This window comes from Nyctibius grandis, chromosome W, assembly GCF_013368605.1.
Source record: "Nyctibius grandis isolate bNycGra1 chromosome W, bNycGra1.pri, whole genome shotgun sequence".
In the NCBI taxonomy this organism is placed as follows: Eukaryota; Metazoa; Chordata; class Aves; order Nyctibiiformes; family Nyctibiidae; genus Nyctibius; species Nyctibius grandis.
Genome location: NC_090694.1, coordinates 4,498,394 through 4,642,572, shown reverse-complemented (window position 1 = coordinate 4,642,572; position 144,179 = coordinate 4,498,394). Strand labels below are relative to the sequence as shown.

General features: G+C 42.5%; 1 protein-coding gene across 2 annotated transcripts; it reads left to right on the top strand.

Annotated features, from left to right (window-relative positions):
* Window positions 1-50,404: 50,404 nt before the first annotated feature.
* LOC137675755 (regulator of G-protein signaling 7-binding protein-like) lies at window positions 50,405-124,491 on the top strand. Of its 2 annotated transcripts, none has more exons than XM_068421971.1 (6): window positions 50,405-50,682; window positions 50,938-51,036; window positions 106,694-106,824; window positions 117,888-118,035; window positions 121,273-121,343; window positions 123,484-124,491. In XM_068421971.1, exons 1-6 carry the CDS (start codon window positions 50,636-50,638, stop codon window positions 123,573-123,575), a joined length of 588 nt encoding a protein of 195 aa, XP_068278072.1. In that variant the 5' UTR covers window positions 50,405-50,635; the 3' UTR covers window positions 123,576-124,491. The 2 variants fall into 2 exon arrangements, with proteins under 2 accessions (XP_068278072.1, XP_068278071.1); XM_068421970.1 differs by adding an exon at window positions 53,807-53,973 and having other exon boundaries at window positions 50,405-51,036.
* Window positions 124,492-144,179: the final 19,688 nt, after the last annotated feature.

Sequence of the window (144,179 nt, the reverse complement as noted above, 5' to 3'; positions counted from 1 at the left end):
TAAAAAACCAATAAAGATGCTTCCCATTTATAGTCAGATCTTTGGGGGACAGTAGATTATAAGCACTGCAGTGCTGCACCATGCTTTATATAGACATTTATCAGAGCTATTTCAATGACATAATCCAAATCCTGGAAAGTTTTGACAATTTATAGGCCTGTCAGCATTCTACTGTGGGGATGTGCTGTACTCAGTGCCTGAAATTTTGAGCCTATTAACCAAAAAGAGAAATGATACTGCACAGTATGCTGACAGTTCATCTTTTCAGCAAATGGCAATCAGAAGGAATCAACTATCAACCCCAAGTTCTGCATGTTAAAGGGACCCTTTTTGTGCAGATTCCCAGAGTAGCACTGTACCTTTTTTTACCCATCCAGATGAGTGCATTTGGATCTAGCAAGACAGTTAATGGAGGGCAAGCAGCAGGCCTGCTGGCTGTGATACCATGAGACACTAACCCCAGTAAATACTGGAGAAAGAAGCATTCTCCAGTTGTAATTCAGTCTATGCATGACTGTAATAAATCAGTATCATTATTAAATTTCTGTAACAATTTGAGGTTACTCTCAAGTGTGGGCTCACCAGGACTATATGTCTCCAAGGAGATCACGTAAGAGGACACAGTATTTATTTGCACCTTTCATAGAATCATAGAATGGTTTGGGTTGGAAGGGACCTTAAAGATCATCTAGTTCCAACCCCCCTGCCACAGGCAGGGACACCTTTCCACTAGACCAGGTTGCTCAAAGCCTCATCCAATCTGGCCTTAAACACTGCCAGGGAGGGGGCATCCACAGCTTCTCTGGGCAACCTGTGCCAATGTCTCACCACCCTCACAGTAAAGAATTTCTTCCTAATATCTAATCTAAATCTACCCTCTTTCAGTTTAAAACCATTCCTCCTCGTCCTGTCACTACTTTCCCTTGTAAAAAGTCCCTCTCCAGCTTTCCTGTAGGCCCCCTTCAGGTACTGGAAGGCTGCTCTAAGGTCTCCCCGGAGCCTTCTCTTCTCCAGGCTGAAGAGCCCCAACTCTCTCATGTTTCATGTGAAACAGTTCTAAAGCACTTTATAGTTATTCTGTGTAGAGATTAATGAGTTACAGTACCAAACTGCAGCCAGCTCAGCAATCATTCCATACTTGCTGCTTTACACAATATTTTCAAATGAAAGTGAAAGAGCATCTATTAAATTACAAGAAGGATATTAGAAATTATTGCGGGAATCAGGTGCTAAAGAATGGTACAAGGTAGTTCAGGAGCTTGCTTTTCAGGAAGGTACAAGGAAGTTTTTATTTCTAAGGGCATGACTCTGCAAAGTACACTGTGGTTTCATCTAGAAAAGCATGTGAGTATATGTATGTAGTCCCTCTGGTATCAGGATTTGTGTGGGAGACCTGTGGTTTTTCAGTGGGTGGTATACTCCCCTGTTCTAGCAGAGAACAAGGAGAGATGTGTTGTGGAAGGTGCCATCTGCCAAATGTGATGCAAAGGAATGAAATCGGGGGTTTTATCAGTGTGCTTAACATTAAACATGTGCTTATGCTTCTTTGCTGGAGCAGGGCCAGCATGGTCAGTCTCTTATAGGCTATAAAGTGGTCAGGGCCAGAAACTTTCACTTAATCTGAAAAACAGTGGTAAATCAGCTACTAATATTTAGTTTTCTTATATGCTGCATAAAATAATTTATTCACATCTTAGAGTATATATGTGTAGAATTAAAAATTACAATTCTAACTACACTGATTGGACTAAATACCTTTTACCATCTTTTTTTTTAATATGTGCAAGCTTAAGGAGATATAATAATCTCCTTAGGGGATTATTATAATATAATATATAATATATATAATATATAATATATAATATATAATATATAATATATAATATATAATATATAATATATAATATATAATACATAATATATAATATAATCCATCTGGTGGTAGGGGAAAGGGACCTGGGGGTCCTAGTGGACAGCAGGATGACCATGAGCCAGCAGTGTGCCCTTGTGGCCAAGAAGGCCAATGGCATCCTGGGGTGTATTAGAAGGGGTGTGGTTAGCAGGTCAAGAGAGGTTCTCCTCCCCCTCTACTCTGCCCTGGTGAGGCCGCATCTGGAATATTGTGTCCAGTTCTGGGCCCCTCAGTTCAAGAAGGACAGGGAACTGCTAGAGAGAGTCCAGCGCAGAGCCACGAAGATGATTAAGGGGGTGGAACATCTCCCTTATGAGGAGAGGCTGAGGGAGCTGGGTCTCTTTAGCTTGGAGAAGAGGAGACTGAGGGGTGACCTCATTAATGTTTATAAATATGTAAAGGGCAAGTGTCATGAGGATGGAGCCAGGCTCTTCTCAGTGACATCCCTTGACAGGACAAGGGGCAATGGGTGCAAGCTGGAACACAGGAGGTTCCACATAAATATGAGGAAAAACTTCTTTACGGTGAGGGTGACCGAACACTGGAACAGGCTGCCCAGAGAGGTTGTGGAGTCTCCTTCTCTGGAGACATTCAAAACCCGTCTGGACGCGTTCCTGTGTGATATGGTCTAGGCAATCCTGCTCCGGCAGGGGGATTGGACTAGATGATCTTTCGAGGTCCCTTCCAATCCCTAACATTCTGTGATTCTGTGATTCTGTGAATTGAAATTCACCATCACCACGTAGTCATGGTCATGACAGAAACGCATTTTCTGTAATTGCAGTATATCTAGTTACTTTATCTCTACCTAAAGGTGATTGATTCTATTACTGATCACATTAGGCATAACATTTTTAAAAGCTTTAAGGTTGTAGTAAAACACTTGGTAAATTTCCCTCTTTATATTGATACAAACAAGTCTTTTAAAAGCTAGGGTTTTTATGGTCATAGGCTCATATTTTGCTACATGCAGATGTGTAGGTCTGTATGCTCAAATACTATCAGTAGTTTTAAACATTTTTTCATCTATGCCAGGACTGGGATTCTAACTGCATTTTTTTTGTTTGTCTCTCTAATCTTATGAATTTACTGCTTCTATCTCATCAAAGGGAGGGACTGTTTCACCTGTTTAGCCAAAATTGCTTCTACCATTTGAACTCAGAAAATAATAAAATAAAAAGATGTCATGAAAAATTACATTAACTTAGCTGACATAGTCTTAAATTCCAGTAATAATTTAATTTAAAATAATTTATCTGATAAAGCAATACCCTTAAGTAAATATTCCAAAATATATTGAGTCATAACAAACACAATATAGATATTAATTATATAAGAAAGAGTTCCTTATATCATTTTTAATAGCATGTTACCATGGTTTTATTATGAAAAAGGCAACAAAGGAGATTCAAAAAAATTATGTAATATTGGCCCCTTTTATACATTTACAGCAGGAATTGGTGACTGAGGGTGGCTGCATTTTCCTAAATTTAGTAGGAGTGACAATTTTGTATGGTATTTCTAAGTGTGTAGCTGTACCTGTCTTTGAGGTCTAAACAGTAAACTGTTTCTTGGGCTATATTGTTTTACTTTTATTGGTTGTTATTAATTCCAGAGGATAATTAGTTTTAAAAGATTACAAATGCACATAATTAAGACTGTTGCAACTTTGAAAGACATCCTCCATAGGAAAAAAACCTAGAAGATATAGAGGGGAGGTACTTTTTTTTTGTCCTTTATTGCTTTTTTGAGATACATACTTCTGTAAAAATACAATAACAATTTGAAGGCTCAAATTGGGTTTTCCTTGAAGTCTGCCTGTAAAATGCTGTTGATATCCGTGGGAGCAAAAGCAGGTCCTTTGTAAGCAATTTTCTAGTTAAGTTGATCCTGCTCTGCAAGCTTCTCTTTCTTATCTACAATGGTATTAAAATGTTTGGAATGAAATCTGAGTTGTTTGTAATATTTTGCAGTCATTTCACTAGATTTTGCTTGGTGGAATTAAATTTTGATTTTTTTTTTTTTTTCAGTCAATGTCTATTCTGTTTCTGCTTTGGGTGCAGCTGGGTTTTGTTGATTTTTTTTTTTTTTTTACTAGAGTTATTGCCTCTTTTCATACTAGCAGCCTTCTATTTGTTTCAGTTCATTTCCAGGGAATGGTCAACTTTTGTCAGAAATCATCTTGGGGCAAGGTGTGGATCTTAACACATTCTCCTAACAAAGAATACTTGGTGCTGGTGCTGTTAGTCCAGACCAATTAACTGTTGAAGGCAGCACTCAGAAATGTATGAGTTTCTTTGCCTAGCAGTGGGTATGTTTGTAGCTCTTCTACCTGCCAAAGGTCCAGTTATCTTGCTTCCCTTCACACAATTTAAAAAAAAAAAATTCCCAAGCAATAGCTATACAGGGAGTAGCTGCTGTGAAGAACAATGGATTCTTTCACAGCCATGTATCTGCCCACAGAAGCTGAGATCTAAGCTAAGCCTTTACCAGTATACTACATACATACCCAAAATATTTACCGTATGTCAACAGCATTACCACAGTTACTGATATTGGGATGGAAAAGGATGATGAAGCAACAGAGTTAAGGTTTATTTTGTCCTTTTTTAGAGAAAAAAAGTTGTGATAATATGAACCTCTGGGAGGAAGAATAGCTATTGTAGCTATCATATAACAAGTAACTTTCTCAATGGTGCGTAGTGTTGCTTTTATGGATTTGTTTTCAGAATCTTTTGTCCTTGGACACCCCAACCACTTCATAACTGTGAGTTGCACAGTCCAACTCTGTACATGGGGAGTTGCAGGCTGCTGGAAAAGACGAAGGTAGGACATCAAGAGCATCCTGCTGATGTTCAGCCCTGCTCCCAGGCAGATGCTGAGAGAAAGTAGGCAAGATATGTTGTGGAATGCTCTGGGCTAGATGTGGAGCAAGACAACAAGCTCTCCTTGGAGATGCCCTTTATTTAGCAGAAAGCACTAAGGCAGACAGTATTAGCAGACAGTGATGTGGATTTAAAACTGGCTTAACAGCCAAGCTCAGAGGGTTTTGATCAGTGGCACTATCACAGTTTAAAGCTAGGCCGGCTATTAAACTACTGGCAGACGCTCTCTATTAACCCTCCTCCCTCCCCAGAAGGGGAAGGAAAAGAGAACAGGGAGAGAGACTTATGGGTTGGAAAGTTAAAACAGTTTTAATGAACTATAATAATGAAAGAGAGTATACTAATAATAATAGAAATAATTAAATATATACAAATATATAAAAAAAACAAGATCGAGCTCCCCCGATGTCGGCCACGTCACCACCGGCACTGCAGGGCAGGCTCCATGAAGGCCCAGGCTGGGCCCAGCGACAGATGGGAACTGGATTCAGGGATGTATGCATCGGGATCAGGGGCAGCAGGAAAATGGACAGAGTCCTCTTTGGACGCTGGCTATAGCAGAAGGGGGCGAGAAGGGCCAAGACCCTCGTAATCCCCCCGCTTTATACTGAGAATGACATGTATGGGATGGAATACCTTCGTTGGTCAATTTTGGGTCACCTGTCCTCTCCGCTCCTCCCTGGAGGTGCAACCCTCCTGTGGCTCTTAACTTGTAATCAGTGAGGAATTTAGCAGTGGCCTTGGTTTCTCTAAGAATAAGTACAGCAAGAGCCTTTCTGCATAACATCCCTATTGGTGCCTCAGTGATAACTATAAACTTTGAGCGTTACCAGCCCTAGAAGCAGACACTGTGCAAAATATGCAGTTAGTTTCAGAAAGTGCAGTTACTTAGAAGAGACTTAGCTGAAAGGAAAAATCACTGAAAAGAAAATTGGTCTGTTTTAGTCCAAACCAGGACATTCCACCCCTTATTCCATACCATTCATGTCATACTCAGATCACCACTATCTTTTCATTTTCAAATATATACAGATATCACTAGTTTATGTTTCATCTCTATACCAACAGTTCATTAAGTTCATTTAGTTCAGGATTGTGGGTTTCCATCTGGCATAGCAGTCTCACAGGGCAGGAGAGATGGTATGAGTTTTGTGCCCACAGGTTGCAGGTTAAAGATGTCAGTCTCGAGGAGTCTTGAGGAGGTTACTAGATGCCACTTGATGAAGCTAGCTCCGGTCTCATCACCCCTGCCTTAACCTGAAAGACACTTATGGAACACTTAGTATTATGTAGCAATTAACATTATACAGCTCAGAATTAAGTATTCTCACCCAGAATTAGATCACCTTCAGGGACACATCGGACTTCACCATCCTGCAGCATCACCCACCAAGTACATCCAGGCCCTTGAGCAAAAGCAATCCCATGAATGGGTTTGCCTTTGCCCATAGCAGGAAGAACCCAGACAGTTTTTCACAACAAATTCCTTTCATGCACCACAGGGACTTGATCCCCTTCTACTGTATGTAAAAGGTCCGACTGAGCAGGGCCAGCTCGACTGATATATCCCCTGGTATTAACTAACCACGTGGCTTGTGCCCAATGCTTATCCCAGTTTTTAAAGGATCCACCCCCCATTGCTTTTAGGGTAGTTTTTAACAGCCAATTATACCTTTCAATTTTCCCAGAGGCTGGTGCATGATAGGGGATATGATATACCCATTTGATGCCATGCTCTTTGGCCCACTTGTCTATGAGACTTTTGAAATGAGTCCCATTGTCCAACTCAATTCTTTCTGGCGTGCCGTGTCGCCACAAGATTTGCTTTTCGAGGCCCAGGATAGTGTTTTGGGCAGTTGCATGGGGCACAGAGTATGTTTCCATCCATCCGGTGGTTGCCTCCACCATGGTAAGCACATAAGAGAATCACAGAATCAATCAGGTTGGAAGAGACCTCTGGGATCATCGAGTCCAACCATTGCCCTGACACTACCATGTCAACTAGACCATGGCACTAAGTGCCATGTCCAGTCTTTTCTTAAACACCTCCAGAGATGGTGACTCCACCACCTCCCTGGGCAGCCCATTCCAATGTCTAATGACCCTTTCTGAAAAGAAATGCTTCCTAATGTCCAACCTGAACCTCCCCTGGTGAAGCTTGAGGCTGTGTCCTCTTGTCCTATCGCTAGTTGCCCGGGAGAAGAGGCCAACTCCCACTTCACTACAACCTCCCTTCAGGTAGTTGTAGATGGCAATAAGGTCACCTCTGAGCCTCCTCTTCTCCAGGCTAAACACCCCCAGCTCCCTCAGCCGTTCCTCATAGGTCAGACCCTCCAGACCCTTCACCAGCTTGGTCGCCCTCCTCTGGACTCGCTCCAACACCTCAGCATCTTTCTTGAAGTGCGGGGCCCAGAACTGAACACAGTACTCAAGGTGTGGCCTCACCAGTGCCCAGTACAGAGGGACGATCACTTCCCTAGACTGGCTGGCTACACTGTTCCTAATAGAGGCCAGGATGCCATTGGCCTTCTTGGCCACCTGGGCACACTGCTGGCTCATGTTTAGCCAACTGTCGATCAGCACCCCCAGGTCTCTTTCCGCCAGGCCGCTTTCTAACCACTCTTCCCCCAGCCTGTAGCACTGCATGGGGTTGTTGTGGCCAAAGTGTAAGACCCGGCACTTGTTCTTGTTGAACCTCATGCCGTTGGTCTCGGCCCATCTATCTAACCTGTCCAGATCCCTCTGTAGGGCCTTCCTACCCTCCAGCAGATCGACACTCCCACCCAGCTTGGTGTCATCTGCAAATTTGCTGAGGGTGCACTCAATCCCTACGTCTAGATCATCTATAAAGATATTGAACAGCACCGGCCCCAGAACTGAGCCCTGGGGAACACCGCTAGTGACCGGCCGCCAGTTGGACTTTGCCCCATTCACCACCACTCTCTGGGCTCGGCCATCCAGCCAGTTTTTAAACCATCAAAGAGTCCACCCATCCAAGCCCCAGGCAGCCAGTTTGTCTAGGAGGATGCTGTGGGAGACAGTGTCAAATGCCTTACTGAAGTCTAGATAGACTACATCCACAGCCCTGCCCTCATCTACTAAGCAGGTCACTTTGTCATAGAAGGAGATCAGGTTGGTCAAGCAGGACCTGCCTTTCATGAATCCATGTTGGCTGGCCCCGATGCCCCGATTGTCCTGCATGTGCCGTGTAACGGCACTCAGGATGATCTGTTCCATCACCTTCCCCGGCACCGAGGTCAGACTGACAGGCCTATAGTTCCCTGGATCATCCTTCTGACCCTTCTTGTAGATGGGCGTTACGTTTGCTAATTTCCAGTCAGCTGGAACTTCTCCAGTTAACCAGGACTGCCGGTAGATAATCGAGAGTGGTTTGGCAAGTTCCTTTGCCAGTTCCTTCATTACTCTGGGGTGAATCCCATCCGGGCCCATAGCCTTGTGGGTGTCCAATTGGCACAGCGTTTGGACACCCAACGTTTACCCTGGTGGGTTTGCGGGAGTGTGATATAGTCAATCTGCCAGGCCTCCCCATATTTATATTTCAGCCACCGCCCCCCATACCACAAAGATTTTAACCGTTTAGCTTGCTTAATTGCAGGACACGTTTCACAGTTGTGGATAACCTGTGCAATAGAGTCCATGGTTAAGTCCACCCCTCGGTCACGAGCCCATCTGTATGTTGCATCTCTCCCTTGATGACCTGAAGTGTCATGAGCCCACCAAGCTAAAAATAGATCACCTTTATGTTCCCATTCCAAATCTATTTGGAACACTTGAGCAGCCTGATCCGCTTGTTGGTTGTTTCGATGTTCCTCAGTTGCCTCACTTTTAGGTATGTAAGCACCTACGTGATGTACCTTCACAACTAGTTTCTCTAGCCGAGCAGCAATATCTTGCCACAATTCAGCAACCCAAATAGGTTTCCCTTTGCGCTGCCAGCTGCTTCACTTCCACTGCTTTAACCACCCCCACAAGGCATTTGCTACCATCCATGAGTCAGTATTGTTAAAGAAAGTTGGCAGAGTCCAGGTCTCTAGGTTTGCTGGTTTTATTAAACAACTCAGAGTTGGACCACCACCGCAGTGAATGGTACCTGACTCAAATTCACTATCGGTTTATATAGAAACTAATAATCAATTACATCATAAACTTCTCACGAGCTTCTGTTAATAATCCACTAACTATTTCAATTCCTCTTTCTTCCTTCGTCAAGAGTCCACAAAAGTCCATTCTTTTCCATTGGTACGCTGATCTTTATGTTCTGGTTCCACTCCGACTCCAGTCGACACCCCGTCCTTAATGTTCTTGCTGTGATCAGCATCCCATCTCGATTCGGGTTGACCAGAGTCTGGTTTCCACTGCCAGCGTCTCCTAAGTTTTAACCTAAAATAGCTAAAGTCTATTTAGAACTTTATTTCTATTAACGTTTATTTCTAAGTATCCTATATTTGTTTTAAGGTAAAAAAAAGGTTAATCATACATCCCCTTTACTAAAATCATCAGAAGGTAATACTTCTAGGCCTACTCCTGCTTAGCTACTCATTAAGCTTTGATTGATGATTTCTTCAGTCATAGGTCAGGATTACACAAGGAGCTTTGAGAACAATATTCATGGATTGTGAAAGCCCACCTGTGTTGATTCAGATAGACTTATATTAATTATTCTATTCTTCATTCTATTTCACCCCTATTGATCCGTGTCTCCCTAACTCATAAGAACTTTTACATTAATTATGTGAAAATTTCTATAACAAGTATAGAGATACAGCCTTGGCCACTTTCCTCGTTCAGCAATGTCTAAAGCCAGCTGGATGGCTTTTACCTCTGCAAATTGACTTGATTCACCTTGTCCTTTTGTGGCTTCTGTGACTTCTCGTGTAGGGCTCCATACAGCAGCTTTCCACTTCTGATGGATTGCAGGATCCATCGGTGAACAGGACATACTGCTTGTCATGCTCTGGTAATTCCTTATACGGTGGGGCTTCTTCAGCACGTGACACCTCCTCTTCTGGTGGCATTCCAAAGTCTTTGCCTTCTGGCCAGTCCATGATCACTTCTAAGATTTCTGGGTGATTAGGGTTTCCTATCTGAGCCCACTGTGTAATTAATGCAATCCATTTACTCCATGTAGCATCAGTTGCATGATGAGTAGTAGGAACCTTACCCTTGAACATCCAGCCTAGTACTGGTAATCGGGGCGCCAGGAGGAGCTGTGCATCAGTACCAATTACTTCTGAAGCAGCTCTAACTCCTTCATAGGCTGCCAGTATCTCTTTTTCAGTTGGAGTGTAATTGGACTCGGAGCCCTTGTATCCTCGACTCCAAAATCCTAGGGGTCGACCTCGAGTCTGCCCTGGTAATTTCTGCCAGAGGCTCCAGGTAGGACCATTGTCCCCAGCTGCGGTGTAGAGCACATTTTTAACATCTTGTCCCGTACGGACTGGTCCAAGTGCTACTGCATGTACCATCTCTTGTTTAATCTGTTCAAAAGCCTGTCGTTCAGGGCCCCACTGAAAATCATTTTTCTTTCTGGTCACTTGATAAAGAGGGTGTACAATGTGGCTGTAATCTGGAATATGCATTCTCCAGAAACCCACAATGCCTAAGAAGGCTTGTGTTTCCTTTTTGTTAGTTGGTGCGGACATAGCTGTTATTTTGTTGATCACCTCTGTCAGGATCTGGCGACGCCCATCTTGCCATTTAATCCCTAAAAACTGGATCTCCCAGGCAGGTCCCTTGACCTTGCCTCTTTTTATGGCAAAACCAGCTTTGAGAAGAATTTGGATTATATTCTCCCCTTTCTCAAAAACTTCTGCTGCTGTATCACCCCATACAATGATGTCATCAATGTATTGCAAATGTTCTGGAGCTCCACCCTTTTCCAGTGCAGTCTGGATCAGTCCATGGCAAATTGTAGGACTGTGTTTCCACCCCTGGGGCAGTCGATTCCAGGTGTACTGGATACCTCTCCAGGTAAAAGCAAACTGTGGCCTGCATTTTGGTGCCAAGGGAATGGAGAAAAACGCATTAGCAATGTCTATAGTGGCGTACCACTTGGCTGCCTTTGACTCCAGTTCGTATTGAAGTTCTAGCATGTCTGGCACAGCAGCACTCAGAGGTGGCGTAACTTCATTTAGGCCACGATAGTCCACAGTTAATCTCCATTCTCCATTAGACTTTCGCACTGGCCATATAGGACTATTAAAGGGTGAGCGAGTCTTGCTAATCATTCCTTGATTTTCTAATTGTCTAATCAGTTTATGAATGGGGATCAGGGAGTCTCGATTGGTGCGATATTGTCGTCGGTGCACCGTGGCAGTAGCAATTGGCACCTGTTGTTCTTCAACCTTCAGCAACCCCACAACAGAAGGATCCTCTGAGAGGCCAGGCAAGGTAGACAGCTGTTTAATGTCCTCAGTCTCTACAGCTGCTATACCAAAGGCCCATCTATACCCTTTTGGGTCCTTAAAATGCCCTCTCTTAAGGTAGTCTATGCCAAGGATGCACGGAGCATCTGGACCAGTCACAATGGGGTGCTTTTTCCATTCATTTTTCTGTTAGGCTCACTTCAGCCTCCAATACAGATAACTTTTGAGATCCCCCCATTACTCCTGAAATACAGATGGATTCTGTCCCTTTATGATTCGATGGCATTAGGGTGCACTGTGCACCAGTGTCTACCAGGGCTCGATACCTTTGTGGTTTTAATGTGCCAGGCCATCGAATCCACACAGTCCAATAAACTCGGTTGTCCCTCTCCTCCACCTGGCTGGAGGCAAGGCCCGCCTAATTAAGGAATGGATTCGTGCTGCTCACGGGGATTGGACCTTCATTTCCCTTATTCACATTTGGGAAATAGGGATCTGAGGCCAATCTACCCTGACTGGAGTCCTGCTCACTGGTAACTGGAGCAGCCATCCTCCTAGGAAAACTCTCTAGTTTTTCTTCTACGTTGCAACTCACCCACTCATGCCTGTAGGGTACTGGTAGGTGCGGCGGGTGGAAAGGAAGGCACAGACTCTGAGATTGAGGATGCAAGGGCCTGAAGCCGAAAGGCCTAAGGCTTTTTTATTATTATTCTACTACCCTATTTAACTGCTACAATGCAGGAGCCAGACTAGGCAGTTCAAGATAACATCACCATTCACATGCTAAGCACTCATCACTCATCCTGGGAAGAGCCACAGTGTCCTGGGCTCAAAACATCAACAACCATTCCCTGTTTTCAGCTCTGTGTTCAGAACTGACCTTCAACACATGTTTACTTGTTACATGCCTCAAAGAGCCCTGTGAACTGGTCTCGGCTCCTTTATCTTAGAAGCAAGCAAAAACTATTCTCAGTGCAGTGTTCCCAAGCAAATCTTCTGCTCCCCAAATAAAGCACAGCTGTTTGCAGGCCAAGGGTCTTCCACATTTCCCCCTTATTTGTTTATTCGATGACAAGGGTGGTCATGATGTGGGCTTCGGCTTTTCGGAGTCCTCTGATTGCAGACCAGGTAAAGTTAAGGACTTGCAAACCAAGGGATCTCTGAAGCAGCACTCAGGGCAAAGGCACGCAAGCGGGGACGCAGGCACCGCGGAGCTCAGTTCCTGCTAGAGAGAGAGTGAGAGGGATTCCGGGCCTGCTGCCTTCGCCTGTATATTAGGGATTTCTTGCAGGCAGCAGTTTTCCACTGTGCTTTGATCTTTCTCACAGCAGGGCAGGAATCTCAGGCATAAACAATTAGGTGCCCCTGAGTCTTATCACAGGCCCACGCCATCCGAATGCAGATGCTCTACTTGTCCAGCACACAAGACTAAACAACAGTTACTAGTATGATATACGTGTTTTTTGACACCCCAGGTGCAAGTCACTTGAGCGTGTTTACAATCCTCCTCGCCCATCTTCCGTTATATTCCCGCGTTCTGCCCCCTCACTCAAGAGACCACTTCTGGGGAGTACAAAGCTGGACGTGTACATTTGGCTTGCGGGGTGTAGAGCAGAGTAATATACAGAGGCACGCAATAAACACATATAGAAAAAGGAATAAACATAGATATCTATACAATAATGCTGTAGCATCACTAATTACAAAGAAGGGCCAAAGATAAACAAGACTGTGAACAACATCCTTGTAGTGTCCAAATTTACTTGATTCACACGCTCTAGAAGAGATAACTTCTGTGAGAACCAGAACAGTATCTTCTCCTCAGAGCCACCTGCATGTGTCAACAGAAAGGCCTTAACCACGCTTGCACGGAAGTGAGGTCACACAGCAGACAGCACAACTATGGGGGGGACCACGACCACCAGAGACCACCCAAGACCCCTCGCAGCATGCTACTTGCGTGCTCATCCAGTCATTTCAGCATTCCCCAAGTAATGCCTGGTGTCGGGTTGACTGTTCTACGTCGCTTGCGTGGTCCCTGTACTTTCAGCGTCTGCATTTCTGGTACCGGGTTCTGGTTTCTCCAGCTCATGGTATGGCTTCACGCATCTCGCAGGTAGCCAACGAGGACCTGTTGGGAGTAAAACACAAGCATATCCCCTCCCCCATGTCAACAATTCTACTGGTCCATGCCAATCAGTTGGGCCTGGCAGATCTTTATACCAAACCTTAGGATTTTGTGTAAAGGGTACTTTACCCTGAAAATGTTGTTCCACTGCCGTGGTATCTAATCGAGAAGATGACTGATTTAAAAAATTTAAAGTGAACACAGCCATATCTAATTGTTCTTGAGGAGTTGTGGCTACATGACGTGCAGAAAACAGACTCCACAACTGGCAGGGTTGTAAAGTAGGTATGTTTATTCAGCGCTGACAGCACGGGGGGTAGTCCCACCAAAGTCAGTGGTAATTCTTTTGCGGTAATTCATCTTGTATTTATGTAGCAAAGTGTTACATATTCATCATAATTCCAAGGACGCCTATACATATTCATGACTTTCCCCGAGAAGGCGGTCTTTATTATAATGATCTCCGCCTTTAACTCCTCCTGGTTGCGCACGCGCGGTTTCTCCTGGTGGTTGTGGGCTGGGGTCTCAGGGATGAAGGCCGTATGTCTTCCTCGCAGTGCACCTTCCTTCTTGCGTAGGTGTGGTAACATCTTGGCTCAAACCGCAAGACCAGGTCTAGCTGGGTTTTGCACAACCTTAACGTTCTGCAACTTGTTCTATTGAGATATGCTTAGGTAGTTAATTTATGCATCAGGCTGATAAGATAAAGAATTTAAAGAATTTCTCGACCCCTAGGACAGCTCACACCCAGATCAAATAGCAAGTAAAAAAAGAAAAAGGAGTTATGTTCCTTATCAATCCCCCCTTTTCTATAAAGTTAGTAAATTCTTTTACTATATCATTGAGACCTTTTCAAAATACTTATTCGATTCTAAGTGTTGTCTCAGCTGGTGTTTTCTCCAGGTTGGTATTGATGCGCTCACAGTGATGCACCTGTGGGGAGAGGATAAAAATCTTTCCTAGAGAGATAACATATTCTTTTAGATATTGTTTCCCATTATCTCAGGATCAACTCCTGTTTCTGTCATTTGGTAGGGTTTATCATTAATGAGTTTAAAAGGATTAACCTTTTCCTTAGTCCTAGGTTAAATGTGTATTTGTAGCAAAGCTAAGGGTAAAGCACCTGGTTATTTAATCTGATTTTATTCATTTGTCTTTTTAGGTTTTGATTCACTCTTTCTATTTTTCCATTTGATTGAGGTCTCCACGGGGTATGGAGATTCCATTTTATCTCTAATACTTTAGCCAAATTTTGAACAGCTTCCAATACAAAGTGTGGGTTCCTATTTGAAGATAGTTCCATAGGTACACCAAATCTCAGTATTATTTTCTTAAGCAATAATTTGTTCTCTTGTCTTGTTGGTGCGATAGGGGAAAGCTTCTGGCCAGCCTGGAAAAGTATTTATCATTATTAAAAGATACCGATACCCATTTGCCACGGTTCCAAATGGTTCCATGAGCATGGATTACTTGAAAGGTAAATTTTGAATCTGTCCATATATTAACAGTTTTGTCTTTCGATAAGTCTAATGCTCTCAGAAGGGTTATGAGTTCTGCCTTCTGAGCTGATGTGTTAGATGGTAGAGCCTTAGCTTCAATTATTTCCTCAGTGGTTACCACTGCGTATCCCGTTTTCCGTGTTCCATCCCGCATAAAGCTACTACCATCCATAAACAACTCCCAGTCTGTGTTGTCCATTGGCATGTTTTTCAAGTCAGCTTTGTTGGAGTATGTCTCTTCCACCGTCTGTAAGCAATTATGTGTTAATTCTGTCCTACCAAGATCCGTAGTTGTAGAGGGGTTTTTGGAGGAGAATGGTCATGTAATGAGCCAGATGTATGAGAGTATGGAGTGAGGGCCTAGCTGCGTGACAAGAGTCATGTAGTTAGTGTCAGTGAACTGACCTTGGAGAGAAGAGATGAGGAAAAACAGCAGCTGAGCAAACAAGAATTGAGGGAGTACCTGAGGGGAGCCGAACACGGAGGAGAAGAAACAGGAACTGATGGAGCCAGTTAAGAAAGGACCAGTGGCAGAGCAGTAACCAATCAACGCATCAAAGAAGAGAGTGCTTGAAGTGTGGACAGTAATATTAACCAGTAGCAATGCACATGCTTACAGCCAGGGAAAGTACAAAATGTATAAAAGGGACAGCTTATGCTTAATAAAGCGTCTTCACTTTGATTCACATTGGATTGTGTGGAGGCGTGTTTCTTCTCCTCAGATGGTGACCCTGACGTGATACTGATTTAGTAGTAAATCGACGGCAAGTTCGGGGAATAGCCCAGAAGGAGGTGCACCGGCTGGAGTACGGCTCAGCGGGACTGAAGACCGGGGTGGGCCAGAGGACGACTCGCAAGAAAAGAAAAGTACATTGCAATGGGACACCCAGTGAGGTGAGCAGCTGGGGAAAAGGAGATGGGCCAAAATATTTCTAAAGAAGAAAGTGCGATAGTAAGGCTTCTCCTACATATCCTCTCTAAGAGAGGGGTAAAATACGATGAGCATTTGCTCTGGAGACTATTGATGTAAATAATTGGTGTAAATAATTGTAAATAATGGTGTAAAAAGAATAATTTGCCAGCTACGGCGCAGACTGCTTTCAAAGTTAGTACGTGGCAAAGCGCTGGAACTTCTCTGTTTGAGGCTGCCTCAAGGAGGGACAAGATCACCACTGCGTCGTTGATGACATGGAGATTAGTTATAGACTTGCTGGAGCAATTGAAGGTGGACAGAGAGGCAAAGGCGGTGGATGAGGCGGCTACAGCTCCTTTCACAGTGACTTTGCCCTCCCCCCCACCGCGCCGCCAGAGCTCCCCCCCCCACCGCCCATGGAACAGCAGCGGAACATCATTGATCCTTCTACCGTCCCGTTACCCGAATCCGAGACTGAGCCACCCTTAATAGACCTTTCTGAAGAGATGGAAGCGGGACATAATTGCTGCAGAGCCCGAGGGTCGGGAAAGTCAGGCGATAGCATGGAGGAGTTATTCACGCTGCAGCCAGTCCAGGTTACTGTGTCTGGCCCGGACCCGGCCAGGTTCTGGAGAAAATTAAGAGAGCACGCACTTGCGGATGGTGATTTCGGGGCCGCGGCTGCTGTGGGTGGCGGGCTATTGGCTTGCCCGGTATATCGAGGGGATGGATATGGCCCACCTGAATGGGAGCCGTTCAACTGGGGAGTGATTTACCTTAGACAAACAAATACAAAACAGGGCTGCTAAAGAAGCGTTGTTACTACAGTTAGCAAAGGACAATGCAACCGAGGACTGCAGGAAAGTTATTGCAGGGATGGCAAATCGCACCCCCACCTTAACCGAGCTAATGGATGCTTGCGGGAAAGTAGGAACCACCACATTTCAGATGGAGCATTTAGCAAAAACATTTGCGGCAGCAGTTAAGGTAGTTCATCGTTGTTATACATGCAGGCAAGAAGGTCACTTTAAGAAAAACTGCCTTAAGAAGTCGAAGCTGAGTGGGAGAGATAACTCTGTTTTGATGTGTCATCGCTGTGGGAAGCTGGGGCATTTTGTGAAGCAGTGCAGGTCTAAGTATAATGCTCAAGGTCAGCTGATAACAACCAGCTGCAGAGTGCAGGGAAACTGGAGAAAGAACGCGGGGAGGAACCGTGTGCTGACACAAATGAATCTTCCCAGCCAGTTCCAGGCCTATGCAGTCAACTCGCAGCCCGAACCGCAGGGAGCACCGGACTGGATGTTACCACAGCAACCGCAATCACAGTAGAGAATAGCAGAGTGCGTAAGGTACCAATGAATGCCGTGGGACTCACTGGAAACGGGTTAAGTGCACTATTACTCGGACGTCCTAGTGTAACCTTGCAAGGTCTATTTGTTTTACCAGGAGTTATTGATGCAGACTATACATTTTGGTTATTGATCTGAAAGATTGTTTTTTTTTCACCATCCCTTTACATGAAACTGACAAATGCAAATTAGCTTTTTCAATACCTAGTAGGAACAACGTGGCGCCTTGTCAACGATATCAGTGGACGGTATTACCGCAAGGCATGAAAAATAGTTCCACAATATGTCAATGGTATGCAACAGAAAAAGGTACATCGTGTGGATTTAGAGACACCAGTAAGTTTATATGTAGCCATTGCCAACTATCATCCCATGGGATTACTGGGCCAGTGGAAGGAGCGCTGGCAGGCTCCGCTACACGTTCTAGAGTGGCTGTTTTTATCCGTTCAACCACAAAAAACAGTGAGCACTCAGATTGAGCTGATATCGAAAATAATCATGAAAGGACGCACACGATGCATTCAACTCATGGGCCGAGACCCCGGTCGACTGATAATTCCCATTGAACGCGATTATGTAAGCTGGTGTATGGCAAACAGTTTACCATTTCAATTGTCCCTGGAAGGATTTGAAGGGCAGGTATCTTATCATCTTCCCAGTCACAAATTATTACAAGCTCATTCAGAGTTACAAGTGATTCAAAAGCCGCTGGCAGTGGATAGCCCAGTACAAGGCCCCACGGTCTTTACTGACGGCTCTGGAAAATCGGGAAAAGCAGTAGTTACCTGGTATGACGGAAGGTAATGGCAGGAATTGGTGCATTTAGTACAGGGATCACCTCGAATGGTTGAACTTAGTGCTGCCATTGTTGCTTTTAAAACATTTTCGCATTGTGCTGTAAACATTGTTACGGACTCTGCTTATGTAGCAGACATTGCACAGCGTGTTGATTGTGCTCTACTCAAAGAGGTAAACTCAGAACAATTATTTTTGTTGCTAAAATTGCTATGGACTGTAGTGAACCAATGTATGCATAGGTATTATATCTTGCATATTCACAGCCACCCCCGTCTGCCAGGATTCATATGTGAAGGGAACACGCGTGCTGACGCCCTCGCTGCCCCCGCTTGGACCCCTCCAGTGCCACACCTAGTTCATCAAGTGTTTCTGTCTCACCAGTTTTTTCACCAAGGGGCTCGGGCATGAGTCCGTCAATTCAAGATCTCTTTTGCAGATGCGAAATCTATCACTGCCGCTTGTCCGGAGTGTCAACGCCTAGGACCCGGACTGGTGTTTCCATGCAGGGTTAACCCGCGCGGCTGCCAAGCCTTGGACCTGTGGCAAACGGGCATAGCACACATACTACAGGCCAGGCCATTGTGGAACGAGTGCACCACACTCTGAAGCAACTTCTCGAAGGAAAAAAAAAAGGGGGGGGAATGAGCTCTGAGACCCCACACGCTCGCCTATGGAAGGCTATGTACACATTGAATCATTTAACTGTGCCAACCAGGAAAGAGTGTCCTGTAATTATCTCTCATTTTTTGTCTTTGCAGGGAGGCGATCCTCTTGTCAGGGCAAAGGTTTAGCACGAGACCTGCAAACGGGAAGGTGGACAGGCCCGTGGGATTTAGTTACCTGGGGACGTGGTTATGCTTGTGTCTCCACAGATGCAGGGCCGCGGTGGTTTCCCACCAGGTGTGTTAAGCCTGCTTTGGATCCTGGAGCTGACAAGAGGACACCAGACGATAGTCCTTCCGCCGACACCGTGGAAGGGGAGTCACAACGTTTGGGTGACTCTGATGCAGAGCCTGAACCAGATGCAGTTTTGTGCCTCCTTAGCTCAACCTGAACAACCCTTTCATACATTTCTAGTGGGGGTCCCTTTAAACAGATCTGAAAGTAAGGAGATAGTGGCAGGGTTGAATGTGCTGAAACAAAGCCTCTGTAAGAATGCAATGAAATGTGGCGAACATTGGGATTTATGGGACGATAGCTTGCCTGTCAGTCCCTTAGAGCCCCAAGAACTTGACATCCTAGGAACTTTAGAGGCAGAATCCTGTGTGTTTTTCAATTACACAGAGGGATCAAACATTTATCAGAACAACATAAAGAGATTACAAAATGTCACACCCAGTAATCCATTGTGGCAAAATGAATCTATCTGGTGTGCAAACGTAGGGCGCAGTCGAATAGAGCCAGCACCGGATTTGGCCATGCCTAGAAAATTACCAGAAGGTTTATTCCTAATTTGTGGAGATAGGGCTTGGCCAGGGCTGCCCAGTAAGAAACTGGGAGGTCCGTGCACCATAGGTAAATTAAGCTTACTAATGCCTACATGAAAGGTCATATTAAACCACACTAACCTATACAAGATTAAAAGAAGTGTCACTACCTTGGGGAAAGAATGTAAAGATGAGGTAGAACTATGGTCTAGGACCAAAGTAGTTCTTTCTTCTATTTTTGCCCCGGGTGTCGCTGCTGCACAAGGACTAACACAATTGCGAAATTTAGCTTGCTGGGTTGCAAAAAGAGCTGATCAAACTTCTAGAATTTTAGGAACATTAGCCAATGATGTAGATAGTATTCGACATGCTACCTTACAAAATAGAGCTGCTATAGACTTTTTATTATTAGCGCATGGTCATGGATGTCAGGATTTTGATGGGATGTGTTGCATGGATCTGAACGATCACTCCAAGTCAATTCATAAGCAGATCAAAGAGATCATGGATAATACACAGAAAATACGGGAACAGCATGGGTTCCTGGATGACTGGTTGGGTAATTTGGGAATTGGAGGGTGGCTGGTCGGATTGATTAAAATGCTATTGATGGGATTGTTCATGATTTGTATTATCATGCTTGTATTACCATGTTTATTCTCCTGCTTGCAAAGGGCCCTGCAGCGGACAATAAACACAGCCTTTCTGGCTCAAGAAAAGAAAGGGGGAATTGTAGAGGGGTTTTTGAAGGAGAATGGTCATGTAATGAGCCAGATGTATGAGAGTATGGAGTGAGGGCCTAGCTGCGTGACAAGAGTCATGTAGTTAGTGTCAGTGAACTGACCTTGGAGAGAAGAGATGAGGAAAAACAGCAGCTGAGCAAACAAGAATTGAGGGAGTAGCCGAGGGGAGCCGAACACGGAGGAGAAGAAACAGGAACTGATGGAGCCAGTTAAGAAAGGACCAGTGGCAGAGCAGTAACCAATCAACGCATCAAAGAAGAGAGTGCTTGAAGTGTGGACAGTAATATTAACCAGTAGCAATGCACATGCTTACAGCCAGGGAAAGTACAAAATGTATAAAAGGGACAGCTTATGCTTAATAAAGCGTCTTCACTTTGATTCACATTGGATTGTGTGGAGGCGTGTTTCTTCTCCTCATGTAGTCAGAAAGGTCGCTGGATTCAGGATGCTGGTTACTTTCAGCTCCACATCATCTTGTTCCAGAAGGATGGTTTGATATTTCAGCATCCGGCTCGGTGACAGCCAGTGTCCTCCTTTTGGTTCTAGGATAGTTGTAACTGCACGGGGTACAAACACAGTTAGCTTTTGCCCGAGCGTCAATTTTCGGGCCTCTTGGATCAGCAGTATTGTAGCTGCCACTGCTCGGAGGTATGTTGGCCATCTCTTATTGATATTGTCTAGTTGTTTTAAAAGGTATCCCACAGGTCTTCTCTATGATCCTAGTTTCTGAGTCAACACTCTTAGGGTAATATGCAGTCTTTCATGTATTAATAGTTCAAATGTTTTTTTCTAAGTTTGGGAGGCCTAGAGCTGGAGCACACATTAAAGTCTATTTTAATTTTGTAAATGCATCTCTGCATTGCTGCATGTAAGGGTTTGGTAATGAGTCCAAAAGTCATTATCCAGAGGTGACACCATCCAGCTATCCCGAGAAATGCTTTAAGAGAAGATCTATTGTTCTTTCATCTTACCGGTCTGGCGTCTGGTTTCAGCTGGATGATTACCAGCTCTGCCACTCGGGATCGTCCCAGTGTTGCTGAAGCCCATACAAGAGGTGTCAGAGCATCTTCTGGTATCTCCTGTAACTCGGCTTCCTTCTGTAATATAAAAACTTGGGTATCCAAAGCTTTATTTTCAGGGATATGGTTTTGGATTTTTCCTTTTGTAAAAGTAATTTGTGCATGCAATTTACTTTGCATATCTCATCCTAACAGCGGCATGGGGCAATCTGGTATGTAGAGAAATTGATGGGTTAACACCCTTTTCCCAATTCCAAATTTTAAAGGCTGGAAAAACGGTCGAGTTTCTTCCTGCCCTGTGGCACCAAGAACTGACACACTACGATCATTGAAATTACTCCTACATGTATTTAACATTGAATAGGTAGCTCCTGTATTTACTAAAATTTTATGTTCTCATTCCCCAACTTTATTATAATCAGGGGTTCTGTTGGGGAAGGTTTCGAATCTTCCCTAGCTTTATCGTGACCAGGGGATCCGCTAGGGTAGATTCCCCAGAACAGTGATACCAATTGTTGTATTCCTATCTCTGAATCAGGATCCAGCAGTGTATTGTGGTGCATTACGTCCCTTAATCGATCCAGGAATTCGGATGGTGACTCAGACGGACCTTGTTTGATTGCATATAATGCTGACCAATTTATGATTTTAGGAATGGCTCTCTCCATTCCCTTCGAGATCCACTCCTGATATGTCTTTAACCTTTCCACGTGTGTGCAGATCTATTGGGTTGCCAGTTCGGATCTTGAAGGGGGAGGTATTCCTTTATATCTCCTCCCGTAGTTTTATAGTGATCCTCAGCTAAATCTCCTGCAGTTTTTAAGATTAACTGCTTCTCCTTTTCAGTCATGTAATCTAATAACAATTGTATGTCATTCCAATCAGGGTTATGCTGTTTCACAATAAATTGGAAATGTTTGGTTACACTTATCGGATCGTTCCTGTAATCTTTGGCAACCCTTTTCCATGCCTCTAAATCAGTAGTAGAAAAAGGTACCTTTATTAGCATTGTCCCACCATCAGATCCTACTGCCTCTCAAAGGGGTGCTTGTAAAGCTGTTGGAGCAGGTTTCCTCCTGGTGCGGGAGGATACAGGGCTGTCTGGGGGAGTGGGGTGTCCGTCCGAGTCCTCATCCTCTTCCTGTGGTCGAGGGGGAGGCTTAAACAAATCAGTTAGATCTTGTTCCGGTGCTTGGCAAGTATTTATTCTAGTCTACCTTTGTCCAATACTACATGCCGAACAACACCGCCTCAGTTTACCTTTAGACTCTTTATTATTTTCTCGCTCGAGGGCGAGTACCATAGGGTCCTGTGGTGGGATCATTCCACAGTCCCTCTGCCACTCCGGATGGTTTCGGAGGGTGAAAAAAAAACATGATTCACTCAGCCCTTCATCTCCCAAACACACAGTACCACCTTTTTACAGGTCTTATAACTTAAAAGGATCCACACCGAATGTCATCCACCTTGTCTATTAAGTACCACAGTCCCACACACAAAACAAGGTATTGCCCCTGGGTATCTAGATTCGGGCAGGCGTTCTTGCGGATGTTGTTCCCAGCCCAAAGTTATTAACCATCCTGTGGGAGTTAAATAGGCTCCTTCAAGAGATTAGTCAGAACTCTGATATTAAAGAAATTGACTAAGCACCACAGCAACTTAACTCACATATACAAATTTCTGCAAACATTTCTGGCGCTACGAATCAGGACTCTCACTCAGTTCACAGTGGCACCGTATCACAGAAACACACACACACACAGAGTCAAATACTCTTAACATAAAATACTCTCAGAAACACACACACAATTAAATACTCTTAACGTAAAACACTCTTAACATAAAAGATTCTTTGCATAAAAGATACTTGATGTAAAATACCCGGGTACTTGTAAATAAGGTATACAGCAATTGCTCCAGTTAGTATCCCTCCAGCAGCTGCAAATATTCATATCACAATTGTGAGAGGCTCGCTTACCCTTCTCCTGCTTCTTATACAGTCATTAGCAGGTCCGTCCTGGCTCCCGATATCAGGATGCAGCGATAACCTCGGATTCACTCGATCTACCCTCAAGATCGCTAGCAGACACTCTATCGGTCAGTGAATCCCCCCATCGGGTACCCTCCTCCCATACGGGGACTACGCTGTACGCCAGACGTCTCTGCGCGGTTTACCAACAGCCCCGGCCACGCGTGGGCGTCCCCAATGACTTACTGGCTTCCCGACCGGTCCCCTGTTAAACATACCATTTATCCGCGGCTTCAGGAGATTCTTGTCTGCTCCTGCAGTGAGCGGCTGGAATCGGAGGCCCCTTCCGAGAAAAGTGCTCGGGGCACGCCTAGGGGCGTCCGCTTCCTCAGTTGATCCCGCAGCTGAGCAGAGTTCTCCTGCCTGGCTCGCCAAAAATGACGTGCAGAAAACAGACTCCACAACCGGCAAGGTTGTAAAGTAGGTATGTTTATTCAGCGCTGGGCAGCACGGGGGGTAGTCCCACCAAAATCGTGCACGCCGGTTTGGCAAATTCCCAGAGAATATATACCATAAAGTTATACATAGTCATAGGATTTCCAATAACTCATTTACATAGACATGAGATATGCAAATGTCCGTTCGCAGGCGCAGTCGTTTTTCCTGGTGGTCGTCAGGGGTCTTCAGATGAAGGCCAGTAGTCTTCCTCACTGTGTTCGCTGACTGACCCCTGCTTCTGCACAAACTCAGTCCGGGGATCACGTAGGCCACGTCCTTTGAGGTAGCTGTTGCAATTCCCTTATCTCCATGTTCCCCTGCATCCGCCCCTCCCAAGGCCCAGCCATCTGAAGTGAGATTACCACTCTCCAAATTGTAAAGGCTTCCCTTTGTTTAGTTGAGCACCCAGGATAGTCGAGTAATTAAAGTACTTACAACATCCCCCTTGCCCTTGGGGTCCCAACGTTTCACAGTGGAGCTGGGATTTGACTTATCAGAGCAACCTGTTGGAGCTTTTCTCGAGCCCCATGTTGGGCACCAATAAATCTGTCATCGTTTAAATTTGGGCCGGCTATTAAACCTGTGGCAGATGCTCTCTATTAATCCTCCTCCCTGCTCAGAAGGGGAAAGGAAATAGAAAAGGAAGTGAGACTTATGGGTTGGAAAGTTAAAACAGTTTTAATGAACTATAATAATGAAAAAGAGAATAATAATGGAAATAATTAAATATATTAAAATATATACAAAACCAAGATTGAGCTCCCACGATGTCGGTCACTTCACCACCAGCACTGCAGGGCAGGCTCCGGGAAGGCCCAGATCAGGCCCAGTGATGGACGGGAACTGGATTCAGGGGTGCACGGATCGGGATTGGGGGCAGCAGGAAAATGGACAGAGTCCTCTTCGGACACCGGCCATAGAAGAGCGGGAGACCCTCGTGATCCCTCAGCTTTAAACTGAGAATGACATGTATGGGATGGAATACCTTCGTTGGTCAATTTTGGTTCACCTGCCCTGTCCACTCCTCCCTGGAGGTGCGACCCCCCTTCGGCTCTTCACTCATAATCAGTGAGGAATTTAGCAGTGACCTTGGTTTCTCTAAGAATAAGTACAGCAAGAACATTTCTGCATAACATCCCTACCGGTGCCTCAGTGATAACTATAAACTTCAAGCGTTAGTCGTCCTAGAAGCAGACACTGTCTGCAAAACATGCAGTTGGTTTCAGAAAGTGCAGTTGCTTAGAAGAGACTTAGCTGAAAGTAAAAATCACTGAAAGGAAAATTGGTCTGGTTTAGGTCAAACCAGGACAGGTACAAAGTCTACCTGGAGGCAAGTAACTAGCGGTGTACCCTAGGGGTCAAAACTGGGTCTTATCCTGTTCAATATCTTCATTAATGATCTGGATGATGGGCCAGAGCATACCCTCAGCAAGTTGCAGATGACAAAACTGTGAGGAGTGGCTGATGCACCAGAGGGTGGTGCTGCCATCCAGGCTCAAGAAATGGATGACAGGAACCTCATGCAGTTCAACAAGAAGTGCAAAGTCCTGCACCTGGGAACAGCCCCAGGCACCAGTACATGCTGGGGGCCACCCAGCTGGAAAGCACCTCTGTGGAAAAGGACCTGGGGGTCCTGGTGGACACCAATTTGAACATGAGCCAGCAGTGTGCCCTTGCAGCAAAGAAGGGTAATGGTATCCTGGGCTGCATTAGGAGGAATGTTGCTAGCAGGTCAAGGGAGGTGATCCTTCCCCTCTGCTCAGCACTGATGAGGCCACACCTGGAGTGCTATGTCCAGTTCTGGGCTCCCCTATGCAAGAAAGATATAGAGCTACTGGAGAGAGTCCAGCAAAGGGTGACTAAGATGATTAAGGGACTGGAGCATCTCATATGAGTGATTCTGTGAAGTCATCACATAAGACTTACCAGGTTGAGGACTAGAAAAAGTGGATCCTTCAATAATGGGCAAATAAACCAGAAAGTTCTGAGTAGAACATCATGTTTTCCCTTAATAGCACAAGGCAGTACAATGCTGGAAGAACTTGGCCCACATTTATGTCCATTTCTGTTCTTTTCTATATATATCTGCAATTCTCTGGCTGGAACAATTCAAGATTTTTTTTTTCTCTCACTGGTATCTTGAGTCAATACAACCAATCTCTCTTTGGGTACCAGTTCAAACTTTAAGGGGTTACCTTTCCTCATCCTATTGAAATCTATGGTTGTTGCAGTCCTCTAATGGTAAAGTTTAGAAGAGTAGCAAGGAAAGAATCACAAGAAATCTAGTTGTATTATTCTGGTATGGGTCATCTAACTGTAAGAAATAGATATTCAGAATTTATTATTTAAACTGGCTTTTTATTAATTTTTTAAATTTTAAAGTCTCAAATCTGATTTCTTATAGGTAAAGGCTTGAATTCAAATTTCCAAAAGCACCTCCTAATTTTGGGTGCCTCAGTTTGGCATTCCCAACATGAGGCCTTCCTTCTAATGGGACCTGGTGCAGAAGAACTGAAGATCACCTTTCTCCAAAACAGGTTTGTTATGATTTCTTATGTTGGGAGCCAAAGCCTGATAACCTTAAGTACAACTATTTATGATGGAGTTCAGCAGTGATTCAGATCCCAGCAGAATCAATGGGAGTCATCATTGTAAAGATCCCGTTTCTCATATATATGTGCAACTGGCTTTTTGTCTTAAACTTTTTCTATTACTGTAAAAGATATTCTGATGGAATTTCTGAAATGAGTTTTCAGAACTTCCTGCAGGACAAGCAAGTTCAGATTTTATATTTGCTTACATTTGATTGCCCTATGACTGAAAGTAAACTAAACCTCCAGTGTCTTAGACATGTTAGGATTTCTTTCTTGCTGTGATGTAATCCTGGAAAATCCATACTGTCAAAATGAACTTAATAAAATAACTTAGTTAAAAATAACTTAATAATAATCTATTTCATTTTCCATCAAACATTTTCTTCAGTTGAAATATTTCTACATTTCCTGTAAGGATTTAAAATGTAATCCTATTTGAAAGTACTTTCCAGTATTATGCTGTGGAAGTTTAACTGTAAAATGTAATCTTTAATTTAGGACATTTCACTTTTCGCTTGTTTGTATTTGTACAGAGTGGTTTCTTATTTAAAAAAAAATGTTCCTAAAAGAAGACGGAAGGTATGCCTAATTCCATATTGTGATTTCACTAAAATTATATTATTACAAATTAACAGACAGATCTTACAGGACAAACTTCATCTCTGATACACACTGGAGAAAATAATAGAATCATAGAATCATAGAATGGTTTCAGTTGGAAGGGACCTTAAAGATCATCTAGTTCCAACCCCCCTGCTACAGGCAGGGACATTTTTCCACTAGACCAGGTTGCTCAAAGCCTCATCCAACCTGGCCTTGAACACTGCCAGGGAGGGGGCATCCACAGCTTCTCTGGGCAACCTGTGCCAGTGTCTCACCACCCTCACAGGAAAGAATTTCTTCCTAATATCTAATCGAAATCTACCCTCTTTCAGTTTAAAACCATTTCCCCTCGTCCTGTCGCTACTTGCCCTTGTAAAAAGTCCCTCTCCAGCTTTCCTGTAGGCCCCCTTCAGGTACTGGAAGGCTGCTAGAAGGTCTCCCCAGAGCCTTCTCTTCTCCAGGCTGAACAGCCCCAACTCTCTCAGCCTCTCTTCATAGCAGAGGTGCTCCAGCCCTCTGATCATCTTCGTGGCCCTCCTCTAGACTCACTCCAACAGCTCCATGTCCTTCTTATGTTGGGGGCCCCAGATCTGGACGCAGTACTCCAGGTGGGGTCTCACAAGAGCAGAGTAGAGGGGCAGAATCACCTCCCTCGAACTGCTGGCCACGCTTCTTTTGATGCAGCCCAGGATACGGTTGGACTTCTGGGCTGCAAGTGCACATTGCCGGCTCATGTTGAGCTTCTCGTCAACCATCACCCCCAAGTCCTTCTCCTCAAGGCTGCTCTCAATCCATTCTCTGCCCAGCCTGTATTTGTGCTTGGGATTGCCCCGACTCACGTGCAGGACCTTGCACTTGGCCTTGAATTTCATGCGGTTTGCACAGGCCCAGCTCTCAAGCCTGTCAAGGTCCCTCTGGATGGCATCCCTTCCCTCCAGCGTGTCGACCGCATCACACAGCTTGGTGTCATCAGCAAACTTGCTGAGGGCGCACTCAATCCCACTGTCCATGTCGCTGACAAAGATGTTAAACAGGACTGGTCCCAATACCGACCCCTGAGGAACGCCACTCATCACTGGTCTCCACTTGGACATTGAGCCGTTGACCGTAACTCTTTGAGTGCGACCATCCAGCCAATTCCTCATCCACTGAGTGGTCCATCCATCAAGTCCATGTCTCTTCAATTTAGAGACAAGGATGTCGTACGGGACAGTGTCAAATGCTTTGCACAAGTCCAGGTAGGTGACATCAACTGCTCTTCCCCTATCCACCAATGCTGTAACCCCGTCATAGAAGGCCACCAAATTTGTCAGGCATGATTTGCCCTTAGTGAAGCCATGCTGGCTGTCACCAATGACCTCCTTATTTTCCATGTGCCTTAGCATAGTTTCCAGGAGGATCTGCTCCATGATCTTGACAGGCACAGAGGTGAGACTGACTGGCCTATAGTTCCCTGGGTCTTCCTTTTTTCCTTTCTTGAAGATGGGGGTTATATTTTCCCTTTTCCAGTCAGCGGGAACTTCACCAGACTGCCACAACTTCTCAAAAATGATGGATAGTTGCTTAGGAACTTCATCCGCCAGTTCCCTCAGGACCCGTGGATGCACCTCATCAGGTCCCATGGACTTGTGCACCTTCAGGTTCCTTAGATGGTCTCCAACCTGATCTTCTCCTACAGTGGGCAGTTCTTCATCCTTCCAGTCCTTGCCTTTGCCTTCTGTGACTTGGGTGGTGAGGCTAGAGCACTTGCTGGTGAAGACGGAGGCAAAAAAGTCGTTGAGTACCTCAGCCTTCTCCATATCCCAGGTAACCAGGTCTCCTGTTTCCTTCCAGAGAGGGCCCACATCTTCCCTAGTCTTCCTTTTATCACTGACATACCTATAAAAGCTTTTCTTGTTGTCCTTAACATCTCTGGCCAGATTTAGTTCTATCAGGGCTTTCGCTTTCCTAACCTGGTCCCTGGCTGCTCGAACAATTTCTCTGTATTCTTCCCAGGCTACCTGTCCTTGCTTCCACCCTCTGTAGGCTTCCTTCTTGTGCCTGAGTTTACCCAGGAGCTCCTTGTTCATCCATGCAGGCCTCCTGGTGTTTTTGCCTGCTTTCCTCTTTGTCAGGATGCATTGCTCCTGAGCCTGGAGGAGGTGATCCTTGAATACTAACCAGCTTTCTTGGGCCCCTCTTCCCTCCAGGGCTTTATCCCAAGGTACTCTCCCAAGCAGGTCCCTGAAGAGGCCAAAGTCTGCTCTCCTGAAGTCCAGGGTGGTGAGCTGGCTGCACGCTCTCCTTGCTGCCCTATGGATCTTGAATTCCACCATTTCATGGTCGCTGCAGCCAAGGCTGCTCTTGAGCTTCACATCCCCCACCAGCCCCTCCTTGTTGGTGAGAATAAGGTCCAGCATGGCACCTCTCTTCATTGGCTCCTCTGTCACTTGGAGAAGGAAGTTGTCATCCACACATTCCAGGAACCTCCTGGATTGCTTGTGCCCAGCTGTGTTTTCCTTCCAACAGATATCGGGGTGGTTGAAGTCCCCCATGAGGACCAGAGCCTGTGAATGTGAGGCTACATCTATCTGTCTATAGAGGGCCTCATCCACTTGGCCATCCTGGTCAGTTGGCCTGTAGCAGACCCCCACTATAATGTCTCCCATCCCTGCCCTCCCTTTAATCCTGACCCATAAGCTCTCCATTGGCTCCTCCTCCATCCCCAGCCAGAGCTCCATGCACTCCAGCTGGTCATTGACATAGAGGGCAACACCCCCTCCTCATCTCCCCTGCCTGTCCTCCCTAAAGAGCCTGTATCCCTCCATTCCAACACTCCAGTCATAGGAGACATCCCACCACGTCTCCGTGATGCCAGTAAGGTCGTAGCCCTGCAGCCATGTGCACGTCTCTAGCTCCTCTTGTTTGTTCCCCATGCTCTGTTCATTTGCATAGAGGCATTTCATTTGGGCCCCTGACGAAGCTGACTTACTGGCTGAAATTCCTTTCCGCTGCTCTTCCGGCACTCTCCTGCTGACCTGCCATCCTTCTCCAGTCTCTGGGCATCTGTTGCTGGCCCTGGCATTGGACTGGCTGAATTGGGATGGACTGAATTCCCCCTCCCCCAGCAATTCTAGTTTAAAGCCCTCTTTACCAGCTTGGCAAGCCTATGACCTGTGCTGAATAAGCTGACAAATCTGATTTGAGGAATGGTCCTGGGCAAGTCAGCAGATTGACACTGTAGAACAAAAAGCACAGGGTTCACTTCTCAGGGAAAGGCTCTCATCAGGAGGGAGTTACATAGGAAACCAAATGGCTTTTCTTGCCCTTTGAATGCTGTGTGGGGCACTCTACATGTTCAGATACACAGTCTCCATCAGCAGTTTAGGGTCCGCTTTTGTCTTTTAATGCACAGGTGTCCCATGCGAGTTCTTGGGAATTATCCAGGGCATCTGATGGCAGACATTGATTTTCTTTTTCTTCTTCATTAAAACATTCCTGAATGTTGCCAGTTTTCTTAAGGCCTTTTGTTTGACTTGTGACTGCTGAACTCTACCCAAAGTAGACAAGATGACGTGACACTATTTTTCATTACTTTTTGCCCTTTGAGGCTGCTCTGCCATTTCAGTCTGTTGCTGTGCTGAGGTATGATATACCCCCCGAGACTCTGAACTTATACCCAGGTAAGAATCTGTGACGTAATTTATTTTACAGCCTTTAATGAAAATTGTAGCAAATGTAAACAGAAGGAAAATATATACCCTGCCAAAGAACTGCACAAAACAGTTTGTAGCACTAAATATAAACAAAATCCAAAGATCTTTTCAAAGTGACTTCTGGGTCCCTGGATACAAGTTCCCTATAAAGGTTTCCAGGATCCAGAGCATGATTGGTTCTTGCAAGGAACCAACCATGAAGGTGTGCAAAGTAGCAGGACAGCAAAGCAGCTGCTGCCAGGGAGGTACTGGATAGCAGTACTGTGTAGCAGCGGCAGGTACTGGATGTCTTTCAGCCTGGCCTAGAAAAAGGAAGATCAGTGTTAATGGCACAAAGCTATTTCACTGACCACTGTTTAGAAAACAACTGACTATTCCCTCAGCTTGCTTTGAGGCTGGTAGGAAATGAGAACAGGAACAGAAGAGTGGCTTATGAACTTCATCATATCTGAAGGTGAAAGCCCTCAAGGGCTCAGCCTGCCTGGACCTGGTTTCCTAAGGGTTCTTAGGGGCATAAGGCCTTTACACATTAATCCTTGGGAGGGAAAGCATGCTCCTTCATTTAGGCTTGCTTATGATGCATGAAAAATGTTACTACTGAAAAAAGTCCCACAGGATAGTTTGAAATTTCAAATGTATCTTTTAGCACTTCCTTTAATATTGTAGCAGCAGTCAGTATCCTGTGTGTACTTAACTAAGTAATTTTTAACTTGAAAAATATTCTAGACCTCAGTACTACAGCATATCCTAACCAGATATTCCTCTGGCACCCATCAACAATGCTGCCTTCCCTCAGCCACGGTTTTTAATATCAGTTCTACTTTATAGAATTTGGAAAGACTCCTTCAGCTTCACGCCCTCCACATATCAATACTAATTTACAAGTGAAATAAAATTCTTCCCATGCTTTCTAGATTGATGTTATACAAGTGATACATATCACTAAGATACTGTATTAGTGATGGCTTATTTAAATTTGCAGTTTGGTTTTAGGATGCAGTAATTATATTCTGACTTTTCACTAGATATCATTTTAACTTAATAATAATCTATTTCATTTTCCATCAAATGTTTTCTTCAGTTGAAATATTTCTACATTTCTGGTAAGGCATTAAAATGTAATCAGGCAATCACTTAAAATATACTGCACATGTAATCTTTTATCCTCAAACGAGGATGAAGCAGAAAAAGTAAATGCCATCAATAAAAAGATCATGGTAAGTCATTTGATATTGATACAAGCATTAAAAATTAATTATATAAAATCCTTTTTACTCTGTCATAAAAAAAGAGTATTAAAATGATAATCATGTAATGTATTCCACTGTTCCTGAGCTGGAGAATGAAATTCAGACTGAGCAGAAAGGAAATATGCATGTAGCCTCACTGTATTACCTGTAAAAAATGAAGGATGTTAGATATTGACATAAACATCTAGATGACCATCTTGTTCAATGAAAAGTGAAAAGTAATACTTTAAGGAAACCTATGTAATCACAATCTCCCTAAAATAATCCCTGGTTTGGGGGTATTAACTCTTCATATAATTAGGTTGCTATCCAAGAAATATTGTTTAGACTTACAATCAAAGTGTGAAAATAACTGAAATTCACAAAAGCCTGTCCTTAATCCATGCAGATTATAAATCCTTGAGGATTGAGTTAATGTTACAGGCAATTTATAGCCCTATCTGGTTCCACCTTAAAGAAGTGGACCCTGCTTTTTATTTTTTTAAAGACTTGTGAATTAAATGAACATAGAAGATAATGGTCTTAAAGAACACAGATTTTTCCAATGCATATAGCACAATTTTGCATGAACAGCAATTGCATCACTTACAAAATTGTCTGATGATAGGTTTGTATTATACTCACCTAGGAGTTAAGGCTCCCAAACTCATTTTTATTTGTCATCTGGACAGTGACTTAAATTCTAAATAACAAAAAAAGACATAATGGCATTAAATTACTAAACTGTACTGGCATATTTATTTAATTCTGCTTAAAACAGGAATATAGTGTAATGATAACAATAATATAAATTGAGATATCCTTCTCGTTCCTTAGCTATTATTCCTCCAGTGCCTTATTTTCAGAGTGATTTACAGGTCAAATTCTCATTATTTTGAATCTCTAAAAACAAGTTCTTCAGAACTTCCATTTCCCATGCAGAGTCTAGTAGCAAACATGCTCAATGTGCAAAGCACTTAGAGCCTCTCAAGTGAAAGGCACTTTTCCAAGCACAAGGTGGTATCTAAATGCATGTATTACAGTGTTAATCCAACAGGGTAACACATATTTTGGCAACAGTAACTAAATTATCATTATTATAATTTAAATCAAAGGACAGACAAATTATACATGTATGGCTTGTGTAGTTGCTAACTAAATTCTTTATTGACTTTTTTAAAAAAAAGCTGCTTTAGCATGTACTGCTTTACAGGAAGTTTAATATTAAAAGTTTTTCAGGATATGTCTGTGACCCACCGGTAAGAAGGAGATTTCTGGAAGATTCCCACTAGCAGCATTCCTTCACTTAGCTTAGCTAAGTACCCTCAGTAGGAAAAGGAGGAAATGTCTAAACTTTTAAACAGTGCAGATAGATAGCAAGTTGCTTCAGGCAACAAAATATAAATCACAGTGTGATTTATCAAACATTTTTCTGGTTTTTTACTCACTAGAAAGATGAATTTATTTCACATCTAAGCTTTTTAACAAATACAAATAAAGCAATCCAGTAGTAATTGCCCAAACCTAAGAGTCAAGAAACCTTTCCATTGTCAGCATCATCAGTGATCAGCAATGTGATCATAGCAGTCATACAAATCTCTTTTTTTTGTACAAAAGGATGCTTGTAGACTATTGAGCTGTCTCTCTGGAAAACACTATAAGCATAATCCAGCATTATATTAGAAAAACAGCGCAATTGTGATATATGGTAAATACAAAAAAAATCCTTTTAAATGTATTGAAATTACTCACTTTTTAGACATTAATAATCGGTAGATTTCAAAAGCAGGGTAACAAATTATTTCAAACATAATGAAGGGTATTATAGTTTTAAAAAAAAATCTTCAAATGTGACAACTGTGATTCATTTGTTTCTTCCTGAAAGGTAAAGCAGTGAGTCCGACTACTGCACAGTAACAGAGTCACAGTGCACCTAAAATCAAGGATTTGATTGAGAAAATGTAAAGTCCTAGAAAAGAGAGTTTTCCAAACAGGTATGGATGAAGTCCTGATTTAGCAATGAAAGTTGTCCACAAGCCACTTGTTTTTAACCTACAGTTAGGGAAAAATCCAGTCTCTCACTAGTCCTTTTTCTATACCGCTGCAACAGCTGTATTGCATCTGAAATTGCTGTGCTCTGCTCCCTTTTTAGTGCAGGAATCCTCACATGGACTAGAGCCAGCATAGCTGGCTGTGTGCACTACTGCTTGGCATTAGGAAATCATACAGATAGCAGGGAGCATGGTCAGATGACATTGCAAACTGGCAATGCACTGCCAGAACAGACTCTAGGTGACTTTTACAAAAAGTGGAAATTCAGTGGCTGCAGCTCTACAAATATTTCTTCTTATTCCCAGGAAGGAACTGTAATGTAGAATGAATTAGGCCTATACCCTCCAAAGGTCTTCGGCACCTAACTCCCCTTAGGATAGCAGTATCTGTTATGTATAATGATACATGTGCTTATCACTGATCATGATAATCTTTTTCTACAGTTTAGTGGCCAGAGCACTTCCAGGAAAAGGATTTAAACATATCCTCCTAAAACCAAGGAGCTTCCCTTGTCCAGAGCAAATGCCCTAAGCACTAGGTTATTATGGAAGCATGTGAGGGTGCAGCAATACTTTACTGTCAAGTAAATATACTATTCTCTGAATTTAAATACATTAAGTGCAGAAGATGGGGTTTCTAAGCTCCTATTTCACAGAAATTTAATCTTTAAGTTACATGCTGTATTGGGTTTGCGTGGCAAGGTTTTGGTAGCAGGGAGGCTACAGGGGTGATTTCTGTGAGAAGTTGCTAGAAGCTTCCCCTATGTCTGATAGAGCAAGTGCCAGCCGGCTCCAAGACAGACCCGCCACTGGCCAAGGCCAAGCCAATCAGTGATGGTGATAGTGCCTCTGTGAGAACATATTTAAGAAGGGGGGAAAAATTGTTGCACAACGGCAATTGCAGCCAGAGAGAAGAGTGAGAATATGTGAGAGAAAGAACTCTGCAGACACCAAGGTCAGTGAAGGAGGAGCGGGAGGAGGTGCTCCAGGCGCCGGAGCAGAGATTCCCCTGCAGCCCGCGTTGAAGACCATGGTGAGGAAGGCTGTCCCCCTGCAGCCCATGGAGGTTAATGGTGGAGCAGATATCCACCTGCAGTCCGTGGAGGACCCCACGCCAAAGCAGGTGGATGCCTGAAGGAGGCTGTAAAGCTGTGGGAAGCCCACACTGGAGCAGGCTCCTGGCAGGACCTGTGGACTCGTGGAGAGAGAGGAGCCCACACTGGAGCAGGTTTGCTAGCAGGACTTGTGACCCCATGGGGGACCCACGCTGGGGCAGTCTGTTCCTGAATAACTGCACCCCATAGAAAGGACCCATGCTGGAGCAGTTCATGAGGAACTGTAGCTGGTGGGAAGGACTCACAATGCAGAAGTTTGTGGAGGACTGTCTCCTGTGGAAGGGAACCCACGCTGCAGCAGGGGAAGAGCATGAGGAGTCCTCCCCCTGAGGAGGAAGGAGCGGCAGAGACAGCGTGTGATGAACTGACCACAACCCCCATTCCCCATCCCCCTGTGCCACTCAAGGGGAGGAGCCAGAGAAAATCATGAGTGAAGTTAAGCCCCAGAAGAAGGGAGGGGTGGGGGAAAGGTGTTTTTAAGATTTGGGTTTATTTCTCATTATCCTACTCTTATTTGATTGGTAATAAATTAAACTAATTTCCCCAAGTTGAGTCTGTTTTGCCTATGATGGTAATTGGTGAGTGATCTCTCCCTGTCCTTATCTCGACCCATGAGCCTTTCATTATTTTTTCTCTCCCCTGTCCGGCTGAGGAGGGAGAGTGATAGAGCAGCTTTGGTGGGCACCTGGCATCCAGCCAGGGTCAACCCACCACACGTGCTTTACTCAGAGGTATGTGGGAGAAGGGGAACTGGGGCAAATGCTAGTCTTGGATATGCCTTTCACATTTTAGGGCTGTTTCTCCCAGTCAGCCTATGACTATTCTGAATCCCATTCTCCTGCATCGAATCTTCTCTCTTCTAGATAGAGGGAATCTAAGTCCTATTTTTAATTTCTGTTCCCTTGGTAAATGCCTAGCTTGAAGATCTGAGTATGTCGATACCTTGAGCCCTTTGGAATCATGATCCTTCATGAATCCAGTTCCTAGAAAGAAATGTTTGTACTTCCAAAAAAAATCCCATTTCAGTGTTCTAAAAGCAGCAACAGCTTGATGAGGCTACATTCAGTACATTCTGTGATGCCCTGTAAAAATGAAATAGAGTTAAATGCAACTGTCACAGTTTAAAGCTGGGCTGGCTATTAAACCAATGGCAGATGCTCTCTATTAACCCTCCTCCCCCGCCCAGAAGGGGAAGGGAAAGAGAAAAGGGAGAGAGACTTATGGGTTGGAAAGTTAAAACAGTTTTAATAAACTATAATAATGAAAAAGAGTATAATAATAATAATAATGATGGAAATTGTCAAAGGATGTCATACGGGACAGTGTCAAATGCTTTGCACAAGTCCAGGTAGGTGACATCAGCTGTTCTTCCCCTATCCACCAGTGCTGTAACCCCATCGTAGAAGGCCACCAAATTTGTCAGGCATGATTTGCCCTTAGTGAAGCCATGTTGGCTGTCACCAATGACCTCCTTATTTTCCATGTGCATAGTTTCCAGGAGGATCTGCTCCATGATCTTGCCAGGCACAGAGGTGAGACTGACTGGCCTGTAGCTCTCTGGGTCTTCCTTTTTTCCCTTTTGTAAAAATTGGAGTTATGTTTCCCCTTTTCCAGTCAGCGGGAACTTCACCAGACTGCCACAACTTCTCAAAAATGATGGATAGTTGCTTAGCAACTTCATCCGCCAGTTCCCTCAGGACCCGTGGATGCACCTCATCAGGTCCCATGAACTTGTGCACCTTCAGGTTCCTTAGATGGTCTCAAATCTGATCTTCACCTACAGTGAGCGATTCATTGCATTCTGCCTTCTGCGACTTGGGCGGTGTGGCTAGAGCACTTGCCAGTGAAGACGGAGGCAAAAAAGTTGTTTGATACTTCAGCCTTCTCCATATCCCAGGTAACCAGGTCTCCTGTTTCCTTCCAGAGAGGGCCCACATCTTCCCTAGTCTTCCTTTTACCACTGACATACCTGTAGAAGCTTTTCTTGTTGCCCTTGACGTCCCTGGCCAGATTTAATTCTATCAGGGCTTTCGCTTTCCTAACCTGATCCCTGGCTGCTTGGACAATTTCCCTGTATTCCTCCCAGGCTACCTGCCCTTGCTTCCACCCTCTTTAGTCTTCCTTCTTGTGCCTGAGTTTGTCCAGGAGCTCCTTGTTCATCCATGCAGGCTTCCTGGCATTTTTGCCTGCCTTCCTCTTTATTGGGATGCATTGTTCCTGAGCCTGGAGGAGGTGGTCCTTGAATACTAACCAGCTTTCTTGGGCCCCTCTTCCCTCCAGGGCTTTATCCCAAGGGATTCACCCAAGCAGGTCCCTGAGGAGGCCAAAGTCTGCTCTCCTGAAGTCCAGGGTGGTGAGCTGGCTGCACGCTCTCCTTGCTGTCCTATGGATCTTGAATTCCACCATTTCATGGTCACTGCAGCCAAGGCTGCCTGTGGGAATATAACAGAAGATTGGTGAGGAGGATTGTAAATACGCTCAAGTGACTTGCACCTGGGGTGTCAAAAAATATATATCATACTACTAACTGTTGTTTAGTCTTGAGTGCTTGACAAGTAGAACATCTGCGTTTAGATAACATAGGCCTGTGATAAGACTCAGAGGCACCTGATCGAACATGCTTGAGTGTTACAGAAATTTTCACATAATTAATGTAAAAGTTCTTATGAGTTAGGGAGACAAGGATCAATAAGGGTGAAATAGAATGAAGAATAGAATAATTAATATAAGTCTATCTGAATAAACACAGGTGGGCTTTCACAATCCATGAATATTGTTCTCAAAGCTCCTTGTGTAATCCTGACCTATGACTGAACAAATCATCAGTCAAAGCTTAATGAGTAGCTAAGCAGGAGTAGGCCTAGAAGTATTACCTTCTGATGATTTTAGTAAAGGGGATGTATGGTTAACCTTTTCTTTACCTTAAAAGAAATATAGGACACTTAGAAATAAAAATTAGCATAGATAAGGTTTTAAATATAACTTTAGTTGTTTTTAAGGTTGAATGTTTAGGAGACACTGGCGGTGGGAACCGGACTCTGGTCAACCTGGATCAGGATGGGATGCTGATCACGGCAAGAACATTAAGGACGCCGATCACAGCAAGAACATCGAGGACGGGGTGTCGACCGGAGTCGGAGCAGAACCAGAACATAAAGATCAGCTAACCAATGGAAAAGAATGGACTTTTGTGGACTCTTGACGAAGGAAGAAAGAGGAATTGAAATAGTTAGTGGATTATTAACAGAAGCTTATGAAATGTTTATGATGTAATTGATTATTAGTTTCTATATAAACCGATAGTGAATTTGAGTCAGGTACCATTCACTGCGGTGGTGGTCCAACTCTGAGTTGTTTAATAAAACCAGCAAACCTAGAGACCCGGACTCTGCCAATTTTCTTTAACATTGAGATTCCTGCCCTGCTGTGAGAAAGATCAAAGCACCATGGAAAACTACCGCCTACAAGAAACCCCTAATATACAGGCGAAAGCAGCAGGCCCGAAATCTCTCGCTCTCTCTCTAGCAGGAACCGAGCTCCACGGTGCTTGTGTCCCCACTTGTGTGCCTTTGCCCTGAGTGCTGCTTCAGAGATCCCCTGGTTTGCGAGATAACAGGAATAAATTTGCTTTTTGCATTTTATCCGTGGTTTTGTGGTTGTTCCTGTGTTCTGCCTGTGTCGGCTCACACACTGCCCTTGAGCTTCACATCCCCCACCAGCCCCTCCTTGTTGGTGAGAATGAGGTCCAGCATGGCATTTCTCCTCGTCGACTCCTCTGTCACTTGAAGAAGGAAGTTATCATCCACGCATTCCAGGAACCTCCTGAATTTCTTATGCCCTGCTGTGTTGTCCCTCTAACAGATATCGGGGTGGTTCAAGTCCCCCATGAGGACCAGGGCCTGTGAATGTGAGGCTACATCTATCTGTCTATAGAGGGCCTCATCCTCTCTGTATTCCTGGTCAGATGGCCTGTAGCAGATGGCCACTATAATGTCTCCAGTCCCTGCCTTCCCTTTAAGCCTGACCCATAAGCTCTCCATCAGCTCCTCCTCCATCCCCAGGCAGAGCTCCATGCACTCCAGCTGGTCATTGACATAGAGGGCAACACCCCCTCCTCATCTCCCCTGCCTGTCCTTCCTAAAGAGCCTGTATCCTTCCATTCCAACACTCCAGTCATAGGAGACATCCCACCACATCTCCGTGATGCCAAGAAGATCATAGCCCTGCAGGCATACACACATCTCTAGCTCCTCTTGTTTGTTCCCCATGCTCTGTGCATTTGCATAGAGGCATTTCAGTTGGGCCCCCAATGGAGGTGACTTACTGGCTGAAATTCCTTTCCACTGCTCTTCTGGCGCTCTCCTGCTGAAAGAAATAGTGAAAGAAAAGATTTAGAAGGAAAATGAGGAACTTCTGTTTCTCACTGAACTTTAAGATATCTACTTTCATGAGAAATTAGATAATTATTGCATTATCTTGAGCTCTCCATTGTGAAATGCTAATAGTGTTTCTAGGTTTTGTTGTGTGGCTTTGACCCAATTTCCGTCATACTTTCTCAGAACAAAGCCATCTACTCCCAACAGAATTTCTGAAACCTTTGGGGACATAGGGTTATAAATTTCTTTGGCAAAGTTACAAATAGGTTTTAGCTAATGTGAATGCTTTGAGACAGAATTTTTTGTGCTTTTCATCACCATTCGTAGGAGCATGTGACCCTTTGTTTGGCTTATGTAATTTAGATCTATGAAAATGGTTTCAACTGTCTTCACTTTTCACACCATTCTTAGGATCAAAAGTGTATATGTGACAGCTGCTTATCCCAGAATGTCAGGTAGACTTCCCTATCCTATTCTGGAAGAGACTAAAACATATTTGATATTGCATCTACTACAAAGTGATTTCTCTGCCCTCAGTATAGTCAGTTAAAAAAAAACGTATTCTGAATTTCCTGTCTATGAAGCAATAAAGATTCTAAATAAGAGTCATCATTGCAAGTTCACAAGGTGAGACATATGATACAAATAAAATACAGCATTTTATTCACAGTCCTTTTGAGTGTAGGGAAAATTGAACAAGATGCAAGATAGCCAGTATTAGAACATGCTATAAACTGTTCATTTAAGTGGAAAAATGTAGATGACAAAGTATAATGCCTCACTTCTTGAGCACTTTGAATGTCCTTGACTAAAGGAGAACTGCTTTCTGGACTTTTAAAAGGATTTTACTGACTGTCTTAAACTACCTGTAATTCCATTATTTAGCTTTTTAATCTGCATTTCAAACTTGGGATGGGGCGCAGTTTATTGGTATGAAAATAAGAAGAATACATTTCAGCCTGTAAAGTTCATGAATGGATTGCAAAAGTCTCTTACAGAGAAGACCTTTAAGTTAGTATTGCAGTCATCTAAAGCATCCGTCCCTTCTCCTAAGTAAATAGCGTTCTGAAAGAAACAGCTTTATTCAAGTATCACTGGGAAGAACCTAAAACCCCCTGAAGGGCCATATTCATGGCTGTAAAGGATAAAATCTTAGGTGGGATTTTTCAGACCTGCCCAAGTAAATCAGGATTTAAAATCCACATATCCTGCTTTAATCGCAGGTGTACCAAAGGTAAATGGGGTCTTCCAATAGCAATATAATCTTAGCTGCCTTTAAAGCCTTCTTTTTGATATCGATGTTATTTTAAATTAATCCCAACTTTTGTAACCATGGGAAACCCAGTACAACACAACTTCTGCCACTGTTGCCTGGAGGACATAGAGCAATGAAATCTTTGCTCTTCCAGATGTTAGTACTGATGTTTATGAGAGGTAAAGAAAGAAAAGAAGATAGATGCTGACAGTCCCAGGATGTATCAGTAGACCTACATCCTGCAAAAACAATTTTGTCACAGACTCTTTGTGAGGGTAAAGAGGGGACTTTATCAAAAAGGCTTTTGTCCCTTGAAAGCCTTATATGCTAAATTCAAAGCCTCTGTATGTTAAATCCACTTCCCTACAAGGGGACTAGAATTACAAAACAGAGTTTTACCTCTTTAAGAGTGTTTTCTACTTTCTCTGTTTTCTTGTCTGTCACAGTTTAAAGCTGGGCTGGCTATTAAATGGATGGCAGATGCTCTCTATTAACCCTTTCCTCCCCCCAGAAGGGAAAGGAAAAGAGAAAAGGGAGAGAGACTTATGGGTTGGAAAGTTAACACAGTTTTAATGAACTATAATAATGAAAAAGAGTATAATAATAATAACAGAAATAATTAATTATATACAAATATATACAAAACCAAGATCAAGCTTGACCCCAATGACGGTCACGTTGCCACTGACACTGCAGGGCAGGCTCTGGAAAGGCCCAGACTGGGTTCAGTGATGAACAGGAACTGGATTCAGGAATGCACAGATTGAGATCGAAGGCAGGAGAAAAACAGACAGAGTCCTCTTGGGACGCCTGCCATAGAAGAGAGGGTGACACTTGTGATCCCTCAGCTTTAAACTGAGAATGATGTATATGGGATGGAATACCTCGTTGGTCAATTTTGGGTCACCTGTCCTGTCCGCTCCTCCCCACAGGTGTGACTCTTCTACAGCTCTTCACTTGTAGATAGTGAGGAATTTAGCATTGAACTTGGCTTCTTTAGGAATAAGTCTAAGCAAGAGCCTTTCTGCATACCATTCCTACCATTACCTTAGTAATAACTATAATGTTCAAGCATTATCAATCCTAGAAGCGGACACTGTCTGAAAAACAAGTAGTCAGCTTCAGAAAGTGCAGTTACTTAGAAGAGACTTAGCTGAAAGGAAAAATCGCTGAAAGGAAAAATCACTGAAAGGAAAATTGGTTCTGTTTTAGTCCAAACCAGGACACTGTCCCTTCAGAAACCCATCTCTACATGCCTGCATGAGTGATCCCCCAAAATGATCAACTGTGAATAATCTGTGAAGCAACTTGTATCTGAGGAAGTATTACCATATTCATAAAGTAGCAGCTCTCTGGATTTACAGGATTGGGTACTCAGAAGCTGTCACAGATCTTTCCTTCCTTTTCTCAGTTGCACTCTGGTAAAGTTCCCATAGACTGATGTCCTAATATTTTGTATATTTTATAGCTTTATTTGCATTATTCAAAATCCCAATAAAGTGGATGATTAAAAGATGACCATAGAAAACAAGTCTACTAGATAAATAAATAGTCCCATTCTCATATATGACAGTTTTGTAAACGTACACATTTAAATGCCTATTTCAAAGTTATTTTGAATTTTAAGGTTGCAAAAGCATTAGTAATAAAACTATTCATTTTTTGGTTTATTATAAATTTTTTATTCATGGGAAAAGTGAGTTGAAATTGCTTGGAGCTACCTTCTTAAATAACTTCCAGATTGTACATGTACATTTTGCATGTAAATAGGACTGAGAGATTGTGGTTACAAATAGCTATACTTAATTTGAATATGCAAAAATAGTATTTGCATATGTGAGCTTTACTAGAAGATTAGTAAGAGAGTTTAAAAAATAGGCTTGATATCTGTATATTCATATCTTCTGCAGAATGGCAGGAATATTTATGAAACTAATTAAAATTAAAAGAACATAGGGCATAAACCGTGAAGAAATTAAAGCAAAGAAGCAATAGGACAAAGTTAAAAGAAAGAAAAAAGTTAAAAGAATAGAAAAAAGAAAAGGCAAGAATGAAAATGCAAATTCATGAAACAACATTGAAACCAAGCACTTATTTCTTAAACAATAATTCAGTCCTATATTTTTAAGACAGTAGTCATACATTTTCAAATCTTTAGCTCTTTACTGTCAGCACGACAGCCTTATGCAGGATTTTAAAAACACTTTTCAAGACAAGGATGTGCTATATCTTTCTGAATCTCTGCAGGTCCTCTCACATGCTATCCCCTTTTCTCAATCTGAGATTCATTAAAACTTAAGCTGTTTTGCTTTTTTTGTCTTTGAAATGCATTGTCAGAAACACTGGTCTTGGTGAATGTCTCCTTAAACTCTCCTTCAGAATTCATGATCATGTTTAATCATTTTTTGACTCTTACAAAGCTATTTATTTCACTATCATCCAGAGCTCAAGTTAGAATTATTAGAAAGGGTTGTTCTTCTTTCGGTCATCTGCAAAGCAGAAAGAAGAAGGAAGAACTAGAGGAGATGGAAGTTGCCAGCCAAAGCCTTCATCCTGATGTTTCCCAGGTTCCAAGTAATGCATCTGCCACCACAAGCAGGCAGCCACTTATTTATGAATCTCTCTGTCGCCTCAGTAACCAACCAACAGCTTTCGCAAGGTAAAACTGCAAACCTATGGCAGCAACACAGTACAACCACACCACAATTAAGATTACCAAACCTTCTGCACAAGTAAAGAGAGAAAATTAAAGCAACCTTCAGCTCACTACAGTTTGCAGAATCATGCAAATAATAAAGCAACAAAACTGGAAATCCTGGACAGTATCTTCTGAGAAGTCATCATTCTACCATTCTAAAATACCAGGGGGAAAAAAAAAGTATTTTTCTTTTGCTTTCATATGAATAATCATATGTGGGTTTTGGTTGATTTTCATATTCTATTTTTCATATTCTTAAATTCCATAGTTTATGCAGTTCTAGATTTCCTTAAAACTCTCCCTTCTTTCAGTGAATGTCCTTGGAATAACATCAGGCAGCATCATCATTCTTAATCCTTTTCTAGATTTTTTTAAAAGATAATGTAATATTTAAAGGTCAGGAAAGGAAAAAAGGAAGGTCCTCATTACTGTCCTTGTATGTCACACATGCACAGCCAGATTCTCAGAAGTGCACAGCATTCATCAAGAATAATTACAGTTTTTGTTTGCTTTGTTTTGAGTTGAAAATTATACCCATGAAATTAAAAAAAATGTGAATTTAGTAGGTTGACGAGCTTGGTGAAAGCAGGTTGATAATTCCTGATTAAGGAAAAGCACAAAACAGGCACTTGTTGTATATGTTTCCATTAAGAATGGCTTGATTTCAGTGCAGTTATTCAGAGCAGCAAGGCTAAAAAGCTTGTAAGGCAGAATAAGAGCTCAAGTTTCCCCACTGAAATCACTGATCATTTGATTCAACCCATACTGCATTTTCACATAAAAATGAATTGTGCTGCACTTGCCATGTACCAAAAGTAGATTAAGTCATTGTTTGTGGTGTGCTGTAGCAACACTTATACAGAAACCACATCATTTTCTTTGTGATTTAAGTTTTCTTTTAAAGGAAATATAAAAATGTGGTTATTAAAATAATCTTCGAAATGTGAAAATTTATTGAACCTGCAGAGTAACAGTCCAGATGATAGCTCTTAAGAGGATGTGATCTGTTTCCGTTAGTTTCAATAAAACTTGAATTTCTAAGTGAAGTAATGATAATTTAAAAAATCAATGTATCTTTTCTGACCATGTAACAGAAATATGCAGCAACAGAACAACTGAAATTGAAGTCAAAGTTTGCTTTGTAAGGCTACAATATCTTTCAAACATGTAGCTAGCAAATAGTTATCAGGACAGGCAGAAGAGTGGAGATATAAAGTAGCCCGTAAAGGCTTTTTCACAAAGGCCAAATGCACATGGCAGACAGAAGAGGTTTCAAAGCACTGTTGCCTCCAACGAGTTTACTAATTTTGAATTTTTCCTGGTTTGGCCTAAAACAGACCAATTTTCCTTTCAGGGATTTTTACTTTCAGCTAAGCTTCTTCTAAGTAACTGCACTTTCTGAAACTAACTGCATGTTTTGCAGACAGTGTCTGCTTCTAGGACTGATAACGCTCAAAGTTTATAGTTATCACTGAGGTACCAGTAGGGATCTTATGCAGAAAGGCTCTTGCTGTACTTATTCCTAGAGAAACCAAGGTCACTGCTAAATTCCTCACTGAGCGAAGAACTGCAGGAGGGTTGCACCTGCAGGGAGGAGCAGACAGGACAGGTGACCCAAAATGGACCAACGAAGGTATTCCATCCCATACACGTCATTCTCACTATAAAGCGGGGGGATCACGAGGGTCTCAGGCCGCCTTCTCCCCTTCTCGCCCCCTTCTTCTATGGCCAGCGTCCCAAGAGGACTGTCCGTTTTTCTCCTGCCCTCGATCCCAATCTGTGTGTTCCTGAATCCAGTTCCTGCCTGTCGCTGGGCCCAGTCTGGGCCTTCTCAAAGCCTGCCCTGCCGTGACGGTGGTGATGCGACAGTCATCGGGGGAGCCCTATCTTGTTTTTGTATATATTTGTATATATTTAATTATTTCCATTATTATTCTTACACTCTTTTTCATTATTATAGCTTATTAAAAAAAAGACGACCAAGAAGGCCCTCATCTGCGTCAGGCCCTGATTCTGCCTGAGAAGGACCCTCACCTGTGTCAGGTGATGGCTCTGCCTTAGAAGGCTCTGTATCATCATCCGTCGCTTCACGAGCTGATTTCTTTTGGTATTTCTTCCTGGTTACAGGGGCAATTGGTACCGGCACAGATTGGTCCTCTGGTCCTGAAGTAGGTATAGAGCACTTGCATCTGCACTGAGCACCAGTAGCAGATGGGGGTAGAATCACCGTGGCAGACACCGGGGTTGGTGTAGCTGCAGTGCCCATCGGTGAGGTTAAAGTAACTACAGTGCCCGTTGTTGGAGCTAGAATGGATGCAGGATCTGTCATTGGAATTGGAGTAGCTGCAGTGCCCGTTGTTGGAGTTGCAGTGGCCGCAGTGCCTGTTGTTGGAGTTTGAGTAGATGCAGTGGCCATCTTGGGGGCTGTAGCAGCTGCAGTACACGCTGCAGAGGTCTGAGTAGATGCAGTGGCTGTCTTGGGGGGTGTTGTTGATGATTGTATTCTCATCTTTGTATAACGCAAACAAAATTTTGCCAAACTGACTAAGCCTGTGTGTCCAGTCTGATTTAGTTCCCAGATTTTCATTAGGTCACTAGCTCTGAGAGTTTTATTTTAATTATTCCTTGTAACAGCATAATTCTTGTGCTTTATTTACATTAGATACAGCAGTAAAGTTTTACTATCCTTGATTTGCTTTTGAAATCTGAAAATATTTGTCCTTCTTTAAATGTTATCAGATCTTTGCTTTTTAAAATCTTGAAAGTGAACTGCTGAAATATTATAAAAATAATCTTTCTTCAAAAATTGGAACATATCCTGGATTATCTGATTTATAATTTCTTTCATTCTCTGATTTAAGGAATACAATAGTTCTTAAATGGCAAAAATCTCACCGCAGTAATCTCTAGCATTCTCAGGGCATGACTTAAGTGTCACAGTCTTTTGCAACACTTACAGAGAAGGCAAGTAGAAGCAGACTAAGCCATTTTGACATTTTTGCTGGCTTAAGCGTGTTGTTTCACACATTCATAACCAGGAGCAACATGCCTATACTGGGCTGACAGCTACAGACAGACTCACTAATGACTGCATTTTTTTAAAACTTCCAGTGACTGCAAGCAAAATAATCCTCTTCCTCAGCATCTCCACTGCTAATACACCATGTGGACATTAGTTTCCTAAGTAAACTTGAAAATTGTTGAGACTGACACAACAGAACTTAGAAAAATGTTCATATTTTCTTTACAATCTCATGTAATATGTCCGTGTTCATGAGAGGGCTCGGAGTAAATGCACGCAGACCAATATGATCGTTAAGCAGAACTCGTTTATTTACGTATCTGAGGGTACATTTATACTATTCTATTTTTGTGCACACTCCGTGTACGTGTCATTTCTATTATGATTGGTTAGTATGCTTTGTTCACACGCCTCTATATTAGTTCTGATTGGCTTATGCTAAAAAGCTATATCTTGCAGGTGCAGCATTCTTTCTTATTTTTCAACTTCCCCATATCTTATTTTTCTCATAGCCAAGGTCCTCAACTTCTGTATTATAATTGGTCAGTTCATCACCACCCCATTACCACCCCCTGGACATGCCTGGACATAGCTCGTTCAGTAGCTTGTTCCCACCATTGTCCTGTGGGAACCCCACAGTAATACATTGCCAGTCTTTGTTGAATTGTGGTTATAAATTTCACAGGATAGAGATGTTTTTGTCTGCTTTGAGGGGTATCTGCGTAAATTATTTTTAGACATTTAAAAAAAAGACTCAATTACTGTATTTGGGGTCAAAAACACTGTACTGACTTCTAAAGAGACTGAGTATAACATACTTCTATATCTTGTTATTAGACTAATAGACACTAAAAATATACTAATGTACAATCTTTGCTACAGAATGATTTGACTTGGTCAGCCCTGCACTGAGCACAGTCTGAGGAGAAGGGGTGCAGGGATCTGTCACTGCTGGAGGATCTCTGAAATGAGGAAGGCTAATGCTCAGCAATGGATCCTTAAAAGACTTATTTATGGAATTGGGCCAGAATAGTGCCTCCTGTGGCACTCCTTTCCCTAACTTCCCAGCCTGGAGGAAATGATTAATAAAAAAGAAATGGCCACTGAAGCTGTGATTGTCAAATGCATTACTATATTGTTATTTATGACGGTTAAACAGTTTTACTCTACAGGAAGCCTGGTACAAAAACCAAATACTTTACCTCCAGACACTGATCTGACCCTGCATTTCCGGGGAATATATTTGTGCTCTGTTTAAAACGTACCATATTTACTTAGAAAGACAGTCAGTTCACTTTCTTAAAAAAAAAAAAAAAAAAAATTTAAAGAAATGTGAAAAAAGTCTCTGTTGTTATTCTTAATTTTTCATTTTAAATCTAACTTTGAAACTTATTTTTTGTTTTTCTGCCCTAAGAAAATCATGCAGAATTACTTTCCTGTGTTTTCTTCAGTACCTGTTTCTTGTTTTCTTCTCTCTCTGTATCTCTCTCTACAGAAATGGCCTTTTTTGCCTCCTCTATTCCTTTGCCTCTTTTTCACATTCTTTTTTTTTTTCCTCCAAAGGTATCTCACGTTTCTCAGCTAATCAGTGTCTCTTTCATAACTTATCTAATCCATTACATTCTATTCACCCTGGGGAAATATTACCAGAAACCAATGACCAGAGAAATAAACGGATTAGACAAAGATTACAACAAAATGGAACAAGAGATGCTCCCAAGTAAAAAGCTTATCTCATTTCATTTTTTTAGAATTACAATACAGTCTACATATAGCAAAACCTACATATTTACTTTTATTTCATTATGAGCTGTGGAGTTGCTGAAGAATTTGACTATGTAACGGGCCAAGTACTCTCTGAACTTATTTCAAGGTCACCTCCCCATGCTCTTTAGAGGCTGCTGCAGGAGGGAACAGCAAGCCCCTGCTTGTTGTATTCCATTAAACACCAGGAGATGAAACTAGAATAAGGCCATTTGCGACAGGAACTCTAGTTCAGACAAGAGGAAAGAATCATGTTTCTCTCTTTTCAGGAAAGTGTTGCAGCATATATACCTCTGTTTTCTCAGGAGAGCTTTTTTTCCTGATGGTATATATTTTCAAACTGAGTCTTATTGCTCCCGGCGCCCCCCCGCGACAGCATTTGTTGGCTTAGCTTGGAGCTCTTCCCTCCAGCCCGAGAACTGGGATGCCTACAAAAATCATTGTTTCTTCTGCATCCCAGACTGACTTGTTCCCTGTCACTTCTGCTTCTCCAATGTAACCCTGGATTGCCATCAAACTCATCGTGTTCCATGATGATTTCAGAAGTCAGCTGGAAGATTTAAGAAAACATGAGGTCTTATAAATTACCAAAAGAATCACCAGATCCACTTCCAAATGTGGACATACTGAAAATATAAACAATCAGGAGTGAACATGCTGTAGGTCACTGGGACTTCAAAACTGTTCCAGATGTTGGCCAAAGGGCAAAACTCATCTCTAACTCAGCTTTATACAGGGCAGATTTATTGCCAGGAACTAAATTCTAACCTTTTTTAAAAGTCAGTGGGACTTCTGCCATTGACTTCAAGGGACCAGAACTTCAGCCAAGACAGGTAATGTACAAGCAAACATGCTGCACTCTTTGGTAGATCTATTGTTATTGTTGTTGTTTTTAGTATTAGTATTATTTCATTATTGGTATTACAGTAGCTCTTAGACATCTGAAATAAGGCTAGAACATATGACTAAAATGATACATGGTCAACGATTAAAACACTAGCATTAATGTGGCATAGTACTACATTTTAATTTCCCTTTACAAATATATATGTTTTGTTCTATATAGATGTGAGGAGAAGGTGCATTCATTTTGCTTTTTGCCAGTATTCAAATATTTCCCTTGTCATTAGGTAATGGTTTGTGTGTGTATGTAAGCAATATGATGTCCTGGCTCAAAGCTTGTGTTCATGCAGCACCAAATTCAAGCATTTCTTTCCTATGAATAATAGAACTCAGTTTAATATGAAAAGAAAATGTGCTGTCCTTAAAATAACACTTGCAAACTGCAAGTTCTTGCTGCTCTGGATGCTGAAGACTTAGTAGTATGTTTACAAGGTAGCATTATAATTACAAGGTCAGTTTTGTTTTACCTAAAGTGATGACAGTGCTTGCAAGCACTGCAAACCCATCAACACTAACACACACTGTTTTTCTGGGAAAATAGCAGGAAATCTTTAAAAAGAGTTTCAAAGTAGACTAGATAGGCAATGTCCAGATTCAGGTAGATACCAGGGTGTCTGTGTTACAGTAATGCTCAGCAAAACCTGAAAAGAGGTCTCCAAACTCCCAGAGTGCCGTTGCTGGCATATTCAGGCTCCTTGGCAAGACTGGGTTTATGTGTGTGATGTGTTTGGCATTCCCTTGGTATCAAGAACATTACTGAAACATAAAAACCTTCTATTTAATGTCCTGAAGAAATAAAATTATGCCAGAAGTGAGGTAAACTCCTAAACGGCCATAGCTACCTGGCTACAGACAGGAATAGGACCAGCCCTGGAGCTGAAACTGGCCCAGCCTGTAGCTTGCCCCAGGGCAGTGGGGTCCCCGAGGGGCCCTGGGGAAGGCGGCTGCAGAGACAACGTGGGCACAGCCTGGCAGCTGTCTGCATCAGAGGGGCCAGTGCCCAAGGCCTGGGGGGACTGTGAGCATCAGCCTGTTGAACTGCAACTGCACTGTTGTGCTGGAGCACAGAGGGGACAATTTCTCCAATCGATTATTATTTAATCTTTTCTACAATGAACAAATACAATCTACAGTGTAGTCGCATCACACTCTCCAAATGTTTTTCTTAGAGTCCCAAAATAAGATTTTTTTTGTGAGAGAAAACAAATCTGAGCAGTGAATCAAGTCTTCGTTAAATAGATAAATATTTTCTAAGTAAGCTTCTTGAGGATTAGTATCAACTTCGGCAAAAGCTGGACGGGTGACGTGCTAACGTCCGTAGGAAAACTGCCCCGAGGGCCCCGAGGCGGTTCCCGCTGAGGCTGCGGCCACCCGAAGGGAAGGCGCTTCCCAACCTCTCCCTGTGGCACGCACCGGGAGGGCGCTTCGTCTCGGCGCTGACCCGCCTCCCACGGCGGGCGGTCGGCCCTGCGAGGCGCCGCCGCCGCTAGCGGGCTCGGGAGAAAGGCGAGGCCCGAGGAGTGGCTGCCGCTCGCGCTCCCTCCCTGTGGGGGAGGTGCGCTGTTGACGGCGTCAGCCCGCCGGGCCCAGCCGCCCCACCGGCCCCTCCAAGCGGCTCCCGGCGGACTCCCCGGTGAGACGCGCCGCGGGGGAGCGCTCCCCCGCTGGGAGCATCGGGCCGGTTTCGGCGGCCGCTGGATGGGAGCCCTTCGCCGCCGGGCACGGCCGCTCTCCCCCCTACGCCGGCTGCAGGAAGGAGGAGGGCAGAGCATACCACTGGCGGGGCGGTTCCGCAGGGACTGACATGCTGCTGAAGGAGGGAAGGCGCCAGCCCCTCCGCCTCTCCCCGAGGTAGGGAAGGCGATGCTGCAGGGCGCTCCCCAGGCTCTCCCGCAGGTGCCAGGCTATCACCCACAGCAGCCGCGATCGTTGCCGTGACCAGCGCGGCCCCGGTCAGGCCGAGGCGACGAGCGGCGCGGGCCTGCACCCCTCTTCGAGGAAGGCGCTGCCTGCGCCCGCGGGGCCCCGCGCGGCGGATGCGTGTGCATGAGCTCTGCACCGAGCGGGCGCAGGAAGCGCCCCCGCTCTGCCGCCTCCATCTTCCAGGGCAGCAAGACCTCGCCGCACGGCCGCGACGGTGAACGCCGGGGCAGCGGCTCCGAGAGCGCCTACCAGACCCAGAGAGCCCTGGATGACTGCAAGATGGTGGGTACCACGAATGGGCTTGCCTTAATTTTTATATTTTCCGAGCGTTCTTGTCGCTGGCGGCGGTGCCGCTCCTCCCGCCAGCTTGCCTATTCCCATCACGTGCAGTTGCACTATTTTTAAAACTGCAGTCCCCGTCAGGGGTGCTGCCCTGTAGCCTAACTCGTAGCGGTTCAAACACGGGAGAGGGGAGGGAAAAACGAGACCTGTGGGGAGCCGGCTGGGTGCTTCAGGACAGATAGGGTAGGGACCGGAGCCAGGCACCTGGCTCTGCAGGAGCAAGAGCCCTCGCCCCAGCACATGCTGCCTTCGAGGCGTTGCCAAGCAGCTGGAGTTGCATTCTGCTAGATCCGGCCAAATCTGTCCCCAGACTTGCGCTCACTGCAGCCTAAATAAGTAAATAGTTGCCTCCACTGCATCAGTGCACTCTGTGCTTGCTGTCTTATGTGCAGCAACCACACTCTTGCCCTAAAATCCTTCTAAAACAGGATTCAGAATTTGAGACCCTGAAATTCTGTCCCTGACATACATGGTACCTGTTTCCAGTCTCCCCAGAGTAGCTGATTGCAATTGTAAAATCTCAGATCAAGCACCTGCATCCATGTTATTTTTGGAATGTCACATTATGGTATGACATTTTTCTCCATTCATACTCAAAATGTTTGGATCCTGACACTTTCCTCCAAACCAGCACCATATACCCCATATCTGCCTCCTTGGGCTACAGTCAGCTGGACATTGGGCTCCAAAATTGCTTCTCTCGCCAATGACAGAAATAGAAAACAAATGAAGTTGCTGCTACTTTACTGGAAAAATCTGGAGCTTGTTATAGCTCTGTCCAGTAGCATTGGAAATATATCATCTGCTACTTCTGTTCTGCTGGATTCTGGCAATTTTTTTCCTCTGATATTGCAAACTCTGCTGGCTGGTACCCACGCTGATACTTCAAAATTGAGAGCAACTCCCAGTGCACCAAGGAACAAAAGCTGCCACAGTAGATCTATAAATATACCCAACAAGTGGATCCTACTGGGTCCTGCCTTTTTTCTCATTCCCGACAGCATAATTTGGTTAGTTAAACAGAAGTGCTAGCTTTGTTTCTTCACTGTTTATCTGGTAGAATTCACTGATTAGAAATAAAATATGATTTACAGATGGATTATCAAGATGCAGTAAGATTCAGGAGATAAAACCAATGTTTTTTTTCTTTGTCTCAGTGCTGCAACATCAGTATGGTTTTGTTTTCCTTGGCAATGCTGAGGTGGCTAAATGGGTCCTCTATTTAGACAGGGGATATCATGTGAGAACTGGCAAAATATGTCTGGCGAAACCAGTTACCAGTTGCAGGATGAGACGCTTTTCTCTTTTTCTTAATGCAGAATAATTACACTATAACACAACATAGTACAATTTTTTTTTTCTCCATTGCTTTCATGCATCCTCTTAAGCTACAGAATGAGAGTTGAAGCCAGGTTTAGCAGAGTACAAGTATTGTGCCTGGGACTTTGTTTGGTGTATGCTCTTTTGTTTTGTTTTGGGAGTGTTTTTTTGCAGATGTATCAGAATGCACTGGGATTGTTTTGCTGCTCCAGAAGCAGAGAAACCTATTTGCTACTTTTACAGTGAAATTTAAGAAAGCATGGCCAAAAAATGAGTCCCGATACTATTCTCATATATACAGAGTAATTACAGTGGGATGCATGAAGAGCCAGAATGTCACAGGAGAACTGACTCATTTATTTTCTGAGTATGAGAATTTGAGGGCTTGACTTTAAAATTTGGTAGATCTGATAGAATCCAGGTGCCAGATCCAGGTTTTTAGCATGCTTGTATGTTGGGATATGTTGAACTCCTGGTGGTAATGATTGCTGCAGAATTATGAGCACTCTTGTCTGTTTTTATGTAGTTTGGAAATTGAGGTCAAATTAGCAAAACAAAGATAAATATTCCTTGCTCCCTGCCTTCCACCCTCTCCACCATGAGGAGCAAATGGTTTGATGTGCTTTCTTTCAGAAGACAGCAAATGCTTTAGTTTCCTTAAAATATAATCCCACATAGGGGATCAGTGGAACTAAACAATAATGATCTTCCCATCACTGTAAAAGTTACCCATTTATCCAATAGCATCCATGTGTATTTGCTGGATATTAGATTTCTGTGAAAAGGTTGAAGTGTTTATTTACTACTTTGGTTTTTCCCCCCCCCCGCATTGGAAAAAGTGCTTTCTAGAATCCTAACTGGAAAGTGCCTATCTATCTGGTACATCTTCTCAGCCAATAACTTCTGATCAGTTTTGAGTCTGAAAGTTGGGTTTAGAGGCCAGTGACAGAACAGAAACCATTACAAAATAAATTAGCAAAATCTCCAGTGTAAAAGCAAATGCTACATTACAATCCCTAAATGTGCTGTTAATCAGGAAGCAGGAGGAGCAAAGGCAATAATTTCTAGAGATATTTTTGTCTTTTATGATAGCAAAAAATAACCTCATGCCACTAGTAAAACAGCTGGTTTTTTTGTCTGTTTAATATTTAAGACTAACTCAAACACTTTCAGAGATTAAAAGCAGAAACACTACTTTCCTGCAAATGAACATTTATAGCTCACAGAAGAGGCCCTAGTTGTTTACTAAATCTTAGGCACTTGATCCTGTATGCTATGAAATTGGGAGCAGCAGGAACAAGCCCTAGATTGGGCATGTTTTTAAAAAACTTGATTGTTTTTGTCAGTATAGTTAAATGTCTCATGTAAGTAAATAATCTTTGTTTTTCAGCTTGTCCAGGAGTTCAATACTCAGGTGGCTCTATACCGGGAGCTGGTCATTTCCATTGGGGATGTCTCAGTCACCTGTCCATCTCTGCATGCAGAAATGCACAAAACTCTAACCCAAGGATGTGACGTGGCCTATCAGGCTCATCAAAAACTAGCAGCAATTTCTGGGTAGGAGACTACTTATGTTTAATTAAAGCTTTACCCCTATGCACATCTTTGCTAAATACTACATTGAGGAAACTTTCAGCAAAAGCATTAACTTGTGTTTCCGTTTTAGGCATAGAGATGTATGACCACAAACTCTACATGATGCTCATATCCTTATTAGTGCAATTTTGGGTCACATCCTGGTCCCCTTACCAAGATGGTATCTTACTGATTTCACTGGATACTTTTATGTAAGATGAACAGGCTTTTACTCTGTATCACTAGACAACTTAAAAAGATCAAGGGAAAAGCCTTGCCTTTCAAGGGTGAAATAGCAATAGCTTTCTGCCCAATCCTTCATTGGGTATACCTAATTGAACAGTTAGAGACAACTAATTCAGCTCAACTAGAAACTTAGCAAAATTAGATTAAAAAATAATTGTGTTAAAATTACATAAGGGGGGGAATACAAATACTACTGTGAAAACTTATCGTCTCTGTTTAGCCCGCATCCAGGGCTAAACAATAACCAGTTGCTCTATCACCCAATGACCCCTCCCCAGCCGAGAAAGGGGATTGGGAAAAGGAGGGAGACTCGTGGGTTGAAATTGAAACAGATTTAATAAAATAAGAAAACCAATATCAATACTAATACAAAAGACACAAAGTTAAACTTAGCCTATGTAGTGGTGGCAAGACCCTCCAGGGATGACAACCACTGAGAAAAGAGGAGACAGAAAGAAGAGAGCAGAACAACAAACCCCAGGCCATACTTAGTAAGCTTTCCCATTTATAGTGAACCTGACGTTAATGTTATAGAATACACCTGTGGACCAGCCTGGGTCAGCTGCCCTGGCTTTCACTGCTAATTGCCTTGATCACCATACCACAGCTGGCCACAAACTGAAACAAAATGGAACAGAAAAGTGATTCTATGATTTTATCCCAGCAAAACCAGGACACTTGTGTTTACATTCTACATGTTTTTAAATCCTTATTTGTGTTGAAACGAGGATTGAAGCTTTGCCAGTATATAATGTTTGAATTTATTCTTTGATGGACTTAGTGTATTACATTATATACATTCCTTTCTATGGTGATAGAATGTATCATCACATACTTGAGACTATGCCTCAGTACAAGATAAACCAGGATAAATAACTGTATCTTATAAAACGTGAATTCATGCTGCTTACACAAAGTAATTATTTGTGGGTTCTTCACAGTATGGTGACTGGGGCATTTGTATTAACACATGTACCTCCTGAGTTTTGTCTGACCACACTTCGTCAGAGCTTTCTGCACCTGCCTTATCCAACATAAACCATTTTGTGCCACTGGAAAAAACCTTTCTTTTTTTTGCAGCTTTGCCTAATACCCATTGAAGTTCTTTCATCAGTTTAATGTATGCGAGAAATCTGTCATAGGTTTAGTATATAAGGGAAGGCCACACTAAAAAACTAAACAGAAGAAAACACTGGTTGGTCATTTTTGTAGAACTGTTAACATTTTCAGATCTGTTTTTGTGCAAAGACTCTTAAGTTGATATTACAGCCTCTGATTTGTTCCTCAAACAAAATACATGCTTTTAAGTTACTAAAGTCTGTGAGAATTAAAAAAAACAAACCAACCACAAGATATAGTTCTTTTTAACCAGTGTACACTGCTTCAGTACTGTAGCACTGAAAACGTGGAAACAAACAAACAACAGTTAAATTGATCTTGTGCACTTTCAGATTCAAAAGAGAGACTAATACAAACCAAAAAAATACATTTGAATAGCAGAACCTAACTTGGAATTTTTTTTTTCATAAAGAAAACCATAGACACATGCTCATTTAGAAGTATGGAGGTTTTTTAAGTAATCATTTCACAGTTGGGAGTCTGTCATATACACAAAGATGTCCTGAAGGTTGTGTAGTTGCTGCGAGATTGACATTTAGCTAATCTAAAACTGTTTTAAGTAACTATGATAATAATGCGATACCCATAACAACTGGTAGGTGTTAGAAACCCTCTGGAAATTACTTGTTTAGTTTGACAGACATTTTACAAGATGTGCTTCACATCCTCACCTACAGCTGAGGAAAGCCATGTGAGCCAACTTTTTTTTTTGGTGTATCTGTGAGGAAAGATGAGAGATGAAGGTGCAGCAAGGCTTCAGTGTAGAAAACAAATAGAAGGAGAGGAGTAATAAATAGTCTCAGAAGTTCAGTCTTTAATTCAGCAGGAAGAGCAATGTAGTGCATATGGCATAGGATCTGGAATGGGAACCTAATTTGGTAGGAAGAAAAAGTATCAGGAAGAAAAATATTTAGGGACAAGAATGTATTAAATAGTCAGGAGGGTAGTGTATTGCTCAAAAATCACGGGTAGTCAGCAGATGGGACAAAGGCTCATTTAGTTCACTGCTTTAGTGCAAAATGCACAGCACTGAACTGTGCGAACTCCTGGGTAACACAACCAATTCCACATTCCAAAAGTTGTTAAAGAAATCCTATTGCTTTCCCAGCCAGAGAAAATAATAGTAATTAGCTAATTATGTTATTAGACTATAAAATTTCATTACTGTCATGGTTTAACCCCAGTCGGCAACTAAGCACCACACAGATGCTTGATCACTACCTCCACAGCTGAATGGGGGAGAGAAGCGGAAGGGTAAAAGTGAGAAAACTCATGGGTTGAGATAAAGACAGTTTAACAGGTAAAGCAAAAGCTGCGCACGCAAGCAAAGCAAAACAAGGAATTCATTCACTGCTTCCCATCAGCAAGCAGGTGTTCAGCCATCTCCAGGAAAGCAGGGCTCCATCACACGTAATGGTTACTTGGGAAGACAAACGCCATCACTCCTAACGTTCCCCACTCCCTTCCTCCTCCCCCAGCTTTATATGCTGAGCATGATGTCATATGGTATGGAATGTCCCTTTGGTCAGCTGGGGTCAGCTGTCCCGGCTGTGTCCCCTCCCAACTTCTTGTGCACCCCCAGCCTACTCACTGGTGGGGTGGTGTGAGAAGTAGAAAAGGCCTTGACTCTGTGTAAGCACTGCTCAGCAGTAATGAAAACACCCCTGTATTATCAACACTATTTCCAGCACAAATCCACAACACAGCCCCATACTAGCTACTATGAAGAAAATTAGCTCTACCCCAGCCAAAACCAGCACATTCTCCACCCCTTATTCCATACCATTTATGTCATGCTCAAGTCTCACACTATCCAATACATCCTCATTAACCACCATCACCCTTCCCATCTTTTGATACAATACACAGATATCATTCCGTTAGTCTATGGATCACCCCTGTGAAATGTCAGTAAAATGTCCACAAATGTCCACTGAGGTCATTTAGTCCATGACTTTGAGCTCCATCTGTTATGGTGGTCACTCAGGACAGGAGAGGTGGTGTGTTGCGTGGAGTTATTGGGCACCAAAGCCAGCTCAGGTCGGGTCACTGCTGCACTTGCACTGCTCCTTGTAAGGCTTGTCCTCCATTGGTTCAGGTGGTTCCTGCTCTAGTAATTCCCATAACATGCAACTCAAATCCTGGGTTACAACAATTTAGAGGTATATCCATTACAGTCTCTACCCCTGGTCCCTTCGGGCCAGACCATAGGGTTTAACATTGCAATGAATTCCTCCCCTTGTCCCTGCTCTGGCTTGGACTTATTCACAGACTGCAGTCCCTTAGGGGACTACCTGCTCCAAGTGGAGCCTTATCTATGCGCCACAGTCTCTTCAAGGGTATACCTGCTGCGGCATAGACTTATCGACAGCCAGTCGCTTTGAGGTGCACCTGTTCCAGCGTGGCCTTACCCACAGCCACAGTCCCCTCAGGAGTGACCCGGCTCCAACATGGCCTTACCCATGGCTGCAGTCCCTCCAGGGGAGTACCTGCTCTGTCATGGGCTTATCCATGGCCACACGCTTCGAGGTGCTCCAGCATGACCTCATGCACAGCCACTGATGCTTCAAGGTGTACCTTCTCCAGCATGGACTTATCCTTGGGCCACAATCCCTTCAGAAGTATACCTGCTGCAGCACAGACATAACCACAGCCACAGACAGTTCGAGATGTACCTGCTCTGGCATGGGCTTATCCACGGCCACAGACGCTTTGGGGTGTCCTGCTCCTGTGTGCATTCATCCACAGGTCAGAGCCCCTTTGACTCAAGTTTACACGAGTTCCAGCCTGTCCAGTACAGCAGCATAGAAACAGCAGCGATGCCCTGGCCATCTGCCAGCCCAGGGCATGGCCATTGCTGTTATCAAAATGTTCCCAGGCACAGCAGAGTAAGATAAGCAGTACAGCAAGCAGCAAAAGCAAAAAGCAGCCACTAACAAGCACTAGACTCTCATATACAGTGAGGCAAGCAAGCCCCATGGCAAGCACAGAAGCCTACCGATTAATAGCTAAACAGCAATAACAGCTATAAATTCGATCTATCACATTCCAATCAAATCTGTCATTATCTTGAACCCTTCGAGCCCCGTGTTGGGCACCAAAAAGGACTGTCGTGGTTTAACCCCAGCCGGCAACTAAGCATACCACAGCTGCTCGATCACTCGCCCCCGGTGGGATGGGGGAGAGAATCATAAGGGTAAAAGTGAGAAAACTCATGGACTGAGATAAAGACAGTTTAATAGGTAAAGCAAAAGCCACGTTGTCACGACCTGGTCGCAACTAGTTCATAAATCCCTTGGAGTAAATTAAGGTGAAACAACACCAAATAAGTGGTATGAAATTAAGAACAATTTATTAATACAGGGAAAGTAGCATGGTCATAAGTGTCTTGGGTTTCTAAAGACATTGAGAAAAGAGAGAAAGAGAAAAGGAAAAGGAAAAAGAAAGAGGATAGAGAATATGAGAGAGAGGAAAAGAGATATCACCACCCTTGGATCCAGTGATGTAAGATGTTTGTAGAGTTGGTAAATTGCTTGCAGAGTTGCTCCTCCGGTAAATTGCTTGCAGGATCGGTCCTCAGGTGGTGGGTGGGATCGAGCACCAACATCCCAAGGAGAAGTTCTAAATACTTTAGGTCATTTGCATGCGAGATAGGAGAGGGTGGTAACATCCCTCTTGTCTCCCCCCCTCTGCTTGCTTCTCATGCTAATTGGGACGCCTGCACATTTGTAGTCTTAGATTGTTCTCGAAACGAGTCAGTGGTTGTGATCCCCCCTAGTTGTGGTATCCACTGTATGACCCCGCTTCTGCGCAAGCGTGGTTGATGCCTTCATGTTACAAAGATGTAGGTTGGCCCCAAGGAAAAGATACCATCTGGCCTCCGCAGGACTTATCTCTTCCTCCAGCCAGAGTTATAAATCACATCAATTAAGGCACAGCAAATGTATTTTTCTGCCCCCAAGGCCCTTATCTCTTGCCAGACTTGCAGGCCTCTGTAGCACCCATCCTTTCTTCCAGCCATAGTTGACAAACAAGTTAAGGCATACAAACTCTGTCTGTCACACATGTGCACAAGCAAAGCAAAACAAGGAATTCATTCACTACTTCCCATTGGCAAGCAGGTGTTCAGCCATCTCCAGGAAAGCAGGGCTCCATCACATGTAATGGTTACTTGGGAAGACAAAACGCCATCACTATGAACATCTCCCCCTTCCTTCTTCTTCCCCCAGCTTTATATGCTGAGCATGATGTCATATGGTATGGAATGTCCCTTTGGTCAGTTGGGGTCAGCTGTCCCAGCTGTGTCCCCTCCCAACTTCTTGTGCACCCCCAGCCTACTCACTGGTGGGGTGGTGTGAGAAGCAGAAAAAGCCTTGACTCTGTGTAAGCACTGCTCAGCAGTAACTAAAACATCTCTCTATTATCAACACTGTTTCCAGCACAAATCCAAAACTTAGCCCCATACTAGCTACTATGAAGAAAATTAACTCTACCCCAGCCAAAACCAGCACAATTACATATCAGCATTCTATTAGTTAAGGTCATCAATAATATTCAGTTAGTCTCTAAGTGACCTGAGCTGTTGCAGGGCACTCTGAGTTTCTTTCAAGAAGTTGGCATCGCTATCTCAGACAACATTAAGTTCATTGATTTTGTTTGTGCTGATGTCTTCCTCAGAAAAGTAGTAGATAGCTTCATTTTGTGCTTCCTGTTTGAATATATCAGGATTTGAGACTCTTAAACGCACTTCTGATTCAGGCAGCTAGAAGAGGCATCTATTTCCCTTCATAAATCACCTGTTCTACCAGACTAGGGAAGGTAACAAAGAGGAAAGGTGCAAAGACTCAGAAGGAAAGAAAAAAGGAACAGATCCACTAGTGCTGAGAAAGGCAGCTTTTTGTGAACTGTGGGAATCACAGAATCACAGAATGTTAGGGATTGGAAGGGACCTCGAAAGATCATCTAGTCCAATCCCCCTGCCGGGGCAGGATTGCCTAGACCATATCACACAGGAACGTGTCCAGGCGGGTTTTGAATGTCTCCAGAGAAGGAGACTCCACAACCTCTCTGGGCAGCCTGTTCCAGTGTTCGGTCACCCTCACCGTAAAGAGGTTTTTCCTCAAATTTAAGTGGAACCTCCTGTGTTCCAGCTTGCACCCATTGCCCCTTGTCCTGTCAAGGGATGTCACTGAGAAGAGCCTGGCTCCATCCTCATGACACTTGCCCTTTACATATTTATAAACATTAATGAGGTCACCCCTCAGTCTCCTCTTCTCTAAGCTAAAGAGACCCAGCTCCCTCAGCCTCTCCTCATAAGGGAGATGTTCCACCCCCTTAATCATCTTTGTGGCCCTGCGCTGGACTCTCTCTAGCAGTTCCCTGTCCTTCTTGAACTGAGGGGCCCAGAACTGGACACAATACTCCAGATGCGGCCTCACCAGGGCAGAGTAGAGGGGGAGGAGAACCTCTCTCGACCTGCTGACCACACCCCTTCTAATACACCCCAGGATGCCATTGGCCTTCTTGGCCACAAGGGCACACTGCTGGCTCATGGTCATCCTGCTGTCCACTAGGACCCCCAGGTCCCTTTCCCCTACGCTGCTCTCCAACAGGTCTGCCCCCAACTTGTACTGGTACATGGGGTTGTTCTTGCCCAGATGCAGGACTCTACACTTGCCCTTGTTATATTTCATTAAATTTCTCCCCGCCCAACTCTCCAGCCTGTCCAGGTCTCTCTGAATGGCTGCGCAGCCTTCCGGCACATCAGCCACTCCTCCCAGTTTTGTGTCATCAGCGAACTTGCTGACAGCGCACTCTAATCCCTCATCCAAGTCATTAATGAATATATTTTCATTAAATGGGAAGGGAAAGAAATGCTGAGGTGGAGATAATACATTGGGAGCTGAACAAGATAGAAGTTATGAGGAGGAAAAAACTTTGATCATGGGCGTATCAGTTCTGGAATATTAGATGGACATCAGAGTAGGACAGTGATGTAATATGAAGAAGACTGCAGTTGTAGCTGTAGAAAAAGTATACACTGATAAGCCATCAAAAGGAAATTCAGCTAGGGAAATGGAGGGAGTGAAAGCCACACTTACATTTTAAAAACAGAGAAAGAAAAACAAAGGAGATGATGACAAAGACAAAAAAGTAGCAAGGAAACATAAAACCTTATGGAGTCTGTACTGGATTAGACCATATCACCCCAGCTAGCCCAAATCTGACAGCTGCCAGTAGCAGAGATTTCTTAAAAAAGCATATCAAAAACAGGCTGTGCATAGAACAATGCCTTCCCTAGTATACTTGCCATTTCCCAGCAATCAGTAGTTTAGGGGGTTCCTGAGCAAAGGCTGCATCTGAACAATTTGTATCTGACAAATATGAGCTCTCACAGAAGATTACAGGATTTGTCTAAATATGAAGGTCTTTTACTCAGAAAATGCTGAGGATGAATAATGACATCTTTACACTGTGGTGTGTTTAAAAATGTCACAAATCAATTAAAAAAAAAAAAAGATTAAGTTGATTGAGAAGGGAAACTTCAGATTCCATCTCTAACCTAACAGGGCCTCATAGCTATTACACCCTCTTCTTAGCTTGCTCTCTTATGTATTTTTCTTGTAGAAATAAGTGAAGTTTTATCAAAGAGCAGATGTATGCCTGAGATTACCAAAGCTATCATGGCTTTCAGGGAATAAAGAACAGAAATAAAAATATTTTAAATCAAAATATTCTAGTTGTAGCTGATGATCTTTTAGGAATGCAAGTCAAAGTAAACTCTTTTTTCAGTGTTGGTATTCTCAGGACTTCAGGTCAATTCCTGCTCAACACATTCATACTATAAATTCTTAGTGATTTTTAATGAGACTGTCTTCTGAAGAAAGTGAGCACGGTTTGGTTCTTTCATTACATTTTCTGCTGTATTCATGTATCAGAAATTAAATGTCTCGAATTACATTGTGCACCCTTGCAGTATCAGAAGTCATGGTCAAAACTGGACAAAGTAAAGCAGCAAGAAAATGCATCAGCATGATTTTTTTCCAAAGGAAAAGAAAGGAAAAATACTTGGAACAAGAGGAAGATTAAAAGAAAATGTGCAAATCTGTTTTGAAAGGGGATCTGCTTTATGGGATGATAAAGACTGGTGATATTTTAGAAGTCATCAAACAGAGACAGCTTTATAGGTAAAGTACACTATGTTTGGGATATAAACAGAAAGATAACTCAGAACTGTATTTTAAGATACAGGTCCGCACAACTGTGTACACACTTTTGTAAATGTCCCTTTCATATTCTCAAGCGCTTGATATGCTTACATAATGCAAGTACTTCTGTGTGCACTTGGCACAGTGAAACCAGAACTGGCAGTGTCTTTGTGACAATCTGATATATATGTTGACAGTGGCTTTTTTTTTTCCATGAAATTAAACTGTGTGAGGAGCCCAGGGGTACATGGCAATGTACATATGTGTGAACCTAGCTTTGAAAGCAGTTGTCCTCTGTTGTTCAGACTGGTGTTGCAAAGTCCTGAATCTAGGGAGGAATAAACCCACACACCAGTACAGGCTGGGGGCCGACCACCTGGAAAGTAGCTTTGCAGAAAAGAACCTGGGGGTTCTGGTGAACACCAAGCTGAACATGAGCCAGCACTGGGCCCTTGCAGCAAAGAGGGTCAACAGCCTCCTATGCTACATTAGGAAGTGTTGCCAGCAGGTCAAGGAAGTTGATCCTTCCCCTCTACTCAGCACTGTTGAGGCCATATCTGGAGTACTGTGTCCAGTTCTGGGCTCCCTAGTAGAAAAGAGAAAGGGACATACTGGAGCAGGTCTAGTCAATGGCCATGAAGATGATTAAGAGCATACAGCATCTGACATACAAGGAGAGGCTGATAGATCTGGGATTGTTTAGCTTGGAGAAGAGAAGGCTTGGAAGGGGGATCTTATCAATGTGTATAAATACCTTATGGGATAGCATAAAAAAGACACAGCCAGACTCTTCTCAGTGGTATCCAGTGATAGGACAACAGGCAGTGGGCACAAACTGAAATACAGGAAATTTGATTTAAACATTTTTAAAACCCCTTTTTTACTGCGAGGTTGGTAGAATATTGGAACAGGTGCCCAGAGAGGTTGTGGAGTCTCCATCCTTGGAGATACTCAGAACTCAACTGGACACAGTCCTTAGTGACCTGCTCCAGTTGACACTGCTTTGAGCAGGGGGGTTAGACTAGATTAGCTCTAGATGTTCCTTCCAGCCTGTGACAAAAGTCACCATAAATCTTCTCATTGGGAAAATTCCAAGATAAAGTTTCCTTATTTTACATTGAGGTGCATCTGTTACTTTTATAACACAGTTGTTACATGTAAATTCCCCTGAGTTCAAGAAAAGTTAAGGAAGTAGACCTAAAAATCACATCCTGATTGCATTCCCTTCTTTGTTGCAGTACACAGAAATGTTACCATAGTGTTGCTTTAAGTATATAGTTTTAATTAATTTCTATTTTTGTTTTCCTTTGCAATCTACAGTAGATTTCTGATGTTTTCATTAAGCAATAAAGGGTAATTTCTCAGACCTAATTAATATTAGATCAGTTCCTAAGGTTGTTTTAAAACACTCTAGACACTCAGTTGTGGCCAAATTTTTATTAAAATGTCTGAACTTTCCCCAAATTATGACACTTTAAAATGATTATCTGCTTTCTAAAGCACACAAGCAAACAAAAAAGACTGCTCCAAAATATTTTACAAATCAAGAGAAAAGGCAACTTCAGGCTTATAATGAGAACTGCATTAAGACAGACATAATAGAAACCATTTTAACTGTTTAACTTAAGATGTTAAATAAAGCACTGCTGGCAGGCAGTATAGCTGAGCAGAAATAAAACATAGCAACACTTAGCTCGACAGGGAAGAATTTTTATAATCTTTAATCAAAAACAAGGTAATGCCAGCAGATAGAGCAACAAGCTAGAGCTCTGCCCAAGCTAGATACCAATCATGCAGCATGTATGAAGATCTCTGCCCTCCCTAGATGTCTTTTCAGTCACTGCTATTGTACTCCTGTAATCATGTGTGCCAGAGGTGGGGAGAGAGGTGCTAATGTTGATCCTTGGAGTTCCAAATTACAGGCACTGCCCCTGTATCTTACCTCAGTTACAGTTAGCATTGTTTCAACAGCCAGATGAAAAGTTAAGAATAAGTGCTTCACACAGGTTGCACCATGATAACCAGAATGTGGCCTGTTGAGAGTATAATTAAATTTTAAAAATAATGTGATGACACGTAAGAAAACAAAGAAAGCAGTCAATATTCACTGCAAGAATCAATACTGTTATACATGGCATATCAACGGCATAATGCTCCCTGAATTCATATAGGGCTTTTTTTGCCAAAATATTGCAGATATTTAAAACATTAAGAACTTAAAAATCTGACCTTAAAAATCCCATTAAGTACAAAATGTTGAGATTCTGCACTTCTGAAAACTGCAGGAAATCTAAAACTTCCCATTTGCACTCACAGGCATATACTACAAATCATCTCAGTAAGTTGTTCCAATCTGGCAGGCCAGATCCCACAATTCTTACAGTCAAGGATTATCTGCAGGTTACCATACTCAGCAAGTTGTCCTGATGAGTTGACTGGGACTGTCCAAAATGAGAAAAGTCAGCGAGATCTTTTTCTCCCTCCAAAGAGGAGCTTTCAGGATCTGGAGCAAGTTCATTACTGAGCATTCTTATCATATAAAGTCTCATTTTCCCTCAACCTTTACATTCAACTTCTGTAAACATTTACTGTAACTTTCCTAAATGCTTACAATTTTCTTGTTATTTTGAGCATATCAGATTCTAGGGGCAAATTCTGACTAAGTTTTTTCCATTTTGTTAGAAACATCTTCACTGTTTTCTTAGTCATGAAGTGACTCCAGACTTACTACTGTATATCAGAGACTGCACCTGTTCCAGAGACTCAAATTCCATTTTTGACTAATGGGAGTTGGTCTACATGGAAATGTTTTGGGAAGCTCAGATACAGATATTTTGTGAACATACTTTTTATGGACAAACTAGTGCACGATAAGTATACCATAGCTTACTCCTTTCTCAAGAGGATAAGACGCACATACATTGCTCTCACTAGTTTCCTTTGCAAAAAATTCTCTAATTATACAAGCCATGTGCATCTTGTCAAGGTTTAAAGCTGGGGTGGCTATTAAATGGATGGCAGACACTCTCTATTAACCCTTTCCTTCCCCCAGAAGGGAAAGGAAAAAAGAAAAGGGAGAGAGACTTATGGGTTGGAAAGTTAAAACAGTTTTAATAAACAATAACAATGAAAGAGTATAATGATAATAATGGAAATAATTAAATATATACAAAACCAAGATCGAGCTCCCCCAATGACTATCACATCACCACCGGCACTGCAGGGCAGGTTCTGGGAAGGCCCAGACTGGACTCGGTGATGGACAGGAACTGGATTCAGGAATGCACAGATTGAGATCAAAGGCAGGAGAAAAAAAAAAGAGTCCTCTTCAGATGCCGGCCATAGAAGAAGAGAGGGCAACCCTCATGATCCCTCAGCTTTAAACTGAGAATGATGTATGTGAGATGGAATACTTCATTGTTCAATTTTTGGGTCACCTGTCCTGTCTGCTCCTCCCCACAGGTGTGACTCTTCTACAGCCCTTCATTTGTGGACCATGAGGAATTTAGCAGTGACCTTGGTTTCTTTAGGAATAAGTCTAAGCAAGAGCCTTTCTGCATACCATTCCTACCATTACCTTAGTAATAGCTATAAACTTTGAGTGTTATCAGTCCTAGAAGCGGACACTGTCTGAAAAACAAGTAGTCAGCTTCAGAAAGTGCCGTTACTTAGAAGAAACTTAACTGAAAGGGAAAAATCACTGAAAGGAGAATTGGTTCTTTCCTAGTCCAAACCAGGACAATCTAAAACAGTGGAAAGGGACATTGAAAAGTTAAGACCGTTTTCTGTGGAACTGAGTTAAGGTGGGTTCTGTTGTTGAGAATAAAATCTATTTACTCAATTTAAGTTGCGAGTAGAAAAAGAAATCATTTAAGACAGATACCTCAAGTTCTAATAGGTGAATTCAGAAAGCAAATAATGGAGGAGATAACAAGGTTACTTACTAAAATTAGATTTCTCAAAATAGCTAACCTCCACAGACTCACTTTTGCTTTGTACCTTTGTCTTTGGAACTATGCTGTAATAGTTGTGACTTAAAGATACAAGGTATTAATATCTCCCTTTATAGATCTGTCTTTCATAATTGGGGGACAGATTTAGTAAAGGGCAAGCCTACCTAAAACTGAATTTAGCATTTACTTCCCTATGTCCAAAACAGCAATTCCAAAAAGCCTGAAAGTTCTACATCTGCAGTGACAAAGTGTAACTTAGTTTTGAGAAAGTGGAAGAGCTTAGCACCTTGCTTAATGGTAAACCTAATCAGCAGGCAGAAGTGAGGCATTCTTGCTTCTCCAAGCTCTGACAAGCTTGATCCCATAGGCGCTGTCAGAGCATCCTCAGAGCCTAACACACACTGACAATTTTGGACTCCTCGCAAAACACAGTGGCTTCTGCCACTGTCTTTTAAACCAAAGCTGAAGGTGAGTCAACTTAATTTCTAGAGCACTTGCACCTACCTCCCATAAAAATGCCTTGACTTCCAGACTACAGTCAGGGGGAAGTAGGAGATAAAAAGCAAGATGGACATCATCTTTTTTAGCCACTTATTTGCCCCTTTCTTCCATCTCACACTCAACCAGCACATTCACAGCACCTCCCAGTGCAGCACTGACACTACCAAGACACTCCAGGACTGTACATGCTGGGTAAGCCAGACAGGTAAGCCTGCCTCTTATGTGAAGGGTCCTCTAACAGAAAAGAAGCTGTATCCCAGCCCAGTAGCCAGGGACTCTGCCCAATGCTCACAGATCATCACAATTAGGCATATTCTCCCTGGCAGAAATGGAGCACTATAGCTTTTCCTCTGTGATGTGACCTGAAACTGTGAGGTAATTGCAGGGAAGGAGGGGGCACATTACACAGAATGGTTAGGGTTGGAAGGGACCTCTGGAGATCATCTAGTCCAACCCCCTGCCAAAGCAGGTTCACCTAGAGCATGTTGCACAGGGTCACATCCAGGTGTGTTTTGAATATCTCCAGAGAAGGAGACTCCACAACCTCCCTGGGCAGCCTGTTCCAGTGCTCTGTCACCCTCAAAGTAAAGAGGTTCCTCCTCATATTCAGATGGAACTTCCTGTGTTTCAGTTTGTGCCTGTTGCCCCTTGTCCTGTCACTGGGCACCACTGAGAAGAGTCTGGCCTCATCCTCTTGACAGCTGCCCCTAAGGTATTTGTAAGTATTGATAAGATCCCCTCTCTGTCTTCTCCAGATTAAACAGACCCAGCTCCCTCAGCCTCTCCTCATAAGAGAGATGCTCCAGTCCTCTGATCATCTTTGTAGCCCTCCACTGGACTCTCTCCAGTAGTTCCTTGTCTTCCTTGAACTGGTGGGCCCAGAACTGGACACAGTACTCCAGGTGTGGCCTCACTAGGGCAGTGTAGAGGGGGAAGTATAACCTCCCTCGACCTGCTGGCCACACTCTTCCTAATGCACCCCAGGATACCATTGGCCTTCCTGGCCACAAGGGCACATTGCTGGCTCATGGTGAACTACTTGTCCACCAGGACTCCCAGGTCCTTCTCTGCAGAGCTGCTTTCCAGCAGGTCAACCCCCAACCTGTACCGGTACATAGGGTTGTTCCTCCCTAGGTGCAGGACCCTACACTTGCCTTTGTTGAACTTCATTAGGCTCCTCTCCGCCCAGCTCTCCAGCCTGTCCAGGTCTCACTGAATGGCAGCACAGCCTTCTGGTGGATCAGCCACTCCTCCCAGTTTTGTGTCATCAGCAAACTTGCTGAGGGTACACTCTGTCCCTTCATACAGGTCATTGATGACTAAGTTGAGCAGGACTGGACCCAGTACTGACCCCTGGGGAACACCGCTAGCTACAGGACTCCAACTAGACTCAGCACCACTGATCACAACCCTCTGAGCTCTGCCATTCAGCCAGTTCTCAATCCACCTCACTGTCCACTCATCTAACCCACACTTCCTGAGCTTTCCTATGAGGATGTTGTGGGAGACAGTGTCAAAAGCCTTGCTGAAGTCAAGGTAGACAACATCCACTGCTCCCCCCTCATCTACCCAGCCAGTCATGTCCTCATAGAAGGCCATCAGATTGGTCAAGCATGATTTCCCCTTGGTGAATTCATGTTGACTACTCCTGATAACCTCCTTTTCCTCCACATGGTTAGAGATGGCATCCAGAATGAGCTGTTCCATCACCTTCCCAGGGATGGAGGTGAGGCTGACCAGCCTGTAGTTACCTGGGTCCTCCTTCTTGCCCTTTTTGAAGGCTGGAGTGACATTGGCCTTCCTCCAGTCCTCAGGAACCTCTCCTGTTCTCCATGACCTTTCAAAGATGATGGAGAGTGGCTTGGCAATAGCATCTGCCAGCTCCCTCAGCACTCGTGGGTGCATCCCATCGGGGCCCATAGATTTGTGGGTGTCCAGTTTGCCTAAATGATCTCTAACTTGATCCTCCTCAGCCAAGGGAAAGCCTTCCTTTCTCCAGACTTTCTCTTGTACCTCCATGGTCTGAGATTCCTGAGGGCCAGCCTTAGCAGTAAAGACTGAGACATAGAAGGCATTCAGTAACTCTGCCTTCTCTGTATCCTCTGTCACCAGGGCACCCTTATTCAGCAGCGGGCCCATATTTTCCCTAGTCTTCCTTTTGCTGCTGATGTACTTGAAGAAGCCCTTCCTGTTGTCCTTGATGTCCCTTACCAGACTGAATTCCAAGTGGGCCTTAGCCTTCCTTGTCACATCCCTGCATACTCTGACAACCTTCCTATATTCCTCCCTAGTGGCCTATCCCTTTTTCCACATTCCATAGACTTCCTTCTTCCATTTGAGTTTTGCCAGAAGCTCCTTGCTCATCTATGCAGGTCTCCTGCCCCCTTTGCTCGATTTCTTAATCATAGGGATGCACAGATCTTGATCTTGGAGGAAGTGATGCTTCAATATTGACCAGCTCTCTTGGACCCTCTACCTTCTAGAGCCTGATCCCATGGGATACCCCCAAGGAGGTCCCTTGAAGAGGCCAAAGTCAGCTCTCCTGAAGTCCAGGGTTGTGATCCTGCTTCTTGCCCTGCTTCTTCCACGCAGAATCCTGAACTCCACCAGCTCGTGGTCACTGCAGCCAAGGCTACCCCCACCTTCACATCCCCAACAAGACCTTCGTTATTTGTTAGCACAAGGTCTAGCGGCACACCTCTCTGCATTGGCTCCTTCACTACCTGTGTTAAAAAGTTATCATCAATGCTCTGAAGGAACCTCCTGGACTGTGGGTGCCTAGCTGTGTTGTCTTTCCAGCAGATATCAGGGTGGTTGCAGTCCCCCATGAGAACCAGGGCCTGCGATCCTGAGGCTACTTCCAGCTGTCTGTAGAAGGCCTCATCTACTACTTCTTCCTGATCAGGTGGCCTGTAGTAAACCCCCACAACAGTGTCACCCATATTAGCTTGCCCCTTAATTCTTACCCTAGGCAGAGCTCAATACATTCCAGTTGCGCTCTCACATAAAGGGCAACTCCACCTCCTCACCTTGCTGGCTTGTCCTTCCTAAAAAGGATGTACCCATCCATGACAGCATTCCAGTCATGCAAGCTATCCTACCATGTCTCTGTAATTGCAATGAGATCATGGTCTCACAACCGCACATAGATCTCCCATTCTTCCTGTTTATTCCCCATGCTACATCCATTAGTGTATAGGCATTTCAGAGAGGTAGTCGAGCATGCATGTTTCCCAGGAGGGGTGCAAGAGGATCCACCATATCTATACATACCCTTGAGATGGCTGACCTTCTGGTTCCCATCTTGGTAGGCAGCTAAGGAACATTTCTCACTGTTCTGATTGGCCTGGCTTATTCCCCAGTTGGAAGCGATGGCACAAGCATTACCACTCTGGACCCCACCCCCCGAGACCTTCAGTTTAAAGCCCACCTCACCAAGTTGGCCAGCCTGCTGCCAAAGATTCCCTTGCCTCTTCTAGACAGGTGGATCCCATCCCTCCCTAACAGGTTTTAGTTGCCAAAGAGTGTCCTATTGTCATAAAAGCCAAAACTCTCACGATAGCACCAGCCACGAAGCCAAGAGTTGATTTCCGTTATACGCCTATTTCTGGCTGCCCCCTTTCCTCTGACTGGTAAAATGGAGGAAAAGATAACTTGGGCACCAATATTTTTCACTTGCACCCCCAGGGCTTTGTAGTCTTCCTTGATTCTGCCCAGGTTCCGGCTTGCAGTGTCATTCATGCCCACATGAAAGAGCAGCAGGGGATAGTAGTCCATTCTTTTGACAAGTTGTGGCACCTTCCCGGCAATATCTCGCACCTTAGCACCCGGAAGGCAGCATACCTCTCATGACTCTCTCAGGTCAGCAGATGGGCGCCTCAGTGCCCCTCAACAGAGAGTCACCCACTATGAGCACTTGTCGTTTCTTTTTATGGTATCCAATATGTGCTGCTGGTACTGTTTCACCTTGTAGATCTTGCTCGTAGGTATCTATAGCTGTTAAAGCTTCATATCTGTTCTTAGTTGTGATACTGGAGGGTGGAGACTGAAGCAGAGTCCTGCTTTTGTGGGTCGCCAGGGTCCAAGGTGCCTCTTTCTCAGTGGTGTCTTCTAATGGGCCATGGTACTGACACCACCTATCTCTGCCTTGGCTCCTCTAATACCACACAACCTTCTGTTTCCTGCAACTCAGCCACTTCACATAACAGATCATCAACCCATACACACCTTATGCAGGTATTTACCTTTTCTCCAGGGGAAGGGTTGGGGCACTCATTGCAGCCTACCACCTGTTCTGAAGTCTCTTTCCTTACTGGTTCCATCTGGGTGGAAGCATCAGACTTCAGAGGGGCTTTCTCTGCAGAAAGGCTGATTTTGGCTCCGAGATGAGTGCTCACCATTATGGCAGGGACCTAGAGCACTTCCCTGGGCTGTAGACCTACAGGCAGTTTGCAGGGCCCCCCAGGGCAAACTCCCACACAAACTGCTGCACCACACCCTGGCTGACGTGCCAGGCTCTGTTTGCGGTGCTCCTGGTTGCTGGTGCTCCCTAGGCCACCTTTTTTAGGAGTGGCTGCAGTTGCTCTGGCAATGCCAATGCCTGGTCAGCGACTCTCCATGCCGGCTCCTGACAGGTCTCTCTGCTGCCCTGGTGTTTCCCTGCCTCAGCAAAACCCCCTGTGTGCCAAGATCTGCTGCTCTTCTGTGGGAAGGGAGCCATTGCCATCATCTGACCCAGTGAGCAGAATATTGTGCACAAGGGAGCAAAATGGTGTAGAGGTCTGCAGTCTATTTGTGTTTCAAGCAGTACCAGTGCAAGTAAACACTGAAGAATGTTAAGGATCTTCGTTGGTGATAAGGAGAACTTGTATTCTAGTCCTTGCTCTCAAGATTTTTTTCTGTGTTTTAAGCAGATAAAACACACAGATGCAGGGGAGCAGAGATCCAGAACTCACATGAATACTGAGTATTTTTCAGCATTCTTCATCTTTAGCCTGGTGAACTGTAAATTCATCTACACAGTACCTTGGTCTAGGTTTGAAGTAAGCTGCAGGTTTAGGGCGGTTTGGTTTCTATTTTGACATGCCTTCTGCATTCAGCACTCCATTCTGGGTCCCAAACTCCAGCCTGGAAGAGGATACCAAAAAGTTAGGTGCTGCTGAATTTTAAGTCCTCCACTGGAACACTCTTCTCTGCTATGCACGAGCAGCATTCCACTACAGTTAGATTCCACATTTTTCTCTAAATCTAACATGGGAATAGTGGAGTATTCTGGCCGTAGGTGAGCCTATGTAGCAATGGTTGAAATAACCACTCTGTTTTACACTCCTATTTTGAGCTGTCTTCATTTAGCCCTTACCTGGGGCTAAACAATAGCGGTTTTTCTCTCACCCAATGTCCCTTCCTCAAATGAGGAAGGGAATTGGGAAAAGGAAAGGGAGACTTGTAGGATGAAGCTAACCAGATTTAATGAAATGAAGAAATCAATATAAATGACAACACAAAACAGACAACAGGATACTTACCCACAGATCACTGGCAAGTTGCTCCAGCAATCACAACAACAAAGAGGGAGAAAGAAGGACAGGCAAGTAAAGCAGAAAGAACCCCACCTCTTCCCAGCAAACCCTCTCTTTTATAGTGAGCTTGATGTCAATGATATAGAACACACCTGTGGGCCAGCCAGGGTCAGCTGCCCTGGATTTAACTGCTGAGGGCCTTGATCACCATGGCTGGCCACAAACTGAAACCAAATCCCAGTGAAACCAGGACAGGATTCCATTCCTTATTCTATATCGTTTACATCAAATCACTACTGTTTTCCCCATCCCTCAACATACATACACATCCACACAGATAACTATCCAGTCCATTGAATCACTTCAGTCCAAAGCTGTGGGTTTCATTTCTCGGAATATTTCTCAGAGCAGGAAAAAACAACATTGGTCTGGGATCCACTCAGTTAGAAGCTCAGGATCAGGCTTCCGTACGGTGTTATGGACTGTTGAAACTGGGCACAGCAGGATGGTGTATTGCATCTTGATCTTGCAGTGCATCTATCTGCTGCAGCCCATGTTCAAGGTCTGGGGTGATTCTTACTAGAATAAATGACACTTAGCATCATACAGTTATTGGCTATTCTCGCCCAGAATCACATCTCCTTGGGGTACACATTCAACTTCCCCATCCTCCTGCATCAACCACCACATACACCCAGGTCCTTGCGCAAAAGCAATTCCCCAAGGGGGTTTGCCTGTGCTCGAGGCAGGAGTAATCCAAACTGTTTTCCCCAACATATTACTTGCATGAACCACAGGGACTTTATCCCCCTCTACGGTGCGCAACAGCTCGGACTGAGCAGGACCAGCCCGGTTGATACATCCCCTGTTATTAACTAACCAGGTGGCCTTCGCTAAGTGTTCATCCCACTTTTTGAATGTCCCATCACCCACTGCTTTCAGTGTTGTCTTCAACAGCCCATTACACCACTCCACTTTCCAACAGCTGGTGCATGGTAGGGGATGCGATATATCCATTCAATACCATGCTCTTTAGCCCAGGTGTCTATAAGGCTATTTAGGAAATGAGTCCCCTTGTCTGACTCTAATCTTTCCAGAGTGCCATGTTGCCAGAAAATCTGCTTTTCAAGGACCAAAATAGTGTTACAGGCAGTGGCATGAGGCACAGGGTATGGTTCCAACCAGCCGGTACTTGCTTCCACCATTGTGAGCACATAGTGCTTGCCTTGGCGGGTTCGTGGAAGCGAGATGTAATCAGTCTGCCAGGCCTCTCCATACTTATATTTCAGCCATCGTCCTCCATACCACAGGTGTTAGTCATTTGGCTTGTTTAATTGCAGCGCATGTTTCACATTTGTGGATGACCTGTGCGATGGTGTCCATGGTCAAATCCACCCCTCGGTCACGGGCCCATCTGTATGTTGCATCTCTGCCTTGATGGCCTGATGTATTATGGGCCCACCGAACTAAAAATAGTTCATCTTTATGCTGCCAATCCAGATCTACTTGAGCCACTTTGATCTTAGCAGCTTGATCCACCTGCTGATTGTTTTGCTGTTCCTTAGTGGCTCGACTCTTGAGGACGTGAGCATCTACATGACATACCTTCACAACCAGCTTCTCTAATCGGGTAGCAATATCCTGCCATAATTCAGCTGCCCAGATGGGTTTGCCTCTGCGCTGCCAGTTGTTTCTCTTCCACTGCTTCAGCCATCCCCACAGGGCATTTGCTACCATCCATGACTCAGTATACAGGTAGAATACTGGCCATTTTTCTTGCTCAGCAATATCTAGAGCCAGCTGGATGGCTTTTACTTCTGCATACTGACTCGACTCACCTTCTCCCTCAGCCGCTTCTGCCACTCGTCATGTAGGACTCCACACAGCAGCTTTCCACTTTTGCTGCTTGCCTACAATGCAGCAAGATCCATCGGTGAACAAGGCATGATGCTTCTCATTCTCTGATAGTCTATTGTATGGTGGGGCCTCTTCAGCATGCATCACGTCCTCCTCCGGCGCCATTCCAAAATTTTTTGCTTTCAGGCCAATCCACGATCACTTCCAGAATTCCTGGGTGATTAAGGTTCCCTGTTCAGGCCCGCTGAGTAATCAATGCAACCCACTTACTCCACATAGCATCAGTTACATGATGTATAGGAGGGGGTCTGTCCTTTAAACATCCAGTTCAACACTGGCAATCGGGGTGCCAGGAGGAGCTGTGCCTCAGTGCCAATTACTTCTGAGGCAGCTCAAACTCCTTCATAGGCTGCCAGTATCTCTTTTTCTGTTGGAGTATAATGGTCCTCTGATCCTCTGTATCCCCGGCTCCAAAACCCCAGGGGACGACCTCGAGTCTCCCCAGGGGACGACCTCGAGTCTCCCCCGGTGCCTTTTGTCAGAGGCTCCAGGTAGGACTATTCTCCCCAGGTGTGGTATAGAGGACGTTCTTTACAGCTGGTCCCATCTAGACTGGTCCAAGGGCCACTGCATGAACTCTCTCTTGTTTAATTTGCTCAAAAGCCTGTTGTTGCTCAGGGCCCCATTTAAAGTCATTCTTCTTCCGAGTTACTTCATACAGAGGGCTCACAATCTGACTGCAATGGGGAATGTGCATCCTCCAGAAGCCTACTACGCCTAGGAAAGCCTGTGTCTCCTTTTTGTTAGTTAGCAGAGACATGGCTGTTATTTTGTTGATCACATCCATTGGGACCTTGCCACCTGATCCCTAAAAACTGGATCTCTTTCACAGGTCCATTGACCTTAGCGCATTTGATGGCAAAACCAGCTTCTAGAAGGATTTGAATTACTTTTTCCCCTTTTTCAAAAGCTTCTCCTGCTGTATCACCCCATACAATGATGTCGTCAATATATTGCAGGTGTTCCGGAGCTCCACCCTTTTCCAGTGCAGTCTGGACCAGTCCATGGCAAATGGTGGGGCTATGTTTCCACCCCTGGGGCAGTCGATTCCACATGTACTGGATGCCCCTCCAGGTGAAGGCAAACTGTTGCCTACACTCCACTGCCAAAGGAATGGAGAAAAACGCATTTGCGATGTCAGTCATGGCATACCACTTGGCTGCCTTTGACCCCAGTTCGTAATGGAGTTCTAACATGTCCAGTACTACAGCACTCGGTGGTGGTGTGACTTCATTCAGGCCACAATAGCCCACAGTTAGTCTCCACTCCCCATTGGACTTTCACACTGGCTATATGGGGCTGTTGAAGGAGGAGCACGTTTTGCTGATCACTCCTTGGTTCTCCACTTGACGGATCAGCTCGTGGATGGGGATCAGTGAGTCTCTGTTAGTCCGATAATGTCATCGGTGGACCATTCTAGTAGCAGTAGGCACCTTTTGCTCCTCGACCCTCAGCAGCCCCACAAAAGAAGGGTCTTCTGATAGACCAGGCAGGGTAGACAGCTGTTTCATTTCTCCTGTCTCCACAGCCGGTACACCAAATGCTCACCAATACCCCCTCGGGTCCTTGAAATACCCTTTTCTCAGGTAATCTATACCAAGAATGCATGGGGCATCTGGGCCAGTCACAATAGGGTGCATCTGCCATCCAGTCCCAATCAGACTCACTTCAGCTTCCAGTACAGTCAGCTCTTGGGAGCCCCCTGTCACACCAGAGATGGAAATCAATTCATTCCCTTTATAGTTTGATGGTATTATGGTGCCTTGTGCACCAGTGTCCACTAGAGCCATATACTGCTGTATTTCTGATGTGCCAGGCCATCGAACCCACAGAGTCCAAAAAAAAACGGTTGTCCCTCTCCTCCACCTGGCTGGAGGCAGGGCCCCTCTAATCCTGAACATAATGTTCGTTATCGACATCTCGGTTTGAGCGGCTGACATAGATTCAATCCCCATTATTCACATGTGGTAAATAGGGATCTGAGTCCCATCTACGCTGTCTGGAGAGCTTCCCATTGGAAACTGGAGCAACAAATCTCCTGGAAGAAGCCCCATTCCTAGTCAATTCACCTTGTAACTCATGTACGCGTGTAGGTTTTCCGTCCTCTTTCCTCATGTCTTCTCCATGGTCGCGCAGGAAAAACCACAGGGTGCCTCATGTTGTGTACCGTCTCTCCCGAGTAGGTCTTGCAGGGGGACGCTGTCTCCTGATGGCTAAGACATTCTTTGGTGCAGGTGGGGAGCGGGGTCTGTCCTCCATCTGCGACAAATTGTCCAACACCTTACTAAGCATTTCTGTGGATTTGTCAGATGTTTTTTCCACAGCTGAGACGTTAGCCCATGTGAAGGAAACAAGACTGTCTGCATACTGCCACATCCGATTATCTATGTTGCCCACCGCTGGTGCATCGGCATCTGCCCAGATAAATACTGCTAATAAGTTGCCATATGATGGTGGTGCAGTCTGCACCCACTTGCGCCACATGGGTCCATTAACTTTGAGTGCATCTGGATCTACTGGTGCCTGCGGGTCATCTAGGTCAGCAAAAATCATCATCTCCCACACAGCTATTTCCCTGAGATTCTTAACCCCTCTCTCAATGGTTGTCCACTTGCCTGGGTGGTATATGACATCATCCCTAAAGGGATACCTGTTCTTCACGCTCTGCAGGACTCACTGCCAGGGAGTGAGGGGCTCTGCACCACTTGCAAGACCCCTATCAATACCTCCTTCTCTAGACATTGGTACCACCTGCTTGGCTTCGCTACCATCTCACTTGAGACCATCAGCTCCATTATCCCAGCAGCAGAGCAGCCAAGTAACAAGTTGCTCGCTTTCATAACAGCTGTAATCTCTATGTATGTCTCACAGCTCACTCAGGGATAGGGATTGAGTGGTCACCTCTGGCTCATCCTCCTGTGATGTCCCTGGTAGGCCATCACGACCTGCTCTTTTTGGGATTTTCATCTTCTGTACAGGGGCAACTGATACTGACACTGGTTGAGTCCCAGGTTAGCTGCATCACCCATCACTGGGGGCTGATTAGCTGCAGCCTCTATTGCCAAGGCCTGGGTCATTGCAGCAAGTGCTTCCTGGAGTTGGGTAATCACAGTGCCCAGTGCAACAATCTGAATAGCTTCTGGGATAGCTGGGGTGCCTGCTGTAGGGACTGGCAGGGTCTGACTATCTGCAATTCCAGTTGTGGGTGCCAGGGCAGCTGCAGTGTCTGTTACAGTGGTAGCAGCAGCTGTGCTGTATCTGCCCTTATACCAATGTTAAAGCAAGAGCAAGAACTGAAAAACATTCAAAAGGCCTGACAATATGAGCATGGTGGTCAAAACCTCCCACAGGTATTCAAAATTTTCAAAAGCCAGTGAGATCCACTTCAAGGGAAAAAGAACATACAGGTCACCCATTCCCATTCCATAGAAAGCAGAAATGGTCACAGTTCCAAACAGATTTATAATACCATAAACCAACGCCAAACCACATAGCAATGAGAGCATTAAAAAAAAACCCAGCTTTTCTCACCAAACCCTCTCTTTTATAGTGAGCTTGATGTCAATGATATAGAATACACCTGTGGGCCAGCTTGGGTCAGCTGCCCTGGATTTAACTGCTAAGGGCCTTGATCACCATGGCTGGCCACAAACTGAAACCAAATCCCAATGAAACCAGGACACTATACAAACCTTTTATATTACAAAATTGAAGTTAAGGAAAACAAAATATGTAGCCAGAGGGATTTGGGGACTGAATTAGTTTGGCAGGGTCCCTTTAGAAATGCTGCAGCATCAGAGCTGACATTGTTCAGACAATTCAATGTTTCTGCAAGCATTCTCTAACTTGATGCCCTTGTCTTGCCCCATTTTGTCCTTCCTTCAGAATACCTGCTATCGCTGTTGGACGTTAAAAGCTTTTCAGGCTTCTATGAAAGCAATTTTCTTAGGGAGTAATCAGCCAGAGGATCCAGCTGTTAGGTACATCTATAGAAGCAGGAAATGTGGGGATTTTGAAAAGCCTACAAAACTTAAGTGTTGACTTTTTTGACAGTTGCTGTTACCTTTGCTTCACTCCAAATTTTCTCATACCCTCTTCTCCCTTGTCATCCTTTTCTCCAGTGTTCCTGTTTCTTGCTTTTTTCACCCCATAGCCCATCTCCAAACAGTAATAATATTAATATCACATTTGCTGCTGTCACATTAACTATTTGGAAACTCTTCAGGGCAGAGGCCTGAATGTACTTTACATAATAACAAGCCCACTGGAATCCATTTTCCTTTAGAACTGTGGCATTACTGTAATAAACATGATTAAAAAGAATAATGAGTGTTTTGAATATTATTTTTTTTATGTTTTGGGAAAAGTCTTGAAAATCTTTCATTCAACCTCTACCTGATCCTTTAGGTGAATCACTTATTAAATAGGTGTGCTAGTACTTATTATCTCTGAAAAAAGACTGTGTATATTATTTAATGCTTTTGCATCATATCTCAGTCTTTCAAGGGAAGGCATAATATTCAAATATCCTATTTTATTATTGCTATAGTGTTTCCTAAATAAAGCATGTGAAAATTGCATTTATTGTTTTTCTAAATTATTTCTTCAAAATTTTATTTTAAATGATCAATTTGCTGGAATTTTAGGCCCTAACATGTAATGGCACATAGCAACTCCTGTATGTATCTTGGCATGTCACAAGTAGAATCAGACAATAAGTTCTTCCTGAGCAAAAACCTGAGTGATACTAATTTATATCTGTAAATAGTGCTTTATAAAGGGATTTAGAACTAAATTTTAAAAGGTATTTAAAGACTTAGAAATGCAGCTTATTATGAGTCTCTCATGTCATGATAATGACCCTATGCTCACAAAAATTAGGGGCACCACAGAAGCCTACATGGGTTCAAAATTAATGCTAGACCAACACAAAATATTTTTTTTCATTTCAGTATTTCTGAGAGAAAATTTATTTCTTGGCAAAATTTTGCAAAAACCACATTTGTTGAAAAAAAGTATACTGAAGCTTCATGCCTAGCTTCACAGATGTGACTGAAAGTTGTAGTTGCACTGGTAAAGAACTGTCCCTATAACCAAGACATTCAAGAAGAGCGCCTTTATGTCCCGTTTAGGCCCACTGCTTTGAGATCTGTCTCACCAGCATATTTCAGTAATTTTCTTCTCTAGATTTCTACTGAAAAACAGCTATGACTAAAGCTGAGAATTTAGTCATGAGTTTTAAGTGCTTCTTTCCTGATCATTTTCTTAAATACCATTTGATTAAGAAATCCCACATTGCTGCAATTTTTAGTGTTAGACACTCTGCTTACCTTGGTTCTGTATAGCTTTGATTATATTGTTTTCAGAAAATTACTTCTGATTCTCACTGAAGTTCTTATAAATCCAGACTATTTTAGCAATATGTTTGTATATCTTCAGAGAAGTGAGAACATGAGATAATGAAGTTGTGCATTAGAAAAAGACTTTAACATGAGCTCTTAGAATTACACATATACTGGGGTTTTGCTTCTGATTTCTTAACTCCTTTTTAAGTTTTAGACTGAAATTTTCCTGTTAACTCAAATATTTTTACTAGTTCTCAGTAGTTCTCAACATTCTGAAACACTTTTCTCTAATTAGAAAAAACGATTTTGATTCTGTGCCCCTCACTGAAATCAGCCAGTGCTGTTGCTAAGTTAATTGTGCAGGATCATGCAATTAAGTGCATGTCCTTCTCACTACCCATGTTCCTTCAAGTCATGCCCCTTCAAGTGCTAGACTTCCTGCAGAGTCATCTAAGAAAAGTCGTTGCATTTATTGTGAACTTTGGTGCGTGGAGATTTGCTCCAGTAAGATGTACCAAAAGATAAAGGATAACTGCTCTCAACAGCATCATCAGTAACTTGTAAGATCAGTCTCCAACCAAGGGAGATCTCAGATCTGTCAGGCTTACACAGGGAAAATTCCAACCAAATCCAAATTTATTATAAGGTGTGTAAAATCTGTTCTAGTTTTTCTAATTGCTTTATAGTTCTGTTTGATAATAATTAAATATTTGAAACCGTTATCTAGGCATTAAGGTCTCATCTGAACAAAGCATTAAATTAGGCATTCCTTAATCAGGAATCCTTCCAGTACTATAAATTAAATTATGTTTAAATTCCTGTTTTAAAATTAAACATATACTGAAGTGCTGGCTATTATTGAATACTATTTCCTCTTTGCTGGATACATTTGCAGATCTACATTTAGATTTTCTACATAGTTTTTAACTATAAGAGAAATAATACACTCAGTTATTTGTACATGAACAATTATTCACTGTAGTTCTTCCTTTTCTCTCTTATGTTCCATTTTTTGCCTTGCTGTTCTTATCTTTCATATGAATACTTTCTGCACAAACATTTCCTGCCAGCAGATTTGGCATAAGAATTCAAATACTGTCATTAAATGATGTGCTCAAAGTAGTTGGAGAAACTGCCTTCCCCTTGCAGAAGAAAGCAAGTTTGCATTTATTGGTAAGCAAAGAAAAGCTGACACTTTGTATCTCTGTCTATCATGGCAAGACAGATCATTGCAAATGTACTGTTGGTAACCTTGTCAGCATGGGAAATGGTTAAGTGACAAAATATTAATAAGTGCCTTGTTTATACAGCAGCCTCCAATTATTTCCACAAGTTCTGGAGCTGTTATCGTGGTGAAGCAGAACTATCCACCCATATGCATTTACACCCCTCTCCAAAAAAAACCCACCAACAAGAAAACAGAGATTATGGTACTTTGGGATAGTATGACAACTGCAACCATAGCCCTGTACATAGGCTGAGCAATGTGAGGCTGTGTGCTGAGGGAGCAGTCCTTTCATGCAGGTTGAAGAACACCAGGCCCCCAAAGTCGTGGGCATTCCAAAGTCCGGGCATTTAATTTAGCTGCAGACCTACCCAAAGGAATGTGTGTACAGCCTTGCTATTCATTTTACATCATTCAAGATGTGGAAATGAGTAGTGTGTCTGTACAGCTGCTAATACAGGATACTGGATGCCCAAGGAAGACTTTGTGGAGTCACCCTTGCTTCCCAAGCAGAAATAGGCATTTCAAAGAGGAAAAAAAAGCAACACCAGTTCACAAAGTTGAAGACTAGAGTTGGAGACTAGAGCAGGATTAAAAAAAAAGTGAAAAAAATGCAAAGTTCTTTCTGCTTCCTGAACACATTTTATCAACAGATGGTTTTAAAAATTTCTTTCTCCATATATGAATTTAAATGTTTCAGGAAGCTAATCTATTTCTTGTTTTCTCTTTTTTTTTTTTGACACATTAAAGTTTTTTCACATTCTCTCAGCTGTGATTTTTAACTTAACTACTCATACAGATTTGTTCTGTGAAATATCTGGTGGAGCTGTGTGAGATACTTCTACTGACATTATACCACAATTTCTTTTTCACTTGGAAGAATTTTATGTGGAGGTATTTGGATATTTGTTTTTAAAAAGATAAAAAAATACTCCAGGGCATAAGAATGACCTGTTCAAAGCACTCCTAGAAGCATTTGATACATCCACAATCCCAAATATTACCTTGTTCTGAGCAACCTAGTAATGATCTGCTTGGTGGACTGTTTTCCTTCCATTTTAGAATTGTAGCAGTCACACTGCTTGACTACAAGAAAAAAAAAGGATTATGAGAATGTATGGATCTTTTCAGCAATTGTTAATGCAATACGGATCTTATCCAAACCCCAGTGAAGCTAACAGAACATTTTCCCTTTAGTTTCAATAGTCCTTAGACCAAAGTGTTTTGTCATCTTTTTTTGTGGAAATGCAAATACATTGTTCCTTACGGCTTCTCATTTTACACTCTCTTCACATCTGCTCTGTTTTCATAGAATCATCATAGAATGGTTTGGGTTGGAAGGGACCTTAAAGATCATCTAGTTCCAACCCCCCTGCCACAGGCAGGGACACCTTTCCACTAGACCATGTTGCTCAAAGCCCCATCCAACCTGGCCTTGAACACTGCCAGGGAGGGGGCAATCTGTTCCAGTGTCTCACCACCCTCACAGGAAACAATTTCTTCCTAATATCTAATCTAAATCTACCCTCTTTCATTTTAAAACCGTTACCCCTCATCCTATCACTACATGCCCTTGTAAAAAGTCCCTCTCCTGCTTTCCTGTAGGCCCCCTTCAGGTACTGGAAGGCTGCTAGAAGGTCTCCCCGGAGCCTTCTCTTCTCCAGGCTGAACAGCCCCAACTCTCTCAGCCTCTCTTCATAGCAGAGGTGTTCCAGCCCTCTGATCATCTTTGTGGCCCTCCTCTGGACTCGTTCCAACAGCTCCATGTCTTTCTTATGTTGGGGGCCCCAGATCTGGACGCAGTACTCCAGGTGGGGTCTCACGAGAGCGGAGTAGAGGGGCAGAATCACCTCCCTCGACCTGCTGGCCACGCTTCTTTTGATGCAGCCTAGGATACGATTTGCCTTCTGGGCTGCAAGCGCTAAAGATCTGCCAAAGATCTGCCAAAGATCTACCAAAGATCTGTCAACTCGACCGGGGAGCAATGGTATCCACCTGGCAGAGAGCCATGGCCTCTCTAAGCTCTGCACCTGCCACAACAGATGAAACTTCCCAGACAGAGCTCTGGGGGGGAACACGTGACGGAGGTCTGGGAGGAGGTGAGCAGGTTGAGGAGTATCAGGGAGTGAGAGAGAGAGAGACTATGGAAATTGCACCCTACCTTCCCTGGGACAGGCCTGACAGGCAGATGGGGCACATGACAGGGGGGATTCACGGTCCTCTCTCCGCATGGCTGAACAGAGGGACTTAAGGGACAAGGGGCAATGGCAGCAAGTTCCTGACCGCTGCAGCAGGCACAGCAGGCGTGTCACTTCCCACCTTCCCAGGTGCCCCTGAATAATAGGTGTGAGGCTCTGCAAGGGGACCAGGACAGTGACGAGGAGGATGGTTTGACTTGCTCGGAGGTGCTGCCAAGGTTAAGTCGACCTAAGCCCTGCATCAAAACAGCATCCATAAAGAAAAAAAGACGGGTCATTGTCTTGGGAGACTCTGTCCTGAAGGGAACAGAAGGCCCGATATGCAGACCGGACCCGCTTCACAGGGAAGTCTGCTGCCTCCCTGGGGCCCAGGTTAAAGATGTGAAAAGGAAGCTTCCCATCCTGGTAAGGCCCTCAGATTATTATCCGTAACTGATTTTTCAGGTTGGCAGCGAGGAAGTAGCTATGAGAAGTCAGAGGGCAATTAAGGGAGACTTCAGGGCCTTGGGTCGACTGGTTAAGGGACCAAAAGTACAAGCAGTGTTCTCCTCTATCTCTCCAGTTGCAGGGAATGATGAAGGAAGAAACAGGAAGAGCCATGAGATCAATACCTGGGTCCGAGACTGGTGTCACCAGCACGATTTTGGGTTCTTTGATCATGGGTCCATCTACAGGACACCAGGCCTGCTGGCTGCAGATGGGGTACACCTGTCTCAAAGAGGGAAAAGGATCTACGTGGAAGAGTTAGCAGGGCTCATTGAAAAAGCTTTAAACTAGTATGGAAGGGGGAAGGGGATAAAACCAGGCTTGCTAGAGACAATGCACGCAGCATGGGCAACAAACAGGAGGAGCTGGAAGCCACTGTGCAGCAGGAAAACTATGACATAGTTGCTGTCATGGAAACATGGTGGGATGACTCGCACAACTGGAGTGCTGCAATGGATGGCTATAAACTCTTCAGAAGGGATAGGCAAGGTAGGAGAGGCAGTGGGATGGCCCTGTATGTTAGGGAGTGCTTTGACTGTCTTGAGCTTGAGGATTGTGACAATAGGGTCGAGTGTTTATGGGTAAGGATCAGGGGGAAGGCCAACAAGGCAGATATCATGGTGGGAGTCTGCTATAGACCACCCAACCAGGATGAAGAGGTAGATGAAATAATCTATAAGCAGCTGGGAGAAGTCTTGCGATCAGTAGCCCTTGTTCTCGTGGGGGACTTCAACTTACCGGATGTCTGCTGGAAATACAATACAGCAGAGAGGAAACAGTCTTGGAGGTTCCTGGAGTGTGTGGGAGATAACTTCCTGACACAGCTGGTGAGTGAGCCAACTAGGGAAGGTGCCCTGCTGGACCTCTTGTTTGCAAACAGGAAAGGACTTGTCAGTGATGTGGTGGTTGGAGACCGTCTTGGGCATAGCAATCTTGAAATGATAGAGTTCTCGATTCTTGGAGAAGTAAGGAAGGGGGTCAGCAGAACTGCTACTTTGGACTTCCAGAGGGCAGACTTTGGCCTGTTTAGGAGCTTGGTTGACAGAGTCCCTTGGGAGGCAGTCCTGAAGGGCAAAGGAGTCCAGGAAGGCTGGACACTCTTCAAGAAGGAAATCTTAAAGGTGCAGGAGCAGGCCGTCCCCATGTGCCGGAAGACGAGCCGGCGGGGAAGAAGACCGGCCTGGCTGAACAGAGAGCTTTGGCTGGAACTCAGGAAAAAAAGGGAGAGCTTATGAGCTTTGGAAGAAGGGGCAGGCCACTCAGGAGGACTACAAGGATGCTGTGAGGCTATGCAGGGAAAAATTAGAAGGGCCAAAGCCCAGATAGAACTTAATCTGGCCACTGCCATAAAAGGCAATAAAAATGTTTCTACATATACATTAGCCACAAGAGGAGGACTAAGGAGAATCTCCATCCTTTACTGGATGCGGGAGGAAACATAGTGACAAAGGACGAGGAAAAGGCTGAGGTGATTAATGCCTTTTTTGCTGCAGTCTTTAGTAGTAAGATGAGTTGTTCTCCAGTTACCCAGCCCTGTGTGCTGGAGGACAGGGACGGGGAGCAGAGTCAAGCCCCCTGTGTGAGCCGACACAGGCAGGACGCAGGAACAGCCACAAGACCATGGATAAAATGCAAAGAGCAAATTTATTCCCATTACCTCGCAAACCGGGGGATCTCTGAAGCAGCACCCGAGGCAAAGGCACACAAGCGGGGACGCAGACACCGCGGAGCTCGGTTCCTGCTAGACAGAGAGTGAGAGATTTTGGGCCTGCTGCCTTCGCCTGTATATAAAGGATTTCTAGCAGGCGGTAGTTTTCCACAGTGCTTTGATCTTCTTGCAGCAGGGCCGGAATCTCCGGCCTCAGCAATTAGGTGCCCCTGAGTCTTATCACAGGCCTCTGTTATCTAACTGCAGATGTTCTACTTGTCAGGCACACAAGACTAAACAACCATTAGTAGTATGATATATGTGTTTTTCGATACCCCAGGTGCAAGTCACTTGAGCGTGTTTACAATCCTCCTCGCCAATCTTCCGTTATATTCCCACATTCCACTCCCTCGCTCAAGAGACCGCTTCTCCAGGGGAGTATAAAGCCGGATGTGTACATTCGGGCTTGCAGGGTATAGAACAGAGTAATATACAGAGGCATACAATAAATACATATAGGAAAAGAAATAAACATATATATCTATAGAATAATACCATAAATCAAGTGTCCCAGTTATCCTGTCAGGGAATGAAACCACTCAGCCAGCCAGGCACCATCAGTAGATTGTTCCATTGGATGCTATACGTCCCGGAGATATTGAATGTTGTCCTCTGTGCTGGCTGGTTCGTCAGTGACATTGAGGTTGCATGTATGGTGTTAGAGGAGGAAACAGTCCACAATCAATGTTGCAATGTTCAGTGGCATACAGTCGTTACTTACTTGGAAAAAATAGCAAATGAAAGACAGGAAATATCACAATCACTCAGCATAATATAATTGTATAATACAGCTACTGGCATGCTAATTAGACACACTGTTAAAGGATCTGCAGCTGTTGATCTTTACTTAATATAAAAAGCAAATGAGTTGTTCTAATGCTTCAATTGTGTTATGTTGATTAGCATATTTGGTGGGCTTAGCAAAAAGCAGTCCTGACACTGTATCCACAGCAGTAAAGACATATTGCCACCCCCTTGACAGGGGCAGGGGACCTATGTAATCGACCTGCCAGGTATTCAAGGCCCATTGACCCCGTTTTATCCTTCCCCATGGCCTATGTAATGCCCTTAAATGTAACTGCGTACAAGTAGTACAATTATGTGCACATGCTTTGTAAATATGTAATGGCAAAGGGGTTTGATTGTGAGCAATGTCCCATGCACGTGCAGTGTGTGCCGATCGATGTCCACAAGCTATATGTGCATTTACAGCTTGAGCATGTACTTCGGCAGAGGTCATCTCATCCACTTCCCTATTATTTTGTGACTCAAGTGAGTCATCCTTCTGATGAGCTGAGACATGCCTTACTTTTAAAGGATTCGTTTGTACATATTGCCAAATTTGTTGCCATATACCTGCCCCCCATATAGGGTATCTTTGTACATGCCAATCTTCCTGGGCCCAGCGGGGTAACCACATTGTGAGACTTTTGTATACAACCCAACTGTCAATGTACAGGTAATGTGCCTTCCCTTCCAGGATAGCAAGAGATGCTGCAATCAGTTCAGCCCACTGACTAGATGCCTGTACGCCTGTTTGCCATAATATAATTCCTGGTAGCAGAGCATATGCAACTGCTCTCCCTTGTCTTTGTCCAGTTGCTGTGTATGTTGCACTGCCATCGGTAAACCAGGCATCTTTTCTATGCTCTTCTATTAACTCGTCATAAGGGGGAGCCTCCTCCACAGGAGATGTGGGAATATCTCCAAGGGGGAGAGTTTCCCCTAGTGTGGGCATATGATTAAATGATACTGTTCCCAGAAGGGTGGCATGTGGAGTGGTTACATGTGGTTTTCCTGGTAGAAATCGTTGCTGTAAATAATGCTTCCATTTCCAATGTGTGGCTGCCTGCGCTACACCTGCACGGGCCCTAACAGAATCATCAGTGACCCAGCCATGGATAGGTATGGGCGTGTGTACAGTTACACTATCTTGTCCCGTGATTCTTTCAGATTCTTGTAGTGCCCAAACTACAGCCAAGATTTGTTTTTCCATGGGGGTATAGTGTATAGCAGAGCCTTGTAATGCTTTGGACCAAAATCCTACAGGTTCCTTCTGAATTTTTGGCCTAGTCATTTGCCACAATCCCCACGAGACTATATCATCTAGGATTGTTACTTCTAGTTCAAAAGGATATCCTTGCCTAGGGGTATATAATTGTGCATGCTCAATCAAAGCATTTTTACAGGCATCAAAGGCTTCTTGTTGCTGCTTGGTCCACTGCCAAACAACTTTCTTCTTAGTTAATTTTTGCAGAGGACGCATTAACACTGCCAGATGTGGAATAAAAGTTCTCCAGTACCCTAAAAGTCCCAAGAAGGTCTGTAACTGTTTCACTGTGGTTGGTACAGGAAATCGCTCAACTGTTTGCTGCACTTTATCTGGTATTTCTCTAACCTGTCCATACCAAACTATCCCCAAAAATTGTACGGTAGTACTAGGACCCTGTATTTTCTTTGGATTAATTGCCCAGCCTCGGTCCTGTAGGTGTATTTTCAGCGATTCAGCGTCTGCAGCGATTTCTTGCTGTGACTCTGCCATAATCAACAGATCATCAATATAGTGGTAAACAGTAACAGTGCCTGACCATAGGGCAACATCAGCTGCTATCATTTGGTGACAGATGGAGGGATTGTGTTTGTATCCCTGAGGCAGGACCTGGAAAGTATATTGCTTTTGTTGCCAGGTAAAGGCAAACTGGTCTTGGCTTTCTGAGGCAATGGCTATTGAAAAGAAAGCATTAGCAAGATCTATCACCACCTTCCAGGGCTGCAAATTTTTGCTGATTTTTTCTATAAGAGTAACCATGTCTGGTACTGTAACTGCAAGTGGGGGGGTGACCTTATTTAATTCTCTGTAATCTACAGTCATTCTCCAAGTGCCATCTGATTTTCGAACAGGCCAAATAGGATTATTAAAAGCAGTCATAGTTTCCCTAACGATTCCCACTTGTTGAAGTGCCTGAATGGTTTGAGTAATTTCCTCCTCCCCCCCCAGGATACGATACTGTTTCACAGTTATCACCTTGGCAGGCACAGGCAGCACAACAGGATCCCACTTCGGGAATCCGCGCAAGACAGTTATAGATCGAATAGCAAATCCTGCCTGCGAAGTTCCGAAGCAGAAGCGACCATTTAAAGTTTCAACTGTCCGTCCTGCCAGCACATCAATACCCAAGATATATTCATTAATCGGGGCAAGTAACACGTTTGCAGTAAATGGTGTAGCATTCCCTATTGTTAAAATCACCTTAGCTTGGAGGGCGGGGGTTGGATTTCCCCCCAATCCACAGATCTGTGATGTGGCGTCTTTATTATCAATATTACTATGCAATACAGTAACTTCAGCTCCAGTATCCACCAGAGCTAATACATGTAGAACCCCCCCAGACCGCCACTTTATAGTTAAAGGAACATAAGGGCGTCGGTCCCCCTCACGGTGGGAGGCTACGGTGGTGGCAATTTCGGGGGACCTGCCAAACCTTCATGCCTGCTGTTTTGGCATTTGACAGGTAGTGTCATACATTTCTCTGGCAGGCGAGGCGGAGGGTGCGCGTGGAGTTGGTGATGGGGCTAGGGGTGGTCGGCTTTTTCGCGTAAGTGCCAACTTTTGCCATCTGTGAAACATTTCTGATGTTGTGATCCCGTCTATTTCTGATCGTGGAATGCCGGCTTGTATAAGATCATTCCACATTTGTTTTCTTGTCACCCATGATGTAACCCCCTTTGCTTCTGCTGGCTTTCCTTTATTCACCACCCGAATAGATGGCCCTGAAATTACAGCCCCAATTTCCCTTAAGGTATCTGCTAGGGCGCCTATATTACTCGTAGCATTTGTCACTGATGATATAATGAGGGGCTTTAGTGAGGCAGGCGCTCCTCTCAAGAACTGCATTTTGATACTTCTCATTACGGGTGCACTGTCTGGATTAGATCCCGTAACTAACGCATGAGCCATCCCCATCTGCTGCACCAAATTAATACCTTCCTCCAATGTGCACCAGCTTACAAGGGACGACATTAATTCAGCAGGTTCTGCATATGCTGTTAAAACTGCTGCACACAACCACTGATACAGTGTAGGTGCAGTAATGATTTGCCCCTCAGGACCCCTGATACTTTGCAACTGAGCATATCCCCGCTGTATCTGATCATTATGGGCTATAGGGCTCAATAAATCTTTTTCACCTGCTAATAAATGAATAGATGCAGCTCCACTGTCCCAAGCTCGCAAAATCCATGCCAGTATGCTTTCCCCGCTCTTCTGCTGATAGATCTCTAAGAATTCCCTTAATTCTTTTGGAGTGTAAGTACATGTGACCTGCACTCCCCCTTCCGCTCATTCCTGCTGCCCCATCATTTGTATGAGGGGCCGTGCTTCCACCACCTCTTTGCCTTTTAAGTCCGGATCAAATTCAAACTCGATCTCAGAGTCCGAGGATTCACTCTGAATATTTCCATCCCACGCCTCGGGATCCCATGACGGTTTTGTGGTGAGAGCACGAACTTGAGAAATCGAAACTTTACTTTTTCCATATTTATCCCTTCGTTTATTAGCAATACGCGCTACCAACCGCTCTACATTATCTTGCAACTCATAGCACCGCTCTGCTTGAGTAGTAATTACTTCTTGCGCAATCACCTTTGCATCCTGTAAAATCCCGACTTCCTTCTCTAATTCTCTCACTCTACTCCGTAATGCAACATTTTCATGGTGAGAAGCTCTAAGACCAGTAACTAACAACCATCCCAATCTCCCCGCTAATTTGCGAGAACCTGATGCCCTTTTCCATGGCAACCCGCGCACAGCTGTGTCAATTGCCTGGGGTGTCATCACCACCCCGTCATCTATTTCAGGCCATGCTTCTGGCGGAGCCAGCATAGCCAGGAAAGTGGCCACGGGGGCCCATTCCTCAGTACTGGGCCATCCCGGAATGCAGGGAGTCACCGTCACGGCCTCCCCAGTCCCCGACTTCTTTTTCAGCCATGGCATGGCTGTTCCTGGATCCTGCCGACTACGCCAAAATGTGTGAGCCGACACAGGCAGGACGCAGGAACAGCCACAAGACCACGGATAAAATGCAAAGAGCAAATTTATTCCCATTACCTCGCAAACCGGGGGATCTCCGAAGCAGCACCCGAGGCAAAGGCACACAAGCGGGGACGCAGACACCGCGGAGCTCGGTTCCTGCTAGACAGAGAGTGAGAGATTCTGGGCCTGCTGCCTTCGCCTGTATATAAAGGATTTCTAGCCGGCCATAGTTTTCCACAGTGCTTTGATCTTCTTGCAGCAGGGCCGGAATCTCCGGCCTCAGCAATTAGGTGCCCCTGAGTCTTATCACAGGCCTCTGTTATCTAACTGCAGATGTTCTACTTGTCAGGCACACAAGACTAAACAACCGTTAGTAGTATGATATATGTGTTTTTCGATACCCCAGGTGCAAGTCACTTGAGCGTGTTTACAATCCTCCTCGCCAATCTTCCGTTATATTCCCACACCCCCATAATCCAAGGGGAAATGGTTAGCGACCTGCTACGCCACTTAGAGATGCACAAGTCTATGGGGCCAGATGGGATCCTCCCAAGGGTACTGAGGGAGCTGGCAGAAGTGCTCACCAAGCCACTTTCCATCATTTCTCAGCAGTCCTGGCTAACCAGGGAGGTCCCAGGTGACTGGAAACTACCAAATGTGGCACCCATCTACAAGAAGGGCCAGAAGGAGGATCCGAGGAAGTACAGGCCTGTCAGTCTGACCTCGGTGCCAGGGAAGATTATGGAGCAGATCATCTTGAGTGTTATCATGGGGCACATACAGGACAACCAGGCGATCAGGCCCAGTCAGCATGGATTTATGAAAGGCAGGTCCTGCTTGACTAACCTGACCTCCTTCTATGACAAGATGACCCGCTTACTGGATGAGGGAAAGGCTGTGAATGTTGTCTACCTGGACTTTAGTAAAGCCTTTGACACCGTCTCCCACAGCATTCTTCTGGAGAAAATGACTGCTCATGGCTTGGATGGGCGTACACTTTGCTGGGTAAAAAACTGGTTGGATGGCCAGGCCCAAAGAGTTGTGGTGAATGGAGTTAAATCCAGTTGGTGGCCGGTCACAAGTGGTGTTCCCCAGGGCTCAGTATTGGGATCAGTTCTGTTTAATATCTTTATCAATGATCTGGACGAGGGGATCGAGTGCACCCTCAGTAAGTTTGCAGATGACACCAAGTTGGGCGGGAGTGTTGATCTGCTGGAGGGCAGGAAGGCTCTGCAGAGGGATCTCAACAGGCTGGATCGATGGGCTGAGGCCAACTGTATGAGGTTCAAGGCCAAGAGTCGGGTCCTGCACATGGGGCACAACAACCCCATGCACCGCTACAGGCTTGGGGAAGAGTGACTGGAAAGCTGCCTGGTGGAAAAGGACCTGGGGGTGTTGATCGATGGCTGGCTGAATATGAGCCAGCAGTGTGCCCAGGTGGCCAAGAAGGCCAACAGCATCCTAGCCTGCATCAGAAGTAGTGTGGCCAGCCGATCTAGGGAAGTGATCGTCCCTCTGTACTTGGCACTGGTGAGGCTGCACCTCAAATACTGTGTTCAGTTTTGGGCCCCTCACTACAGGAAAGACATTGAGGTGCTGGAGAGAGTCCAAAGAAGGGCAACAAAGCTGGTGAAGGGTCTAGAGCACAAGTGTGATGAGGAGCGGCTGAGGGAACTGGGGTTGTTTAGCCTGGAGAAAAGGAGGCTCAGGGGAGGCCTTATTGCTGTCTACAAGTACCTGAAAGGAAGTTGTAGCGAGGAAGGTGTTCGTCTCTTTTCCCAGGTAACAAGTGATAGGATGAGACGAAACAGCCTCAAGTTGTGCCAGCGGAGGTTTAGATCGGATATTAGGATAAATTTCTTCAAGGAAAGCGTTATCAAGCAGTGGAACAGGCTGCCCAGGGAAGTGGTAGAGTCACCATCCCTGGAGGTATTTAAAAGACAAAGAGATGTGGTTCTTAGGGATATTGTTTAGTGGTGGACTTGGTAGTGTTAGGTTAATGTTTGGACTTGATCTTAAAGGTCCTTTCCAACCAAAATGATTCTATGATTCTATGATTCTATTGCCAGTGCGGGACAGCGTCAAATATTTTGCACAAGTCCAGGTAGATGACATCAGTCGCTCTTCCCCATCCACCAGTGCTGTAACCCTGTCGTAGAAGGCCACCAAATTTGTCAGGCATGATTTGCCCTTAGTGAAGCCATGTTGGCTGTTACCAATGACCTCCTTATTTTCCATGTGCCTTAGCACAGTTTCCAGGAGGATCTGCTTGATGGTCTTGCTGGGCACAGAGGTGAGACTGACTGGCCTGTAGTTCCCTGGGTCTTCCTTTTTTCCCTTTTGTAAAAATGGGAGTTATGTTTCCCCTTTTCCAGTCAGTGGGAACTTCATCAGTGTCATGGTTTCATTGGGATTTGGTTTCAGTTTGTGGCCAGCCATGGTGATCAAGGCCATTAGCAGTTAAATCCAGGGCAGCTGACCCAGGCTGGCCCACAGGTGTATTCTATATCATTAACATCAAGTTCACTATAAAAGGGAGGGCTTGATAGAGAGCAATGGGGTTTTTCCTGTTCTTCTTGCTTCTCCTATATTCTCCCTCTCTTCCCATGATTGTGATTCCTGGAGCAACTTCCTGGTGCTCTGTAGATAAGTATAGTTTTGTTTCTTTTGTGTTGTTATTTATATTGATTTATTTATTTTGTTAAATCTGCTCAACTTCAACCTACAAGTTTTCTTCCTTTACCCAATTCCCTTCCTCCTTTGGGGAAAAGACACTTGGTGAGAGAAAAACTGTTTATTGTTTAGCCCTGGGTGCAGGCTAAATGAGGACAACCAGACTGCCATGAGTTCTCAAAATGATGGATAGCAGCTTAGTAACTTCATTTGCCAGTTCCCTCAGGACTTGTGGATGCACCTCATCAGGTCCCATGGACTTGTGCACCTGCAGGTTCCTTAGATAGTCTTGAATCTGATCTTTTCCTACAGTGGGTGGTTCTTCATCCTTTCAGTCCTTGCCTTTGCCTTCTGTGACTTGGCTGGTGAGGCTAGAGCACTTGGCAGTAAAGACTGAGGCAAAGAAGTCATTGAGTACCTCAGCCTTCTCCATATCCCAGGTAACCAGGTCTCCTGTTTCCTTCTGGAGAGAGCCTGCATTTTCCCTAGTCTTCCTTTTATAACTGACACACCTGTAGAAGCTTTTCTTGTTGTCCTTAACATCCCTGGCCAGATGTAATTCTATCAGGGCTTTTGCTTTCCTAACCGGGTCCCTGGCTGCTCAGACAATTTCTCTGTATTCTTCCCAGGCTACCTGTCCTTGCTTCCACCCTCTGTAGGCTTCCTTCTTGTGCCTGAGTTTACCCAGGAGCTCCTTGTTCATCCATGCCGGCCTCCTGGTGTTTTTGCCTGCCTTCCTCTTTGTCAGGATGCATTGCTCCTGAGCCTGGAGGAGGTGATCCTTGAATGTTAACCAGCTTTCTTGGGCCCCTCTTCCCTCCAGGGCTTTATCCCAAGGTACTCTCCCAAGCAGGTCCCTGAAGAGGCCAAAGTCTGCTCTCCTGAAGTCCAGGGTGGTGAGCTGGCTGCGTGCCCTCCTCGCTGCCCTAAGGATCTTGAACTCCACCATTTCATTGTCACTGCAGCCAAGGCTGCTCTTGAGCTTCACATCCCCCACCAGCCCCTGCTTGTTGGTGAGAACAAGGTCCAGCATGGCACCTCTCCTCATCTTCTCCTTTGTAACTTGGAGAAGGAAGCTATCATCCACACATTCCAGGAACCTCCTAGATTGCTTGTGCCCAGCTGTGTTGTCCCTCCAACAGATATCGGGGTGGTTGAAGTCCCCCATGAGGACCAGGGCTTGTGAATGTGAGGCTCTACCTATCTGTCTATAGAGGGCCTCATCTGCTTGGTCTTCTTGGTCAGGTGGCCTATAGCAGACACCCACTATGATGTCTCCAGTCCCTGCCTGCCCTTTAATCCTGACCCATAAGCTTTCTGTCGGCTCCTCCTCCATCCCCAGGCAGAGCTCCATGCACTCCAGCTGGTCATTGACATAGAGGGCAACACCCCCTCCTCATCTCCCCTGCCTGTCCTTCCTAAAAAGCCTGTATCCTTCCATTCCAACACTCCAGTCATAGGAGACATCCCACCACATCTCCGTGATGCCAAGAAGATCATAGCCCTGCAGCCATGTGCACGTCTCTAGCTCCTCTTGTTTGTTCCCTATGCTCTGTGCGTTTGCATAGAGGCATTTCAGTTGGGCCCCCAATGGAGGTGACTTACTGGCTGAAATTCCTTTGCGCTGCTCTTCCGGTGCTTTTCTCATTTTGAAATATGGAAAACCAGAAATTCACATTACAAACAGATAACAGGTATGCAGATTACATGAGTACTTTATGGAATGCCCTTTTGAAAAATCTTTATATTCAAATTTATATTCAATGTAGATACTAGAGACAGAAAAAATGGGAAAACGCAAGTGTCATAAATCAAAGCAGTCATCTCATTTAGTGTCCTGTGAATGATCAACAGCAGATGCCATTGCTTGCCTGCAGCAGAGTTCCTTCCAAATAACATACGTTAGTAGTTTGTTATGACCTAGATCCTACAGCAGCAAACACCTGAAGCATTTAATTCATTTGCAAGCCTTTCTGGGAAGTCTGACCCTATTTGTCCACACAGATCAGAACAAATTTCATAGATCATCCTGTGTGACATACTTGTTTTGATAGTTTTCAAACATTCCCTTTCCAACTATTAACTGAAAGAACTGTAACAGGAGTGTGGGTATGAATTCTTACCATTGAAATTTTGCAGACTTTTGAAAGATAGAGTTTATAAATAATTTATTAATGAGCAGTAATTAAGGGACATTTTAAAGAACTTAGAAGCTTAATTAAAATCAAAGGGGAAATCCATAGGCAGCATGAGTTTCCACTGTCTACAGTTACGCTATAAGAAGCAATAGGGAGGTATACCAGGTTTGAGCCTGTTGGCTGGCACAGACCTGTCTGTGCTCTCACTACTCATTTATCAAAGAAACTCATTTGAGAACAACTTGCAGATGCTGACAAGGCAGGGTGCTGAATAGGAATTTAGTTGGGAAACTTAAAAATTGTTGCATATACAACTAATCTGACTGCCTCCTTGGTTAGCACAGATCTTTTCTGGAAGGTCTGTGGTTTGGGTTTAGCTGTTATTTAGTACTGTCTATCATATTTGAGGCAGTGAGGCTGTGAGTCAGATTTTTTTTGTCCAGCTGAGGCTAGAGCTAAGTAAGGCTGACTTGAGAGCTCACCTAAAGATTTCTTTCATCTAACTTGACACCACCTCTTCTCAATAGGGGGCCTGATAATGTGCAGAGAGAAAGGCCCTGTTCAGCTCATCTTTGGCTAGTGCAGAGGTCTTACGGATTTCCCTAAAGGCAAGGGACAGCCAGATGAAGAAAAGAACGATGGAAAGGGGGCTTAGAGTTAGTTTCTGCAAAGGTGAGGTGGTCAAGTACTGCATTTATTTTTTTTTAAATCTTATAGTAACTCAAAAGCATAATTAAAGACACATGTGCAATTTCACTTGGAATTCTGAGTGCTTAGAAGTATCCTGTCAGGGATTTTAAGTTTAGCTAGTGTGGAGGGTTAGCCTTGGCCAACAGCCAAACTCCCACCCAACTGCTTGCTCACTTTCCCCTCAGCAGGACATCGAGATGAACAGGAATGAGAAAGCTTGTGGGTCAGGATAAAGACAGGGACATAGCTTACCAACTACTGTCATGGGTAAAACAGGCTTGACTTAGGGAAGATTAACCTAATTTATTGCCAATTAAAATAATTACTAATTCAGGTAGTGGGAAGCAAGACGACAAACACTAAAACAACACCTTTTCTCCCCCTTTCCCACGCTCAACTTCACTCCAAACTCCTCTACCTACCCTCCAGAGCGGTGCAGGGAAGATGGGGAACAGGGGGTTACAATCAGTCCATAACAGCTCCTACCTGCCTCTCCTTCCTCCTCACACTTTTCCTCTGCTCTAGTGTGGGCTCCTCCATGGGCTGCAGTCCTGTCAGGAAAATCTGCTCCAGCATGGGCTCTCCACAGGTGGCAGTTCTTTTGGGAATATCCATATGCTCTGATGTGTTCCTCTCTGTGGGCTGCAGGGAATGTCTGCTCTGCCATGGAGAACCTCCTCCTTTCTCTGACCTTGATGTTCCCTCTCTTGTTTCTCACTCTTTTTGTTCCCCCTTCCTCTCTCCCTATGGCATTTTCTGCTCTTTTTTAAATATGCTTTCAAAGAGGTGCTACACACTTAGCTGATGGGCTCAGCTGTGTTCTGTTGTGTGTCCATTTTGGAGCTGGCTGAAACTGGCTGGAACCAGCTGTGTCCAGCACAGGGCAGCCCCTTGCCTCCTCTCACAGAGGCCACCCTGTAGCTCCCACTGCTACCAAAACCTTGCCACTGAAGGGGAAATTCAAACTGTAACTGCTCAGCAGTGGTAATTTGTGACCAAGGAATGATCTGGCATGGAGGGCAAGAAGGCCCAACTACAGAAGGGGTTAAACTGGCTGGATGCAGGAATGCCAGAGACAGAACAACAGAGCACTCAGGGGCCACCGTTGGGCAGCAGAGCTGGGCTGGGGGATGGACCCAGGACCCAGCTGAGGTGCCCCATGCAACTGCTCAGGGGATTGGTGCTGGTGCCAGTGTACATAAGGAATCTGCTTGTGATGCACCTTTGCAGAGTCCATGTAGAACTGCTTATTGCAGTAGGACTCTGCCCAATGCACTGTTCATTAAATTTTTCTTTTGTATTTAAGCACAAACGTGTGATTAATTTGCCTTGAAGGGGTACCATAAAAATTCCCCAACACCACCTACACCCAAGACACCTAGTCTTACCTAAAGTGGAGTGAGTTTGAATAAAATTTCCTCTATTAGTGCTGTTTTACTCAAGTTCAAGAAGTTTTACCAAGCAGTGGTAATCAGTTTGTCCTCTAGTGGAATAGTTTGGATAATCCTCTGGTAATTTACTTCTTGCTCACACTTGAGTTAATTCAGCCATTAAAATTCACTTCTGATGGAACAAATCTAGCAAATTCCAGTCTGTGATTCTGATCATTTCAAAAAAACTTTTTCTGAATAGCACCTGCAACTACTGGATATGCTGCAAAGTACATGTACAGCTCTTAAAAACAGCGTTTGATACTTGTTCTCCTGATAACATAAAGTCAGGGGTGTGGAAGAATCACAGTATTAATTAATTAATCCATTTTAAAGGCAAGGTTACTGCATCTGTAGTAATTATCTCATATAGTGAGTTTCCAAAAGAATTCAGGCAGAAAAAAAGGTCGAAGACTTCAATAAAATGAGTGATGCTATATTTTTTTCCTTTAGAGTTATTTCTGAAAGAGAGGAGCCAGCCAGAAAAAAGGAAGCAGCAGCATATTCAAAATTATTGTAATTTGCAGACCATACACAGCCCTTGGTTTATCAGATACCTTCTATGGAAGTCCATGAGATTTTCTTGAATGGATAAGAAAAGTATATTTCCTACTGTTATAGTTCTAGCTAAACTGTTCTAGCATGGAAATATCTAAACTGCCATCAACTTGGGAGTTAGAAAAGTTTCTATAATATGAGTCAATGCATTATGTTTTTATTCTACTTGTATTATCATATATCCAGAATTACTCCATCAGCCTTATCAGAGTACTTGGAGATTTTCACTGGTCTAACTAAACAAAATCTGATCACATATTCTGTTATTGAGCGTGCTGTTTTAGCTGTTTTGAAACAACAATCTGATTTAATAAAAACACCATTGCAACCATTTATAGGTCTACTATAAAGAACTAGCCCTGCTTTTCCTCTATTTGGACTGGGATGTTGTGAAGCAGTTGTATCACAGTATTACAGTGCATTAGTAGAGAACAAAAAACCAACATATGATACTGAAACTGTTAGAAGTTTGTGTGAAACATATATTAGGAAAAAAAAAAAGAACCCAGCAGATGGGAGGAACACAAATAAGAATGTTTTCTCAAGATCTGTTTAGAAGAAAATATTGTAGTTGGATCACTTTTCTACTTACGGTCAAAATAAATCAGCAAGTCTTTTGTTACCTTTAAAGATGAATGACTAAGTGATAAAGAAATAAACAATGTGTTTAAGATACAAAAGCAGAGGCAGGTTTTATTAGGCTGTTGCACCTGAGCCATAATCAGAGGGGCCTCTTGCCCTCAGTATCTAAGGGGATTAAACATATCTCCTCTGCAGTATTTCTCACATTTTTCATTGTAGCAGAAGAACCATAATCTTTGAGGTAGGTCTTGTATCGAGATCCTTTTTGTGGTATTTTTGTAGCTGCTATATATTTTTAAACTGCAGTGTTTCTGATACTAAATTAAAAGACAACCTACAAGGTAATATTTGTGGACAGTGATTTTCCGCTGCTTATCAGGCTAATTTCCATTAGTTTTCATGGAAAATACATATATGGGGTGTAAGGCAGAATTTGATGAATTAATTTTCACTTCTGATTTGCCAAAGGTTTACTTTCCTTTAGCTGATACCTAAAATAAACAGTCTTTATTATATGTTTAGATAGTTCTTTTAGCTCATAATATTTTAAGCTGTTGATGCTGTTCATGAAAATGATACTTTTCCTTAGAGTTAAGCATAGAATTTGTCAAAACAATACTTTTACAAAAAGGTATATCAAACCTTTTATATAATTTAGCCATTCTTTTAATTATAGATAATACACCAGCATATATTTTTAAATGTTGTTGATGGTAATAGTAAAATACTGCTCTGTGGTAAATGTGTGACTAAAATTTTTTAAGTTAAAATCAGAATTAGACCAGAAGCTTTGTTCAGTTTTAGCAGTCTTAAGTTTCATTAATTTCAATGAAACTATGAATGCTGGACACTGGTGGGAATTCTGGAAAACCTGAAGGTGTTTTTCAGTTCTAAACAACATTTTGGCAGTACAATAAAATCATTTGTCAAATATTTTTGAAAAAAAATCAAAGTTTTTTTTAATGGAGTTTTCACTCTTTACCTTTTCATGTTAAGGAGAGACATTTTAATCATGTTTATTCTTTTATTTTAAAATGATTGTCCAGTGCTGCATTCACCTTTCTTACTTATACCAGGTGGTATATGGTTGGTATAAGAGCTCCCTCTATAGGTTTTATTCTAAATATCAGCTTAGGAAAATATAAGGAAAGTAAATTCCACCTCTTGTCAGTGCTTCATAAACATATTCAGTTGAACAACAGTACTTGCTTTTTAAAAAACAGGATTATATGGAAAGAAAACCATCAATTTTACCAATGGCTAAAGTATGAAAAAATATAATAATGTTATAGATTTAAGATGAATTTACAAAAATTTATACTTTTAATTTTAATAGCAGCCTGATAAACTGTGTGACTTAAGCTTCACTGCAAATCAAGAGCAGTAGAATTCCATAAATTCTATCTTTGGTCCCTCCCTACATGGGCCATTCATTGCATTGATCTTGTGAAAGGCAGCAGTGCTCCCCTGTCAGAGGAAATATCCCTAAGAAACCACAACCCGTGTATCCAAATCCTCTAAAGGTTATCAGTATCTCTTTTATCTTACCTGAGTGGATAGGGAGAAGCAAGAAAATTTCTGTTCCACAATGGATGCAGGAAGTGAGCATAATTCCTATTCACAGCCTTGTGGCAGCTGTGCTCTGAAGCCAGTGATGAGAAACTGGTCTTTGGCTCATGGGCAGGTGCTTGGTGCTGTGCTAGCTCTTGTATGTCCAGCTGCACTTAAGCTATTAAACAACTTCATTGACAATACAATTTATCACAGTAGTTGTATGAGATTGTGTTATATGAGATTTCTCTTAAATATCTAAGTAGTCTTCATAAAGAAATCAGCTGGACTAACAGAAACAGAGGTAGCTGATTTTAGAGGGTAATAATACAAGTTTACATAAATTTTTCTATGTAAATAAATACCAACTTGGTATATAGCTATTTAATAATAAACATATAATCAGCATTCTGATAGTTATGTCTGTACTAGTCCCGTTTAACATTTCTCATGGCATGACACTGAACATATAGAAACAGAAAATTAGAGAGAAGTGAAACTGATGAGTCTTTAAAGGGAAATTTTAAGCCCACCACACAGAATGTACATCAGGGATTATAAAAGAAATCTTTACATGCATTGGCATCAGAGCATGTGGCTTTCAGAGATGAAAATGAGGCCTATATACATGCATAGGAGAAAATTGCTTGGTTGGAAGCTAATGAAATTCTTGTGGTCATTATTGCAATTAAACACTAATTAAACAGTTTGAGACAATCAGCGAGGGTAGTGGCCTGGAAATAATTCTCATTGGACAACCTTTGGATAATTAAAAATATTTTTCTTGGATGTCACTACTGTTACTCTGGATTTGCAAATGAGAGAATAATTTTGCCCACAGTACAATTACAGATGCTCCATATTCTTGAAAAAAAAACAAGAATGGGTCAGAACATGCATGTATCAGAGATGTCTCTAGTTCTTATTCTTGTGCTATTCAGAAATATGAGTTTACAAGAAAAATATATTAGATTTACAACAGCAAAAAAAGTCAATTAAAATACCTGTTACTGTGCTTTCCAATTACTCTTTCAGCTCATCTGTGAACAGAAAGCCACTGATAAATTCAAATTGGCTTATGAGCCAATCTTGTATATAATTGCTGCTTGCTTAGTCTGCACAATTAAAAATTCTGTCAGTAAGACCAAAAAAGTTTTAAAGAAAGGTTTTCACCATTTTTGCTTCTTAGAAATGAAATAGCTGTATGAGGAACATACTGTTTTCTTACACCTGTGTGCAGACCTTCAATCTTTTTTGCCAGTGACATCTAGAAAGGAAGAAATACATTCAACATTATAAATAAAGTTCCCGTAATGACCATGACTCCTAAAAAACCTAAGGATTTCTAACACTTGAAACAATGCAAAGAAAAATAGGACAACAATAATCCAGTTTTATCTAAATCTGCTACAAGGAAATTATGTTCTCATGATGTTTCCATACTCCTGTTAGTGATAGCCTTGTGCTTAAAGAATCCTAGCTTTCAGAAGAAACAGACAGATTCAGCTTTACTCAGATAAGAGAGTGGAGTAGATCTGTATCTCCCTATCAGAGAGTGCTTTCATCACTGAGCAGAAAAAGGTCATTGTTGCCATCTGTGGCGGCTTTATTTTGTGCAGGTTCCATTTTGCACATGAATGTTAATGGAGCAATGCCCTGCAGGTGGAATAGGGAAATGAATGACTCGTTTATCCATTACTAGTTGTGTAACTGCTTGTCTTAAGGACAGAGGAAACCCTCCTCAGAAAGAAAAGTTTAGGCATCTAGGAAACTCAAGCAGAAACTGAATGTGCTTGTGTGTATATTGGTGGAGCTCAAGGACTTCGGTATTACATGAAATGAGCAATGATTTTGAAGAGCTAAATTTTGGAGCTGAGTGCTGAATATGGAAAGTAAATGGAATTCTAAACTCCTAAATCTTTTTGTAATCCCTTTATTGGTAAGGATAGCTCAAAGGAAATTACTGTATGTGCTCACAGGGAAACAAGAGCTGCAACAGTAAGCGATGCAGATGATGGGAAAGAAAAAAGCTGTATCCCCATCTACTGCAGTAATTCCATGGTGCTGAACTGGGGAATAGTGTTCAGTGCACATGTAAGAATAGGTGACACTAAGGGGTATAAAAAAATCTTATCTGTAAGCTAAAAGGTATCACAGAATCACAGAATGTTAGGGATTGGAAGGGACCTCGAAAGATCATCTAGTCCAATCCCCCTGCCGGAGCAGGATTACCTAGACCATATCACACAGGAACGCGTCCAGGCGGGTTTTGAATGTCTCCAGAGAAGGAGACTCCACAACCTATCTGGGCAGCCTGTGCCAGTGTTCGGTTACCCTCACTGTAAAGAAGTTTTTCCTCATATTTATGCGGAACCTCCTGTGTTCCAGCTTGCACCCATTGCCCCTTGTCCTGTCAAGGGATGTCACTGAGAAGAGCCTGGCTCCATCCTCATGACACTTGCCCTTTACATATTTATAAACATTAATGAGGTCACCCCTCAGTCTCCTCTTCTCTAAGCTAAAGAGACCCAGCTCCCTCAGCCTCTCCTCATAAGGGAGATGTTCCACCCCCTTAATCATCTTTGTGGCCCTGCGCTGGACTCTCTCTAGCAGTTCCCTGTCCTTCTTGAACTGAGGGGCCCAGAACTGGACACAATACTCCAGATGCGGCCTCACCAGGGCAGAGTAGAGGGGGAGGAGAACCTCTCTTGACCTGCTAACCACACCCCTTCTAATACACCCCAGGATGCCATTGGCCTTCTTGGCCACAAGGGCACACTGCTGGCTCATGGTCATCCTGCTGTCCACTAGGACCCCCAGGTCCCTTTCCCCTATGCTGGTCTCCAACAGGTCTGCCCCCAACTTGTACTGGTACATGGGGTTGTTCTTGCCCAGATGCAGGACTCTACACTTGCCCTTGTTATATTTCATTAAATTTCTCCCCACCCAACTCTCCAGCCTGTCTAGGTCTCTCTGAATGGCTGCGCAGCCTTCCGGTGTGTCAGCCACTCCTCCCAGTTTTGTGTCATCAGCGAACTTGCTGACAGTGCACTCTATTCCCTCATCCAAGTCATTAATGAATATATTGAATAGTACTGGTCCCAGTACCGACCCTTGAGGGACTCCGCTAGACACAGGCCTCCAACTGGACTCTGTCCCATTGACCACCACTCTCTGGCTTCTTTCCTTCAGCCGGTTCCCAATCCACCTCACTGCCCGATCATCCAGACCACACTTCCTCAGTTTAGCTGCGAGGATGCTGTGGGAGACAGTGTCAAACGCTTTACTGAAATCGAGATAGACCACATCCACAGCTTTACCATCATCTATCCACCGGGTTATGTCCTCATAAAAGGCTATCAAGTTGGTTAAGCATGACTTCCCCTTGGTGAAGCCATGTTGACTGCCCCTAATGATCCCCCTATCCTTGATGTGCCTAGAGACAGCACCAAGAACAAGTTGTTCCATCACCTTTCCGGGGATGGAAGTGAGACTGACCGGTCTATAGTTACCCGGGTCCTCCTTCTTGCCCTTTTTGAAGACTGGAGTGACATTCGCTTTCCTCCAGTCCTCAGGCACCTCTCCCGTTGCCCACGACTTAGCAAAGATGATGGAGAGTGGCCTAGCAATGACTTCCGCCAGCTCCCTCAGCACCCGTGGGTGCATCCCATCAGGGCCCATGGATTGATGGATGTCCAGATTGCTTAATTGGTCCCTGACCCAGCCCTCATCAACCAAGACAGATTCCTCCTCTATCCTTTTATTATTTCAGAATTTATTCATTTATTATTTATTCAATTTACTATTTATTATTTATTTATTATTTATTATTCAATTTATTATTTATTTATTCAGTTTATTATTTATTCAATTTATTATTTCAGAATTTATTTCAGAATTAGAGTTCTTTATTCTGTTATACTGCTGCTTATGCAGTCACTAAAAATACTTATGTTCAGAGTCTTTGAAAAGAATGTGAGATTTGATCCATTTCCAGCAAATATGTGTTTTCATATGCAGTTAAGGATTTGACTGACTGAATAAAAAATTTCTGTCAGCTAATTTTTCAGAAAAACTATTCAGAGACTTAAGGTTATCAAATGTTTTCAGAGCTGGAATCACTGAGAATAGGAAGAAATATTATAGCAAGTGCCTGAAAAGACATCTTTAGGTATTGGGGAGTGAATGCTTTTTGTTCTGCCACCATAGCTTTATTCCATATTTATGCTAAGATGCAGGAAAGACCATATCATGTATGGTATAATTTTTCAACAAATGCAGACTTCACTTTAAAAGTGAAATTAGATGTGGCATAAGAGAAATTAATATATAATAGTCTAGCCAAAAGAAATAAAGCTCCTAGGATGGGCAGGTTTATTATCATGTGTATGGTATTGCTCCTGAAGTAACACAGACCACAGCAATTGCAATTTGTGCTCCAGTCATTTCCTGCCTTTTTGATGAGTTCTACTTTGTAATGGATTGTCAGGTGGGACCGATCTTCCTTTGTCTCTTATAAGTCCAGCATCTGTCTCTTTTTTCCTTTTTGGCTGCATTTTTTGCTTGTTTAAGCATTCTTGGTTGTATAGCTTACCACTACCGTGATTCTTACCAGTTTTCATTGGCATGTACAAACATCAGTAGTCTTCCGTGATATGCTGTGGAAGTGCTAAGGTGGTTCTTTCCTTTTAGGAAGGTTCTGGTCAATTCTATGAAACCTTCATGGTCCCATTTGATTTTTGATGTCACTTGGAGGGACAGGAACCCTTGAGGACCTTGTAAAATCACAGTTTCTCCCTCATTGGAGACAGATTATGGCACGTCCTTGCATCAAATATTCCTTTGAGATTGCTCCCTTTTCCTGCCCACTGAGCCACGTATACAGAAATAAACCAGGGACTATCTTATACTGGCCCTGTCTGTTTTCTTATCCCAGGATATGACTGAGCATATTCTTCCTTGGTGTCACTGAAATCAGTGGCAGAAGGTACATGCTTTCTAGGCAACGTATGGTCTCCTTTGTTAGAAATAATGGTGAATCTCAAATACAAGAATTAACAGGTTTCAGTATGCAGTATTCATTTGGACTGAACTTCAGTAAAATTGTATTAGGACAAACTGATAGGATTTTCCTTAAAATAGAGTGTTTAAGCTTTGTTCTTGACAAAAGAGCTGAACTTAACATTTTGACTGGACCCTGGATCTAGGTATAAATAATGACCTCTTACCTTAGGTCAGAAAGAACCTATTTTACTAGTTTAAATAGACATTATCTGCTGTAGGTCTTGCAGTGTTTGGCCTAGATTGGTATTAAGAAATTATTTCAGCATAGCAACCCAATGTAGTGTTACTACAAATAATTTATCAGATAAGTTGCTTTGGTGGCTGTGAGGAAATCCACAAGTCTAATTTTATTTCATATACAGGAGGGTCATTTGAAGTAGCAGTTTAACCACAGGAAATTCAATCACTGTAAAGAATGCTAGCAACCTTTTATTGAGAAAGCTTCATTTATATTATTCATAGGCTAGAAATCTGAAAGCATGCTGAATTTTGTTTTTTTGGTTTCTTAGCAGTAGTATTCAGAAATGCCATTAGGTTCAGGTTATTTAGAAAAGCAAGTTTCTCTAGTTGTTATAAAACCCAGTTTTGGGGTTGTCTTACCATTTAACATCATTATGTAGCAAAGCAATAGCAAGAATGTCTGAACATGAAATGGCTGAAATCCTAGCTCTTCAATCTTGCCACTTACTACCTACTGAAAGTACCTTCAGAAGGGGTATTGAAAACTGAATTCTCAGGTAGGACTGGGTAAATCACTTTAGCACTCACAGAAACAGTTAAGTTCATAAAATAGTATATTTATTCCCGTGCAGCATTCTCAGCCTACAAAAGTGGGATTTGATGTCCGATTTTACAGTCAGGAATGAGATTTGGTTCCTGGATCTGGGTACATTATTTTCTTAGTGTCCTAAGCAATTAATTGGAGGTGTCGGATTACTCTTGATTTCAATTTTTATTTTCAAAATTGTTATTACTTTTCTGAAAAAAATTCTTGAGCCTTCCATTCTCCTCACAGTGCAGCATCACATGACTAATAATTTAAACACAGGGGAAAAAAGGAAATTCAGGCAGAAACTATAGAACCAAAAGACTACAACTGACTTGTTTCTGATTAGTGTCTTTAAAGTAGGGTTGATTATGCCTGATCCAGGATTTGTAACCTTCTGCACCTGCACCAGGACCAAGGGTAACTGAAACTAGATGGCAAAAGAACCCTTCAATCTACCAGAAAATATTTTGCCAAAGCTTTTAAAGAGGAGGAGAGAGCTCAGTCACTTATTTACCCTTTTTCCAAAAATATGCATAGGGGAAAATAAGGACCATGCAATCTTACCAAAGACAACCCAAGTTTAGCTGTTTTAAGCCTAGAGCTTTATATAGCTAAAGAATTATTTCTAAATATAGTTTGGTAGAAACAGCTTTTTTATCATCTATGCATAGCTTAATAGTTTATGAAGCAGATTATGATGTGATTGCTTGAAACAGTAGAGAAGTGGATTTGATGACCCTCAGGTCCTCCCAGTCCCATTCCTATCTAAAATTTTTCTCTTTTATTGCAGCCCAGAAGATGGTGAAATTCATCCTGAAATCTGTAGATTATACATCCAGTTGCAGTGTTGCTTAGAAATGTACACAACAGAAATGCTTAAGTCCATATGTCTGCTAGGATTGCTGCAGTTTCATCGGAAAGGTATTGAATTGCACAAATATACAGATGCTGATTTAAAAAAAAAAAAAGAACAGTCTTTTGGGGCATGCGTGGGTATTCATGAAAGACAAAGCACTAAACTGTAAAATGAACTATACCACTGAAGCTTTTCAGCTACTGAAAAAAAGTCGTATTTCTATTTCATTATTATCATTCTTACAGAAGTGTGTCATATTAGGCATGTATCACTAATGTCCTTATAGTTTAGAAGGCTGAAAATTTTTTTAAAAGAGTGGTCCCAAATGAAAAGTTTTAGCTGTCATTAGTCAGATCAGTGAGCAAGCTATCTTAGTCATTTTATTAGAGTAACTACTGCAAAATGAAAGTTTTTGAAAAATTTCAGTTCATGCATATCATGGTGTTTTGTTTCAGGTCAGGTTTGAACACTAACGTGTTTGCTTTGTTATGAGCTTTATAGGAGTTACAGCCAGGATGCCCTGTGTCCATGTTTTTCTTCATAGGAGAATCTGTCTATCCAGACTGTAATTCCAGTCATGCTCAGTAGTCAGAGGATGTCGGTAGGACAGTAATTAAAATAGAAGGTAACAAGGAGTTTGACCTATAACACAGGCTGCCTAATAATTTAAAATCCCTTTAAAAGTCCCTATCTTGTGTTTGATATGTCATTGTTAAATAACTGTTACTCAAATGAAAGTTTTCTTTTTTTCTGTTCCCTTTGCATCATAAGAGTTTGTTTTGTTCCATTATTTTGAATTTATGCTTCCAAAAATTACTTGCACATCCTGAATGAACCATTTTAGGGGCTGCCTAATCAGGTCACTGTGCTTGCCATTTACTTTACACCGATTCAAGTGCTCCAAAGTCTCAGAGTATACTACAGACACAGCATTTGCTCCTCCTACTCTGACAAATAAAGTGTGAGAACACACAGATGACTTACGGTAGTAAGAAAGTTCACCTCACATTTCATACTAATGAGCAAGTCTCTCAAATATTTTAGATGACTGTAAAGTGTCATTTCCCAGATGGGCTCCTAGGAATTGTGTAAGGTGATCTCTGATGGAGCTGACTCTGGTGCTGTGTTTCCAGCGCTGTGATGTCAGTATTTCAGCTGGTTTAGCCACGCTGCCTTTTGGGCTGAATTTACCATAGTTGTATCATAGAAATCCTGGTTCTCAACTGTCCTTCACACACAGTATGTATGTTTTGCCTTTTGTTGGCCCACATGTAATAAGCTATTGATGAACAAAAGGAGTAACTGGTATAACTTGAAGAGTACTTTAAAATAAGCAGAGCAATTCTGATCACACACACTGATAACTGTATTGGTGTGAAAATTTTCAGTCTAGGAAAGAAACAGCTAAGTCAGTAGAAACTGATTGCTTTAAGCATAATGACCATACTGAGGTATTTGTTGGGTAAGATATTTGAGGGCAAGTATTTGGTGGAGCAATATGGCAGGGTTTTAGTACTAAAGTGATCCCTTACTATCCCTGTTGTTATTTATCCAGAAATTCCAGCTTATAGCGAAAGACGGATAAATATTAAGAGCATCTTCTGGTTAAAAAGCTGCCCACCTTTATAAAACTAGATGCTAGATTCAGAACTGAAATCTACCCCGCAGAGTATGTTTACACACAAAGGAGATGTCCTCTCTTTAGTGAAAATGTCTCTCTAATAATTTCATGTTTGATTAGCCATCTACTGAAAGGAAGATGTAGAAATGCAGATAATTTACTGAACAGGTTACTCAGTAACCTCATTACCCTGTGATGGCATGTACTGATTGGGACTGTATCTGTCCTAATTATAACTACTCTTTCCCCAGATAATATCTCAGAAGAATATACCAGGTAAAGACAAGAAAAAGTTCTATAATGAACTGTGATGAAGGTCTTGTAATTAACCTTATGTATTTTCTGTCATGCTGAAAGATCCCATAATGTATTTTTCACATCCAGCTATAGGATACAGCTACAGCCAGTGATACTTTTTATTATGAAAATAAGAATTAGAGGTTTATAACTGCTCAATTGAGCTTCTCAATTTTGAGAATTGGCATTCCTCAGGGGTTGGTATTGGGACCGGTCCTGTTTAACATCTTTGTTGGTGACATGGACAGTGGGATTGAGTGCGCCCTCAGCAAGTTTGCTGATGACACCAAGCTGTGTGGTGCGGTCGACACGCTGGAGGGAAGGGATGCCATCCAGAGGGACCTTGACAGGCTTGAGAGCTGGGCCTGTGTGAACCACATGAAGTTCAACAAGGCCAAGAGCAAGGTCCTGCATGTGGGTCGGGGCAATCCCAAGCACAAATACAGGCTGGGCAGAGAATGGATTGAGAGCAGCCCTGAGGAGAAGGACTTGGGGGTGATGGTTGATGAGAAGCTCAACATGAGCCGGCAATGTGCACTTGCAGCCCAGAAAGCCAACTGTATCCTGGGCTGCATCAAAAGCAGCGTGGCCAGCAGGTCAAGGGAGGTAATTCTGCCCCTTTACTCCGCTCTCATGAGACCCCACCTGGAGTACTGTGTCCAGCTCTGGGGCCCCCAATATAAGAAGGACATGGAGCTGTTGGAACAAGTCCAGAGGAGGGCCCTGAAGATGATCAGAGGGCTGGAGCACCTCTGCTATGAAGAGAGGCTGAGAGAGTTGGGGCTGTTCAGCCTGGAGAAGAGAAGGCTCCGGGGAGACCTTCTAGTAGCCTTCCAGTACCTGAAGGGGGCCTACAGGAAAGCTGGAGAGGGACTTTTTACAAGGGCATGTAGTGATAGGACAAGGAGTAACGGTTTTAAACTGAAAGAGGGTAGATTTCGATTAGATCTTAGGAAGACATTCTTTCCTGTGAGGGTGGTGAGACACTGGCACAGGTTGCCCAGAGAAGCTGTGGATGCCCCCTCCCTGGCAGTGTTTAAGGCCAGGTTGGATGAGGCTTTGAGTAACCTGGTCTAGTGGAAAGGTGTCCCTGGCTGTGGCAGGGGGGTTGGAACTAGATGATCTTTAAGGTCCCTTCCAACCCAAACCATTCTATGATTCTATGTTTCTATATTGTGCTGTTGCTAGTATATAGCTTTTTTTTACTTTTTCACCTGTTTAGTTTTTCACCAAGTGATGATATTTTAAAAAAATATTGTTTTCTTTTCTGCGAAGAATACTACCTTAGAAACAGTGAACATTTCCAATATGTATTAACTTTGCTTAATTCATAAATGTGCATGTCTGATGTTATTCCCTGCATGTAATTTCTTGCTGTGTCTTGAAGTTCATTTTGAAGGTAATATTTTTCATTTGGATGTAATATTTTCCATTTTCTAGTCCTCTTGCCTATTGGATAAGTGGTTTGTTGGGTTTTTACATCTCCCATGAGATTTTACCAATTTATGTTCTTACTTTGGAGCCAGCAGAGATTCAAGTAGAATAACATGCAGGCTGTTCTCACCAACCTGCAGATAATAAATAATAATGTGAGTACTGGTATCTTGACCAGACATTATCAAACAAACTATAGGACTTATAAAGCTAAGGCAGTGAGCTGATGCTGATGCTCTTTTCCCGAGAGGACCTCAGCTAATGCTCCCTACTGGGAAACAGATGCTCTTTTATGAAACACCACATTACAGTTTGAAGGGCTGAGCTCTGGGTATTTTCACTTTCACAGCACTGATCTTCTCATCTCTCATCTTTCTGTTCTACTGAACAAGCATTCCTACATATACTGTATAGTATATATCAAGCTTCCTGTACAGAAATTTCTTGCATATTTACAGTACTTCAGATTACCTTACTACTGTCATACAACCTCTGCTAGAAGTCAGACAGTCTGTTATTTCTTTGAGATGTAACAGTCACAGTGGAGCCAAAAGCCATAAATATTTCCAGTCGTGTTATGCAGTAAGTAAACAGAGGTAAGTGCTCTCTAATAAATTTGTTTCTAAGATACATAGATCAAAAAAGCCCAGTGTTAAAAATACATTATGATTGCAAAGTTCAACATTCAGAAAGTTTGCAGACAGAATGAAACATGCCCAAGTAGCCTTAATTCAACTTTTTTGTATGTATTAAGTCTTTGGTTACCTGATCATATACTTTATTACTCATCCTTTCCACAATCCCAAGAGTCCTGGCTAACTAATACACGTTAATAATTACTGGGCATTCATCTTTCTTTTATCCTAATTGTTCGGTGTCATATGTTGTATTTATTGCACACAATTCTGTTCTAAAGGCAGAATCCTTCTGTTCCTCAGACCTTTCTCAATAACTCATACACTGATGGCAGTGTCTTCAGAACTGTCTTGAGTAGTGAGGTAGTAGCAATTTTTCCCATTGTAAAGAAGGAACAAAGAGAGATTAAGCTAAAGATGGCTAATTTAGAATTTGAGATTGCAGTGTACTTTATGCAGTGCTGCATGTGTTTATAGAGTAATTTCTCAGTAGCTTCAGTTGCAGCTGAGTGCAGAGTCTTTGAGTTGAGCAACCAGAGAATTAGAAATACTTTGTCAATAACTATTTTGAGGAGCTGAGTTTAAGCAACTTGGATAGCATCACATGAAAACTCTGGGTAGGTATAGAGTCCAGTTTTCAGGGCAGCACTGTGAGAAACTCTCCTGTGTCTTCATGCAGTCCCTAACATAATGGCTTTAAAGATCTTGCTGTTCCTTTTGTCATAGCAAATACATATTGGGGGGATGGCAGATATGGCAGATGTCAGCTCATGTTCCAGCTCTTCCAGGAAATCTTCTGAAACTTCTCACTGCATTTGTTTACCTCTAGCACATTTCACCTAGTTTTCTTCTGCATCATTTCCACACTCAGGCAGAACTTCTCTGGACAGAATCATCTTTCTCAGACTTTGTCAAGCAACAGATGAGTTCACTTACCTGGGACCTGGAGCTTTTCTCCTAATACTGGCTTTGCTTTTTTTGTTCCCCTCCATCATTTGAATTATATAGCTTTGTGCCTTAGGGAGCAGTGTCAAACATAGGTCTTAAACCTGGTAATACTTTTAAAAATTTGAATTAGAGTTTCATGGAAAGTAAGATATTCTGTACAAGCTTAGGTACCTCTCTGAAGTGTTTACAAAATTCAGCTCTAATTCCTTTAAATGCTGTATGCTTACTTTATTGATATTGCACGTTCCCAACATTGACTATTCTTTTGATTAAGTAAGAAAATCCTGGCTTAGCTAGCAAGGTATTAGAGGAAATAGTTGACATAATTTCTATCCATGGAAGCTGCTGGATGTGCTTACCCTTTTTCCGAATTAATACTGAGGTTGTCAAGATCTGAGAAAACCCAGAATTACCTCAAAGTTCTTAAGTACACTTCAGCATACATTGCTGTATTCAGTCACAAATATTTTGGGGTCAAAGTTTTTCACTGATACCTTATAAAGGACTTCATTGTATTTGAATGTGTAAACATAACAGATAAAAGAGCTTTGCTGATTCATATATCCACAATAATAATATATTCCTTTCATTGTAAGGAACTGTAAAATATTACTATTATCATTGGATCATTATAATGTCACTGTGGAAGTGCATGTTACCAAAGTTTAATGCCCATACATGTTTACATAGAAACCATTAATTTCTTAGGATCATCTACAGATATAACTGACTTGTTTGGTTATATAATTACATATATTAGAAAATGTTTTTTAAAACCCTAAATTGCAGGTTGCAATCATTCTATTAGCTAGCTATGCAGCGTTTGAGCAAGGCACTCATTTTTCTAATTAATGGAGTAAGCCCATATAACAAATCAAAGAAAAGAGGGGACAGAAATTTTGAAGGTTAAAATGAACTGGAGGTGTTTTCCAGAGTTCAAAACATGCTGTAAAAACAGTTAAAGCTACCTTGTCAAAGAAGTACAAGGATTGAATCTGGTAGCCATTTATGCTGAATTTGAACAAAATAAGTCACTGCTCATGTACAGTTATAAGAATATATTATTCTTATGGTCCAGAATCAGGTGAACCTACTATATTGTTTGTAACTTGTTGAAAAAGAAGTGTACAACCAAGGAGAGGTAATTCCTGCTTTCAGTTATTTACACATAGCTCTAGTCATTTTAATAGAATTTGAATTTGGGAAAAAATGAATCCAGGATATATTAGATTCCCAGAATCTTACAGTTTCTTGTATGAAATGGTCTCAAAGTCTTATTTTTTCCTGTGTCTTTTTCTAAATGATGTGTTTATACATGGTTAATTTCTCAGAATAAGATGCAAAATACTTTAATGCTTGTAACCTACATATTGTTTATTCTTACCACAAGTCTATTTGGAAGCCTTGAAGAAAAAATTACAGTTCTATCACTGTAATTGAGATGTGTGGGCCCCATCTGACTTGTATAAACATAGCTGAGGGCAGAAGGATACCAGCACTAACCAGAGTGGTAGGTACCTGAACACTTAGGTAAGAAAAGGGAAGAATTGAGCCTTATGGGAAAATCATGTGTACATACTATGGACAGAAAGCATTAGGCTTTTGTGATGTAAATTCAGACTGAACTCATTCCTGCACTGTTGGTACATCAGAATGATACCAAATCACAGATAACTGTGTATCATATACCATACAGGAAGTTCATAGTATAATTGTTGTTTTTCCAGTATGTGTTTTGTGAAAACAACATATATTTCCTTAAAATACTACCTAAAAGCCTGTGATAGCTTATATTATAGATTACAAAAAGAAACCCTCAATTCAGTGAAGGGATTTTTGTTTTATTTGGTTTTGTTTAAATTACATGCTATTTAGAGTTTTGAAGGAGAAAGGAAGGATTGTTTAACTGATGTGCTACAATCTCAGCATTCTATTTAAAGACTGGTAGATATGTATAAGTAAGAGGGATAAGATGTGAGAGAGAAAAGAAGCACATAAGTGTGGAGAAACAAGCACTTAAAAAATCCAGAGAATCACCCATTCTTATGTGGACATTGTAAAGAGGCCAAAATGAATAGAACAAAAACAGGCATGGAAGGAGAAAAACACAATTTCCACCACAGACTTCTTGTTCCCAAGAATAATATTTCCAATGAGACAATATCTGAGTTCTGCAGATCCCAAGTGTAAGTCAGGAATGAAGTTCATCAGACTGTTAGCCATATTTCCCACGTTGTTGTCCCAAAAAGCAGGGTTCTTTTACCCGGTGTGCAATTTTGTTTATTTCATGTCCGCACAGAGATGGGTGCTAGGTGGTAATTCCACAAAGCTAGCACACCTAGGTTAACACATAGCGACATTTTACACATTCTGGGCTACCATTATCAGTACTTTTCTCAGTTTCACTTAGCCGCTCTTGCTCCTATTGGTTCTTGCAAGCCTCATCTCCATTTAAAGGTACAGTGTGGTTTAAATTTACAATGCATGCTCAGTGGGTAAGGGTCTTTGCTTGGGCCGGGGGCTTTATTGCTGGAGGTGTGGGTTTTAACATTATAATGAGATTATAATGAGTGAAGTTCATCTAAAGGACACGAGTTGAGCAATTCTTGTGGTATCTCTGAGCTTCAGGAGGGAGGTTTCCTTGAGCCCCCAACTCAAGGTCTGTCTGTTTCCTCATCTCTTTCTCCTAGATGGCTCTGCTACCTCTTGCCCAATTGAGCTTGCCCAAAGCCCTGTATTGCAAAATATTTCTCGTCTTTTTAACTCTTCATCAACATTTCTTTTTTACTTTCTACATGATTCTTTCCTATTCCCCTTTTTATGTTTTCCTCTTCATTTACTTTAGCTGTGATCTAGAGCTTGTGCATTTATCCTTAATTGACAGAAGTCTGATACAAATGCTGCCCTCTTTTTGAGAGATGGGTTCTCTCAGCTTTTTTAAATTCTGTTATTCCCCTCAAAGATCTTTCCAATTCATCTTCAGTGAAATCTAACTAGCTCTGAGGGACCTATAATAGATTTTTTTTCATTATGATGTAAGTTTCTCTGGGAAGTAGGTGCATAGGGTAGCACGACAGAAGCAAACACAGAGGTGACCACAGAAGCAGTAAGGAGCACAACAGGTGAGGAACATAAAGCACAGTGATCATAGGTGATGTATGTAGCCTTACTGAACTGATAATTTTCTACCCTCTTATTTATCATCACTCAAGTTGGATCTTCAGCATTATTTAAATCAATGAATTTAATTTCATACAAAAGGCATTTTCCACTTCTTAAAATAAAAAGATATGCTGAATTAGAGGCTAGAAGACAAAGAATACATCAAGTTTTATATTAAAATTTCACAGTAAAAAGAGCCTCTGTCTAGTCAACTGGCAAGAACAGCAACTGAATGTGGACATCTCTGAAAATAATATGTGCATGATCAAACTCCAACTGAAATTAATGAAAGTCTTTCCCCTGAATAAATTGAAAGTAAAATTTAGGGTTCATATCCCTATTTTAAGAATGTGTAATACAAAAATATATCCTTACCCCCACTAGAAGGATGAGAAGGTTAAAGACCTTTTGTTTCTCTACAGTCTGTACCATGCAGTAGAAATGTTAAGCCTGAGTCATATACATTATTCAAGCAAAGCCTTTATTATTAGCTGACTCTCTAACTGTTTTCAAATGATTGAGCAGGTGCTCTGAAATTCAAGGAATGCTTCATGAACTGTTCACAATACAACAGAATTACTGGTAAAAAGCTCTTTTCAGCTGAAAAGAAATCTGTGCCGTTCATTCTGCTAAATCTGCAAGAGCTTGCCTTTGTGCTAATAAAAAGAATGTTACAGTCTCAGTGCTTCTGTTCTCAAGTTGGGAAAAAGAACCTTTACTGTTATTTCATCTAGTATTGTTATTGTTTCCATTGAATCACTTTTCACATCCCTGAAGGATGCATCTATAGACAGGGTTGTTCTTGACAGCATGTCACCAAAGGTCAGGTCGGAGTTCCAACATAACACTTCAAAATAATGGGAGAATTAACTAATACCCAGTTCCAGCAATAACACCTTGTGATATCGGTGGCAAATTAGATGGTTTCCCTGGGGCAACCCTCTTTTACAGAGAAGTGGTAAGTGAGATACTGGTAACAATATACTGTGTTATGGGCTTCTTGTAATGGGAAAAGTAATGAATAATGAAGCTTACACAAATGAACAATTAAAATTGTACAATATGAACTACCTTAAAATAATGGCATAAGCCGCAGTTAACAACTAGAAAGAATTTGGAAGTTATACCTACAGGGTGATACACAGTAAAACATATAATCTGGGAAGTAGGCTTAGACTGCTGTTCCACAAGCAATTGACTCAGCATAAAAGCTTGTTACCACCAGAAAAGTCTTGATCCCTTCTTCTCTATCTCCCCCCTCCCGCCTTATCTTGACTTCACTTCTTCCTCCCTTCATCTGTTTATGGCCATATGATCAACCTCCTTCCCTGGCACTTGCTCTGGAACATGCTGGGTTCTTTACTGACCTGACTTAAATCGCTGCAACATCAGAAAACTATTCACCTTTTATTTTTCCTTTTGTTGGGATAATCTACCATTTGATGGGTTAAAGTGGCTCACAGAGGGATCTGGCTAAGCAGAAGTTATCACTGGATGCCAAAGTAAGCAGCAGAGAAAGGACACAGGACATCATTCTTTTATAGATGATAAACTTATGTCAAGTCATGCCATCTCTTGGAATCATAGTTAGATGACTGGGGGGGGGGAAGGAGGAAGCAGGGAAAAGGGCTTCCTACTGACTTTAAAGGAGAATGAAAACATTAAGCAAATATCCTCTGTAGTATAAGTAATGTCTATTTGACATTCAGACAAGTAGCTAAGAAATATTTTTTTTCAACAAAGGAATTATTTACCAGAATACAACAGTTTAGAGAACCTGCCCAAAAAGAGTTTCTTAAGATGCAGGAATTTCTAGTTTAAAAAAACCACAACAGATTACAAGTCTGATAGCTGGGATACTTATTTGTGATGTGGAAGAGAAATATAGCATGGTCTTCAACCTTAGTCTCTAGTGTCCCAGAAAAATGGGCTAAATAACCACTACTCTATTAGTTGTTCTTGTTCTTACTGTTCTTTGTCAAACCTTACAGGAAGTACTCAGGTTTGTCCTGATGTGAAAATTTATCAAATTGCAAAAATTGTGAGATTAAAAAACATTTCCTACTCGACTCCTCATACCACTAATTTAAACATTGATGTTGTTTTCTCTATTTTTAGACGGTTTTATTTGTTTCTGAGAATTGTTTACTCCATTTTGTGAGAGAACTAAGAGGGGAAAAACTTTAATTTTTCAATAATGTGTCTGGGATGCACTCCAATTTGAAAATTCTCATTTAAATGATGATCACAAAAAGAATTTGTCCCATCCTGTACTTGGTGCCAGGGTTGTACTTGCCACTACAGAAAAGGAATACCATCAGACAATCTACAGGAGGTTTGCAAGGATACAAAAATAATTACACCAGTACTTAACTCTCTTGCATGTTCCACTATCATGGCCCACATGCTTTATCCCATTCTCTCCCTGACAAAAGCCCTGTCAGGTCTGTCATGAAGTCCCCACTCAATTCCAACACTGCATTTCATTTTCATATAGTAAGCGTGAATTAGGCAAGTGTAAGAATGGAAATTCAGAATATAATGCATATTGGGCTGTGAATGGTGGCAGCTATGTATTGCTTTTAAAATAATCAAGTACAAAACTGCACATTTTTGTCTTGTTTTCCCTTAGTATTGTAGTAATACTAGGAGACATGGATTGCAATGATGTTCTTTACTGTCAAAGTTTTTGAAGTTGTTTTCAGAATGTATGCTCTAGTTCCCTATTTATTGTTTTCTGTTTTGTCCTCTGGCTCTTATTTTGTGTCACATGTGAGCCACTGGAGTTCAACTGAAACTCTTCTAAGTAAAATTCTAAGCTCCACACATGCCTGTGTGGGAGTTCTCTTAGTTTTGCTTGGTAGAAGCAACATATAGCAGCACTGTGATTAGCAGATTGGTGTGGTCTGCTCTCTTTCTGAACAGTTCTTACTCAGTGCAAGATCAAGCTCAAAACATCAATGATATAATCTGAGCATACATTTTAATTAATAAATAATGAAGATACATGTTTTGTTTAAATATTTTAAAGGAAAAGAACCTTGTGCCCCACCCAAGATCCTAGATACTAAAATGGAGGAGACTTACAAAGTACATATTTTAGAAGATACGTCATCATCACCAACAGATATTCAAAAGCATTTATGGCAGGTTTCTACAGATATTGAAAACACTGAAAGGTATGTATAGAACTTCATTCCTAAATAAAACAAATTTCTGTCTAGGATTTATTTAGTCTTTTCCAATTAGGCAGCCAGTATTGCTACTATAAAAGGTGTTAGCAAATTAAATAGCCTATTAACATTTCTGTTACATTTAACATATCTGAGAGCAACTCCTAAAAGAAGGGCAGAGAGAAGTGACATCCTTAGTTTGACTAATTACCACAGGGTAATTGTCAAAAACAAAGTGTAGGAAATTATAGTGCTAGCAGGCCAGGTTCTCTAAAAGGGGGAACTTTTGTCCCATCTTAAGTGGTTATTAATTTGTACCTGAAATCTGCTGGCCTGTGGTTCTGCATTCATAAATCGAAAGCACAGAATCTAGTTCATGTCAGTTGTTTCTGCCCGCCCATAGTTATGAATGTGGAAGCCTTAGGAGGGGAGGGGAACATCATCCACAGATATATCAAAGTGGACTTCCCTTACACTCTTAACTATGCAGTTGAAAGACAAAACTGAGACCTTTTAGTAGGGAGCAATCCTGATGGCCAACATTTCTTTGCAAAAAATACCTGTTTTGATGGCTTTGTATATTAAGTTGCTGCTGAGATTTTAATGGTTACCATGTTTATATAAAATAAAGTTCTGTTCTTCTGAGAGAGTAACTCAGAGAATCAAAGTGAGCAATAAGAAAATCACAGAATCAACTAGGTTGGAAGAGACCTCTGGGATCATCGAGTCCAACCTTTGACCTAACACCACTGTGTCAACTAGACCATGGCACTAAGTGCCATGTCCAGTCTTGTCTTAAACACCTCCAGAGATGGTGACTCCACCACCTCCCTGGGTAGCCCATTCCAATGCCTAATAACCCTTTCTGTGAAGAAATTTTTCCTAATGTCTAACCTGAACCTCCCCTGGCGCAGCTTGAGGCTATGTCCTGTAGTCCTGTTGCTAGTTGCCTGGGAGAAGAGGCCAACCCCCCCACCCTGCTACAACCTCCTTTCAGGTAGTTGGAGAGAGCAATAAGGTCTCCCCTGAGCCTTCTTTTCTCCAGGCTAAACAATCCCAGTTCCCTCAGCCACTCCTCATAGGACATACCCTCTAGACCCTTCACCAGCTTTTTTGCCCTCCTCTGGACTCACTCCAGCACCTCAATGTCTTTCTTGAAGTGAGGGGCCCAGAACTGGACACAGTACTCGAGGTGCGGCCTCACCAGTGCCGAGTACAGGAGGACAATTACTTCCCTAGTCCTGCTGGCCACACTGTTCCTGATACAAGCCAGGATGCTGTTGGCCTTCTTGGCCACCTGGGCACACTGCTGGCTCATGTTCAGCCAGCTGTCCACCAATAACCCCAGGTCCTTTTCCACCAGGCAGCTTTCCAACCACTCTTCCCCCAGCCTGTAGTGCTGTATGGGGTTGTTATGGCCAAAGTGCAGGACCCAGCACTTGGCCTTGTTGAACTTGATGCCATTGGTCTTGGCCCATCTATCTATCTAACCTGTCCATATCCCTCTGCAGAGCCTTCCTACCCTCAAGCAGATCAACACTCCCACCCAACTTAGTGTCGTCCACAGATTTACTGAGGGTGCACTCGATACCCTCATCCAGATCATCAATAAAGATATTAAACAGGACTGGGCCCAGTACTGAGCCCTGGAGGACATCACTAGTGACTGGACGCCAACTAGATGTGGTACCGTTCACCACCACTCTCTGGGCTCGGCCATCCAGCCAGTTCTTAACACAGCGAAGAGTGCACCTGTCCAAGCCATGGGCTGCCAGCTTATCCAGGAGAATGTCGTGGGAGACAGTATCAAAGGCTTTCCTGAAGTCCAAGTATACAGCATCCACATCATGCTGCTTCATTTCTAAGAACCATTTTATATGTAGATGAATGAGGCAAGAACACATTGTTTTTAAATCCTGAAAGTCTTAAGACATTACAAGCCTGCACACAAAGTTGCTGGTCTGCCATCTATCTGTAAAACAGGAATCTCTTTGCAACTTATGGCCTCTCTCAAAATATATCCATATGTAAATTGCTTTGTGAGATGATATTTTGTTATCATTTTTTCCATCCTCTGCCTTTTAGCAAATTTCATGCCAAAGTCCTCTTAAGAGGGGGTGAGAGTGACAGCGGTGTTTCTAAAATTTGCACTTAATGTGCAGGGAGCTTATGTGACATGAATTAGCTACGTGTATTATAATTTCCTTGTAAACAATAAAACACATTCATGGCACAAGCTACAAAATGCTGATAAGGGGTATTAAGTTAACATTAGTACTGGCTTGTGCTAATTTTAAGGCATATTGTGTATTTTGCCACTAGGATCACTGTCACTGTTTAAGGCTGGGCAGGCGGTTAAACGGACGACAGACGCTCTCTGTTAACCTTCTCCTTCCCCAGAGGGGAAAAGGAAGAGAAAAGGGAGAGAGACTTATGGGTTGGAAAGTTAAAACAGTTTTAAAAAACAATAACAAAAAAAGAAAGAGTATAATAAATAATGAACTATATACAAAACCGCTACTGAGCTCCCCCTGATGACGCCCATGTCACCGCTGACGCTGCAGGGCAGGCGCTGGGGAGTCCTGGAGCACACGTGGCAGCAGGCGGGAACCGGGTTCAGGAGCGACGGCAGGAGCGTGGGCAGAGTCCTCCCAGGATGTCGGCCATAGGGGAAGAGAGTGCGACCCTCGTGGTCCCTCAGCTTTAAACTGAGTATGACGTGGGTGGGATGGAATACCCCGTTGATCAGTTTGAGTCACTTGTCTTGTCCACCCCTCCCCGCAGGTGCGGCACTCTACAGCCCCTTCCTCTGAGGGACAAAGAGACCCAACAGGGACCCTGGTTCCCGCGGCAACAGGCCGTGTAGTCCACTTCAGGAAGTACAGTCACTTAAAGGAAAATTAACTGAAAAGTTTGTCCTAGTCCAAACCAGGACAATCACATTGTGCCCACCAACTCATTTAATACTCAAGGGCCAGAATAGATAATAAATTTGGACTGGATGCTACTAGTTAAAATCAGACTGGCTTAAAACTGCTCCCTTATTAAATCTACTGCCCTTTATTTTGGTATGCATCTTCTGATACATTTATTTGAACCAAATGCTTGCCCAGTAGATTTTTGTATTATTTAGTTTGGTTTATTGCTCCATTATTTCAGCATATAAAGCTATACTGTGAGCCATTCCCCATTCAGTCTTCAACTTCCATTCTATTGTATCTCTTTCAACTTTTGTTTCCACAGAGAGATGAGAGAAATGAAAAACCTTTTAAGTAAACTCAGGGAGACTATGCCTTTACCACTGAAAAATCAAGGTAGGTTTTATATTTTCTTCATGTAAGGAAAATTAAGATAATTAAAGGGTTTACCTTCCATTAGATCTGAAAAATCTAGGGTTTTTTTGGCAGAAATTACAAAAAGAAAAATCTAGGTGAAATCCCTTCCCTACTGATGTGAACTTTGTCCTCTTGAGTTTCACATGAGATACTCTGGAAGTTTATAGATATGATATCTATAGATAAAAATAATAGACTTTTCCTGGTGACATGAAGGCAGCAGCACAACTAATTCCCTATGTCAGGAGGCTTTCTTTTTCAAAGGTGATGAAGGTGTAAATTGCACAGACTATGATAGGGATTCTGCTGAGTGATGCAGTTTGCTTTGCCCCTGCAAGGCTTGTAGCTTCTGTGATACGACACTGACCCTATGCAGAAGAGATACTTGCCTTGAGACTGCTAACAGCTTGTTTTTCCCTGTAGCCAGCTATGAGGCACCCTATACAAATGCACAGGGGACAGGATCTCCACCTTATGTGTGTTTAGCAATGGGCCTTTATTTTGTGGCCTAGCAGTCTTAAATACTCCACATCTACAGGGATTCTCTTTCTTCATGTGAACAACATGAAAAAGACAATAATTTTCCTTTTTTGTTTCTTCTTGATAATGTGTATTTCTTAAATACTGTGTAGTCTTTGCACACTGGCAGCTGATGAAGTATGCCTAATGTGTTCTAGATCTTGTCCCAAGTAACTAAGCAGTCTAATGTTCATCATAATATGGTAAAAGATTAATATAGAATGGATTAATTCGTTATACAAGTAAGAGTTTATGGCAGAATAGCTTGATAGAAAACTATTTGAAAGGAGACAGGGAATTGCTTATGATACATGATACAGATGTGCCATTACAGACACTGGAAAAATGCCATAAAGTCTGTGCCCAGCCTAGAAGAAAGGAGCATGGTGGAAATAAGGAAAGAAAAGACAAATTTTGGGGGTATAAAGCATATACCAACTTGAATTCAGAACAGAGACAAAGGCATATAGAATTCTTCTCTGCTGTCTGGTGCCTACACTGCCCTTCAACACTGGCCAGAAAATCGCTGATCACCTGTGCAGCAGGATGGGAAACATGTCAGCTAGAGTTTAAAAGCTCTGAGACATGTCCCAGGATCAGGGAATCATAAGTGGTGTTTTTGCTGCTCCCACAGACTACAACTGTGATCATAGTTTACAGATGACCTCTGAGAATTGATGCCTCAAGAATGGAGTCATACTCATTATTCATACAGCACTTAATTTTTTTAAAATATTCCAAGACCTTTAATAAATGAAACTTAGATAACAGTATAAGTAAATAGAACAAACAAACAACATTATAGGTAATTAATATAGAATAGAATAGAATAGAATAGTTCAGTTGGAAGGGACCTACAACAACCATCTAGTCCAACTGCCTGACCACTTCAGGGCTGACCAAAAGTTAAAGCATGTTATTAAGGGCATTGTCCAAATGCCTCTTAAACACTGACAGGCATGGGGCATCAACTACCTCTCTAGGAAGCCTGTTCCAGCAGTCTGGACTGTAATTTTTACATTTATAAGAATTACAGGCATGGTTTAAGAGAATGATTATGAGATGTCTGAATGCCATTGAATGAACTGATCTTTACAAGACCTGATTCTGCTTTCAGTTAAGTGAGTGAGTGTTTTGCTGTTGATTTCAGTGACAGCCAGAAAGGAGTTAAGACTCAATATTTTTTTCATCTTTAAATTAAGCCAGAATTTAACCTTAGGATCAACATTTTCAAACTTGCATGTCTTCAAGATCTCAAACTACTTATCTTTAGGTTTTATTTGGGAGCCTATTATTCATCCATGCAGGAATATTTTGGCTTAGGTCTCCCAGTACTGAAGGTGTAATTTCCTTTAGGTTTCATCATTGAACTGGTATTCTTCTTGCCAAAATTTCTATTGCATTATCATGGAGATCCTGATAATTAGCATTTTAAGACTCTCATATACAAAAATCAGTTTATTATTTGCTCTATGCCTAGAACAATGGGATCTACTACTTGATCTTGTAGATGCTGTTAGGACACATAAATGATATAAAGTCTTTTGTGTGTGTGCATGTGTACATGCTGTATTAAAATGTGGGTTTTTTTCAATCACAGATGATAGCAGCCTCCTAAACTTGACTCCTTACCCATTAGTAAGAAGACGGAAGCGAAGATTCTTTGGACTGTGTTGTCTTGTCTCAAGTTAGAAGGTTAGGTACAGAAACGCCAAGAAAATCATAACTTTGATTAAACCACTATCATTTGACCATTGAAAAAAATAAACATTATAATCAAAAGTAGTAAAGTATATTTTCTACACTAGCCTATTGCTTTTCTCTTCTGCTCCATCCTCCTTTTCAAAATAAGGGTTTTAATAGTCTAAAGTTATGGTGATCAAGAACCAGCTGTGGAATAGATCTAGCATAACTAAGGATGTTTCTAAAACTTTTTAAAGTATGTTTTCCATGCTTACTTTCAACCACTCAGAGAAAAGACACATGAATTATGGATAATAGATAATTTTTAAGTTTTTTTTTTATTTGAACTACAGCTAAAAGTTTGTGCATAGTACAGTACTCTTATTAGTATCATATTAAAATACTTGATCATATTCTAACAGTCTGTTACAGCATAGAAAACTATTTAACAGCAAAAGTATTATAGTTCTAAAACATTTAAACAATATTGTAACAGAATTTGCACAAAATTTCCAGTTGCTTTTTGTGCTCTCATTCATATTTAGTCTTCCACTATATCTTGATTTAAAAGTTTCATAGAAAAAAAATCTTAATTTATGATACACAAACCATATATGAAAATATTTAGAACTTGTAAATACAGAGAAATCATAATATCTACATACTGTAAATTCATAGAAGTAACAGATTTCCTTTTAAACCAATAGTATCTCTACAGGCTTTTGGAAAAAATAAATAATTTATTAAAAGGTGTATTAAAATAAACAATGTAAAGCACATCAACCCATTTTGTTTCCAAAAGAATTTATAGCATGATGTCTGCATATCACTAAGTATTAACTCTTATAGGGCATGCCAGAATTATCTCAGACTGTAAGATATTAAAGGTTTTACATTGTTAATAAAGTTCTTTATTTAAATTAAATGTTGTCTTGTTTCTAGTTATATTGCCAGAATATATCTTTTTTTTTTTAATTTTGTTGTCAGAGTACCACAAAAAGTTTTGGTAATTTTTCCATTTCAAGATGTATGTTTACAAAGACAGACAAAAAATTATGATGAATATATAAATACTAAAATGACAGCTAGTAGCAGCAATAGATATGAATAGGTCAGACACATTGTACTGATATTTCAGGATGATAGGCAAGGCACCACAACTAAACTTGTGCTAGACTGCAATGCTGTGAAACCCATAACAATCCGTAACTGCCATATAGAGCAGATCACCATACCCTTGTAGTCAGCAACACATGAGGAAGGCGACTATGAGCCCTTCTGCCACTCTACCATGACTCAGCATATCAACAGGAACCAAATTCCTTCTTATTGCGTGAGGGTTTAGTGGTGGGTAAGGAGGTATTGTTTTCTTGTCACAGGAAACACCCATTGTCCTGGTTTCACTAGGATTTGGTTTCAGTTTGTGGCCAGACATGGTAATCAAGGCCCTCAGCAGTTAAATCCAGGGCAGCTGACCTAGGCTGGCCCACAGGTGTATTCTATATCATTAACATCAAGCTCACTATAAAAGAGAGGGTTTGCTGGGAAGAGCTGGGGGTTTTTTACTTCTCTTCTTACATTTTCTTGTCTGTTGTTGTGATTCCTGGAGCAATTTGCCAGTGATTTGTGGATGAATATATTTCTGTCTGTTTTGTGTTGTCATTTATATTGATTTTCTTCATTTCATTAAATCTGGTTAACTTCATCCCATGAGTCTCCCTCTCTTTTTCCCAATTCCCTTCCTCATTGGGGGAAGGGACATTGGGTGATAGGAAAACTGCTATTGTTTAGCCCCGGGTGCGGGCTAAACGAAGACACCCATACAGTTATATTCTCCATGTTTTTTTGGTAGGATATTAGTACACTCCCAAAAGCAGTTTGTTAGGGATAGCTATTTGCTGAACTATATCTGGCATCTACAAAGTTTGATCTGACTGATTTTTCTACCATTTTTTTTTTTCTCCTGGAATGCTGTTTGCTGAAAAAGGAAGGAAACACCCACATTGTCAGAAATATAAATGTACTGTCTATAGCAAGGCCCAAAAATTGAGATCTAGTTTAATCCCAAGAGGGGAAGGCAGAAATTTTTCTTTCTGAACACTGATCCAGTCAGAGCCACACCATTCCAGTTTTAGGAAGTCATATAACTGAGCTTCCAGCATTTCTCTGAAGGATATTTTTCTTTTCACTCAGATACAGCAGTGTGTTTTGGTTTTTTCCAGGTTGGACTGATCTGTTCACCTTTGAGTCTCCCAGAGAGAAAATATATTTTTGAATAATCAGGCTCCCAAATAGATACTTTAAACACAGAGGACAAATACATCTAAAATGCCCTCATGGAAATTGTTTTTCCATAAGTAAAATTAATTCCATCCGAGGAATGCATGACTAAATACTAAAAGAGCATATAGCTGCAAGCACAGTAATATTCTTTAAATAGCACAGAAAAATGTAACTGCTATGTGTTATAAGATTTCAAGTCACAAACTATTCTTCAAAGTACACAGCATTTAACATGGGGCGACCACTATACACTCACAAAACTGTGTGTGTACTTGTGAGCATGAATGCATTTCTAAGAAGAATGGAATCAAAGTTCACAGCAGGATGTTTTTTTAAATTATTTCTTTAACATTTTCCCAACATCCCTCATGAACAATGTTCTTGTTAATCAGAGCCTAGTTTTCCGTAATAAGTTGTTAAAGAATGTCCAAAAGATGGCAGCACTGACATGTTTTCATTAAAAGTCTACAAACCAATAGACTTGCTTTATGATTCCATCCCCAGAAATATAACAGGTTTTGCAACTGTTAAAACTTTGGAAAAACAACTCCTGATGTCTAATGGCTATTAAAAAATATTGTCTGAGGAGATGATCTGTAATTACAATTGACCAATTAATTTTGGTTCATCATAAGTTAAAAAGCAAGGCTGATACTATTTTATTAATCCTGTGGACATTAATGCCAAAAAAAGTGTATGAACACAAGACTGTATATGCAGCAATGCTACAAGAGTGAGAAAGGGAGAAAGAAAATAGTCTTTATATATCTTTCACACAAGCATACTGTGTTAATTCTTTAAAATCTTGTTATATTGGTACACAGACAGAAATTGCTGTATCAGGTCAGTGTGATATCTTTTTTTAACAACTACTTTCAAAGGAAGATGGACAGATTAAAGCAGTAAGCGTGTCTAGTGCAGTACCTGACCACATATCATCGCATGGAAGTTAACATGCCAAGTTACATGACAGCTCATATTTCTGTATTTTTATTGCATCTATTGTGATGGAATATACATTAATGAGACAGATGTATACATGTTAATTAATTATGCAAAGCTCTTGACATCAATCATATCTCATCAGAATGAGTTGCACAACTTTAGTACATCCTGTGATGGAAACAGATTTACGTATGTTGTCTTTAATGGTTCTAAGTCCTTTTTGTTTGCACTGTTTTAAAGTGTACAGTAATATGTACATCCTTGTACCTTTTGTTATTCTGGAAACTAGTTGTATCTCTTCTTCCTGAACTAAAGACTACTAAAATTTCAGTTTTTACTCATTTTGAAGCCTTTTCCATAGTTCTAACCAATTTTGCAGATTTTCTCAAGCCCCTTATATTTATTATACCTTTTACTAATCCTAATGTACACATGCCTTAATTCCCAAGCTTTATGATCACTTAAGGAATACTGTTGATCAAGGGCAAATGGAATGTCCTCCAGTTATCTTTTAATAGATACCAAGGCCTGGTAAGCATCTGAATTGAAGAGGCATTAAGGGATAAATTGGCTTAGTTATGAATGCAGAGGATTATCTTTCACTAAAATTCAAAAGGAAACAAACAAACAAACAAAAAATTTTAAACCCCAGAACTTCATGTCTGTCCAAGAAGAATAAATATTAATGATATGACTAAATTTTAGTTTAATAGAATAGGGCAATGCGGGATCAAAGTTAAGAAGTTCCCACAACAAAATTATATACAAATCACTTTGATATTATATAGAACCCTTCTATTTGCTTATTTTCGAAGTATTATAAAAAAAGCCAACTTTACACTGATAAATGCCTGAATGCATGGAAACAAGCAATTTAGGGAAAATACTGGGAAAAATAGTACTTGCTTTCTAAATCCTTAATGGGGTTTGAACATTTTAGTTGAAGATGCAATAGGATAAAGGCACCACAACTCTTTTTCAGGGTAAGAAACAAGCAGCGCAATTTCTGTACCCACCAAATATGCCAATTTCCACCAGCTCTTTTTTATTAAAACTTTGTGCAGCTCCTGCTTTTCAGAGCAAAACCAAATTCTTTATAACCACCATTCACTTGTAGTACCTTTCTTCTTTCCAGAGATATTTCACATTATACAAAATGCCTGTCTAAAAAGTCATCTATGTACAGTGTAAAGTTTTCTAATGTTGTGTCATCTCCCAAGAACAAAATCTAATCTAGCCTAATCACCTAGTCTGTCCTCCTGCTTCAACTGGCTTTTTCTAGCTGAATCCTGAAAAACTCCAAAGATGGAAATTCCACAGCTTCCCCAGGCAACCTGTCCTAGTGCTGCACTACTTTCTAGTGAAGAACTATCAAATATAACAGATTTCTAATTTTGTGTCATCTCCCAAGAACAAAAATCTAATTTTAAGCCTACTATATTATTTCTCAATACTTTTAACCTCCTTATCAGCTTTTGCACAAAAAACCCAGATGAATACTCTTCTTTCAGTGCAAGTGGATGGTAATAGGTAGCCACAACACAAAAAAACCCATAGCCGTTAGTAAATGATACTATAATCCTTATTGCTGCTTTCCCATATTTAATTTCTATATTACAATTTAAGCATTTCTGTAATTGAAGAAAGGTCTTTCCGCTTGACCCTTTCATACAACTTATGAAAGAAGACAACTGGGTATTGGAGAATTGAGAGATATCTCTGAATAAAGTTCCTACTAACTCATGGGTTTTTTTGTAATTTCAAAGGAAGGCTACCATCTGATTCCCTATAGATGAAACCTTTTAACACCTTCTACTAAAAAAAGACTGCAGAAATCATGTCTACTGATGACTTGTTCAAAACTTCTGTTCTTAGTGAAAGAGGAATAATAGCATTTAATGTAAATGCTGGTTGGTGTGGCAAAGAAGAGTTTTCTGCCATTTGAGTATTTCTGTCTTCCAAAACCCTAGGATTTTATGCATTCTCAATAAAGATTTTCTTTTCTAGCATTCTTCTAATCAAGACAATCATCTGGATACAGAATTTGGCTAGCTATTTCAGTTTAAAAAAAACCCAAACACATGTAATATAATGTATCATCTTTGATGTCTGAGATCAGATCTTCTCTTGCATAGAATAGAAACAATTCAGGTGTGATAGTCATTTTTTATCCAGCCCAGATCATGTCACTGTTCCACGATGTTTACATTTTCCTTGGATCACAGAAAGAATGAGAATAGATGTATTACTAACCAACCTCACTGCCACTCTGATGTCCTTTTAGACTGATATGGAACACAATTTTGTGTGAGCATGGAAGAGGTTTAAAATGAAAAACTATTACAAATGCATTTTTTATGGAAGAGAAATATCCAATTAATAAGGAAAGTAGTGCACATTATGAGGTGTGGGTAGCCTTCTGTCACGGTTTAAAGCTGGGCCAGCTATTAAACCTGTGGCAGATGCCCTCCGTTATCCCCCCCCCTCCCCCCAGAGGGAAAGGGAAAGGGAAAAGGGAGAGAGACTTCCGGGTTGGAAAATTAAAACAGTTTTAATAAACTATAATAATGAAAAAGAGTATAATAATAATAATAGAAATAATCAAATATATACAAATATATATACAAAACCAAGATTGAGCTCCCCTGAAGTCAGCCACGTCACCACTGGCACTGCAGGGCAGGCTCCGGGAAGGCCCAGGCTGGGCCTAGCGACGGTCGAGAGCTGGATTCAGGGATGCACGGATTGGGATCGGGGACAGCAGGAAAACAGACGGAGTCCTCCTTGGACACCGGCCATAGCAGAAAGAGAGCGAGACCCTCGTGATCCCCCCCTTTATACCGAGAATGACGTGTGTGGGATGGAATACCCTCGTTGGTCAATTTTGGGTCACCTGCCCTGTCCGCTCCCCCCTGCAGCTGCGACCCCCCTTCGGCTTTTCACTTGTAAGCAGTGAGGAATTCAGCAGTGACCTTGGTTTCTCTAAGAATAAGTACAGCAAGAGCCTTTCTGCACAACATCCCTACCGGTACCTCAGCGATAACTACAAACTTCGAGCGTTATCAGTCCTGGAAGCAGACACTGTCTGCAAACATGCAGTTAGTTTCAGAAAGTGCAGTTACTTAGAGGAGACTTAGCTGAAAGTAAAAATCACTGAAAGGAAAATCGGCCTGGTTTAGGCCAAACCAGGACACCTTCACAACACTGATGAGGCTGTAACAAACTTAGCGTGATTAGGGAAATGCAACAGGAATAGGTGATTGAAGTTAGGGGCCTTGTCAGACTTGCATGTTGCAAGGCAAAAAAGCTGAAGACAGCATGTATGTTGGCGAGCTCACCACAGGCTGGAGAAGGAGTGGAACTGGAAACCTCACATGCTATTAGTATTCATTCTGCAGGTCATACTGTCCTTTGTTTCAGCTTTTGTCTGCCAGTCTGCAGTGCCAGCAGCACTGCATCTATGCATCTGCAACTGCATCTATATAGATATTACTTCCATAACTTGCATAAGTGCTTCTTTACAGGCAGAATCACAGAGTTGTCATTGGCCTAGCTGGGAACAGGCTTCTTTGAAGTACTTCACATATGGCTGTTTGGGACTTCTGCGCTATTACTGTATTACTGCTATTTGGGCTTTTCGAGTTTAGATTTAATAACACTGGTGGTGTTCACCCAGAACTAGGTGTGATATTAGTTATATATCCAATCACATCTGTTGTTATCTCAAACCCTTCAAGTCCCATGTAGGGCACCAAAAAGGACTGTTGTGGTCACAAATCTAAAACATGGCACCATACGAGCTACTATGAAGAAAATTAACTCTATCCCAGCCAAAACCAGTACATCATGCCATAGTAAGGAAAGTTTAAAAATACAACTTTAAATTCTACTTTTATCTTGATTTGAAGTTCAACTTAGAAAATCTGTGTCAGAAAAATGGGAAAAAGACAATAACCAACTTTTATCCCATTTCAAGAATAAATGCACAGTGATGCACTGATATCTCTTTTTGAAATGCCTACTGGTGTCATGTCAGTGTAAAGGTGAGATTCCTTATTATCTATGTAAGAGTGATTTCCCCTCCCTGTAATGTAACAACTCTAAGGATGTAGGCCTAGGCTTTTTGTGCAACTACTTTTTAAACCTGTGTCACAGCTAAGCTTCCTTCAGATTTACCACTCCTTTCTTCAGTTTTTAGGCTGATCCTCAGACTGTTGTTGTGCTGACCTCTTCAGGTGTACTTTTATTATCCCTTCCTCCTCACTAGTACTTGAGACTTCACCTTATTTCCTATTATCTGTAAATCTTCTTGGTGTGATATTTATATCCCTTCCATTTTTTTTAACATAGTTAAGTATCAGTAGTAATAGGAATTCTGGAGTCCAAAAGATCACCTGGTTCTATTTGTCCAGTCTGTTGCTGTCTCATGCAACCACATTTTTCTTTGAGCCATTATATGTATCAAGCTCCATCTTTCAGAAGTTTTATTTCTTGCTCTTCTGGGACTTCTGTCCTTTGATGTATAGAAAGTTTCTGCCAATTTTCAGCCTGAATTTATTCCTGGATAGCTAATACCAATTTGTTCATATACTTAAATTATCTTTTAAGTGTTCTTTCTTTGCTGTTGTTTACTACTTATCCTCTAATACTTAGGGAGGACTATACCCTTATCAACTTACATTTTGCTAATTGAAAAATCAAGTTTTTCTAGTTTCCTGTAAACATTCCTATAGCAATATCTTTAGAGTGAAAATGTCTTCCTCCTCAAAGACTGAGTAAATACCAGTTTTCTTCTTTCTGTTTTTGAGTTCCTTCAGTAACAGTTTACTGAAACAAGACCTAATACAATGCACTTATCAAATTTAGAGGGGAAAAACTCAGTAAATGAAGGCTTTGTTTAGAAATACAAAAGCGAGTCCAGAGGAGGGCGACCAAGCTGGTGAAGGGTCTGGAGGGTATGACCTACGAGGAACGGCTGAGGGAGCTGGAGTTGTTTAGCCTGGAGAAGAGGAGGCTCAGAGGTGACCTTATTGCAGTCTACAACTACCTGAAGGGAGGTTGTAGTGAAGTGGGAGTCAGCCTCTTCTCCCGGGCAACTAGCGATAGGACAAGAGGACATAGCCTCAAGCTTTGCCAGGGGAGGTTCAGGTTGGACATTAGGAAGAATTTCTTTTCAGAAAGGGTTATTAGACATTGGAATGGGCTGCCCAGGGAGGTGGTGGAGTCACCATCTCTGGATGTGTTTAAGAAAAGACTGGACATGGCACTTAGTGCCATGGTCTAGTTGACATGGTGATGTCAGGGCAATGGTTGGACTTGATGATCCCAGAGGTCTCTTCCAACCTGGTTGATTCTGTGATTCTGTGATTCTGTGATCAGCAAACTTGCTGAGAAGACACTCTGTCCCTTCATCAAGGTCGTTGATGAAGATGTTGAACAGGACTGGATCCAGCACTGATCCTTGGGGGACTCCACTAGTTACAGGTCTCCAGCTGGACTTGGCACCATTGATTACCACTCTTTGGGCTCTATTGTGTAGCCAGTTCTTAATCCATCTCACTGTCTATTCTTCTACCTCACACTTCCTGAGCTTGCTCACGAGGATGTTATGGGAAACTGTGTCAAACACCTTGCTAAGGTCAAGGTAGACTACATCCACTGGTCTCCCTGCATCTACCCTCAAAGGGGAACTAAGGCATCCTGTAGTAACTGTTAGGCAAGTTAGCCTTTCTATAGCAAAGCATCATGTACTGGTTAGCTAAATACAGAAATAAAATTCTTGAGACAAGTGCTGTATTAGGAAAGTTTTTAAGATATATGCCCAGGTATTTCTGAGGTCTGTAAAACACCTATCAGCATCTGAGTTTCTTACGCTTTGTTTTAAAAGGTTTCTGTTACATATTATCTGAAGCCTATTTGAGACAGCTCATTATTAGTGTCCAGTATTGGAGGCTTCCTGTTGTCTTCCAAAATATTTTTTTTTTTTCCCCTGCAATGATTACCTTATTTAATTCTTGAAAGTTTGTAAAAAACAGGGTTTTAAAAGTGTAAATAACCCCAGACTCCTTGCATAAGCCCAAGTCAAGAGTTTAACCCATTCCTTTCTAAACATAATGTGGAAAACTGAAGCCTGCACAGTGAATGCCATATATCATGTAGTCCCATTTACCCACATTTCTTACATATATGGAAAAGGAAAACTTATCCTTACCACACTAGTTTTTACAAGTTTTGGGTTTTTGTTATCGTATTGCTGTGCCTCCCATTTTTTTGGTGTGTAATATTTCAGTCAAATTAATGTTTGTTTTATTTGGATCAAATAATTAATTTTGAACTTAATCTATTTTCTTAACAAGTAGAATTAAACCCCAAATCACAGAAAACTCATACTTTTCAGAGTATAACCGGTCATCTGTTTTGGAATAGATGCTTTCCCTGCAAGTGGAAGAAAGTAGAGATAAGAGTGAAAAAGAGCGATAAAGAGAGAGACAGGAGGGATGTAACAGCTGTAAAGTATTCCTTGGTGTTTTCCTTTGGAATGCATACAGTCCAGGATCAGCTAAGGCATAATTGTCTCTTTGTAAACTGACTCTAAATTTTCCTGCAGACTAGAGCACCAAAACTTTGTTTGTTTAAAACATTAGTTGCCACTACCACCAAAATAATTTCCATTAGGTTCATAAATCTGGAAAGTAGTTCATACTTGGTTTGGCTGAAGAAACAGCTGTTTTTTTATGGACTTTGCTGAACTTTCTGTAAGAGGACAAATGACTTACAATAGAGGAAAATGAGTAATCAATAGGAGTTTAAAATAAACACTACAAGCATGGAGCATAGCTTAAAGTAATATTTCTGTTATATTTAAAACAGTCTCGAAACTCCCCTTTCCTCAGATCTGGGCTGGATACTAAATAATCTATGATCAAATATTTTGAAATAGATGTACATATAAAAATTGGTTGCTGAAGTTCATCAGCTGTTCTTGTTTGCACTGTCTTAGGCCCATATGTCTTCAATTTTAAATTACTGTAATGGAGTTGTCCCCAAAATAAGCTATAGGGGTTTTTTAATTAAGTGTAGGAGTTCTATATAGATAAACATTGTAGTTTGCGAACTATATCTTCAGAATATCACTGCATACTATTATAATGGCAGTTTGGAATAGGGGATACATAAAGGTGGCTTATAACTACTTTTGGCTTCCTCACACAGGAAAGCTTTAAAGTGCACTGGGACAAAGGGATGCTAAGGCAATATTCATATACAATTATACAGTCTGTTTCTTATAGCTCAACTTCATTTTTTGTTTAAATGCTCTGATGGTCAAAATTCTGCCAGGATATTTTATAAACTATTACACTAGTTAAAGCCTCAGGAATATTTATGTAAAATATAGATAAATGAGGATTAATCATCTTTCTTCACTGTACACTTTCTCAGTGGGACAAATATTACAAATATTTAACTTATACAGAAAACTGTAAACAACAGTTAGTCATATTTTGAATACTATGACTGGAGTTTAAATAAACTCTACTAAATAGCCTGTTTCTATTATAGACTTTTCTCCTTTATTGCTGTTATTTAAACTACAGCATTTTAGGAGAATATTTGCACTTCTAGACAAACATTTCCATCTGATCATATTTCTCAAATAATTTTTTAACATGACAATATATCATATTCTTGACAGGAAAGGATTTTACCGTACTGGATAATCATTGGTTTAGACTGCTTGTATCTTTTCCATCCTTGTACTTGTATTTCTCTAATCCCTTTGGTTTCCTCATTCCTGTACCTCTTCTGCAATTGCTTACTTTCTGCTACCACCGCCTCATCTCACATTCTTCTTTATACCCTAAATTCATCTTCATGATTGTTATACTAGAATTTCTCGTGAACAGCTTCAGTGTTCTGGCATTTTTATTATAGAAGCATTTTTGCCACATTTTTTGATCCATCCTTGTTCTTATTTATTGTGATTTGCAGCTTAGAGTCTCCATTAATGCCCTTCTCGGGTACCCAAAAAGAAGCAGAGCAACACAGTGAACACCGATAAGTTATGGGTACAAGGAGTCTCATGCATACCTTTCACATTGTATGCAATTTGACTATGAGCTAACCACTTTATTCCATAAATATGACAGCCTAAGTGAGCCGCCTTTGAGCTCGCCCTGCTAGGCAGCGTGGCTGAATGGCGATGATCTCCCCTTGAGCTAGTGTCACCAAAATCAGGAATAAAACTCCTTAATACCAGGTTTTAGCATTAATGAGCAGGCATTACTTTATTCAGACGAGGGACATGGGGGATTGCTCCACCTAACACGCCCACCGAGGCACAAAAGCACACTCATTATATACATTATAGAAAAATGAATATTTATACAATTCCCGGGAAAAAGCCCACCTATTCCAAGAAACCTTATGCATATGCTAATACATTATGTAATGTCTTTGCGCATGCGTACTAAATTGGGGAAGGGGTCTTGGGTGGTCTCTGATGGTCATAATCCCCCCACAGTTATGCTGTCCGCTGTATAACCCTGCTTCTGCACAAGCGTGGTTGATGCCTTTCTGTTGACACATGCAGGTGGCTCCAAGGAAAAGATACTGTTCTGGTTCTTACAGGATTTATCTCTACTCCTGGAGCCAGAGCTATGAATCGAGTCATTTAAGACACTACAAAGATGTTGTTCACAGTCTTGTTTATCTTTGGCCCTTCTTTGTAATTAGTGAGGAATTTAACAGGGACCTTGGATTCCCTAAGAATAAGCACAAGCAAGAGTCAGTGATGATAGCTATAACTTTAAGCGTTATCAGTCCTAGAAGCAGACACTGTCTGCAAAACATGCAGTTAGCTTCAGAAAGTGAAGTTATTTTAGCTGAATGGAAAATTACTGAAAGGAAAATTGATTCTGTCTAAAGGTTACACAGAGTAGGCCTTTTAGGGCCTACTCTGAGGCCTACTTTTACTAAACCATCTGGTATCACTAGGATGCCTCTCAAGGCTGCTCCTCGAAGCAATGAGATCTTTTACCAACGACAGGTCGCTGGATGAGCCCAATTTGAATTCTCCTTGGACAGCAACTGGACTGAACACCAGGCAACTCTCCCCTTTAGCAGGAATGCCTCTCAATGTTAAGAGATATTAGTTGTTTAGCTTAAATAAGTATGTTTTCAATAGAATGAATCACTTTTAGAGTTATAATGTTGTGTGATTTAGTATGCTGTTTGCTTAGCATTACTTAGCATGAGTAGCTAGATTTGCTGAAGCCTTAGGCTGCAAGCTGTAAATTTCCACTTAGGTTTACTGAACACGTACCTACTTAGTCAAAACAGGGCCTCCAGAGCCAGCGTAAATCAGAAGATAGGAGGCTTCAAGGCTACAAATCATCAACAGCAGCTGCAACTAGACATGATAATGGCCTGTCTGAAGACAGTGAAGGAATCCAATGAGGAACTAGAAGACCCCAGACCCAAATATTACTACTTGATCAAACCATCGCATGAGGGGCAGGTGAATAGTCTGTAAGGGTATAATTGCCCAGGGATTTCTTTGTTTTCCCCTTCAGCCCTTCTCTAGAGACACGAGCTGATCATGCTGCTGTATCACTCTATTAAATTATTTTATAAAATCCGATACCTGAGAGTCTGCTTTGGGAAACCTAGGGTTCGAACTTTGGAGCAAACTAACACCTGATGCCCAGATGGAAGGTAAGTGAAGTGAGAATAAGCATAATGAAACTTTGAAATCTTAGCTAAGTGATATAGAGAATCGGGTGTGATTCTAACCCGATTTTCCCTCTGTATGTTTCCTCCATGTAATAAGTAATAGAGTGAACCTTGCCATCAGACTCTGTTAAGTCGTACTTTTATCTAAACACTCCTCCGCAACAAATAGTGGGCAGGATCTCGGGGTGGTGTTCCACGACAGAGATGCACAGGAAGCTGACTGATCACCACAGGTTCAAAGCATTAGTAAGAAATTTGAGAATCCCCAGACTAAGAACTTTCAGTCTGAACATACAGAAAAGACAGTGGATGGGGAAAGGCAATGCAGTATGTAGTCACAAATGCCAATTTCTGTATATGGCCATATGGATTATGAATAAGAAGGGTAGCAAGTTTGTCTCACTGCTGATTTTCACTGAAGTCTTGACAGCTGAATTTGATTCCATCAAAACCATTGTCTCTTTTTGTTATTGACATCCATGGGAGTCAGGCTGGACATATGGTCTATGAAGTCTAATAAAAACAAAAGAAAATATCCTTCATTGCTTTTTTCTTGTGGTTAAGTAAGGAAATACTAGCTTAGCAGAATCCTAATAACTGCATAGTCCACTCTCATACAGAGCAGCAACGAGAGCAGGCCTTTAACAACAGTAGTATTTTGATGACTCTCTTGGGGTTGAGCTGTGACTTTGTATATGAATTCTGATGTTTTTTAATGGATTTCCAGAGTGGACCTTTCCAGGCAGTTAAATCAAGGCACTACATCCTCAAAACAAGCTGAGCAAGAGATACAGGCAAAACATTATTATGAGGACGCTCTTTGAAATAACAATAAACCAGATTTTGTATACAGCCTTGACTTGGAACTGTCTATCTTACCTAACAACTCATTTAAAGTTCAGATTCACTAATGAAGTCACAGGTAAAAAAGAAATCCCTTCTCACCAGCTTGCTTACAGTCACAGAGTGTTAGCATTGAAGTGCTCTTTTTGTTATTCCATTTAAGAGATTATCTGAGTACAAACTCAGATAATTTTGAAACGTTCGATCAATGTTGCTAATTCCTGACAAAGAAACTGCAAAGGAAGTAGAAAAGTATTGTAGAATTAAACAAATCATTAGAAGAAGAATCTATAGGTGATGTAACTGGCAAAAATGGCAACCATCCAAAATGAAAAATGGTGTGGGGAAGAGAAACTAACAACAATCTGTCAGTTTGCATCAGTTAATTGTAAATGCTTGTCTGTATCAATCCACACTTCTTTTTTTAATAGAAAAAGCAAGAGGTAGTTATTTCATTGTTAAACATGTTCAGGTTTCTCTTCTTCATCCTCATCTGATGGAGTTTTGCTCCTTTTTTGATATAAAAAAATTCAAAAGCTGTATTTCTTCTCATTCCATTTGTTCCATTTAAAAAATAGCATGTAAAGAAATTGTAAGCAAAGTGTAAATCAATTGTTTTTGGAAAAGTATACTTGCAAATAAAGGCAAATCCTCCTCCACTTGCTCAGGAGAGCAGTCTTCAGAACTTCAGTAGAATTCCTTCTGTAAACAAGGAAAGCAGGGTTCATTAACAGCCATAAAGACAGACCCAAATTAAAAAAAAATTAGAAAGAAAAGAGAATTTTTCCCAAAGAAGATGGGGTCAGGCTACAAACAGGTTGAGCTATCTGTATGAAGAAAACTGTTTAAGAGGGCTCTTGTGAGGATCTTTACTGAATATTGGAAAAGATGATTGTCCTGGTTTGGCCTAAACCAGGCCGATTTTCCTTTCAGTGATTTTTACTTTCAGCTAAGTCTCCTCTAAGTAACTGCACTTTCTGAAACTAACTGCATGTTTTCGCAGACAGTGTCTGCTTCCAGGACTGATAACGCTCGAAGTTTGTAGTTATCACTGAGGCACCGGTAGGGATGTTGTGCAGAAAGGCTCTTGCTGTACTTGTTCTTGAGAGAAACCAAGGTCACTGCTGAATTCCTCACTGCTTACGAGTGAAGAGCCGAAGGGGGGTCGCAGCTGCAGGGGGGAGCGGACAGGGCAGGTGACCCAAAATTGACCAACGAGGGTATTCCATCCCATACACGTCATTCTCAGTATAAAGCGGGGGGATCACGAGGGTCTCGCTCTCTTTCTGCTATGGCCGGTGTCCAGGGAGGACTCCGTCTGTTTTCCTGCTGCCCCCGATCCCGATCCGTGCGTTCCTGAATCCAGCTCTCGACCATCGCTAGGCCCAGCCTGGGCCTTCCCGGAGCCTGCCCTGCAGTGCCGGTGGTGACGTGGCTGACTTCAGGGGAGCTCTAGTCTTGGTTTTGTATATATATTTGTATATATTTGATTATTTCTATTATTATTATTATTCTCTTTTTCATTATTATAGTTTATTAAAACTGTTTTAATTTTCCAACCCAGAAGTCTCTCTCCCTTTTCCCTTTCCCTTTCCCTCTGGGGGGAGGGGGGGATAACAGAGAGCATCTGCCGCAGGTTTAATAGCCAGCCCAGCTTTAAACCGTGACAGATTTATTGGCGCCCAACGTGGGGCTTGAGAGAAGCTCCGACAGGTTGCTCTGATAAGTTGAATCCCAGCTCCAGTGGGAGGAGATCCGGAGAGCTCAGCCAAGAGAGTATCAGATTTCTTCCTTTGAGATTTACGAGGGGTTGGAAATTAAAACAGATAGCGAAGATGGTAATGTCATTTGTGAACCTTGTGTTGCCTCTTTTCTTTATAAAGCTTGTTTTACAGTTAAGTGTAATCATACCTTACTTGCCGTATGCGCTGTGTGTTAGTGCTTACATGTGGTTTAACAGGGCGTGCTGGTCAAAATGTGTCGTTTCGGTATGGGTTTTGATACTGATTTATGTCGTGATAAACTGGGCAGTCATTATTCCGATCTCTTATCTCTATGATACAATGATGGGCAGCTTTAATCGCGAATCCGTAGCTGCGCACACCGGGCGTCTTTTAACTGATTTTGATAGTATCTGCTCCTTTTTTGCCAAGCTGATTCCTGCAAAATTCGAACAGGGCATGTCGTTATTTTCGTGTGTCCTGAATGTGTTACTGGTGTGCTATGTGATTAGATGTCAGTGCAGCAACAGCGGTAGGTATCATGCTGCCCCTGTAACCAGGAGAAAACACCGAAAGAAATCAGCTAGTAAAGTGAAGGATGATGACTCAGAGGCTTCTAAGGCAGAGCCAGCACAGGACCCAGGTGAGGGCCCTTCTCAGTCAGAGTCAGGGCCTGACACAGAGGGGGGTTTCCTTGATCATCTTTTTAAAGAAGACCCATTACACAAGAAGGACAAGAAAGGTCCTTCTAAAGCAGAACAATCACAGGAGGACTCGGACTCGGAAGTAGAGATAACCTACCACTCCTTATCCCTGAAAGAAGTGCGAAATATAAGAAAAGATTTTAGTCGTTATGACGATGAGCCAATTATTACCTGGTTGCTCCGATGCTGGGATAATGGGGCAGATAGCATAGAATTGGATGGTAGAGAAGCCAGACAGTTGGGATCCCTGTCCAGAGATGGTGGTATTGATAAGATGCTTCCAAGAAGGTCGAACACTATCAGTCTCTGGAGGCGACTCTTGTCAGCTGTAAAGAGCAGGTATCCCTATAAAGATGATGTTCTGAGCCACCTAAGCAACTGGACCACTATAGAAAAAGGTATTAACTACCTTAGAGAACTAGCTGTGCAAGAGATCATTTATAGACACCCACGGGAAATTGTAGATCCTGTAAATCCTGATGAAGTGGAATGCAACCGATCCATGTTCCGGAAGGTTGTGAAGAGTGCTCCACCAACACATGCCCATACATTGTCAATATTAGTCTGGGGAGAAGATGCTATGGCACGACCTAGTGTGGGCGAAATGGCTAACTATATGCGACAGTATGAAGATAGTATTTCTTCCCCACTGCAGGCCCGTGTCTCGGCTGTGGAAAAACTGACTAAGGAGAACAAGGACTCATTTAAACAACTGTCAGACAAACTGTCCAGGATCGAGAATCAACTTGAATCTCTACCTACACAGGCCCATGTTGCAGCCTTTAGGAGGAAATGCCCTCCTACTGGACCGGCTCAAAGGAAACGGAACACGTCACGAGGTATCCTGTGGTTTACCCTGCGTGATTATGGGGAGGACATGAACAGATGGCATGGACAACCTACCAGTACCCTACAGGCACGAGTACGTGAGTTGCAAGCTAACAGAAATACCAGTGAGAATTTTCCTAGGAGGATGGCTGCTCCAGTTACCAATGAGCAGGACCCCAGTCAGGGTAGATGGGCCTCAAATCCCTTTTTTCCAAGAGTGAATAGGGGAAATGAAGGTCCAGTCCCCGTGAGCTGCACGAATCCAATCTTTAATTAGAGGGGCCCTGCCTCTAGCCAGGAGGAGGAGAGGGATAACCGGATTTATTGGACTGTGTGGATTCGATGGCCTGGCACATTAGAACCACAAAAGTATCGAGCCCTGGTAGACACTGGTGCACAGTGCACCCTCATGCCATCGAATCATAAAGGGACAGAATCTGTCAGTATCTCGGGAATAACAGGGGGATCTCAAGAGTTATCTGTATTGGAGGCCGAAGTAAGCCTAACTGAAAATGAATGGAAAAAGCACCCCATTGTGACTGGTCCAGATGCTCCATGCATCCTTGGCATAGACTACTTAAGAAGGGGTATTTTAAGGACCCAAAAGGATATAGATGGGCCTTTGGTATAGCAGCTGTAGAGACTGAGGACATTAAACAGCTGTCTACCTTGCCTGGCCTCTCAGAGGATCCTTCTGTTGTGGGGTTGCTGAAAGTTGAAGAACAACAGGTGCCAATTGCTACTGCCACGGTGCACCGACGACAATATCGCACCAATCGAGACTCCCTGATCCCCATTCATAAACTGATTAGACAATTAGAAAATCAAGGAGTGATTAGCAAGACTCGCTCACCCTTTAATAGTCCTATATGGCCAGTGCGAAAGTCTAATGGAGAATGGAGATTAACTGTGGACTATCGTGGCCTAAATGAAGTTACACCACCGCTGAGTGCTGCCGTGCCAGACATGCTAGAACTTCAATACGAACTGGAGTCAAAGGCAGCCAAGTGGTATGCCACTATAGACATTGCTAATGCATTTTTCTCTATTCCCTTGGCACCAAAGTGCAGGCCACAGTTTGCTTTTACCTGGAGAGGTATCCAGTACACCTGGAATCGACTGCCCCAGGGGTGGAAACACAGTCCTACTATTTGCCACGGACTGATCCAGACTGCACTAGAAGAGGGTGGAGCTCCAGAACATTTGCAATATATTGATGACATCATTGTGTGGGGTGATACAGCAGCAGAAGTTTTTGACAAAGGGGAGAAAATAATTCAAATTCTTCTGCAAGCTGGTTTTGCCATAAAAAGAGGCAAGGTCAAGGGGCCTGCCCGGGAGATCCAGTTTTTAGGGATTAAATGGCAAGATGGGCGTCGCCAGATCCCGATAGAGGTGATCAACAAAATAACAGCTATGTCCCCACCAACTAACAAAAAGGAAACACAAGCCTTCTTAGGCGTTGTGGGTTTCTGGAGAATGCATATTCCAGATTACAGCCAGATTGTACGCCCTCTTTATCAGGTGACCAGAAAGAAAAATGATTTTCAGTGGGGCCCTGAACAACAACAGGCTTTTGAAGAGATTAAACAAGAAATTGTGCATGCAGTAGCCCTTGGACCAGTCCGTATGGGACAAGATGTTAAAAATGTACTCTACACCGCAGCTGGGGACAATGGTCCTACCTGGAGCCTCTGGCAGAAAGTGCCAGGGGAGACTCGAGGTCGACCCCTAGGATTTTGGAGTTGAGGATACAAGGGCTCTGAGGCCAATTACACCCCAACTGAAAAAGAGATACTGGCAGCATATGAAGGAGTTAGAGCTGCTTCAGAAGTAATTGGTACTGAAGCACAACTTCTCCTGGCACCCCGATTACCAGTACTAGGCTGGATGTTCAAGGGTAAGGTTCCTACTACTCATCATGCAACTGATGCTACATGGAGTAAATGGATTGCATTAATTACACAGAGGGCTCGAATAGGAAACCCTAATCGCCCAGGAATCTTAGAAGTGATCATGGACTGGCCAGAAGGCAAAGACTTTGGAATGCCACCAGAAAAGGAGGTGACATGTGCTGAAGAAGCCCCACCATATAATGAACTACCAGAGGATGAAAAGCAATATGTCCTGTTCACCGATGGATCCTGCCGTCTTGTAGGAAAGCATCGGAAGTGGAAAGCTGCTGTATGGAGTCCCATACGACGAGTCACAGAAGCCACAGAAGGACAAGGTGAATCAAGTCAATTTGCAGAGGTAAAAGCCATCCAGCTGGCTTTAGACATTGCTGAACGAGAAAAGTGGCCAAGGCTGTATCTTTATACTGACTCATGGATGGTGGCAAATGCCTTGTGGGGGTGGTTAAAGCAGTGGAAGCGAAGCAACTGGCAGCGTAAAGGTAAACCTATATTTGGGCTGCTGAACTGTGGCAAGATATTGCTGCTCGGCTAGAGAAACTAGTCATGAAGGTACGTCACGTAGATGCTCACGTACCTAAAAGTCGGGCAACTGAGGAACATCGAAACAACCAACAAGCGGATCAGGCTGCTAAAGTGTTCCAAATAGATTTGGACTGGGAACATAAAGGTGAACTATTTTTAGCTCGGTGGGCTCATGACACTTCAGGTCATCAAGGGAGAGATGCAACATACAGATGGGCTCGTAACTGAGGGGTGGACTTAACCATGGACTCTATTGCGCAGGTTATCCATGATTGTGAAACATGCGCCACAATTAAGCAAGCCAAACGGTTAAAACCTCTGTGGTATGGGGGACGGTGGTTGAAATATAAATATGGGGAGGCCTGGCAAATTGACTACATCACACTCGCTCAAACCTGCCAGGGTAAACGTTATGTGCTTACCATGGTGGAGGCGACCACCGGATGGCTGGAAACATACCCTGTGCCCCATGCCACTGCCCGGAACACTATCCTGGGCCTCGAAAAGCAAATCTTGTGGCGACATGGCACACCAGAGAGAATTGAGTCGGACAATGGTACTCATTTCAAAAACAGTCTCATAGATAACTGGGCCAAAGAGCATGGCATCGAATGGGTATATCACATCCCCTATCATGCACCAGCATCTGGGAAAGTTGAACGGTATAATGGGCTGTTAAAAACTACCCTAAAAGCAATGGGGGGTGGAACCTTTAAAAACTGGGATAAGCATTTGGCACAAGCTACCTGGCTAGTCAACACCAGAGGATCTATCAACCGAGCTGGCCCTGCTCAGTCAGACCTTTTACATACAGTAGAAGGGGATAAAGTCCCTGTGGTTCATGAAAGGAGTCTGTTGGGAAAAACTGTCTGGGTTCTTCCTGCTATGGGCAAAGGTAAACCCATTCATGGGATTGCTTTTGCTCAAGGACCTGGATGTACTTGGTGGGTAACGCTGCAGGATGGTGGAGTCCGATGTGTCCCTGAAGGTGATCTGATCTTGGGTGAGAATACTTAATTCTGAACTGCATGATGTTAATTGCTGCATAATACTAACAGTGTTCATAAGTGTCTTTCAGGTTGAAGCAGTGGTGATGAGATTGGAGCTAGCTGCAAGTGG

What these genes read in the sequence shown, in the direction of transcription:
- LOC137675755 (XM_068421970.1), top strand. Translation starts at nt 50,878, where the DNA reads ATGAGCTCTGCACCGAGCGGGCGCAGGAAGCGCCCCCGCTCTGCCGCC. An exon ending in CCCTGGATGACTGCAAGATG is followed by an intron (nt 51,037 to 53,806) that starts GTGGGTACCACG and finishes TTTGTTTTTCAG; the next exon opens with CTTGTCCAGGAGTTCAATAC. An exon ending in TTTACCACTGAAAAATCAAG is followed by an intron (nt 121,344 to 123,483) that starts GTAGGTTTTATA and finishes TTTCAATCACAG; the next exon opens with ATGATAGCAGCCTCCTAAAC.